This window comes from Halichoerus grypus, chromosome 5 (genome assembly GCF_964656455.1).
Source record: "Halichoerus grypus chromosome 5, mHalGry1.hap1.1, whole genome shotgun sequence".
In the NCBI taxonomy this organism is placed as follows: domain Eukaryota; kingdom Metazoa; phylum Chordata; class Mammalia; order Carnivora; family Phocidae; genus Halichoerus; species Halichoerus grypus.
The window spans coordinates 2,591,995-2,713,890 of record NC_135716.1 but is presented as its reverse complement, the minus strand read 5'-3'; the positions used below and the strand labels follow the sequence as shown (position 1 = coordinate 2,713,890).

General features: G+C 58.9%; 2 protein-coding genes across 3 annotated transcripts; one reads left to right on the top strand and one right to left on the bottom strand.

Moving 5' to 3' along the window:
- Window positions 1-4,363: 4,363 nt before the first annotated feature.
- On the top strand, window positions 4,364-38,526 carry PTP4A3 (protein tyrosine phosphatase 4A3). 2 transcript variants are annotated; one of them, XM_036109473.2, is made up of 6 exons: window positions 4,364-4,445; window positions 31,407-32,288; window positions 34,549-34,641; window positions 36,333-36,463; window positions 37,039-37,113; window positions 37,978-38,526. In XM_036109473.2, the coding sequence occupies exons 2-6, from the start codon at window positions 32,184-32,186 to the stop codon at window positions 38,093-38,095; spliced, it is 522 nt and encodes a 173-aa protein (XP_035965366.1). In that variant the 5' UTR covers window positions 4,364-4,445; window positions 31,407-32,183; the 3' UTR covers window positions 38,096-38,526. The 2 variants fall into 2 exon arrangements, with proteins under 2 accessions (XP_035965366.1, XP_035965369.1); XM_036109476.2 differs by lacking the exon at window positions 4,364-4,445 and adding an exon at window positions 21,439-21,548.
- Window positions 38,527-40,203: 1,677 nt separating this feature from the next.
- Window positions 40,204-114,289, bottom strand: LOC118546627 (maestro heat-like repeat family member 5). The gene is made up of 30 exons (XM_036109478.2): window positions 114,156-114,289; window positions 104,023-104,204; window positions 102,424-102,569; window positions 100,797-100,925; window positions 96,745-96,904; window positions 95,113-95,165; window positions 82,473-82,580; window positions 82,062-82,178; window positions 81,270-81,389; window positions 80,131-80,277; window positions 79,349-79,471; window positions 78,569-78,648; window positions 77,983-78,136; window positions 76,347-76,532; window positions 74,758-74,862; window positions 73,258-73,393; window positions 72,785-72,957; window positions 68,727-68,876; window positions 67,839-67,993; window positions 59,543-59,702; window positions 58,041-58,224; window positions 50,105-50,246; window positions 49,579-49,693; window positions 48,641-48,784; window positions 43,914-44,090; window positions 43,180-43,335; window positions 42,452-42,574; window positions 42,139-42,241; window positions 41,871-41,945; window positions 40,204-41,601 (listed from the first exon to the last, which is right to left on the bottom strand). Exons 1-30 carry the CDS (start codon window positions 114,287-114,289, stop codon window positions 41,504-41,506), a joined length of 4,035 nt encoding a protein of 1,344 aa, XP_035965371.2. The 3' UTR covers window positions 40,204-41,503.
- Between the last annotated feature and the right edge of the window lie 7,607 nt (window positions 114,290-121,896).

The window sequence follows — 121,896 nt, the reverse complement described above, 5'->3', positions numbered from 1 at the left end:
CAGTGGTGGGCGCCCTCGTCAAGGGGGTCCTCCAGCCTCTGACGGTCTCTGCTGCGTCATCCTGGTGGAGGACCTGGCTGGCGCAGAGTCTGGGATGTAGGCTTGGCCTGGTGCACCAGGGGCTCTAGGTACGGAACTGGGAGTCACCTGGTGCAGCAGGGTTGTGGGGGGCAAACCTGGCTGTGGCTGTCGTCAGGGAGGCCTTTGCATGCACTGGAGCCCTCCTCCGGACTCAATGTGCCGACATCTGCTTGCTGGGCAGCCTCCTTGAAATTCTGATGCCCGGGACACACTCTTCCCGATTCCCAGACCTGGTGAGCCTCCCCGGGTGCTCCGGGCTGCTGTCACTGGGGGGCAGTCGGGGTGGGCTCCCTGGCTCCAGGCAGCAGTGCCCGGGGCAGTCTGGCACAAGGATTGCTTAGAGGCAGGGTTTTAAGCCAGCACAGGGCGAAACAGCTGGAACCTCTTGGTTTAGCTGGGGACTCGCCCCCAAGCAGGGACTCCAGCTCACATGAGCCCAGGCGCTCCCAGACCCCACTCCACCCTGTCTCCCCTGCAGGGACCTGAGCTCCTCCTGCCCATCCCCCCTGGTCAGCGGCCCTGCCCTTCCCACACTGACTCGGGCTGGCCTGTGTGACTGATGGGAGATGGCCACGTGTGACTCCGGAGGCTCAATGATAAATGCATGGCAACCGCTCCCTTACTCCCTGGGATCGCTCAGCCTGGGGGAGAGGGACCGGGGCCACCGGCCAGCACATGGGCCGGCCCGGACGGCGAGCCAGCCTGGAAGCAGGTCCCCTCACGTCGGGCGGGCCTTCCGCCGGTGCAGCCCCCGCGCCCCAAGCCGCTGGGAGCTCCTGACCCCTCCCCCCCCAAGAAAGGCCGGATGATGACTGGTGGGTGGGGCTGCTGGGTCTGCGCTGACTTGTTCTGCAGCATAGTTAACCAATGCATAGCTAATACCCAAAGAAAATTTGTCGCCATTTAAGTAACATGATTGTATTACTGGAAATTGGGAACGAGAGAAACAAACATGGCTCTCACTGCTGCTCACCCACAAGCCTGTGCTCCCCAAGTCTGGCTTCTTCTTCCTACCTGGAACACGGTGGCTCCTTCGTTTGCCCTGGTGGCAGTCTGCAGTGGGGCCTTGGGGTGCAGGATGTGTATTTGGGGTGATGCCCGGTGAGGGAGCGGCCCGGGACAGCCAACACACTGGGGCATTACGGAGACGTCTCAGCTTCCAGGGCCTTCTGAGAAGTGTTCCAGATGCTGCCGCGAAGATTCATCCGCAGACCGGAGGCTGGGGTGTGTGCCCACTGGTGCGGCCTGTCCTGGGGTGTTAACGCCTTCAGGGCTCGGTGCCCACGGGGGGTCAGGCACTGTCGGGGTGCACTCAGAATGGGCCACTGTGGCTGAAAGGGCAGGGGCAGAGGGGTGTGACACGGCCATCGGGGAGGCCCTTCTCTTGTTCCACGCCTATACCCCGCACCTGCATAGAATTTTTGCTTTCCCCTGCCTTGACATTAAACCACAAGCTCTTTGAGGATGACCCTCAAAGGATAGTCATAAGAACGTTTACCTGCTCAGGGGCAGACAGAACTAACCTGGCACTAACAAGCCCCATCGTACCCTCTGAGGCTGGAGCGATCACTGTGGCCCCACTCTCTGGGTAAGGAAACCGAGGCAAGGAGAGGTTAAGGCATACAGCCCACTGGCGGAGGCTCACATGTCCAGGCCAGTGCCCACAGCCCACATGTGGTCCCCGTGGCTGGCCCTCGGCCCCTCCTTGTGGCCCTGGGGTTTCTGGGACCTGCTGGGCTGGAGCCTGCTTTCTGGAAATCCACTTAGCACTGACCTCATCTTTGTCCTCCTCGGAGCTAATCTGCTAATCCGGCCCGCCCCATGGGCCCCTGCACAGTCTGGATCCTCTTAATCCACCTCCTGTGCATGCCCCTCCCCAACCGGCAGGGGGAGGGCTCCTCTCCAACGTACTTGGTGGGGGTGGGGGGAGTTGGTGGGGATGGGATCTTTGCCATGCAACATTCCCCAATCCCAGGGAAGATTCGGGAGTCTGGATTCTGACTCTGCCTGTCCCTTGCTCAGACATCACCTCTTCAGCCCGCAGTGCTCTCCTGTGTTAAAAGGAGGTCAGTTCTGAGCCAGCCCTTCCCACTGTGAAATCAGGATTCTTCCTCACTCTCCTCTCGCCCGCCCATCCCACCCAGAGCAATGTGCGGGCCCTGGCCTCCCCAGACCTGGGTTAAAAGCCGACTCTGCCTTAACTGAGTCCCTAATCTGCACGCGGCCCTTCCTCCGCAGGGCATGGTGTGCGCTCACTGGGAGAGCCCCGGGGCACAAGGCCAGTGCTCGACCAGACCAGTGTCTGGGGTTGGAGCTGCTGGATCCTTCTCCTCCCTGCTGCACAGATGCCAGGCACGGGGAGATAGATGAGCCCCCAGCCTGTGAGACCATGGGGAAGGCCACACCTCTGCCCCGCAGCAAAGGGGGCCGGGATAGAAACCTCCCTGAGATTTCAGGGGAGGGGTGAGGAGGAAGAATTTGAAACAAGTCAGGGAGGGACGCAGGTGCAGCCCTGGCTGGGTCAGGCTAAACATCAGAAAGAGATTAACAATGAAAATGGACCCGAAAGTCCCACAGTGAAATGGGCAATGGGCTGCCTCGGTGAGCCCCATTGCAGTGGAGGGTTCCTTTTTCCCGGGACCTCAAACCTGGAATGTACCCCAGATATTGCCTATTGTTCTCTCTTTGAAGGCACCGAGGACAGGGAGCCCCGCTTCGTGGTTAAATGTGGGAGGTCTGGACTAGGTCTACTTCTGACTTACTGTGTGATCTTTGGAAGTTGCTTAACCCCTCCCTGTGTCTCATCTACAAAATAAGGAGAATGATGGTCCTTACTTCAAGGGATTAAATAAGCTGGTGAACTGAGATTCGAACTCAGGTCTGCAAGGCCCTGTCTTCTGCCCCTCTTCTGACTCTTAGGGAGGAACTGGGGGCCTCTGGGGACCTTCTGATCACCTCCATCTACGCATGAGCACACATCTGTGCCAGATGCTGGTGTGAATGCCGGGGACACAACTGGGGACAGAGGTGAGGTCCTCACCCAGACCGTGATCAGTGTTGTGTGTCACTACTTGGGGGGAGTTTTTGGCGGAGCTGGGACGACAGCAGAGCTGAGTGAGGGGATGGCCAGGGGAGACTGAGCTCTCAGAGGAGCCAGACAGCTGAAAGGGACAAGATGTGAAAGGGGCACCACAGGGATAGTCTGGGGCAAGACTCTCCATATAGAAGGAATAGCAAGTGCAAAGGCCCCGAGGTGGGACGGCCCCTGACTGTTGGAGGAAGAGCATGCAGCTGTTGGAGGCTGTGGCAGGATGGCGGCCAGTGGAGGGAGCCTAGAGGAGCAAGCCTGGCCCAGTCAGAGGGCCTTGGGACGGTAGAGTGCCTCCACGAAGGATTCTGCGTAGAGGGGCGGGCGCTCACTCTTGCCTTCCAGGGTCGCTGTGGCTGCTGAGGGTGGGCGGCTGGAGGGCATCCTCCTCGGGAAGTGCAGCTGGTACCAGAGCAAGCTTCCAAGCTGGGAGGAGAGGCTGGGCCGCGGCAGGGGCATCCATGGACTGGTGTGGGGGAGACTGGAGACTTGTTTCTGTGCCTGCCTCTCTGGTCCCCCTCTGTCCCGGGTCTCCTCCACAGGCCACCACTGGCTTAGCCACGAGCTCCCTAGGAAGTGCTGATCCAGAAGGGGACCGCCTTACCAGTCCTGGTGGCTGAAGTGGCACGCCCCACGTGGCACAGGGAAACGGAGGAGCGTGGGGCCTCACTTCTACCAGGCTCCTCTGTGTGTGGGCCCGCCCTTGAGGGCGCGAGGTCCCCGTGGCCCTGAGGACCACCTCCAGGAGCCCACTTCCAGGGGCCCCCTGTATAGGAGACCTCAGTGCTGCCGCTGGGTGACCGCTATCCAGGCCCCATCCTTCCGGCAACCCGGCCCGCACATCTGGGGCTCAGCCCCATGGATAAGTGGGGAAACCTGTAAGTGGGGGCACCTGTAAGTTTTGTAAAACTCTTGGCCTCTGGACCCCTCCTCAGCCCCGGTGCACCGCACCTCCCTCCAGTCACTGGGGGTCAAGCGGGCCCTGACTGCCCCAGGCGGTCTGGCAGTCCCAGCCTCAGGGGGCCTGCGGGGGCCCGGGCCCGAGGTCAGACCCCGGCCCGCCCCCATGGCCACGCCCCTTCCCGTCCGGGCGGGGCCTCCGGGGCGCGCGCGCGCGGCCGCGGCGTAGGGAGAGTTCCCATTGGGCCGCGCCGCCCACGTGACCCGACGGCCCGGCCCGCGCGCCCGGAGCCGGGGCCGCGCCTGCGCGCGCCGGCCCGCGTGCACGCGCGCGCGCCCCTGCCTCCGCCCGTCGAGCCGGCGCCGGCACCGCCAGGTCAGTCTCCTCGGCGCGCGCTCGGGCTGGGGCGCGCGGCGCGGGCGCGTGGGGCCGTGGGCGCGCAGGAGGAGCGCGGCCGCCTCCTGCACTGGGCGCGTCCCGGGGCCCCGCGCCCTGGCCTGGCCGCTGCGCTGCGAGAACGCGGGCCTGGGCGCGGCCACGTGCGGGGTCCCGGCTAGAGGCCGGGCTCGGGCCCAGCCCGCCGTTTACCCCCCATGCGGGCAGCGGGGCGCCCCCGGCTGGAAGAGCCGAGCCCGCTCCCGTTTGTGGGGGGCGGGTGACCCCTGTCCCCCGTTCATCCTCCCGAAGGCCCGGCCCAGGATCTGGTTCAGCCACATTCCCTGCTCAGTTTCTTCATGGGCGTAGTTCCGAGGGACTTGTCATCAGAGCCCCGTGGGCTTCCCTGTCCCGCGGTGGGACCGGGATGGCAGCGGCTGTCGCGGGAGGCTGAGCTGAGGTCCCAGTACGTGGTCTGCGGCCGGGCTCCGGCTCTGGCTAGGCCTGGTAGCCTGGGGGTGCCTACCTCTCGAAGCAGTAGCCCAGCTGCAGAACGGGTCAGCAGCCTTGTCCCAGGCGTCGCAGGGATTAGACAGGTGGCTCTGCACACGCCCGCAGGGTTCTGCTGGGCAGCTGGTGGCCGGGATGGGTGGCATGCTCAGCTGCCAGCCGGCAGAGCGCTGCCCTGCGTGGTGTGGTGACCTCTCAGGCTCTGTGAGAGCGGGTCTGACGGTGGCAGGGCGTCCAGGCCAGCAGGTCGCAGTGCCCATGGCCACCCCAGCCCCGGCCGTTCGGCATGCGCTGCACCTCGTCTCCTGGCCTGCGGGCTCTGTGGTCAGCTCTGCACGTGATAGTGGGTTCCTGGGCCTCAGCCAGGTGTTTGGACTCGAGGGATGCACCTGGGCTGGAGCAGCTTGGGGGTGGGGACCAGATGGGGTCCATGGAGGGAACCTGTGCTCTTCTTGCCCAGGGGCCTCTTCAGAGCTCTGTGCAGGTGACCTCACATCCTCCCATGAGGTTATTAACCGCATTTCTCAGTTGAGGAGGCTGAGGCCCAGTGAGGTGGAGTCAGGTCCTCCTCACCTGCAGATCTAACCAGAGCCTTGGTTTGCCCATCTGTGAAGTGGGTGCTGTTTGGCCCACCCTGCAGGCTGCTGTAAGGAGGCAACGGGAGAGGCTGAGTCCGGGGCCTAACCGGAGGCAGGCATGGGTGTTTCTCCACTGCTACCCAGGCCACCCTCACGGCTGCTCTTCAGGGGGAGAGGCTGCTCCTCAAATGTCCCTTTGAGGAGCTGGCCACCCCCCAACACACCCCATAATTGTTTGCTAAGCACTTACTCTGTGCCAGGCCCCAGGCTGGAATCAGAGGTGGGTGATGGGGGTCAGCTTTAGGACCCCACTGGCTGGAGGGGGGCAGGGCGGGTCGTGGGCCTCCCCCCACCCCCAGGTGGTCAGTGTGGTGGGAGAAAATGCAGGTGGTGAATGGATGGGACCTCCAGGCTGTCTCCTTGGCTTACCGGCTCCTCCTTGACCTTGCTCTCCTCCAGGACACCTTCCCTGACCACCAGGCTGGGGCTGGGGGCCCCAGCGAGTCCCCTTTGTCGCCTCCATGCCAGCTTAGGCCCTGGCGGAGGGTGGCTGGTCAATGCAGAGTCAGTGGCCTGGGTGTGGTGGTGGACAGGGAGAAAGCCGGGTGGGTGGGCTCCTTTTCCAGACAAGAGGCGGTTTGGAAGGTGAGGGGTTCCTGGATGTGCCACGGGTGGGGGACTCAACAATGACCTCAGGGCACTGGGCAGTGTGTGCTGGGAAAGGCTCACCAAAGCCCCGACTCGAAGCATTAGCCAGCTTGACTTCACGCCCACATGGCTGGGAAGAGGTGCGCACAGCCAGCCCCGAGCTGGTGTGAGCCCACCCTGCTCCCCGGTGGGGTGCCTGGGGAGTCTGCAGACACCCAGGACCTGTGCTAGTGGCCTTGGGTGCCTCACTGGCTGGCAGACCCGAGCAAGAGGGTGGGTCAGGCAGAAAGGGCACGGGCGTCTCCCGGTAGCATCTGGCTGGAGGGGCAGAGCCGGGAGCGGCTGGGGCTGTGGCTCCAGCGCTTGGTGATGGTTTCCCCCAAGACCTTGGCCTTGCCTATTCCGCAGAGGCTCCAAACCTCACTGTAGGCTGTAAGCAGATGGTGCACTGTGGTTTCTCCCCTCTGGCCAGCCCTGGCCTGTGCCCTCCGTCTGGCATGGCCTCCCTACCAGCTGCCTGGCTGGGCCACCTCCACCCAGCCTCCCTCGCAGCTGTCACCTGCTCTCCGGAGTCCCTGGTACCCCTTGCTGCCCTGTGGGGCTTTTCCCAGGGCCGGCAGGTACAACAGGGCAGGCTGAGCTAGAGTCGGGAGGGCCTGGATTTTGGGTTTCTTGCCAGGTACCTAGTGCCTTGGCCCTCAGTTTCTGCATCTATAGAATGGGAGCAGCAAGGTGTGGGATCAGTCACGTGGGTGGACACCGCCCTGGCACTCAGAAGGTGTGCGGGGAACACTACTTCCCTCCTTCCAACCTGGACCGTGGCCATGGCTCTGAGCCTTCTTGTCGGGGGGCGGGAGGGTTCTCATCATCGGGGCGGTGGTCCTCAGCGGGGCCAGCATCTTTAGGGTCACAGTATGGTTTGGGACCTGGCTCTTGGCAGCCAGTCAGGACTTCCTTTCTCCCTGGCCCAGCAAACTGGAGAGCCCACTGTGTGCCAGGCCCTGAGAGGCTGTGAGCAGGGCTGCTGGAGCTGGAGCTGGCAGTCACACGTGCAGGATAAAGCTCACAGACGTGCTAGGAAGACATGGACTTGGCGTGGGGGCTGGCAGGCGGTGGGAGGGCGGCCCCAGGAAGGGCCGGTGTCAGCCGTCAGAACTGTGCCCGCCCCGCTCATCTCCCTGCTCATCTCCCTCCGGGGGTCCCCAGGCCTCCGGCGCCGCCGACCCCTCTCTGTCCTGGGTGCCCGGCCCGAGCGTGGTGGAGTCCTGCATGGATGCTCAGGATGCGGGGTTGTGGAAAGTCATCGCAGGCCAGCAGGGGGGAGGTCTCTGTGCCCCGTGCTCAGGAGCTGTCTGCTGGGGGAGGGGCTGGGCCGGGAAGGTGGCTTCAGGGCCCCACTCTCCTGCTGGGTGACCTTTGGGGTGGGAGTCATTGCCATAGTCTGCCAGCAAGTGAGGGCTGGACCCGATCAGGGACTGTCAACTCGGCCATCACCCCCAGTCACTGGGTGCTTTTTTCGGGGCACACACGTGTCACTGAGGAGGTTCTGGTGCCTCCAAGCAGCGGGCACCGTTGCTGATGTGGGCAGACGGAAGGTGGGGAACCCGAGACTGCAGCCTAACTCAGATTCGGGGGAGCCACGGAGTGTTCTAGAGCAGGGGTGGTGGGATGGAGCAGGGCCTGTAGGGTCTGCCTTCCCTGAGGTATGGTCCTAGGAGTGGGAGCATCAGGAGGACAGCTCCTACGTAGGGGGTCTGGGGTCTTGGGTGCTTGGCTGGGGGCTGATATGCCGGGACAGGGCTCTAAGCCAAGGATGTCAGGACGGGTGCTGCTGCGGGCCTCCCCAGCGTCCAGGCCTGGCGGCCCAGAGCACACTTAGTCCATGACAGGTCATTGGCTGTCTGGCTTCGGGCCAGTTCTCCTTTGGGGGCTCAGTTTCCCCTGCCGCAGACGGGGGGCTCTGACCTGCCTTCTCCAGCTCCTCTGTCCCCACAGCCCCTCCTGGGAGCTACAGGAGCCCGTTCCCACGGCCTCTCTGGCCACAGAGACCCCAAAGCTGGGGCTGGCCCAGCCGGTGGAGGCGGGCTGACAGGCAGGCCGCCCTGCCCTGTCCCCTTCCCATGAGACTGGTGCTCCCAGCCACTCTCCTGGCCCTGCGGCCCGTCTTGTGACTCAGGCTTCCTGGAAGAGGCGCGGGAGGGTACGGAGGATTCCCCGCCACCCCACCCAGGGTTCCCGCCTGCCGCCCGCCTGTCCCATCACCGCCCCTGTGGCTACACATGGTGGGCTTGACCTCTTCTTCAACTTTGCCCCCACCCCCAGAGGGTGCTCCTTTCTGCTGGCGTCCCGCCCCCCCATCGTCTGCTGGTGTGGGGACACGGGCCCCCTCACTCTCTTGCCTGGACCAGGACCTGCCAAAGCCAACATTTCTCCTGCTTTCATCTCCCTGCTGGGGTCAGCTGTGCAGCTCCTCTCGGGCTACTCTCTGGCCGGCTGCCCAGTGGCCCATCTGCTGGGAATTGCCATGCGGAACTCAGGGGGCGCCTGGGGGGGTGGCTCAGGGCTCTCCACAGTCACCTCGCTGTCCCCTCCACATGGTCCTAAGGAGCCCAGAGCCATGGTCCCAGCTCTGCCGGGTCTCTCTGGGTGACCCTAGGCCTGCTCCTGTGCTTCCCGGGCCTCAGTTTTCTTGTCTGGAGAATGGGGCGCTTGGAGCACACCCTGGACCTCACGGCAGACTGGATGGGCCGGAGCCCAGCCGCTGCCTCCTGCCCTGCGTCTGCTGTGTATGACCGCGTCACACCAGGCTCTCCGTTTGCCCTCGCCAGGGGCCTGTGACCTGGGGAAGCGCAGCCCGTGGTGCCTTGGCTTCTCTAGGGGTCATGCTGGGCTCTCGGGCCCGGGGGGGCCTGTGCAGGGTGGGCAGAGACAGCACCACCCGCCCCGGGGCCCACATGGGGGAAGGGGCGGCATTCAAACAGGGCCCTAACTATGTCGTTATGGTGTAATCCAGATGTGGTGATGGTCCTTGTAAGAATTCAAACAGCCCAGGCAATTTATCACTGCTATGGGCTCCGGGCTTCTGGGCATCGGCTTGGTTTCACAGGCGCGGACTGCTCTGCGTCTCACTTGAAACGGGCCTCTCTCCTGATGGCAGCCGTGGACCCAGGTCTCCGGGTCTGGCCGGACCCACGTGTATTAGTCAGTGCCCACCCCCATCATCTCCATGTCGGCGGCTGCGTGGTCCGATGGGGAATGCAGGCGACTGGCCTGGCCTTGCTTCTGCCTCCCTGTGCCCCATGAGGGGCTGCCCGGGCCTGCACTGGCCCCTGTTGGGCAATGGGTGAAGGAGGAGAGAGGTGGTCCTGACCCTGGGAGGGACCCATGGGTGAGCAAGACCCGCAGGAGACAGCAGTCACTTTCCCAGAGTGTGTGACCCTCCGACTTTGAGGCTGTGGTGGGCAGGGAGTCTGGGTGGCCTTCTGGGAGGAGGTGGCATCTGGCCTGGGCTTGAAGGATGTGGTCATCACAGTAGAGGGGAGGGGCTCCCAGGGCTCGGGGCCGGGGTGAACAGTGTCGCTGGGGCAGCTCCATGGTCAGCCCCGCTCTGGGCCCCCTCACAGCTAGCCGTTTCCCCAGGTGGACGCTGCATGTTTGGGGTGGAGGACCCTGCTCGGGGCGGCGGGGTGGGAAGTGTGCTGGGATGGAAGGCAGCTGTGTCGTGTCTCGTGCTCCCTCAGCCGGGCTTGTGTGGTCCTCGCAGAGCGGCCTGGAACCAGGACTGTCTGTCCCTCATTTACAGACGAGGAGCCTCCAGGTGTGTGTGGGAGTGGGGGCGGACCCCATCCCAGCACAAGCACCTGCTCACGCTCCCCTCTCTGGCCTCGGTTTTCCCTATCTCTAAAGTGGGGCTGGGATGACCTGGCCCTGCTGGTGGGGCAAGAGCCTGATAAAGGGGCAGAGAGGAGGTCCCGCCTCTGGCCTTTGGCGTAACTCGCCCGCCTGTGCCTCAGTTTCCCCTCTGTAAATGGGGATGGGAAACCCTTTTGTGGGGATGTTGGGAAGTGTAAGAGGGGCGGGGGGGGTCCAGGCAGCCCAAGGCGCACACTGGGTGCCCTGCTGATGGGTGACGCAGCCCCCCGCCCTCCCTGCACCCGCTCTTCCATGACCTCGGCTGCTGGGATGTTCCCACGGCCGGGCAGCCGCAGGAAGCCATCTGGAGGCCTTGTTTACCCTCCCCCCAGCCTCCCTGGCAGGAAGTCACCGGAAGGGCTGTCCCGAGGGGCCCCAGGCCTGTGAGGACAGCCAGTGGCCGGGGGTCCCCGGTGGAGCACGGGGGGCAGGGAGCACAGAGGCTGGACTGGGCGGAGCTGGGTGCTCCCGGGCCCCCTGCGGCACGCAGACTGGAGTGCGGATGGAGCTGTCCATGTGTACGTCCAGCCCGTTTGCCACCCCCTCCCCCCACACGGGCCTCAGACATGAAGTCACAGCCTCAGCCCTGGGTGGTCTGTGTGATGGTCGGGGGTGGGGTGGGGCCCAAGGGGCCGCGGGAGGGACCCCTAACCTAGGGGGCAGGGGAGCAGGGTGCAGGTGGAGGCTGTGGCCTCTGGGAGGGTGGCTGAGGGGCGGGGCTGTTGCGAGGTGAGGTAGAGAGGTGGGCAGGGTCTGGGGGCGTGGATGGTGACAGTAGGGCTGGGGGTGGCCCTGAGACCCTGTTCTCTCCACCCTCCCCTTCGAGACCCTCAGATCAGCTTGCAGGTCTGGACATGCCTCCAGCAGGATCGGGGCCCCTCGGGATGTGCCCAGCTGCCCTGGCATTTGCGGCGGCCCCAATGCCCACTGACTGGCCTGAGTGTGGCTGGCTGGGCCTGGGGACAGTTCCCACGGACACTGCCAGCCGGGCCTGCCCAGCCTGAGGAAGGACGCTGACCCCAGCTGGCCCTTGGCTGCCTTGCGCCCGCCCGGCCTCCCGCCTTCAGGAGGAGCCTGGTGGGCTAGGGGTGAGACGGCCCTGCCTGGCCGGCCATGGGGAGCCAAGGGGCAACCCCGCCTGGTTTCTTCCTGTCCCCTCCATGTTCTCACTGCTTCCCCTCCGCTTTTGCTCCTCCCCCACTTTGGCAGGCTCTGTTGCAGGGTCCTTATGGGCAAAGCCCTCCCTGAGAGTGTGCTGGGGTTTTGGGGGCAGGGTGAGTGTCTCCCCGACCCTTCCCGTGAGGAAGTGAGCGTGAGAACCAGGGCTCTGGGCGGGATCCGGGATCCAGGAGCACGCTGCCGGGAGGCGTGGCCATCAGCCAGTCCTGGGTGAGACTGGATCGTCTAGTGGCGCCCATGGACTGAGGACAGGCGGCTGTGGGCCTGTCCCAGGAGGGTCACCGGCTGTTCCCGAGCGCCTCCTGCGCTCCAGGCCCACCAGCCTGTGACCTAGCCACACAGCTGCCCTCCAGGTCTGCGCATTGCTGGCCTCGCCCCCTCCGTGCAGGGAGATACTAAAAAGTCTGTAAAGATGGTTGCTGCAGGGACTGGGCCCTGGGCCTGCTGAGATGCCCTTACAATGGGAGAAGCCTGGAGAGGTGCGGGGGGTGCTGGGCGAGGGGTCCAGAGCCTGGGGAGGCTGGCCTGGGGACAGGGGCCGGCCTCAGCTCCCCACACTGTTCCTGCCTGGGTGCAGTACCCTTTGTTGATGGTGCAGGACAAGGCAGGGCTCTCCATTCACCTCCCCTCTGCAGGGGGTCTGTGTGGCCACTGGATCGAGGGTAGAAGATCCTCAGTGTGTTGGGTGATCCACTTGGGCAGGGGCTCCTCGACGGCTGAGAGCCTGTTGTGGTTGCTGGTGCTGTGATTTGTGGGCGCCTGGCCCCCAGGGTCACTGCCTGGTTGCTGTGGCCAGCTTTGTGGTCATGCCAGCAACTGAGCTTTTGTCCCCATGAGCTTGCTTGGACCCAGAGCACAGCCATGGAGGGCATCCACTAGGTGCTCAGTAAGTGTGAGCCAGTGAGTGGGCCTCCAAGGAGGTGGGGTTTGGACAGGCAGATGGAGCCAGGAGGGAGTCCTAGGTAGGTGGCAAAGGCCTGGTGACAGCATAGGATGATGTGGGGACAGAGAATGCTCTTGGTACAGGGCACAGCAAGGGCAAAGGGCTGGAAGCAGGACCATACATGGCATGTCCTGGAAGAACAGGAAGGTGGGTGAGGCTGGAGCAGAGCGAGGAGGGGAGTGGGGGGAAAGTAGCCCATGGGTGGGGCCTTGGGGGGCGAGGAGGGGGGTGGGAGGACCATAGCCCACAGGTGGGGCTTTCAGGGGCGAGGAGGGGAATGGGGGGACCATAGCCCATGGGTGGGGCCTTTGGGGGCAAGGAGGGGAGTGGGGGAACTGTAGCCCACGGGGGGGGCCTTTGGGGGCGAGGAGGGGAGTGGGGGGACCGTAGCCCATGGGTGGGGCCTTTGGGGGCGAGGAGGGGAGTGGAGGGACAGTAGACCATGGGTGGGGCCTTCAGAGGTGGGGAGAGGAGTGGGGGAACTGTAGCCCATGGGTGGGGCCTTAGGGGGTGGGGAGGGGAGTTGGGGGACCGTAGCCCGTAGGCAGGGCCTTCTGGGGTGAGGAGGGGAGTGGGGGGGACAGTAGCCCGTGGGTGGGGGAGACTTGGGCTTTCCTTCTGAGTGGTGTGGGTGCCATCAAGGGCTTTAGCCCTGAAGGACAGCGTCAGCTTAGGCGATACCAGGTAGGGAGTGGGGGATAGGGTGGGGTACCCAAGATGCCAGGGTGGGGGCTGGCTCTGGGTAGATGCTCCCCAAACTCTCAGTGACCTCAGGTGGCCCAGGCACTGCTGTCTCACTTGTCACCACCCATGGGGCTCTCCTGCCCCTGTTGGGGCCCCTGTTGGGGATTCTGGGGAGTTTCTGTTTCCTCCTCTTGTGCTTGATTCTGTGACACACCTCGATCTGGGGTTGCAGAGACCTGCCCCCACCATCCCCGTGGTGATTCTGAGAACAGAGGCCCACCAGAGCCTGCCTTCCCTGGGGAGCAGTTCTTGTGGGTTCCCCTGAAGGCTGGGTCACCTTTCTGCTCCCTGCCCTTTCCTGCCTCCTGGCCTTTACTCAGGCCCTGCCCTCCGCCCGGACCCCCAGCCCGTTTGCCCTTCTCAGGGGGATCTCTTAAGACAAAAGGGGGACAGTGTGTCCTGCAGTGTCCTACTGGGTGTGGTCCGGCAGGCCACCTGGGGCGATCCAGCTCTCCGGGGATGCCCACACCTGCTGCTTACGCGCTGAACGTGGCCTGGACTCTGGGCAGTCCCACGCGCGCGTGCCGTTTGTGACCGTTTGTGACCTGGTGGTCGCCCCGTAGCGCGTTGCTCGTCTCTGCTCTCCTGTCCTGTCCTGGCGCTCCATCGCTGTGGGCTGGGAGCACTCGGTGCCTGGGATTCGCCTCTGAACCAGCTTTGCCTCCTGCTGGCTCCCTCTCAAACGAATAAATCTTTGACCTGTGCTCACTTTATGTGTGGTGGCTGTGTTTGTAACTTCTAAAGATGCTCTGACAAATCTTCCCCGTCCTTGAAGGCCAGCCCTGCCCAGCCAACCTGGAACCCCGCAGGGACACCCCTTACCTGCCCGACCCTCTGTCCCTCGCCGGCCTGCTCTGCGCCCTCGGCAGCCCGGTGTACACGTGCCGGGCCCGGGAGGGGGCTGCCCACGTGCCTGCCCCCATGTTACCACGCCCACCCTCCTGGCTGGAACCCCAGACCTTGCCTCCCCCCCACCCCCGGCATACCCTGTCTGCCCTTCCCTGGGTTTCTTCTCTCACACATGGGTGCATGAGGGACCCGCCGGTTCTGCTAGGAAGGACATAAGCCCCCTGCTGCTGCGGTACACGGGGGTTCTGGAAGCGTGGGTGCTTGTGGGTGTCCGGCCTTGCTCTCTGGTGCGCGCAGCCCCTGTGGGCGTAAGGGGGACAGGCCTGCGAGTGACCCAGCTGCCCGTCAGCCGAGCAGTGACTGGGTTCTCAGCCATGAAGGGGGTGCAGCCCTGACCCCATGACAACATGCATGACCCTCGGAAGCGCGATGCTGAGTGCGGGGAGCCAGACACTGAAGGCCACGTGGTGCATGATTTCACGGACGTGGCAGATCTGTGGAGATGTACTCCGAAAAGGGCTGGGCGGGCGGTGGGGGTGGGGGGGCAGGGCAGGACCGCAAGAGGTGTGGGGCTGCTTGTTGGGGTGATGGAAGTGTTTTGGAATTAGGTAGTGGTGATGAATACACATCACCGGGAAGACGCTAAAAAACACTGAAGTGTATACTTTAAAATAGTTACAATAGCAAATGTCACCTTGTGTGAATTTTCTCTCAGAAAAACAATGTTGCCAGCTCCCCACTCCGCAGAATCTGGCCTGAGCAGGCTCTCAGTTAAAGTCTGCAAAATAGGATTAGCCCGGCTCTGCCCCAGGTGGCCGGCATGTAGGAGCTTAGAGAAGAGAGTGAAGCGGTGCTCGGATGCGGAGGGGACTCGCGAGTTTGGGAACCCAGAGTGGAGCCGGCCTTCCTCCCGCACAGTGCGGGGCATTGGTGAGTTTGCTGGAGCGCGGGACGTGGGGCAGGCTTCGGACAGGTCTCTGTTCTTGTGCAGTCTCCTGCCCTCCCTGCTTTGTGATCCCCCCATGGGTGTGGCCCGTTGTCCTATCTGTGGGGGGCGCTCTCGCCGGTCTCCTACCGCTGGGGGTCCGCAGAGCACAGTGGGGTGCGAGCTCGGGCCGTGCAGCCCCACACGGGGCTCTGCACCTTGGGTCGTGCCCTGTCTGGGACTCACGCTGCTGCTGAGGGGTCAGATGAAGCGGAGTGGGCGCAGGCTCGGTCACCTCTAAAGCGCGCCCCTTACCCCATTCTGTCGCCGTACACTTTCGGGTTGACGTTTGCCGTGCTGGGGCTGGCGAGGAGCGGCGGCCATGCCTGCTCACTCACCCGGCTCTGCTGACGTGAGGAAGGTGCGGCCCCAGGACCTCCTGACCAGCAGCCGCGCTCCCGAGTCCTGGCCCGGCTCTGCCGGAGGACGCCTCTGAGCTGCGTGTCCGTCGGGCTTCCGAGTGGCCCTGCTGTGGCGCTGCCCAGGGGGACGGAGTTCCTGGGCCCTGGGGCTGTGCTCAGGGCCCTCGGAGCTAGGAGTGCTGTGTTGTGCAGCCCCGGGGAAAGGGGGTTGGAGCCGGCTGGGAGCCCCGTGCTGCGCCCAGTGCGGTCTGCCTGCTGGCCTGGGGGCACGGCCGGACCTCCTGCCGCCCCTGCTGGGTCCCACAGTGATGCCCAGGGCTTCCCGAGGGAGCCGGGTGCAGACTTCAGCTGGAAAGGGCCTGGGCCCCTCACACATTGCTGGGAGGTTTCCGGTTCCGCCTGGGGGGTCGTCAGAAGTCCCAGAGAAGACGGGTTTCCCTTGGGTGTGCTGGTCCCCCAATTCCTCCTCTGGGAGCTGGGCAGATGCTCAGGGTGGACAGTGCGGGTGACCTGGGTTCTGGTGCCCAGCTCCCCAGGACGTGCCATGCTGGGGCCTCTGCTGCTTCTGTCTGGGAGGGCAGCTCCGATGGTGGTGGTGGGGCTGCCGAGGGGGTGGCATGGCTGGGTGCTTCGTGGGTGCCTGGGAGGGGTGCCTCCCCTCCCGTGGGTGGCACCTTCTCACTGCCTGCTCAGCCTAGGCGTCCGGCCTTGGTATCCTCACGGCAGGTGATGGCCGTGGCCAGGAGCTACTCCGGCCACCCTCAGGTCACTGTTGCCACACATGACCAACATGGGGGAACCATGCCAGGGATTGGGGGTTGGGGGTCAGCGTGGCCCGGCCGGGGCTCTGCCTCCGTCTCTGTGTGATGGTCACTGCACTGACAACCAGCTAGGCTCAGAGATGGGCCGAGCCGCGTAGATGAGCAGGAGGCAGGGAGGCCAGGCCAGGAGGCTCTCCCACCCTCACAGCGGGGAGGCTGGGCCACGGGGCTGACCCGACCTGGTGTTGCTAAGGTTCTGTGAGGTGCCCTCTTTGCTAGTGCGTGGTGTCAAAAATATTCTGGAAATGTGCTGCTGGCTGCCCTCCACCCCAGATCATTGCACGTATAGAGGAACAAAGGCTCTGGGACATTTTGCAGGAAAGGAGCCCCTTCAGTGTCTCGAGGAACCCCCGGGAGAATCAGCATCCTGAACGTGGGTCCTCCTGCAGGGCTCAGAGTGCTGTCAGAGTCCCCGTGGGTGTCTGGCACAGAAGAAGCATTCAAGGGGCTCAGGCAAGGCTGCTTGGAAGGGAAGTGTTCTTCCAGTCGCCAGGAGAACAGCCATCCGCAGGTCCATGAAGGAGGAGCTTCCAATGAACCCATCTTAAGGATGATCAAACTGAGGCACAGAGAGGTTGAGGGATGTGCTCAACATCACACAGCTTGCCATGGGGGGGCCAGGATGGGGACCAGGCCAGACTCCCAAGCCGGTGACCCTCTGGGAGTAGTCACAGCCTGAGCGAGAATGTGGGGAAGAACCACCCCTGGGTTGGGGTGACCAGAGGGAGCTGCCCCCTCCTGCTGGGCCCCTTGAGACCCTGCCTGGCCTGGGTTTGAGGGGATGCTCCGCCTCAGAGTCTCCTGCCATCTCTGGGCCTCAGGTTCTGTGGGTTGGATGGCCATTGGTACCCACAAGGTTACGACCTTGCAGGGTAGATGCAGTGTTGGGATGGGGGCCCATGGGCGTAGTGCTGGCCTCCCCAAGGGCCTGGGCCATCAAACCGTCCCAGGCTGTGTGTGCTCAGGGTTCGGACCTGCTGAAGGGCAGGAAGCAGAGCCCCTGTTGTTGTTTCAGAGACGGGACACGGTTCTCTGTCTGCCCAGGGATCCTGCGTGGGCTGGGCACCCTGCGATGGCCCGTCGGTGCCAGTGGGCCCCACATGGAACCATCACAGCAGCGGTGCTGGAAGAGAGGGAAGGTAGCAGGGTGGGGCTCCCCACCACCCTGGGGGGCCTGTGGGCTCCTCCACTGTGTGTCCTGGACGCAGCGACCTACCCCTCTTGTGCTGGTTCTTTGGGGGCACTGGGGGGCTGCGTCTGGCTGCCAGGCCGGCCCAGAAATAGCCGTGACCTTCCGCACCCAGCTTGGCAACGCCTGGGGCCGAGAGGCCTACGTGCGCCTGGCTGAGTCCTCATAGGGCGGTGGGGCCAGTTATTTTGGACGTGGCCTCCCGAGGCCAGGTCAGAGCTCTTTCCCGTGGCTCCTGAAGGCCCCTCTGACGTGCGTCCACCAGGGCCTTGGCCAGCAGCCCTGGCCACCTCCGTGATCTTGTGCCCCCTTCCTGCCCGCCTGACCCCCAGCAACCCTGTGTGCTGGGTGCGGGCAGGGGCAGGGTTCCCGGAGACTGATGTAGGTGCTGGGCGACAGGGCTTCCAGGACCCCTGAGATCTATTGGAAGGCCCGGCCTCAGTTTCCAGATCAGGGGTTGTTTTAAGGAGAAAATACATAGGAAGGGCCCACCCTGGGCTGGCTCTGAATATTGGCTCAGCCTCTCATAATTGTGTGGCCTCGGGCAAGTCAGTGACTGCATGGCCAGGGTCCCAGTTTCCTTACCCATGAAATGGGCTGATGGGGGCCTTCAGGACTGCGCAGAGGATGAATGTGGGGAGGGGCCTGTACGTGCAGGGCCTTAGCTTCCCCTGCTCTGCACTACTGGGCGTGTCCCTCGGGTGTGCGAGGAGCAGTGAGCTGAGCAGTGGCTGAGCGAGGACCCGGGTTCCAGCTGGGCCGCAGTCTCCTCTTCTCCCAGGCTTCTGGATGTGGTGGTGAGCAGAAGTGGCTACCACACCATGATGCCCCAGGGTCCAGTCCCCTGGGGGCTACTAGCTTTCTGGGCAGCTGCTGACCGTGTCCTGCCATGGGTCCAGAGTGGCTGGATGGGCACGGGGCGCCGGCTGCTCTGTGGGCAGAGCCCCCTCCCCTGAGGGTGCTGGGGTGGGGTCCTATCCTGCTTCCCAGTTGGGATTGGGGCGCACCAGGTGCAGCGGGGAGGGGCTGTGCCGTCTGTCTGGAGCACGCTGCATGCTGACACCCCCCCCCGGCCTCCCCCAGGGCCTCCTTCTCACCGACCCCCCCCGGGGGACCCTGACCTTGCACTGTCCAGGGCCTGAGGAGGAGCCAGGAGCCCCTCCTCCATGGAGAGGGTTCTCAGGCGGGTACAGCAAATGCAGCCAGACCCTGGGTGTGTTCCGTACAACAGGCTTAACTGGGGCCTCCCCTCACATGTGTGCCCCACCCCTGCCTCCCAGGCCACGTGACAACTCCGTGGGCACCCGGGGGGTGGGCACCTCGGGGGGGCAGTTCTTGTTTTCCCACCTTGCGAGGGTCTGTTATGTCCACGTTGTGCGGGTGACTGAAAAGGCCCAGAGCGGTGAGAAGATGCGCCCAGGGGCGTAGGCAGCCGCAAGGGAGGCCTTTCTCAGGCGTCGGGGCATCCCAGTGTGCACCCCGCGGGGCCTCCAGCTGGTTCTGGTGGGCAGGGACTTGAGCAGCCTCCTCTGGGAGGTCCCACGGACCGTCCTGGAGGCTCACGCCACCGCCCCGGTTTTCTGAGGACCCCAGTTTCCTTCTGCCCGTTGAGGGTCCTGTGTGTGCGTGTGGCACGGGAGGGGTTGAGCTCCACCTCATAGACTGGGGAGGCCCTGGGCTTTCGGGACGGCAGGGACTGGGGGCCTCCTCTGGGCCTCCTGGGGGCCTCCACCTTCCTGGCAGGGGCTTGAGCTGGGGGCCTGGTGGGTACAAGGGCCTCTCAGGGGCCATTAGCTCCAAGTGGATCCGTGAAGCTCTGTGCCCTGCTGGGACGCCGTGCCCATTCTGGAGGCTTGGGGGCATGGTGCCAGGAGTCAGCGCCAGCCCAGTGGGGCCCAGGAGGAAAGCACTGGGGACTGTGGGCGCAGGCTAGGGCAGGCTTTCGAAGCTCTTCGTCCTATTAGAATCCCGGAGCCTAGGAATTCCCAACCCAACACCCTATACTCCAGAAAAATGGGCTGTAGGCTGGAAGCTGCTGCCAGATAACCAGACCTCTGGGACTGGGGCTCTACAGGGCGGGAGGCTGGGGGCAGGGGAAGGCCCCTGGGGGCAGGGGGACACAGCAGGCCTGCAGAACACGGCTTCTAGCCGCCCAGGGTCAGCCTGACTGTGTGTGCTAGTGCAGATGGCGGGGCCCTGTGGGGAGTGGGGGCGCCTGGGAACCTGCCCATCACCAGTGGTGCAATCTTGGACACACGATGAGTCCAGCCGTGTCCATGCTAAGACAGGCAGGCTGGGGCCCGGGGAGGGGCCGTGATGGGCCCACAGTGGGAGGCTCTACCTGAGGGCTCCCACCCGCTGGGTTCCAAGGCAGGACACCTGTTCTCCCCCTCCGTGTGAGGTCCCTGGCCGTGTGAGACTTTTGTGGTCTGACTTGCAGCCTGGGCAGAGTCCTGCCAGGCCCAGTGGGAGAGGGGCATGGACCAGAGGACACGGACGGTGTGGAGGGCCACCGGTGGGTGTGGTGGTGCAGGGGAACGGGGTCCCCACCCTCTGGGCACAGGTGTCTGGTCTGGACACCCCTCTTGCGGCACAAGTGAGTGTGCACATTGACAGAATGGCCACTGGGCTGTGTCCACACGGGTTTTCAGTCACACTGGGTCCTGTCTGAGCTGCTGACTTGGCAGGTTGTCCTGAGCCGTCCTGTCCTCTCGGCGGGCCTCATGGTCCACTCGTGTACACTGACCCTCTGAAGTTTGTATCCTCCCTTGGGGAGATCTGAAGGGGACTGGACTGCCGGGTGGGCCCAGGCTGCTGGGTGGTCCCAGGTGGACGTGGCCTCTGGGACTGGTCTAGAAGAGAGGGGCCGGGAAGTGGAGGGAGGGCTGCTGGGGTGAGGAGAGCTTCATGCGGTGGGGTGGGGAGAGGTGGGAGGGAAAAGGGCAGCCAGATGGAGGGCAAGGCAGGGACAAGGGACAAAGGACAAAGGCCAGGTGGCAGGTGTGTGAGTCACAACACCTGGCAGAGGCTGCAGTAGGCGCTGTGGGCCAGCTGGGTGGCTAAGGAGGGCTCTGGGGCCTGGCCAAGGCACCGGGGAGCCACGATGGGTCTGAGCCTGGGCGGTGAGCCACTGGGAAGGGCCTCAGTCTGGCGTGGGGCGGCTGGTGGGCATCTGGCAGGCGCCTGGTGGGAACGGGGCGGGGGCGCTGTGGATACCGGGGCGGGGGTTGGTGGGGTTATGGGGCAGCCGTCCCGGTGGCCAGGGGTAGAGGCCCTCCTGCAGCTGGAGATTGCCCCCTGCACCTGGTGGGGAGAAGGCCCAAGCATGGACTTCCTGGTGGCCTCTCTGGGCCAGGCTGGCCTGAGATACCACCCCCACCCCCATCCAGGGTCTGGGGAGAGGGCTCCATCCATCCTGGTGCCGTCCCCACTAGGGCAGCATCCTGGTGGGAGGAGGGACAAGTGACCCTGGCCCTCAGGGGCAGGAACAGCCCCTCCCCCACTGGTAGGGTTCCCACTTCCTTAGTGCTTTTGCTGGGCCTTGGGGCCCAGGCTGGGGTGGGAAGGGCTCACTGGCCTGTTAGCTGGCTTCCCTGGCTTCCTTGTGGAGGAAACTGGGACAACAGGAAGAAGTGAGGGCTGGGCTTGCAGGGGGCCCTGGGGAAGTGTGGGCAGCTCTCTGGAGCCCCAGAGCAATCTGGGGAGGGCACTGGGGGGCTGCTGAGGGTGGGGGCAGCCTGGAGAGGGCTAGGTTGCTTCTGTGTGGGTGGGTTGGGGTAGTAGGGGGTACAATGAGCACCCCCTCAGCAGGGGAAAGGTCCTGGAACCCCCTTCCCAGTCTGCAGCAGACAGTGGGGGGACAGGCCAGAGACCTGGGAGGCCCCAGGCTGTCCCCCGACCTTCCACTCAGCCAGCTGCCAGGCTGGGCCTTGGCGCCTCGGATTCTCTGGGCTGGCTCTGTGCCCGCCCCTCCTGCCCCCTCCTGGTCCCCTCGCCTGCCCCCTCCCTCCTCCCCTCCCTGCTCTGGCTGCCTTTGGATACAGGGCCCTGGGGACCGTCCTGCCTCCTGCGGCCCCAGAGTCAGGCCCTGCGGGGGAGGGGGGCTCTCCTGCTTGCTTCCTGGGACCAGGGTGCTCGCCTCAACCTCAGACCCGTGTCCCAGCCCCACTCCCCTGCGGCCAGGCAGCCCTGGGAGGCGGGAGTGCAGTGGGAGCCAAAGGCTGGGCGGCGGGATCCTTCTGGGGCTGCCCCAGCCTGCCCCCGCCTCCCTCCCGGCACAGTTTACCGGCGATCTGGGGCCTTTGACGCGGGAGGGCGGGCAGCCGGGCGGGGATAAAGCTGGGCGGGGGCACAGCGCCCCGGGACTCCGGGACAGGAAGGCGGGTGAGTGTCCGAGTGCTCCCTGAGGCTCCTCCGGGTCCAGTGGGGGTGGGAGGTGTGGAAGGTGGGGCTGGCGGGAGGCCTGGGTGTGGCCACCCCTGGGGCAGACCTCAGAGGGGGTGGGCAGGGGTTCCCAGGCCTTTCTGCTCACACTCAGCTCAGCTGGAGCCTCAGTGGCTTCCTCTGTCAAATGGGGTGGGGGGGGGTGCGGCCCGGGGATGGAACCTTCTCCTTCCAGAGCCCCGACTGGACTCTCCTCCCAAGCTCTCCGATATTGCTGTGTGGCCCAGCCAGGGGTCCGGGGCAGGGTCACTGGAACTGCTGGCCGGCTGCACTGTTGAGAGGCAGCGGGGTGGGGGGTGGGTCTGGCCTGGCTCTTCTGCAGCCCCCCGGGGTTGGGGGGATACGCAGAGCCCCTCTGTGCCCTTGTCTTCTCTTGTGAAATGAGGCTCGTAACGTAGTGAACACATAGTTGATCATTTATTGTTAGCAGGGGAGTGAAAGGAGGTCCTGTGGGTAATCACACCATGACAGCTGGTGTGAATGGGGCCCGTCCCCCGTCACCTGGTCATCAGGGGCCCTTGGCGGTGCTGCGGGGCTGGAACCAGCCCATGGGACCTGTGGTTGGCATGGCCACTAGCTGAGGTGCTGGTTTTGACCAGACCCTCTGCAGCTGCGGGCGGACCTGCACACCCACACCCGCCTTTGATTTTTACAGCAACCTGGGGGCGCCGTGCTAAACCCCCTTATACAAAAGGGGAGCTTCAGGGACGTAGAAACCCCTCCGCAGCTAGTAAACGGAGGAGCTTAGGGCCTCTTGGATCCTAAGAGTCTTTAGGCTCTGTCGGAAAGCGGGTTTTCCACAGGTGCTCACTGCCTGTACTATTATTAATTGTTGGTAAATGGCAGCTTAGACCGCCACGGGCTGTTGTCTTGGGTTTTAGTGACCCCCTTGAGGGGTTTTAGTGACCCCCCTGAGCCACAAAGTATCTGTGGCTTTCTGGTGGGATCATAATTGTGTGCAAAGCCAGAGTTGCTGGGCTCTCAGTGGAGGGCCTGGTGGCTGTCCTGGGGCACGGTGGTGGTTTTCGTGGCGGGGCCTTCTGGCATCTCCTTCGGCTGCTCTGAAGGCCTTGTGTTTATTAAAACCACCCCGGCCCGGGCTCTGAACAGATGAAGTTCGCATGATTCATCGTGTGAAAGGGAACAAGGAACCCTGGGCTGAGGAGCAGGACACCAGGTTTCAGGCTGCTCCGCTCCCCGTCTGTCCGGCCTCCGTGGAGAATGGGGCTCTGGGCTTTGGTCTCAGGTGCAGGTGCGTGTGTAGAGGTGGGGGTGATGGAGACATGGGGCGGGAAGTGGTTTCCAGAGTGGCAGCAGGAACAGACGCTGGTGAGCACTGTTCTCGAGGGGCTCGCGGAGGGTCCGATGCCTTTCCCAGCGTGACGGCCCGTGCCATGTCCGTGGGGTGGGGCCTGCATCTCTGCCCAAAGGCCACGTTTCCGGAGAGCCACCCCCAGTCTTGTTTCTGTCTGATGCAGTCCATTGCCTGGTTATTGTGTGTCCCCACCACTGACCCCCACCCCAGGCGGTGGGCTCCCTGAAGGTGGGGTCATAGGGGTTCACTCACCCCTGACCCCAGTGCTCTCAGCATGGGGCCAGAGCAGAGAGGGTGCTGGGTAGGTACACATAGGAATGAAAACTCAGTGGGGAAAACCCCAGCAGTGAGGGCATCCAGGAAGGCTTCCTGGAGGAACGGGGGGGGGGGGTGAGGAGTGTCTGGGGGCATTCTGGACACAGACTAAAGGGTGACTGGAGGCATGAATCCCACAGGCCCCTCTCTATCTCCTCCTACCCTTGAGCTGAGGGTAGGAAGGACAGGGGCCGGTGGGCCAGGCCGGGAAGTCAGAACTTGGCTTGGGGCCATAGGGAGCCACAGATGGTGTGTGAGCCGCAGCCACATGGGGCCACCATTGTATGTCTGGGTCTCACTGTTGGGGGCTGGGGCACTCACCAGGTGGGTGGGTGGAGGACATGGGCCCTTGATGGCGGGCTGGGCCTGGGGCTGGAGGCGGCACCTGCACTCACTGAAACCCGCACTGAACTGCCCCCTCTGTCTCTCGACGCCCACCCTGGTGAGAGCGGGATGGCTGGTTGGAGGAAAGAGCAGGGGAGACCCCTGGGATCTCCATCCCCAGATGGGGGAGCAGGGTGTGCGGGTGTCCTTCAAGGGCAACCCTGTGTCCCCCAGTTTGTGTCTCAGGTGGGGTCCTGAGCTGTCGGGGTGTTGGGGTACAGGGCCTGATACTGGGGAGGGAAGAGCGCTCCGCGCTCTGGGGTGTGGGATCCCTGGTCTGTGTCCTTCTCATGACGGAATCTGTGCGTTCCCGACAACATCCCCGTAGGGCAGCTACTGTCCTTCTCCCTCCTTGCAGATGAGGGACAGTAACAGCCTGCGGTCACCGGCCGGTGACACCTTGCCGAGGGGTCTGAACTGGAGCCTGAGGAAATGGGCTGCAGGGGTGCAGGGGGCAGGCAGTCCGGTGGAAGGAAGTGCACGGTCAAGGCATTGGGCAGGAGGGCCCAGCGGGTGGCTGCCGCTGTGGGGGGTCAGGCGGGAGCTCCAGGAGGGGGGCAGTGCTCCCCAAGGCAGGAGTCCTAGCAGGGTGAAACCAGAACCCTGGTTTGCCAGCCTCGGGGGTGGCCCAGGTGTGACCCAGGCAGCCCAGGGACGGGTGGAGCTGGGAAATGCCGCATCTGACTCCCGTATGTGACAGCTTCGGAAATGAGGCACAGGATGGTGTGAGGGATGGGGTGACCCCTGGCTCAGTAGCGCTGCCTGCGTGGGGGGCACCCATGAAGGGCAGTCTGGGAGGTGGCTTCTCGGATCAGGGGTTGGAGGGGTGGCCGGCAGCCCCATCTGGGGGCGGGAAAGGGTGGAGCCTTTTGCCTGTCCGGTGATTGCTTTCCCTGCGTCTCTGAGCTTAGCCCCGGGAGATGCTCAGTATTTGTAAATGGGATGAACGAGTGAAGACATGAACACATGCCAGTCCTCCTTCCGCCTTGGTGGGAGTGCTCAGGTCTGGAGTGGGAGCGGGGCACACAGGTGCAGAAGGCGCTCGGAGCCAGGTCTGAGGCCGGGGTGGGGGCAGTGTCCTGGTCAGTGGTGGGTGGGTGGTGGGGCTTCCGACAGAGGTGGGCATCCCGGGGGTGCAGTCCGCTCACGTGCTGGAGCAGCTGGCTACGCTGTGGCCCGTGTGTCGCCGTGCGATGTCACAGGCAGCCCGGCCCGCAGGAAGGGCTTGCAGGGGCTGGGGGGCAGGGGAGACACCCTAGCCCTCGGCCACCAGCTGGGTCTGCAGCGTGGCAGAAGGGGCAGCTGCAGGGCACTTGGCCCCACTGTCCCATGGCCACAGAGGCCCTGTGTTCCAGCCCTCATCACCTACTGTCCCTTTGTCCCCGTGATACCCCAGCAAGGCAAGCCTCGTCGTGTCTGGTCACAGGCGGTGTTGGGTACGCCCCGGCCTCTGAGCCGGGGCCGGGCCCTGACTGTCCAGCTTGGTGCTGTCCTGGGGGCAACACTGGCACGCCGCCTGCTGTCATTCCGTGCTCCCGCCTCCTGCCCTGTGTGTCCCTCCTGCCGCGGGTGCCCCTGAGCGGAGGGCCCAGGCCTGGCCAGGTGAGGTCGGGGTGGGGCTGACAGCAGCTGCGGAGTGGCACCCGTTACCAGCGAGGTTCTTCTGGTGCCTGCTGGGTGGGTGCTGTCCGGGCTGGGGGGCCTTGGGCTAGGCCTGGCGGGCTCCCGGTGGCCACGGGGTCCAGGACCCCCGGGGGGCCTGGTCTGGCTCACCCGGCTGCCTGCCCGCCGGAGCCCCGCAGCCTCCCCCATGCTCTCAGGGGTGCTCGCCCGTGGGTCTCCGGTGGAGCTGTGGCCCACCCAGGCAGCGCTGGTGGCCGACGGCATGCCAGGGTGGCCTCGGGGGTGGGCCGCTCAGTTTGGCGAGTCAGCACCACTCCCCCCGGGGGCACCATTAAAGCCACGGGTGTGGCGGGGCGGCCCGTGCGGGGCCCGAGGGGCAGCGGCCGTGCTTCCGAGAGCCTGCTTGCGGCGCGGTCCTCCACCCCGAGGTCCCGGCGGGCGCAACAGGTGTCCGCCCCAGTGGAAACCGAAGCCTGCTGGCCACAGCTCTGCTTCCAGGTCGTGGCCTGGGTGCCCCGTGACCGGCTTGGAGCTGGAGCCAGCTCAGAAGGTGGCTTTCCTCCCTGGCCATGTCTCATCTGCAGGGGAGGCCACGTGCCCCAGAGAGGGCGAGGCCTGGCCCCAGGTCGCCCAGGGAGTCAGGGCAGCTGCTCAAGCCCCGATGAGGTTCCAGGCATCAGCAGGGCGCTGGTCTCCCCGTCGTCCAGCTTCTCCAGGGGAAGCCTTCCCCCGATCGCCCGAGCCTCCAGCTCTGCCCTCGGTGCTGCCCGCTGTGCTGGCTTGATCTGCTCGGAGCCCTCCCTCCTGCTGGTCCCCATCCCGCTGCGGGCACTCAGCGGGTGCTGGAGGGAGGCCCTGATGACTCAGGGAGCTGCCTGGAGGCAGAGAGGTGCTGCCAAGGAGTAGTAAGCTCCCTGTCACTGGAGGTGTGCGAGCTGGGGGACTGGGTGGCGGAGGTGACCTTCAAGTTCCCTCTGGACCTCAGGGGCTGAGATCCTGTGATGGGTTCTGGACATTTCCCAGATCTGGACCTCTGCCCAGAACGCTGGGTCATTTGTTCCTTCCATAAACAAGTGGGGAGCCCTCCTGGTGCCAGACCCTGTGTGGAGGCAGGGTGGAATCGGCAGCCTCTGCGTCCCTCCTTTGGGACATGCCTTCCCTGGGGCTGGGACACTCTGCTCTGAAGGGCGTGTGGCTGGAGGGAAAGGGGACAGGACAGGGATGGGGGGAAGGGAGGTCACAGGACTTGGCCAGTGAGGGGGGCTGGACCCTCAGTGCTGCTGGGTGCAGGGCGGGAGGGCAGGAGGGCTCTGGGAGGGCTTCCTGGAGGATCAGGGTGGGCTGGGCTGGCTCAAGACTCCCCTCCTGCCCCCCCGAGCCGTGTGTAGACTTGGGCTCGCTCTGGGAGGATTCCAGGAACAGCTCCTGCTCGGATAAAAATAGACTTCTCCGAAGGGCTTGGGGTCTTGCCAGCTGCAGCAGGTGCCCCCCAGGCCTGGCAAGAGTGGGTGCCCCAGGCAAGGGGGGGACAGTGTTGCTGGGGCCCAGGTCTGCAGCCTGAGCAGCACGGTGCTCTCTATGTCTTGGGTGCAGTATCAAAGAGCTCGATGGGAAACTTTTACCGTGTTTGGATGAGGAAACAGACTGGGTGGTAGAAGCAGCTTGTCCAGAGGTCCTTCCTTCCAGAGGGCCAGGGTTGGCAAGAGCAGGGTCTTTGCGGCTCAGCAAAACTCAGTCCCAACCGTGGTTCTTCTACTTCCTGGATGGGCAACTTGGGCAAGTCACTCAACCTCTCTGACCTGCTGTGTTTTATCCATACAATGTGGCCAATGTGTCTTGTTCATGGGATGCAGCATTGGAGGGGACAGACCTTCTGAAAGTGGTCAAGGTGGGAGGTTGGTGGTGGTGGGGTCACTGAGTGCCCAGAGGTGGACTCCAGGGAGATGCTGCTGGAAGTGGGGAGCTAAGAGCACTGGAGCGGGAGTCCTGGCCTGAAGCCCACGTTGTTGCTGGATGGAGGCACGAGGAGATGGGCAGGCCACCTGGCTTGGTGAGGGTGGACCTGTGGGTGGGGCTCCTGCGGGGCCTCCTTCCTGCATGCTCACCCAGCTTGCCGGTGTGAGGAAGCGAGGGTCACAGGCAGGGCTGATGCTCTCTGGGTGTATGTGTGGGGAGAGCCTGGGAGGGGGCCGTGTTCTGGGCTGGGCCCCTGCCAGCATACCCCTGCTCCCCCCGGCCCTGCGGCTCTGACTGCTGATTGCGGGGGCCAGGCTGGCTGGCTGGGAGCTGGGCTTGGAGCCGGGTTCCCAGGAAGGCGAGGCCTCCTGGGACCCTGTGTGCTGGGGGCTCTATCCACCCTGCTCCACCTCTCTTCCGAGGGCCTCTGGGCTGGCCAGGGCAGGTACAGCGTTGACTGTGATGCCAGGCTCCAGACTCTTGAGGCTCATCATCTGGGGGGCGCTTGCGTCCTTTACATGGTGCTCCCAGGAGGGAAAGCCAGGACCCTGCTGGTGGGGTTAGGCCCAGACCCTGGGGGCGGTTCTACCTGGGAGCATCCCAGAGGGCCTCTTGGTGAGGGTGAGAGGGATGTGGAGACAGCTCTCTGGGTGACCCTCTGCGGGCTCCTGGTCTCAGTGACTCAGTCTCCCCATCTGCACACAGCAAGGGGTGGGTGGGATGACGGCAGCCTCCCCCAGCTGTGGTGAGGATTCAGTGAGGGCCAGTGGTGTCTAGCACACAATAACGCACAAGAAGGTGCTCAGGAGTCCTCGGGCGTGAGGCTGGAGAGCTGGGCAGGGGCCTAGCAGTCCAGGTGAGGTGCTGGGCACTCACCTGGTGGGCGTCGGCCTCCCCAACCCACCTGACAGGGGCACCCCCTTCTCATTGGCAGCCTGGAGAGTTCTTCCTGCAGGCCTTTGCCTGTGCTGAGGTCCCCCCAGCACCTAGTCCTGGGTAGACCCCCTCCTGCAAGAGGGGGCCCTGGGGAGCCCCAGAGGGTGCTGGGGAGGGCATGCACAGGGTTGATGGGCTCCTGCTCCGACAGGCAGAAGGCAGAAGGCAGGCGCCTGGGCGGCAGGGCCCCGCCTCGCCACGGTCTGTCGCCCTCCCCTCTTGCATTTCCCCTTCCTCCTGCTGCTTCCTCTCTCCTGCCCGGCCCTCCGCAGCCCCTTTGTTTGCCTGGGCGCGCTGGCCGGCCTGCGGTTATATTTAGGCGGCAGGTGTGGGAGCCACAAGCCCGGTGGCCAGCCGGGCACCGGCCATCCCGCCCACGTGATGCCCGGGCGCTATAAATAGCTCCCGGGCCACAGGGCCGCCGAGCATCCCAGGGAGGCCGGCGCGCCCCGCGCTCTGGGTCTCCGCCCCAGCCCCCCGCCTGGCCCCGCACCGATGGAGGCGGCGGTGGGACGCCTGTGTGCGTGTGCGTGAGCGAGCCGGGGTGAGCTGGGGCGGGTGTGGGCCGGGCATGCGGGGAGGACCTCAGCCTCAGCCCGGGGAGGGGACCGCACCCCTGGAACCAGCCCCCACGCGCCTCGGGGCTCATGCAGCACGGGACGTGGTGGCCCCCACCCAAGACCCCACACCAGCTGCCGGGTCCCAGCCCTGCCCACGGTGCTCCCACACTCCTGCTTTACCTCTCCTGGGACCTCAGGGAGCTGTAATCCTCAGCAGCTCCCCGGATCATGCAGGGGTCTGGGTCAGGAGGGGCTGGCCCTCTCTGAGCCCTGTGGGTTCAAACAGGCTATGGCCAGGAATGCGGGCTACAGCCTCCCTGTACCTGGATTTCCCCCCTTACAAACTGGGGTTGAGTGTTGTCCTTGCCTCCTCGACTTGAGATTGAGGAAACCCAGACAGTCTGTCTGGTCAGGGCCCAGAGAAGGTCCTGCTGTCTGTCCCTGCCTGTTTACTGATCTGCAGACAGGGAGGACTATGGTCCCCTAACGGGGTCTCCACAGGATGGCTGCTCTGGACGCGGCAGAGGGTTCAGTGCCTGCAGGTGGGAGGAGGCTGGCTGGGGCCCCAGGAGCGGGGTTATGGGCCCTGGGCAGGAAGGCCAGAGGGGACGCATCGCGTACAGTAGGCCCCTTGCCTCATGGTGCTGGGCCTGGGGGGTGGTTGCTGTGGCCAACTTGGGTCACCCCTGCTTAGGGGCCCTGGAGCCTCGCTGGCGGGGTGTGGTTGGGAGGAAGGGCCCCTCTCTGCGGGCTGAGGCATGACTGCCTGCTCCCACCTAGGTGTGGCGGCCCAGACTCTGCACAGACAGGTGGGGTGTGTGGCAAGACCCCAACCCACCTTGGCCCAGACCCCTGACCCCATTCTAGTCTAGATCGTGCTCCCTGTCCCCCAGCCAGTCTAACCCTGCCGATAGGGGTCAGCTTCAGCCTCAAGGTGACAGTAGTGTGGTCCTTCCTGCCCAGAGCCTTCAGCGCTGAGGACCTGTTCAGGGATACTGCGTAGCAGAGCTAGGCCCTCTGCTCTTGCCCATGGGGTCTCCCCCAGGTGCCCGGCACCTGTGGGCAGCGAGGTGACTGGTCAGTCCTGCAGGGAGAGGTCTGTAGTCCTGTGGCTTCCTTGAGCCTTTTTTCCTCTTACTTTCTGGTAAACACACGCATGCACACACACGCTCGGGAGCACCCTGCTGCCCCAGGAGGGACAGGTGTTTGTGTGGTGTGCAGGGAGCCTGTGGCTGTCTCTTTCTTCACCTGCCCTCTGAGCTGACGCTTGCTCTGGGATGGCTCAGGTTTAGGGCTGGCTGAACCAGGACAGGCTTCCTGCCCTCTGCCTTTCCCCCAATCCTGGGACACTCCCCATTCAGCCCTCCCAGGACCCCGGCACAGGGCAGAGGGCGAGGTGTGTCACCTGTGCCCTGAGCCCAGGAACCCCAGGGCCGCTGGTCCCTTCTTACCCGGGGTCCCAGGCCTTGGGTGCTTCCTGCACCTCGGCTGAGACTCTGCGGGCTCTGCTTGCCTGGTGGACAGCTGGAGAAGGGGGTGCTGGGGCGGGGACAAAGGTAAGAGGTGGTGGGTTGGGGGACGGAGGGCCTGGCCGGGTGAGCAGATAAGAGTGCCGTGGGTGGGGTTGGGACCACATTCAGTGGCTGGAGGGGTCTGCTGACCACTGGGTCACAGCTGGAGGGACCACGGGGACATCTTATATAACTTCTCATTGTGCAGGTGGGGAAACTGAGGCCATTGATTGCCCAAGGTCTCCCAGCCCATCTGTGGGGCGGGGGTGGGGTGTGGGGCTGGGTGCGCCTGCTGGGGTCCCTGGCCAGGAACTTTGGGGCCCAGAGAGGGAGAGACAGGTGTGGAGATGCTTGATGGCTGTCTCAGTGGCCCCGCAGCGTCCCTCCCTGGGGCCATCACAGTGTGACCCACTCCTGGCCCCCTGCACTGTCATGCGCTGGCATGCGCCTGGGGGCCGGCTGGTCCTCTGGCCGCTGTGGTCGGCCTCTGCTTCTCCGAGCTCCCCAAGGGCAGAGGCTTGTTTACTCCCGTGCCTGGCCAGCCCTGTGGGTGAGTGGTGGAGACAGCAGAGGGGTGGAGGCGGGCAGGAGCCAGAGAGTCCCACGGGGCACCCGTGAGACATGTTTAAGGTGGCTTACGGCCGTGAGCGGGGCTGCAGCCCCCTGTCCCCGCTGCGCCCCAGCACTTCGGCAGCCGTGCCTGAGCCCCTCTCCCGGAGGACTGGCCGCCCCACAACGATCTGGGCTCCGGAATTCCGCAGAGGCCTGGAATTCCACAGAGCAGTGTGACTGTCCTTGGCTGGGGGTGGGTGTCTGCTGGTCACAGGCTGCAGAGGGGGGACCAGGCTCAGGGGGGCGGGGGCAGACCCCTGTTGTGCAGACTGCTGTGAAATCTGCTCATTGGGGTGCAGCGCGCTCCTGGGGTGTGTGTCCCTGGAATCCCTCCCTCTGTCCTTTTTCCCTCCACACTGCTGGCCGTCAGGGCTCTCTGAGACCGCCCTGGCGGGAGCTGTTCTTCCTGTGCTCCCAGGTGGGGAAACTGAGGCCTGACGAGGGTCATTCACTCAGCGCGGTCCTGTGGCAGGGCCCTGGGGAAGCATCTTCTGCGGCGTGGGGTGGGCAGACTCGCAGCCCTCCCCGGAGGCAGGGGCTCCCAGTGACCCCTTGTCTGTTCATTTTCTTTCCGGTCCTCCCACAGACGTGGCCTGCTGCTGACCAGACCGGGATTTATGGAGAGGGCCTCGGGGGGCAGCTCTGAATACTGCCGGGCCCAACATCGCTGCCACGCCTGCTGCTGAGGAGGCCCCCGCGCCTCTGGCCCTCACCATTGCCCTCGCCCGCCGATGGCCCCTGCTGTCCGGCCCCGGGCCGGCTCTGCCGCCTGAGCCCCCGGGCCCTCTCCAGGACTCGCAGTACCCCGATGGGGTAACGTGACAGAGACCCCGAGTGTCAGAGCCGCCCACCGCCACGCCGCCGCCTTCCACCCCCACCCCCACCCCAAGGCTGCCCTGTGCGTTAGGTTCAAGTTCGGGTTTCGTCTGGTCCTTGAGGGTTTGGGGCCCGCCTTGGAGCGCAGGGGGTCGCTCGCCCATCCACCGATGCAGACAGCGCTGGGCAGAGCCCCGGCGGCAGACTCACTCTGGGCTTTGTGAGGTTTTCTTGGCCGGGCTTTGGTTGTCCTTATTTTTACTTTTGCCCCTCATTGTTACCCAGCTCCCCGAGGCGGGGGTGTGGGCCGCCGCTCTCCCCTGGGGGCCTTGTCTTTCCTTCTCTTGTAAAGAGCTGGACCCCGCTGCTCAGCTCCCCCACCTCCCAGGCATTTGCACAGTATCGGTGCGGGCGGGGCGGGTTGCCAAAGCGTTTTCTGTCTGTCAGACGAGCACAGGGATCTCGGTTGCCCCGGGGCGTGGGGGGCTGGCGGGGCCCCTCCCTGGGTGCAGCCCCTGCCTGGGCCTCACCCCGTCTTCGGAGGAGCATGGCGCGGATGAACCGGCCCGCCCCCGTGGAGGTGAGCTACAAGAGCATGCGCTTCCTGATCACGCACAACCCCACCAACGCCACTCTCAGCACCTTCATCGAGGTGAGTGGGGCCCGAGAGCTGGGGCGGGGCTGGGTTTGGGGCTGTCAAACCAAGTACTGCGCTTCGGAGCAGCACGGTCGCCGACCCCGGCGGGGGGAGCGCAGGCTGTCCCGCGGAGCTCCGTGTGAGGGTCAGCAGCCGCCGGGGCCCTGCAGGGTAGGACGGCCGGGGCAGGGGCTCCACACTAAGTAGACAGAGGCAGGCTCAGGGGTAGGAGCAGCGGGTGTTGCCTCCTCGGACGTGGCCTGCGGCTGGAGCGGCCTGGGCTGGCTCCTGGCCTCTGTGCGGAGGCTGAGCAGGAGGGGGTCCCACGGTGAGAAGTGGCCGCTGCAGCAGCGGGGGCAGGCGAAGTTCAGCTCCACGGCCAGCCCAGGCTGCAGGAAGCCCGCTGGCTCTCCGGGAGGCCTTGGGTTAGAACAGACGGGGCTGGAGGCTTTAGGGAGCCGCTGTCTGGGAAGAGAGGCTGGGTCAGAGTCTGTGCTGGCCACGAGGAGTGGCCACCGTGGCTGTGAGCAGATGTGTTTGCAGAGCCCGCAGCTCTCCACATGCCCTCCTGTAGGAGCCCGGGCCCTGCAGAGCTCCTTGCTGTTTGCAGAGTCTGCGGCTGCGTGTAGGTCATCCGTGGTCTCAGACCCTCAGCCCTTCCCTCTGCAACGTGAGAGCAGCCCCACGGGTGCTCGTCGTGATTAAACGGGGACTTGGGCACGAGAGGACCTCGAACACTATAGAGGGAGGCAGGGGGACCCCTGCCGTCAGGGGCCTGGGCCCTGGACACTGTGTCGAGAGCCCTGCAGAGGAGGGCGGCCCCTCTTCACAATGGGGATCCTTGGGGTAATAGCAGGACCTGGGGAAAGACTCAGCTCAGCAGTCAGCCTGTGACTGGACTCAGGGGCCGTGTGTTGCCAGGGTCAGGGGTCAGGGCTCAGAGTGTAACCAGGGTCAGTGTTCAGAGTGTGACCAGGGTCAGGGCTCAGAGTGTGACCAGGTCAGGTCTCAGAGTGTGACCAGGGTCAGGGCTCAGAGTGTGACCAGGTCAGGTCTCAGAGTGTGACCAGGGTCAGGGCTCAGAGTGTGACCAGGTCAGGTCTCAGAGTGTGACCAGGGTCAGGGCTCAGAGTGTGACCAGGTCAGGGCTCAGAGTGTGACCAGGTCAGGGCTCGGAGTGTGACCAGGGTCAGGTCTCAGAGTGTGACCAGGGTCAGGGCTCAGAGTGTGACCAGGGTCAGGGCTCAGAGTGTGACCAGGTCAGGTCTCAGAGTGTGACCAGGGTCAGGGCTCAGAGTGTGACCAGGTCAGGGCTCGGAGTGTGACCAGGTCAGGGCTCGGAGTGTGACCGGGGTCAGGGCTCAGCGTTTGACCGGACTCAGGGCTCAGAGTGTGATGGGGATCAGGGCTTAACATATGACCGGGGTCAGGGCTCAGAGTGTGACTGGGGTCAGGGCTCAGGGTGTGACCAGGGTCAAGGTGAGTCTATGTTGAGGGTCAGGGCTCAGCCCTGGGCCGGGTGGCTTCCCCTTTCGCTGCGTGCACAGAGGACTTCTGAGGTGACCCTGCGGCCTCAGAACCCCGCCCACTTTCCTGTGCACTGCATTCTCAGCATAGCAGTGTCCCACCCTCATTGTGTCCGGTGTCCCTATCGCATGACGAGCAGGGTCCAGCTCACACTCCCAGAATAGCTGCTGGAGCAGGTGGGGTGGGAGCAGCCCCAGCATGGGCTCCTGTGGAGTGGACCCCCTGCTTAGAGGATAAATATAAACAGCCTGACTGTGAACTGCCTGGACCTTTTCTCTGGTAGCCCGGGGCTTCCCCGCCGGTGTGCAGGGCCTGGCTCCCTCCCGTCACCATCTGAGCAGGTGCCTGTCCCTCGAGCTTCTGCAGGCCCTCGTGTGGGGTCCAGCTCTGCCCTCAGTGGGACCCGTCCATGAGACCCTGGCCAGGAGGGCAGCTCAGGCCACCGTGTCCTGCCCCTGCTTTGTCTGGAAGATGCTGGTGCCATGGGGGGCTCCTGAGCACCCAGGATGAGGGTAGGAATGTGCTGGAAGCTGGGCTCATGGCGGGCTGGCCACACTGCAGTGAGAGCAGGTGGGGACAGCCTGCCCGGAAGCATCAGGAAGGCTCCTTCCCCCCATAGTGAGTCGTTGGGCCCGAAAGCCCGCCCCTGGTGGTTCTGCTTGGCATCAGCCTTTCGGTTCCGTTGAGGGGGCGCGGCCCTGCGCCCTCAGCCCCAGCCCAGCCTGCCTTCGTCCTCCCTCCCCGCCAGGACCTGAAGAAGTACGGGGCCACCACTGTGGTGCGAGTGTGCGAAGTGACCTACGACAAGGCCCCTCTGGAGAAGGATGGCATCACAGTCGTGGTGAGGGCCTCGGGCGCTGGTAGCACTGCTGCTGGGGGAGGGAGGTGGGTGGTGTGGGGTGGGCCTGGACTGGGGGTGGGCAGCCCCTTGCTGGGAGGCCTTGCTGCGTGCCACCTGCACACCCCTCCCCCCACCCGGGCATGTTGGTGCCCGGGCCACATGATGCCGGGGCACGTGTCTAGAGTGGCTGAGCTTTGAGCTTGTCCCTGGCCAGTGGGGCCCGGGAGGCGGGCGCACGTGCCGATGCACAGCCTCGGCTCCCGAAGCGAGGTCCCCCCGGTGCCGGGGCCACCGCCGCTCACCGCACAACAGCCCCGGTGGGGCTCTGCCAGGGCGAACCTGAGGCTCAGGTCAGTCGCTGTCTGAGGCCACAGAGCCTGGGGAGCGGACTTTCATGAGAGCATTCTCAGCATAGCAGTGTCCCACCCTCATTGTGCACTCGGGCAGAGGCACGGCGAGCCTGCAGGGTAAGCCCGCCCCGGCCACTGCCCCGAGGTGGCTGCAGCTGTGACCTCCACGGCCCTCGCTGTGCAAGCGTCCTGGGCAGTGTGGAAGAACGGGGCCCAGTGACTCCTGGCCAGCTCCTCGGGGCCGGGGCTGTCGGGGGGCTCCTGCGTGTCTTGCTGCCTGCTGTTTGGGGCGTGTTAGTGGGCAGTGCTCTGGGGGGGTGGGGAGGGCAGGCGCACCTGGGCTGTCCCCCCGGGAAGCTCTCTGCGAGGCTGTGGGGAAGGGAGCCTGGGAGCTGTTTCCTTGGTCCCCTGGCCCTGGGGACCCGAGAGCAGGCAAAGGAGGGGGTGGCCGTGCTGCCACCCGCCTGTGGGACGGGCACACAGCTGTGGCACCCCCCCAGCACGGGGCTGCCCAAGGCTCGGAGTGGGGGTGGGGGCAGCCGGGAGTCCAGTGGCCCCCCCCAGAAGATCCCTTAGTTACTAGCTTTCACTCGGGGACCCGCCTCCCCGTCAGCCTTGGTGGGCCCGTGTGGACTCTGGCTTGGAGCAGTTCCCCTCTGCCCCGCCTGAGTCTCCTTCACCGGGACTTGGCATCTCGGTCCTCGGGGCAGTGGCCGGGGCGGGCTTACCCTGCAGGCTCGCCGTGCCTCTGCCCGAGTGCTTGGGGAGGTGGGCGGCACAGCCAACTTTTCAAAACCGAATGAATCCCCGAGTGTCTGGAGAGGTCCCAGCTGTAACTGTCTGGAAGCCACTGCTCAGAACAATGGGGCTCACCCTAGTGCCCTTCCTTCGCTCCTTCCCGGTCGGTAACCGGGCTGGGCCTGCTTTGTGCGGCTGGGCTGGGGGCTGGGGACAGGAAGAGGCACGTGTCGGCCATGCTTGCAGCCCAGACTCCTTGGGCCTGCTGACCCAGAAACACTCAGGTTGGTAAGGGTCAGGCTGTGACCCTGGAGTCACAGCGCGGGCTGGCCGGGAGGGGACGTAGGGCTCACTGTGCTCAGGAAAGAAGAGGGCGGGGTGTTCTGGAGGGCTTCCTGGAGAAGGGGACAGCGGATGTAAGCAGAAGAGGATGAGGAGCCTCGAAGTGGGGACCGCATGCCTGGCCAGCTCTCTGCCCTCCGGGGCCTGCTGTCCCTCACCCTCGTGGAATCCCTCTGTGTGCTTCTCAGAATGCCGACCTTGTCCCGGCCGGGGGCTGACCGGCCCGGGCCCCCCAGTCTCACGGGCTTCTGCCCTCCACAGGACTGGCCATTCGATGACGGGGCGCCCCCGCCTGGGAAAGTGGTGGAGGACTGGCTGAGCCTGCTGAAGGCCAAGTTCTGTGATGACCCTGGCAGCTGTGTGGCTGTTCACTGTGTGGCCGGCCTGGGACGGTGAGCTGGGGGGCCGGGGCTGGCCGGACCTCAGGATCCTGTGGTCCGCCACACTCTTGCACGGGGGTGCTGGGCCCCCGTCACGTGACCACAGGGAAGCAGTCCTTCCCCAAGTGTGACCCCACTCCCTGTTGCTGGGATGCAACGTGGCCCCTGTACTCAAGCTGGGAGGAGCTGCCAGCCCGCCCCCCAGACACAAAGACCCCCTGCCGCCAGGTGTGACCGAGTGACCCGGGCAGTGCACCCCCAGTTTCAGGCCAAACACTGAGGCAAGCGAGGTTGATGGCCAGACACACCCCCAGCAGCTGCCCTCCCTCTGACTCTCCAGCGCGCTTGTACCCGGGGAGCCTGAGGCACAGAGAGGGAGCCTGGCCCACCTGGGGCCACGCAGCAGGTGGTCGGGTTCAGCTGCCACCTGTGCCCTCCGTGGGGGAGGGGGCTGCACTGGGGGAGCCTGGGCAGCTTTTTGGTGGGTGTGAGGGTGAAGGCATCACCCTGTGCCTTCAGTGACGGCCCATCAGGGGAACAGGCAGGGGTGCCGAGGCTTGGTGACCCAGCCCTGCGTCTGCCCCCAGGGCCCCGGTCCTCGTGGCACTGGCTCTCATCGAGAGCGGGATGAAGTATGAAGATGCCATCCAGTTCATCCGACAGTGAGTGGCCGGCGAGGGTGGGGGCGGAGGGCAGTTGGTGCGCGCTTGAGGGTCTGGGTTTAGGGGGCCCTTATTCTGCACCTCCCCCATCGGGCCCAGCGTCTTGCCAGTGGGCACTCCTGACCCCTGGCCACAGGGTGACCTCAGAGGTGTCCCCAGTCCCGTGCAGCCTCACGCTGGGGTACCGACACACTCGTGCGGGCCCCGTAGCCAGGCCGTCTGCCCGGGTGAGGACTGGTGCCTGTGTGTGGCTCCTGGTGCCGGGAGGTGTGGGTGAGGAGGGGCTCCCAGCTCCGTGGCTGGGGTGAGCACAGGCTGCAGGGCCGGGCAGGTCCAGACCCCAGCAGCGAGCACCGCTCAGACTGGTCCCTCACTTGGATGACCCTTGGACGCGGTGAAGTGGGGGCTCTGCTCAGGGACCCGGGGCCCATGGTGGGCAGCCCTCCTCCAGTGTTGCCAGTCTCGGGGCCGGAGGCCCTCTGGAAGCCTTGCCTGGCAGACACGTGTCCCTTCTACTCTCACTTCATTGGCCAGAGCAAGTCCAGGCTACGCCTGAGGTCCTGGGTGGGCGGGGACGGATGACCTCCTGAAGGGCATCCTGTCACCTGTCACCGGAGGACCTCCCTTCCTCCCTCCCTCCCGGGCTGCAGAGATGCCCAGGCTCTACCCTGTGGCCCCGTAGGAGCCCGTGGCCTGGGGGTGGGGTGGCACCCGGGTAAACCAGGGGGCCTTGGGAGGGTGAGCGCTGTGGGGGTACCTGGAGGAGGTGATAGCAAGGGGAATCGAGGACCAGCGGCCGTGACAGCAGGTAGGGGAAGGGTGATGCCCATCCTGCCTGACCCCACCCCTGTCCTGTCTCCCCAGGAAGCGGCGGGGAGCCATCAACAGCAAGCAGCTCACCTACCTGGAGAAGTACCGGCCCAAGCAGAGACTGCGGTTCAAGGAGCCGCACGCGCACAAGACCAAGTGCTGCGTCATGTAGCCCAGGGGCTCCGAGCAGGGCCCCGTGCCCCGCTGCCGCCAGCTCGCCTTCTCTCCCGGACCCTCGGCACCCCCCGTCCACCGGGTCCAGCTCGCCCTGCGTGCCCTGTGCCGGCTCCTTCCTCTGTTTCTCCCCGTGTGTCTCCGTGTGCCCGAGTCCGCCGCTCTGGGGACCCGCGCTTCCCTTCGTCCCCACAGCCCTGTCTCTCTGAGGCTTAGTTGGGGCCCTCTTGCCCCTGCCCGCCCACAGGGTCCCCCGGGCAGCTTTCCTCTCAGGCTCATTTGTCAGGGAGCAGGTGTATTTTTTAGCCACTGGGCCTGACCCTTCCTCCACGGCCTCTCGCCCTGACCTGTTCTTGGCACTTTCAATTATTGGGTCTGGAGACCGTCAGATGTCCCGGACACTCGAAGGCAATAAAACAGGACCCCGTGGCTGTGTGTGTCTGGAGAGCGGGGTGCAGGGCCGGGTGGGGTGGACGGGGGGCGGGGGGGCCCCGGCTTGGGAGGCTGGGTGGAACCCAGGGAGGCCGTCTGGCCGGCTGCACTGGGGCTCCCCCTGGCGTCCATGCTGGGTCCCCGCACTCCCTGGATTAGGGGCAGGGGACATCCCTGATGTAGCAGAGCTGGCACCACGCCCATGTGACCTGTGCAGGCCCAGGTGACTTGCTATTTTTTTGGGGGGGGCTGGGGCATCAGAAGGCAAGGCCGGGTCACCAGTGTTGCCCCTCTGCAGGACAGGCTGGGGCTCCCTTGGTAATTCTTTAGGGCCTTGTGTCTAGTGGGGTGGCCGCTCAGTCCTGCCGCCACCAGGTGTCCTCATTTCAGCCTTAGAGGCCCAGAGGAGGGCGCAGATGGCGGTGGCCGGCTTGGCTCCGATGGAGGGACACACCATGCCGCTGGCCCAGGGAAGGGAGGGGAGGCCAGAGGGTGACCCCGGGGCCTACGGGGTGAGTGAGTCTGAGGGTGCAAGAGGGCCGCCAGGCCTGCCTGTGCTCACGTGCCTCCGCATGCAGATCTCCCAGGGTGGGGGCCGGCCCTTCCCTGTGCGGGGGCACAGCCGGGAGGAGGGGGCCCAGGGCTGGCCTGGCTGGCATGTGGAAAGGCTGGGGCTGGTCTGTGCCAGAACCCCTGCCCCCAGGCACTGTGACCCAGCGGTGGACACCACCCTGGCATTCCTCCCTGTCCCTGGGACACAGTGCCTGTCTTAGGAGTCACAGCTCCGGGCCTGGCATCCCCACCTCCCACCTGCGTCTCCATGGCCTGAGCCTCCCTCCCTCCGCCTGCACCCTACACACTCTGGGAAAGGTCTGTGGGGAAGGGCTCCCCTAGCCACCTGGTTGTCACCCCTTCTGTTTCTCCCAGGGGAGGAGGCATGCCCAGGAAGGGCAGGGGCCGGGCCTCGGCAGAGTCGTGTGCTTGGAGGCAGGTGCCCTGCCTGGGCCCATTCTGCTAGTACTTGCACGTACGGCCCTGGGGGGGTGGCGCCTATGTGAGCCGCCCCTTCCTCGGGGCCCTGGGGGTTGGCCAACGGGGACACAGGCCCGTCCTCTGTCTCCTGGGCTGCTGCAGCGGGCCGGGCCGTGAGCTGTTACCACTGGTACCATTAATGGGGTGCCCTCCTTGTGCCCGGCTCCATAGAGCCCAGCTGCCCTGCTAGGTAGGAGTTGGGCCCCTCTGCGATTCCAGATGCAAGGCTTATCTGTCACGTCACTGTCGGCTCCAGGAACCCACTGGGTCCAGGCCCACCAGCTCCAAGCTTTCACTGAACCAGACTTCCCAGAGCAGAGTGTGGAGGAGGCCTGTCTGCTCACCACCCAGCAGGGGCCAGAGGATGATGCCCCCCTTTTAGGGGTCCTTTTAGGGACCACAGCCACCAGGCTGGACTAAGGGGACCCTGTTAACCCACTCCTTGGTTCTGAAGGAGCACACCCCCCATGTCCCAGCCAGGGGATTGGAGTACCATGGAGGTCAGTGCTCAGGATGGGGGTCGGGAAAAGGCACCCCCCCAAAGTCCTCGGGTGGCTCTATTCAGAGATGGACAGATGGATAAGAAGGGGCCTGCAGATCCTGGCCCTCTCTGGACTCCCAGGGGGAGAGGGGGCCCCCAGCTCGACCAAATGAAACCCATCTGAGAAGCAAATGCGTGCTCCATGAAGGTTGCTGTATTTTTTCAACCCACCATCCAAGTGGCGGGCCTCCCCTGGGCCAGCCCCGTGCAGCTGCCTCCCTGCCCCGAGGGGCTTACAGACTCTGGGGGGTGCGGTGGGTGAAAGCCTGGAGTGTGTCTGGTGCAGGGGAGGGGTGGCTCAGGCTCCGGGGCTGAGGACGGGTTGGGGTGGGGGCTCCCTCCGGTGGGGCTTGTCCTCAGAGGAGGGGGCAGTGTGGAGGCCCCCAGGTGGGAGAGAGTGGGGAAGGTGCTGCACGTGGAAAGAGCTTCCCGAGCAAAGGTGTGGAGGGGTCAGTGTGGGCACGTGACGGATAAGGCTGGGAGGGGCCAGCTGGTGGGGTTCCTGAGAGGGACAGCCTGGGGGTGAGGCCCTAGGAGGAACTTCAGCAGGCAAGGGAAAGACCCATCTGCCCATTTCACATGTGGGGAAACCAAGGCTGAAAAGGGAGGACCTGGCTGAAGGTCAGGCGGGCCTCCAGGTGGCTGCCTGGGAGGTGGGGGTCCCTGCCAGGGAGGGACCTCCTCTGGACTCAGCCCTGCGAGGGCTCTCAGGAGGAAGGTCTTACTGCCCATTTTACAGATGGAGTAGCTGAGGCGGAGCGGGCAGAGACCGGTGCCTCAGGCCACACAGCTCATGCGGGCCCCGCCGGGAAGGTCTGGCTCCCACCCAGGCTGGGTCTGCTGCGAACCTCAGGTGCCCACGAGGATAGGGGTCAGGGTGGAGGGAGACCTGGAGTCCCCTGGAGGGAGGCCCGCCAAGGGACCGTTTCCCTACTGCCAGCCCCTTGGTGACTCTAGAGCTCCAAGCGAGAGACAAACTGAAGACTCAGGTGTGGGGGGAGTCCTGGTGAATGACTCCATCCCCCTGTGGCTGCCCTTGGAGGGCCTTCTCGGCGCTCAGGACGCCGGCGGGCCATGGCGTGGGCTCTGGTCAGGTGGAGTCCCCCTGACCTCCACAGCTGTCATTTGTGGGACCCTGCCCAGACTTCACAGTTTGTCTCTGGGAGACCTGGTCTGCCCCCTGTCCCCTAGGCCTGCCAGTGTCCCCTGGGCTTGCCTCGTCTTCTGGGGCCATGAGGTGGTGGGCAGAGAGCAGACAGGTGTGACGCTTCTTTGTTGAATCTAGATCTTTCTTTCAAATGGAAAAGTGTTATGCAACCCAGCTTTGTGTGGACAGGGCGGGGCTGACCGATTCGGTGGGCACAGGGGAGGAAGAGGAGGGTGAGGGAGGATGGCTGGAGGTCACTGCGGTCTGGCTGCCACCTTCTGAAGGAAGGAGAACTGTCTGGTGGCAAACTCCCGGATGCCGGGCTCTGGGTCTTTTTTGAGATCTTCAAAAGCTCCAGGGGAGGACACACAAGTCAGAAGTGACCCGGGGTCCCGTCTGCCCACAGCCCCGTCCTGGTGGAGGGAGCCTGGGGTCCGGGCCCCTCCTTCCAGCAGGGGTGGGGGCGGCAGCGGGACGTCACCCAGACCCCACCTCCTCTGCCTCCCAGGCCTGGGGTGCTGCCCTCCCCAACCCCACCTCTTCCTTGGGAGCCTCAGGTGGCGTGAGTGGGTGTGAGCCCCCATCTCACACTCGAGGTGGGGGGGACGTGGGGTTGCTTACTGGAGAACAGCAGGTTTGTGTCGACGCTGTTCACCATCTGGGACACGGCCTGGGGCTGGTAGCAGAGGGTGTGACCTGTGTGAGGGATGGAGGCGCCGGCCGGTGGCGGGGGCTTGCTGGCGGCTGGGGGCTCAGACCCCCTCCTGCCCGTCGGGGCCGCTCGCCCCCACCCCTCCTCTCTGCCCTCCGTTGCGGCGGCCTGGCAGCTGAGGGGCAGGGCGCTGGGGCAGGGCCGGCCGGAGGGTCCGGAGCCCGGCCGCCCGCTCACCTATGAAGAGCGCCGCCCAGGTCCTGACGTGCTGGTGGCGGCTGCGCAGGGAGCCGAGGGCCTGCGCCAAGTGGATGCCGAACTCCTCCTGGCTGTGCGCCATCTGGCCGGAGGACAGCGCGCCAGGCTGGCTGGACCGCGGCCCCCGCCCCCGCGGCCCCTGCCCCTGTGGCCCCTGCGGTCCCCGCCCCTGCGGCCCCCGCGGCCCCCGCGGCCCCCACAGCCGGGTGTGCGGTGCGCACCGCCCGGGAGCCGCGAGCCTGGAGCCCGGCCCCAGCTGGCCCGCCCGGCCTCCCTCGCCCAGGCCCCTCACCAGGCAGGTCCAGAGGAAGTGGCGGGCGCTGAGGCCCGTCTCCCAGGCCAGCGCGCAGAACAGCGTGTGCCGAAGGGGCCGCCGGAGCAGCACGGCGCAGCGGTACAGGGCAAACTTGGCCTGCTGCGGGGGCAGCCAGCGCAGGGGTCACCGGCCGCCCGGGTGCTCCGCGCCGGAGGGCTGTCCCCTCCCCAGGCCACGAGCTTCATGTGGGGTCTGAGGCCCGGTGCCGTCCTCCGAGGCCGTCCTCTCAGCCGCCCTCCGCCCCCGGGCCGGCCCTCACTGCTGCCCCAGGCGGCCCCATTGCTCCCATTCCTTTTGGAACTGGCCGCGTGTTGCCGGTCTTCCCGACGGCCAGGATCCTGGGGAGCCGGGCTGTGTCTTACTGGCCTCAGCACAGGGCACGGCTGGCGCCTGGGGAAGCTTGATCATTTCACCACGTTCAGTGAACGACCCGAGCCTCCAGCCTGTGTCCGGTGCTGGGGACACAGCAGTGAGTGCAACAGGCCGGTCCTGCCCCCACGGACCGCACAGCTGCGCGTGTGCACAGGGTGGACCTCAGTCCACCAGGGAAGACACCCCGGGTCCACACTGCTGCCCCAGGGAGCAGCCTTGCCCTCGGGCGGCCCTACTGCCATCTGCAGAGCCTCAGCCCCCGGCCCCCACCCCTCACGGCCACCTGTGGGTCCCCAGCCCCGCCCAGGAGAAAGCCCCTCACAGGCACTGACCGTGACGACGGCCGGACAGCGGTCCTTCAGGTGCAGGAGCAGAGGCACCATGCTCTGGTGTACCTGGGTCCGCAGGCCGCTTAGCTCCCTGCCCGCCATGGCTGCCACCAGGTCCCCGAACAATGCCATGGCCGCCGCTCGGATCCCATCCCGCTCCTGCGAGGCAGGGGCTCAGAGCCTCAGCCGAACCCGCCTGGGGCCCCCATCCCCACCGAACCGGGACCCCCACCCTGTGGAGGGGATGGGGCTCAGTTCCTGCGGCTGAGCCCCTTCCCCAGGCTCTGGGCTCCCGGGGCAGGGCCGTGCCTCCCCCCGTCAGACAGGCCCCCTCGGGGGTCCCAGGCCTTCCGCAAGGACCTGAACTCATGTCTCCTTCACTCACAATCTCATCCTGACTACCCAAGGGTCACGAATGCGGCTGGGGGGGGCGGGCGGAGCTCATCCCTCTAGTTCCCCAGTGAAGGGAAACAGTCCTTGTGGACGCGGGACAAGTCAGGAAGGTGAGGACCGCGGGGCTGAAGGGCTGAAGGCTGCCTCGGGTCCAGCCTCGTGGAGAAGGGGCCGAGCGCCACCTGGCGGCCACTCGGCCCGGCTCGGCCCAGGTGTCCCAGTTGCACACCCAGGTATCTCCCCGGGGTCTCCCCAGCCCAGGTGGAGGGAGCTGGGGTCCCCCGCCTTTGAGGACCAGGGGTAAGCACAGGAGGGGCACACTGCCTCCACCCGGGGGCACTCACGTCGTCAAAAAAGGAGCGGGCATTGATGGCGACCCTGAGGCTTTGGGCGCCCGCGCCGTGTGCCCCCAGGCGGTGCAGCATGTCCAACACGGTGCCCATGACCTGCACGACCACCTGCTCGCTGTTCTGGAAGAAGCCGTCGAGGAAGGGCGGCAGCTGTCCGCGGAGCAGGCTTCCCTGGGGGTGGCGGGGGCCGGTGGGCTGAGGGCGCCGGGATGGGCTACTCCTGTGCCCTGCCCCAGCCTGCCGGTTGCACCTGGAACCAAGTCGGGCCCTCCCCCGCGGCCCCTCCGCAGCCCCCATCCTGGCCTGGGCACCTGCACCCCCCTGCATGCCTGCCCGGCACTGTGCCCCCAACCTCGCTGGGATCCCACCCTGGCTCTGCGCACAGGGCAGCTGTGCTCCTAGCTCTGGTCTGCCCACAGGAGCTGTGGGGGCATGGATGGGGCTTTCCCTCTCTGAGGGGGGCCTCCTGGGGTTAAGGGATATTAACCCCCGGCTAGTGGGCTCCCAGCTTCTTCTTCTTTCTCCTGTCCCCATGCTGGCCAGAAGGCCCCTTGCCCAGTCCTGGAGACCACCCTCCCCTTCCTCCTCCTCACCCTGCCTTCGCCCCCGTTCCCGGCCTCCCTGTGGGTCAGCCGGGGCCTGGGGGCAGGACGAGACAAGGTTGGTGAGGTGTGCACGGACTGAGCTCACCGGCCCCTCCCATCACAATGACCACTTGCCACATTTACACTACTTTACACAAGACTGAGTTCATTTTCAGCCAGTTCTGTCTGCTCGTCTTGTTTGCCTGGCGATGGATAACTGTCCAGATGAACGGCTGGACGGCAAGATGTCGGCAAATGGATGTTTCCCGCCATTGGGCCCCTTGATAGCGTGTGAGAGCCAGGGCGATTTTTACAACTTTAAAACAAGTTTTAGGCCACATCATTGGCTTCCTGAGCTGTTTGGTTTACAATATTAAACTTTTTCAGCCAATGAGTCAATTAATAGCAACAAACCCTTTCTGAGCATCTACTGGGCCCAGTGAGGGTGCTGGGATAGGACCAGGGTTCTGGCAGAGGATGGAACAGGCAGAATGGGGTTTAATGGGAAAGACGAGAAATAAATGAAGCACGCACAACACAATGCGTGTCAGAGGGTGGCAAGCAATCTGAGAGAAGAGGGGATGGAGCAGGCTGCAGTGGAGGCCGTGGCAGTGGTGGTGGTTAAAAAAATTTAATTTTAAGTGACTAGGATCAGAGAAAGTGTCACCAAGAAGGTGACCACTGAGGGAATTCTTACAGAGGTGCTGGAAAAGCATTCCAGCATAGGGCGCAGCATGTGCAAAGGCCCTGAGGCAGGAGCACACCTGCTCTGTTTGTGAGCAGAGGAGAGACTGATTCAGATCATCACAGGAGCCTACTGGCTGCTGGGGGGGCCTGCACCGAAAAGGAGAAGGGGCAGCTGTTGGGACCAGGCAGGGGGGCGCAGTGGTCTGGGGGAGATGCTGCTGGTTTCAGCAAGGGCAGCAGGGCAGTGGGAGAACAGGTGCATTCTGGGTTTGCTTGTGATTTTTTCATTGCCTGGACGGTCCCAAGGTTTGGGGTCCCTGTCAGCTGAGATGAGGGTTGCAGGAGGCGGGGGGAGGAGTGGGGGTGAGGAGTTTGTTGTGCACATGTCGAGTTTGAGATGCCGGCTAGGACCCGAGCAGTGAGTCACGGCTGGAGTCCAGGGCCGGGGTTGGGATACTGATCTGGGGACAGTCGGCCAGTAGATGGTACTTAAAGATTGGAGAAGGCCAGCAAGGGAGCGGTGAAGACAGGGCAGAGGAATGGGAAGGAGTGGTGAGGCAGCCTCCAGGGACGGGGAGAGACCAGCGGAGCTGAGAAGGATGGGGGGCGACATAGGAGGGAAACCGAGCGAGCGAGGAGTCCTAGGTCAAGGGGATGAAAGTCCCCTAGACCCGTGTGCTGACGGGCCCAATAAGGGGTCCCGCGGTGGGAGGTGACAGGTGCCATGCGCAAAGGTGCGGCAGGCTGGCGGCGGGGCGGGGGTTGCAGGCGGCCTGGAGGGCTGCCTGACTCCAAGCCTACACTGGGACTGTTTGCAGTGGAATATTTCATCAAGCGTTGTGGGGATGGCGCCTTCACACAGTCTCCAACAAGCACAAGGCCTCTTGCTAAGGGGGCTTCTGCCGCGGTGGCCATGTCAGTGCCCGGGAGATGGACCCCCCCGAGGCGCCACCACTCGGTCCATCGGCTGGAGCAGAAGGGAGTGAAGCCCTTGCGGCTTGTGCCCTCAAAGGGTGGGGTGTGCTGCTGGCTGGAGTGGACATGGTGGGCAGCACCCGGGGCTGGGCGCAGGGGCGCACAGCGAACCAGGAGGAGCCTGCTCTCCCCGACACTGCAGACCAGACGGCCGCACCCCTGGGAGAGAACGCATGTCTGCCTTGTTAAAGCTGCACTTAGCTTGGCTCTTCAGCGTGGGCTACACCTCTGGCCTCCTCGGACAGTTTCTGTTTGACGGTAGACAGGTGGCTGAGAAGGTGTGCACCGGCGGGTGGGGACAGTCCCGTGGGTCCCGGCACAGGGCACCTCTCTGGTGTGGGGGCAGTGACCTTTGACCCTCAGCCTTGCGTCCTGCTCCAACCCTACCCAGTTCAGCTGGTCCTGGCCCCACGCCAGCAGGCCTCCTTGGCCGGCAGTGCTCTGGATCTGCCTGTTGCCTCAGCCCCGCTGTGGCCAGCAGCCTACACCCCACTTGGGAGCCATGCCTTGGCCTTGGCCGTCCTCGTCTGGTAGCCCTCCTGTCTGTCTTCTCCATTCCCCATGGGGCCCCACGCAGTGCAGGGCATGGAGGCACATGGAAACTTCCTACTGATTGTCTGCCTGCAGGAACAGCCGGAGAAAGGTGTATGGATGACTGGCCACTGACTGACTGAGTGACTGACTGAATGAATGAATGATAGAGCAAATGTGAATAACTGAGTGAATGCATATTATATAAAGAATGAACAAAAAATAATGAAAGAATAAGTCATAAATGAAGGGCCCAAGGACCAAATGGATGGGCGAATAAGTGGGTGGATGGATGGATAGGTGGATGGATGAATGGATGGGCAGATGGGTGGATGGATGAGTGGATAGGTGGATGGATGGATGGGCGCATGGGTGGGTGAATGGATGGATGGGCAGATGGGTGGGCGGATGGGTGGGTGGATGAATGGATAGGTGGATGGATGGATGGATGGACAGATGGGTGGGTGGATGGGCAGATGGATGGATGGACAGATGGATGGGCTGATGGGTGGATGAACGGATGGATGGGCAGATGGGTGGGTGGATGAATGGATAGGTAGATGGATGAATGGATGAATGGGCAGATGGGTGGGTGGATGAATGGATGGATAGGCAGATGGGTGGGTGGATGGGCAGATGGATGGATGGACAGATGGACGAATGGACAGATGGATGGGCAGATGGGTGGGTGGATGAATGGATAGGTGGACGGATGGATGGGTGGAAGGATGTATAGGTACATGGACGAGTGGATGGGCAGATGAATGAAGAAGTGCTAGTCTCTGTTACTAAGTACCTACGATGTGCCATGTGCAGGGCAAAGGGCTTTGCCAGGAGCGACCTTAATGGAGATCTCTTAACCATGCGGAGACATGTAAGGTGAACAAAATGGGAGTGAAGTGAGTTGACAGGCAGAAGGCTGCAGAATCTCTTTGGAACCTGGCCCTGGCGTGGCCCCTCTGCCATCAGACGCTTTCTGCCACAAGCCCTGAAAGTCCTTATGTTCAGCAGAAGAGATGGGGTCTGGGCATCTTGCCATCTTCTTGGGTGTTCATGTAGCCCCTGGGGTGGATGGGGGAGGTGGAGGCCGTGCACCTCCGGATCAGGTGGGAAAATCTCTCTGACATTTCTCTTGTATGGCAGCAGTCACTGGCAGGTCCCCCACTGGGGCCAGGGATAAAACGCTGCAGCCTGTGACAGCAAATGGCTGGAGGGGACCCCTGTGCTGCATGGACTCAGCACGGCACTCATTGACAGGTGCTATGACCACTCCCCTGTCACAGAGATGGGCACTGACTCCGGCCAAGGCGCTGAAGAAACGTGCCCGCTAGAAAGTGCTGGGGTGAGGATGGGATGGGCCTGGTAACCTGCTGGGTCACCTGGGTGCCCCACCGCGGCATGGCGCCCTAGGAAGCCACAGCAGGGGCGACATCGGGCTCCAGTGAGATGGCCAGATGCCCTGGGGGCTGTGTCTCAAGCCTTCTCTCCTGCCTCTTTGCTAAGGCCCCCTGCTGTTCATCATGGGATGTGGGCTGTTCCAGTGATGGGTGGTTGGACGGGGATGGATGGGTCACCGGGGGATGGAAAGTCCTGCCCCTGAGATTCTCAGGGCAAGTTCCCCTCTGAGGGCCAGGCTTAGGTGCCACCTGGTGGGCCCCTCCTTGGCCCCTGGAGGTCTGCGATAGTATTGTCTCCCTCCTGGGTGTGGAGGGGACATCATCCCCGGGGAATAGACACTCTACCCCTCCCACAACCCTACCGAGAGGCCATCACCAGCCCCATTCTACAGATGAGGATACTGAGGCCCGGAGAGGTGGTCATGTGTCCCCAGTTACACTGAGGGAAGGGACAGAGCCAGGATTCCAACCCAGTAGGCCCGTCCACACCCCATGCACCCAGCTGCTCTGGTGGGGGTGTGTATGTGTGTGTGCGACAGGCCCTTACCTTCTCTGGGTGGAAAAGGATGTTTCCTAGGCCCTGCAGGCTCAACACACGGACCTCGGGGCTGGGGTCCCTGAGGCTTCGGGCCAGCGCAGTCAGGGCAGCCTGTCTGGGGAGCACCTCCAGCAGGGCAGGGCTGTAGAGGAACTGGGGCAGTCCCCAAGGGCAGGCGGGTCAGGCCTGGCACCTTCTTGTAGGGAGCCTCCGTCTGCGTCTGGGAGCAGGGCTCGAGGACCGGGGTCTGGCAGGGGTGTTGGGGAGGGCTGTGGGTCAGCACTCTCTGGGTGTCTTGGCTAACACGTATTTGAAACTCACCTCCACGCTGCCTCAACTCTTCCATGTATGGCTGGGAAGCCAAAGCCCAGAGGGGGAAAGAGCCTTGCCCGATGTCACACAGCAAGGCTGGGGCCAATGTACAGCCATGGCCTGGCTCATGGGACACCTGGGGACGGAGCCCCGCAGAGGGTGGCTCAGACCTTCCTGCTGTGGGTGGGGTGGGGAGCGGCACCGGGCTTTGGTTTGGGGTTCTCCCTGATATGGAGATGCCACACGAGCCCCGCCACGGCCCCAGCCTCAGTGGCAAGGCCGGCCATACCCCCGCGCCTCTCCAGTTCTAACCAGGGCCCTCTTGGCCTCCCAGGCCCTGGAGCGGAGCTGAGCCCAGTTCTGCCTGACCGGCCAGCTCTATGGGGGTCGGGCCAGGGAGGGAGAGGTGGACAGACAGGTTCGTCCAGGCCACAGGCTGACGGGGGCCTGAGAAGTGGGGGGCCCAGCCAGGATCCCCAGGCCGTGGACCGCCCTGGAGCCAGAAGGGGAAGGAAGGGGTAGGAGGGGTCATCTGGATGGGCCTCCATCCAGGCAAGGTCCTGAGGGGGGCTCTGAGGCAGCTGGAGGAGGAGGCTGTGTCTGAGGGCTCCCCCTCTCCCTGCCCAGGTGCCTACCTCAGTGAGGATGAGGATGGCCGCCTTCCTCTCCCGCTCCTCCTTGCTCTGTAGGCCGGCCAGCAGCAGGCTGGTCACTGCCTTGATCTGCTTGCAGTGGTTCTGCACCATGGCCCTGGGGCGAGGGGAGGAGGGCAGGGCAGGGCCTGGGCGTGCGGGTGCGGCCCGGGCTCCACCTCCCACCACCACCAGGCCCAGCAGGTGGGGCTGGGCACCCATTGCTTGGAGTGTGTGATGCCCCTCTGTACCCCCTGGCCACCCACTGGCTTCCAGGCCTGGGCTGGGTGTGTGGGAGACAGAGGAGCAGGCCCCTTGTGGCCTCCGGCCGGGGTGGAGCCAGCTGAAGACGCCTGTGCCCACGGGCTCCGGGTGGGTGTGCGTGTGACCAGGCCCGAGGACGCGTGTGAGTTCGTGGAGGCTGTGCTCACAGGCGGGCCCTGGAGGTCACTGTGGCCAATACACTCAGCTTCCCGGGCAGGTGGTGGCCTGGGTCAGGCCCTGTCCCCTGCCCTGGCCCCACTCCTACCTGGCCAGGAGACCCACGCCCTGCGGGTAGGTGTGGATGGTGGTGAAGAGCTCCCAGGCGCCCTGCAGCTCCAGGTGTGCAAAGTCCTGCCAGTGCCCCGTGGTGGACAGCAGACTTTTCAGCGCTTCCAGGGACGTGCTGCGGGGGGACAGGGGGGTCACGGGCCAGCCCTGCCACTGGGGAGGGGGCCCGCTGGCCTGGGTGGAAAGGTCCATTCTGGCTCCTGTCCCCCAGGGCCCCAGCAGCCCCGAGGCCTCCCTGCGGGTGAGGCCTGGTATGGGCGGGCGCTGTGATGGCTGAGGGGGCGGCAGGAGTCCATTCAGCCCCCGGCCTGGGCTCTAGGATCAGTTGCTGGGTCAGGAGACTGGAGATGCCCCTTTAGGAGTGGGGGGCACTGTGGGAGGGTGTGAGATTGGTCTGGGGCACAGACAGTGTGAGATGTGCCTGGAGCATCTCAGGGGGCCCCTGGTTGTGTCCGGGGCTGGCTTTCCGAGGCCGCAGCTCTGGGGACAGGGCTGGAGATCAGTGGGCTCCCACGGCTCGGGGTACAGAGGGGCCCGGCTGAGCCTTGGGGGATGGTACCATTTAAATGTGGGGCTGAGAACTCGAAGAGGGTGCTGCGGGGAGAGAGGAGGCGAGCTGGGGAGCATGGTGTCCTGCGAGCCCGGAGAAGTGTCCACTTGCCACCCTGGACGCCGCTCTGCCCTCAGGGGACACAGGTTCCACTGGCCACAGGTGCGTGTGCGCTCAGGAAAGTACACCAGACACAAAGCAAGGCAGGACCTTGTGCTCATCGGCTACCAGAGGTGCGGGTGCTCTGTCCTGGTCACATGGCCCGGCCGGGGCAGGAGGGGCAAAGCCCAGCTTGGCCCCCGGCTCCAAGCCCGCTTAGCGATGTTTCGGTTATAGGCCCAGGGCTGCCCCTAGCTCTGCAGGCGGGACAAGGGGAGAAGGCCGGGGAACGCAGGCCCCGGAATAGCAGGGCGGCCCCGCTCGGTGGCCTGTCTCCCATCCCAGCCACCCTGCGCCTTGTCACATCTGCCTGGCCCCGTGTGACTGGTTGAATCACCCTGGATGTGTGAGCAAGGCCCCAGGATGAGGCTGTCAGCTCTGACCAGGCATGATTCTGAGCAACACCCAGTGTCAAGGGATGGAGTTCCACGCCGTCAAAGTCCCCGGTGGCGTCAACCCCAACGCCAGGTGGCTGGTCCTGTCACCCCAAGATAGGCCCCTGAAAGCGGCATTTTCCAGGTCACTGGTCTCAGCCAGAGTGACGACAGTTTCAGGAGAAGGGGACGTCAGGGTGGAGTAGCGCTCTGTCCCTTCCGTGTCGACCCTTGGAAGCTTCCGGTCCCCGGGCACCCAGGCCATCAGCGTGCAGGGTTGCCGTGCCCCAGCAGCTGCACCAGGGCTCTGGAAGATGGCATTCTCGGGTGGATCAGCACCCCCTGTAGCACCCTGAAATCTGGAACCACCCCCAGCCTAGGACGCCCGGTGATGCCCAGCCACGCGCGTGGCCTGGAATCCACGCAGCCCCCAGACCAACTGGACACGGAGGCCCTCGAGCATGAGCCCGGCCATGCGGGTTCCGAGGCTGTCCCCCCTCAGCCTGACCCCAGCGACGCCCGCCCCAGGGGCAGCCGGACTGCACCCCCCGACACCCGACGGTGAACTTGTACGGTGGCCTTCGGCTGTGGTAGAACGCACGCGACACATTTCCCCTCTTACCCACTTCTGCGACGGTTCGGCGGAACTAAGCGCATTTCGCATCGTCCAGCTGTGGAAAGTGTCCCCGTTCCAGGGCACGCCCCTCCCCCAGCCCCGGGCGCCCCCGTCCGCGCTCCGTCTGCAGGGGCGTGGCGGCTCCAGGCCCTCCGCGCGGTGCGGCTCGTGCAGTGTGTGTCCCTCGGGGACCGGCTTATCTGGCACAGGGCCCGGGAGCACACGGCGCAGCCCTGTTGTAGCGGCTCAGCATGGCCCCCGGTTTCCTGATCCGGGCATCCGGTGACGGACACTGGGGCGGCTTCCACGTCGTGGCTCCTGGGAAGGATGCTGCTGTGCACACGGTGTGTGGGCAGCCGGGTCGCTGTCTCGGGGCACCTGCCCAGACCTGGGACAGCTGGATCACGTGGTGATTCTGTGTTGGACCCTTCGAGGAGCTGTCCCACTGTTTTCCGCAGTGGCTGCACCATTTTACACCCCCACCCTCGGGGGCTGTGTTTGGAGGTGGCCGTCCTCCCGCGTGTGAGGGTCTGCTGTGTCACCCGCATCTGCCGCCGTGGCTGCGCGTGCGGACGGGCTGAGGGGAGCAGGGCGGGGCGGGTGCGTGAAGCCTGCGTGGGTGGGCACCGAGCTGGGCGTCCCGAGCATCGTCCGTCTGACCCCCCGACGCTTCGGGCACCGTCCGCTGCTGTCCCCAGCAGTGCCATGCGGACATGAGGCCCTGGCCTCCTCTTTTGGGCCTGGAATCCAGACGCCCTCTCAGGAGTCCCCCGGTCTCATGTGAGCCGCAGGAGGGCAGCGCTGGGTGCTCCTCACCCGGACAATGCCCACTCTGGCCACCCACCCCCAGTGCTGATCAGACCCTGCCACTCCCTCTGCACAGAGCCCTCCATGGCTCCCCACTGCTCTGGTGTATAGGCTGACTTCGAGGCCTCCTTCCTGTGCCCTCCCTCCTGTCCCCTCCCCCTAAGTCTCTCTGCCCTCCCTGCCCCCACCCAGGGACTTCAACCATCAGTCAGGTCTCAGCTCAGATGTTCGGTCCTCAGGGACCACACGGCAGGTTGCGTGCTCCGGGTCATCCTCTGTGGAGGCGGTGACTCTCAGGGCCCTCTCCGTAGTGAGTCATCTGTCCATCTGTCACCGGACCATCACCTGACCCCCTCTGCGTTTCCCGGGGCTGTGAGCTCCTGAGCAGAGGGACCCATCTCTGGTGATCAGCATGGTCTGGGGCACAGCAAGCGCCTGCCGGTACTGAACTGCTGACAGTGGGGACACAGTGGCCCCTACAAATGCTGACAAGGACAGCCGTCCATCAGTCCTTCTACTTCTCCTTTCCTCCAAGAGCTGTAGGGAGCATGGAGTGGGGGTGGGGGCACGGCTGAGGCCACTGGCCAGGGGTCGGCTGGGCCAGGAGAGGAGGCAGGTCTGGGCAGGGCTGCGGGGACCCCGGGTGGTAAGAGAGGACAGAGGCTGGGACAGAGCGCCATGTCAGCTCCTCCCTGCTCCGGAGTCCTTGCTCACCTCCCTGGGAAGTCACACCTTCCTGCAGATTCCAGGGCCCCCAAGACCATGACATACCAACTGGGCAAATGGACAAGGTGCTGGGGCTGGGGTCATGCAATCGAACCCTCACCCTCCCCTTCACTGAGTGTTGGCCACTTGTCCAGGGTCACTCATTAGGTTGGGTCCAGAACAGAGGCTGCCCAGTCCACCAATGCTCCTGACACTCACAGCCATGTGGGCAGGGACCCCTCTCACCATACAGAGTGCTCATGGGGGAGGTTAGGATGGGGTCTTGGATCTCAGATCCAGGCCCGGACAGCATATCATTACTAATTGCTTGTTGGTTCCTTGTCAAGTGCCAAAACCCAGGACTGTGAACTGTGTTTTAAATAAAAAATCTTTAAATTTAAAGCTTTAGGTTTATTTTTATTTATTTATTTTTAAAGCTTTAAGTTTAAAAGACAAGTAATCAGGAGACGAGAAGCAAAAAGAAGTACCAGGCACTATAGGGAGGTACTGAAAATTAACTTTAAATATGAGCTTCCAGGGGCGCCTGAGTGGCTCAGTCGTTAAGCGTCTGCCTTCAGCTCAGGTCATGATCCCAGGCTCCTGGGATCGAGTCCCCCATCGGGCTCCCTGCTCTGCGGGAAGCCTGCTTCTCCCTCTCCCACTCTCCCTGCTTGTGTTCCCTCTCTGGCTGTCTTTCTCTCTGTCAAATAAATAAAACCTTAAAAAAAATAAATAAATATGAGCTTACTGGCAGCCAGGGCAAAAGGGAAATATGGTGGTTGTACTTATAAGCGGTCCAAGAGAGTGTCTGAAATAAAGAGAAATCAGATGCCCCATGAGAATTAAAGAGTCAATCCATGATGGAGAAACTAAAGGAAGCCCCCTTTGTGGGGCAGGATGGACATTGACTGGAGGAGGACCTAGCTGAGAACTGACTGAAGCAGTTACTGTCTCTAAGAAAGGGGCTCTGTTTGTCAGAGATGCAAAGGAAAGAGAAGGTCGCCCAGGCAGGGCTGGCCATGCTTTTGCAGCCCCCCCAGGGCGAGGGTGCCCTTCCCAAACCCCCACTTGCTGGTCCCAGAGGCCGGCCCAGCTCCGCAGGATGCCGGGGACCTCGGAGCCCTAGGAGTCTGAACTGCCTCTAGGCTCACTGAGCTGCCACCCAGTGTCCGGCGCCATCTCCACGCGGCCAGGGGCACCCACGAGACAGGAGGCCTCTCAGCTGTGGGTGTCCAGATCCCCTCCTTGGCCTTGTCCCCCTAGATGGTGCCAAAGCTGCCAGGCATCAGAGTCTGGATGGCAGGGATCCACCTGGGTGACAATGCCCTCTGAGGCCCTGGGAGCGGCTGCCAACCTCCCCACAACCCCTGGCCATTGGCTGGCATCGCTGTTGGTTCGCCTGTCCTTCCTTTGGGCCCCTTTGGGTTTCCCTCTGGGTAAGGTGGGGCCCAAGTCTTGTGCCCGCTCCGGGGAGGGTATGGGAGCCCCGCCTGGGCAATTAGAGCCCCACACGCTCCTGTGGCCCAGATGATCGGTTCAGGGGTGAGCATGTGATCTAAGACAGGCCAGTCAGAGCCAATGGGCTACGCCTGGGGTGAGAGTCTGTCCCTCAGTTGCTGGGGTCACCTCCCTCCGCTCTGGAGAGGACTCACCCAGAGAGAGGCCCAGCAGCTGGGGTGGGGGGAGAGGGCAGGTGCTGTTTGAGCATGTCCATCCAGCCGGTCGGAAAAGAAGGCTCCCCAAGTGACCCAGTGAGACAGATGGACACCTGTGCTCTGTGGGAACCCAGTGAGACGGACGGACGTCTGTGCTCTCCGTGGGAGCCCAGTGAGGCGGACGGACACCTGTGCTCTCTATGGGAGCCCCGGTGAGACGGACGGACACCTGTGTTCTCCGTGGGAACCCAGTGAGACGGACGGACGCCTGTGCTCTCCGTGGGAGCCCAGTGAGACGGACGGACGCCTGTGCTCTCCGTGGGAGCCCAGTGAGGCGGACGGACACCTGTGCTCTCTATGGGAGCCCCAGTGAGACAGATGGACACCTGTGCTCTCCGTGGGAGCCCAGTGAGACAGACGGATGCCTGTGCTCTCCGTGGGAGCCCAGTGAGACGGACGGACACCTGTGCTCTCCGAGGGAGCCCAGTGAGACGGACGGACACCTGTGCTCTCTATGGGAGCCCCAGTGAGATGGACGGATGCCTGTGTTCTCCGTGGGAACCCAGTGAGACGGACGGACGCCTGTGCTCTCCAAGGGAACCCAGTGAGATGGATGGACAGCTGTGCTCTCGGTGGGAGCCCAGTGAGACGGACAGATGCCTATGCTCTCCGTGGGAACCCAGTGAGGCGGACAGACACCTGTGCTCTCCGTGGGAACCCAGTGAGACGGACGGACGTCTGTGCTCTCCGTGGGAGCCCAGTGAGGCGGACGGACACCTGTGCTCTCAGTGGGAACCCAGTGAGACGGACGGACGTCTGTGCTCTCCGTGGGAGCCCAGTGAGGCGGACGGACACCTGTGCTCTCCGTGGGAGCCCAGTGAGGCGGACGGACACCTGTGCTCTCCGTGGGAGCCCAGTGAGGCGGACGGACACCTGTGCTCTTTATGGGAACCCAGTGAGACGGACGGACACCTGTGCTCTCTATGGGAACCCAGTGAGACAGACGGACACCTGTGCTCTCTATGGGAGCCCCAGTGAGACGGAGGGACTCCTGTGCTCTCTATGGGAGCCCCAGTGAGACAGACGGACACCTGGGCTCTCTATGGGAACCCAGTGAGACAGACGGACACCTGTGTTCTCTATGGGAGCCCCAGTGAGACAGAGGGACTCCTGTGCTCTCTATGGGAGCCCCAGTGAGACAGACGGACACACCTGGGCTCTCTATGGGAACCCAGTGCGACGAGGGACACCTGTGCTCCCTGGGAGTTTCCATTCCACAGGGTGCAGATAAGAGTTGGTAGGCTGTGCTGGCCTTGGGAGTGGAACAGCAGCGCGGGAGTAGGACCACTACTTTAGAGAAGGTGCTTTGAGAGACTCACAGGAGGTTAGGCTATCTGGGGCCGAGCATTCCAGGAAGAGGGGGCAGGAAGTGCAAAGGCGCTGAGGCAAGAGCACTCTGGGTTTAAGGAACAGCAGGGAGACCCCTGAGGCCGGAGCAGACCGTGTGAGCAAGGGGTGTGTGGCAGGAAATGGGGTCCTGGAGGCAACAGGGAGCCAGAGGGAGAGGGGCCTTTGGGCCACTGAAAGGATCTGGCTCTTTCTGAATTAGGTGGGGAGGGACAAGGAGGCATGGGGCCATGGACATGTTTTGAATGGCATCTGGGCTGCAGCGTGGAGGCAGGTGAGCAGGCTGGGGGTGGGGGGAGGTGGGGGGCAGGAGAGCAGGGAGGCTGGGCCCATGCGGGCAGGCGCAGGGCTGGGGGGGAGCGGGTGGAGGGAGATGGTTCACTGCAGCTCCCCCCAGCCCTCCTACGTATGTTCTGGGAGGAGAACGTTTTATTAGCTTATTAGGGAGATTCATGCAGTTTGCATGGTTGATCTGAATAAAAAAGGAACTTTATGCACATTCAAATTCACAAGCAATATGAGAAGAGACTTTTTTTTCCAGGGACGCGGCTTGGGTAGAGCTGTTATAACTGACAAATTACGTGAAGCACATCGTAATACAGACAAATGAAGAGTCAGCCCCAGCGTTTTTTAAACACTAGCTTGTTGGATTTCTCAAGACATGACCTAGCGTGGAGGGAGGGCAAGGCAGCCAGCCTGGACAGTGGCCGAATATAGCTGGGTGCGGACCCTCCTACACATGGGTCCCGTCCATGATGCGCAGCGGGGGGGTGGGGTGGGGGGGCAGAGGCCGCAACTGTCACGTCAGGGCAAAAATGCACCAGGGTCAGAGCCATGCACAGGGGACCCAGAGGGGCTCAGCAGTGGCCAGGGCCCTGCCCTGCCATTCCACGGTCTCTAGCTCAGCTACTCATGGGCATGCTGTGTGTCTTGGGGAAAGCCTCTAACCCTCTCTGAGCCTCAGGTTCCTTATGTGCACAGTGGGGAAGACAACATTCATCTCACGGAATTCCTGCAAGGACCACATTCAGGGAAGATGGCAAGGGCTGTTCCGTGAAGTCCTCACATGCTAGCAGGCACTCAGTGTCTCTGCTGCCAAGTGACCTCGGGGAGCCCGGGAACAGACCCCATGCCTGCCCTGAGTCCCTCCATGCTGACTGCTGCACTGGCCATCATGGTGTTCAGGGGTTGACTCGTGTCCCACCAAAAGCTATGCCCAAGTCCTAAACCCTGTACCTGTGAATGTGCCCTTATTTGGAAACAGGGTCTTTGCAGCTGGAATCGAGTTAGGATGAGGCCAGTAGGTTGGCCCTAATCCGGTATGACTGGTGTCCTTATATGAAAGGGAGACCGGCACAGAGACACGCAGGGGAGAGCAGCAGGTGAGGAGGGAGGCAGAGGAGGCAGCAATGTCGGCAGGCCAGGGAGCACCGGGAGAGGAAGAGGCCGGGAGCGTCCTCCCCTACAGGCTTCAGAGGGAGCGCGGCCCCGCTGACACCTTGCACTTGGACTCGAGCTTCCAGAGCCGAGCCTGCAGGGCGTGCATCTGTGAGCCGCCGGGTGCTGCTGCGCTCCCAGCCCTGGGAAGCTAATACCCGTCTTTGTCCACGTCCTGCAGGTGGGGCGTGCGCTCCAGGCTTACCTCTGCGGGCTGGACGTGGCCGCCTCGGGGGCCTTCCGGCCGGGCTGGGGCTCCTCCGGCAGGTTCAGCTCCAAGGTGTAGTGCATCTGCGTGAGGAGGGCCAGGAGCAGCTCGGGGTAGGCCTCTCGCACCGCCTTCTTGAACTCTCGGGCAAACTGCAGCTCATGCAGGGTGTTCATGGCCTGTCGGGGGCAGGGGCATGTCTGACCTGCATCTTCCTCCTGTCACAGCCTCCGGGACCAGGGCCGTATCTCTGAGATGTCCCTCAGGGGGCCCTGGCCCTCTCGGCTCCCTCCCTGGACCCACTTGAGGTCCTGTGCCCTCCATCCCAGCAAGTCCCGGGACAGCGCCCCCACTGGCCCGTTCTGTCTGCAGTCCGCCCGTGTCCAGCCCCTGATCCGTGGCCTGGCAACAAGGCTGCATGGGTCTGTGCTCCCCATGGGACGTCAGCGCAGAGGTCTCTAATGAGTGACAGCCGGGGGGACACATGACCCCAGAAGGCAGGGCTACCAGACAGCAGCTCCGAGCTTCCTGTGCCCATCGGAGCATTTGGTCCAGAATGTTCTTGGGGTGGAGGACAGCACTGGGCAGTCATGACAAGGGCAGGCCAGGGCTTGGGGTGTGGCGGGACACGGAGAAGGCCCCCTGCTGGCCGCATGCTGCTGTGTGGTTTCCGACAGGAAGGGCCGGCAGCAGCGGGGGGCTGGGGTGCTCAGGAGAAGGACCGAGGGCCGGGCACAGACACAGGGTGGAGCTCCCCTCTGCTGCCGTGTTCAGCCATCGCACACCGGTGCTCAGGCAGCAGCGTGTCTGGGGGGGCTCCGGGTGGGGAGGGGCTCTGGGGGGCTCTGGGGTGGGGGGTGTGGGTCTCAGCCTGGGAGAAAACGGGCTCGGGCCACAGCTGCTGCCTCATCAGAGTCCAGCCAAGGACAGGTGTGGCCGTGTTAGGACGTGAGCCCCTGTTCCTGTGGCCGTGCAGGGAGGAGAGCTGGTTTGGGTGGGGGGTGGGCAGGGGGTTCCTACAGGAGGCAAGAGGCAGCCTCAAGATTCCTCCAAAATCTACAACCCCAGGCCCCAAGTGTGGACAGAGGGGCCACCATTGTCCCCAACTCTTCCTCTGCTGGAACCTGCCTCCCGAAGCCCCTGTGCTCCGAGGCCACCCTCCCAGCGAGTCCCACATCCTGGGTACGCGCCACGCACCTGGTCCAGCCCTGCAGGACCACCACTGTCCCACTTCTTGGAGGGGGGACAGGCTCTGTAGCAGTCCAGAGCCCTCGGCCAGGAAGTGGGGGGCTGGGCCTGTGCGGTCAGCCCCTGCCCCGCAGCCTCGGAGGCCCCCTGTGGGTCAGCTTCCACGGCCTGGACACGGGGCTGCCCCTCCCTGGGGCTGGGCGCCCCGAGGCTGCGCCCGATGCCGCCAGTATGGACACGCGCACGAGAGGCCAGCCCCCACTCGGCGGCAGCCGGGGCGGCGTCCAGGGAGCGGCGGCGGACACTCACAGCGAGAGAGCGCAGGCGGGGCTTGTCCTTGGGCTGGGGGCTGCCGTCTCTGGCCCCGGCGGGCAGTGGCCGCTCCCGCATCCAGGCCAGCAGCATGGCCAGTACCAGGCGGCTCACGGGCTGCTCGGCCCCCAGGGCCCTCCACAAGCGGAAGGCGTGGCTGCAGGCAAAGAGGGGTCATGAGGGCGGCCCTGCTCGCGCTCAGCCGCCCCAGCAGGCCACCAGGGCCTCAGGGGCCAAGGCAGGAGGCTGGGCTGGATCCCACGTCGGACCCTGGCCGCGGGGAGCCCCTGGGGTGGAGGAGAGCATGGAGGGGAGAGTGGGAAGCAGGGACAGGAGTGTGTGGCCCGTGGGACAGGCGGGAGACAGAGGGACAGCCGCCCTGGTCCAGGCGCCTGGGCCTCCCCACTTCCAGGGTCTGTCTTCCAGGCTCCCCGCACCCCAACTTCAGGCTCTCTGCCCCTCAACGGCTCCTAAGTACTGACAGGACACATGCAGTTGACTCCTGCCCTCTGTCCTCTTCTCTTGCCTCTGGGCCTCCACATCTGCCATTGTTCCCCGTGCTTAGAGCACGCCTCCCCACCGGGCCTGCACCCACTCAGCCGTCAGCACCTGGGCCTGGAGGCCTGCCCTGGCTGCCTCCTCTTAGCCTGGGTTTGCTGGGGTCCAGCTCCCGGGCCCACCCTGGGTCAAGTGGGTCCATCAGCAATATACACAGAGCTTTACAGTGTCCTTGTGCTCATTTTGCAGATGGGGAAACTGAGGACTGATTGGGCCCTGCCTGTGACTGGGGAGCTGGGGCTAGAGGCCAGGTCTGCCCGGTCCTGTGGTCTTTCCATTTGGTCCACGGACATGGACCTGTGAGTCCTGGGGAGGTGTGGGCTTTGGGGCTCCTGAGATGTCGGTGACCTTGATGGCTCTCTGTTTTCTGTGGTCTTTGGTGCCGAGTGCTGGGTGGAAGGGGCTGGAGGGGCAGGGGTGGGGACTGGGAGGCCACAGTGGGGGCCTGGATAAGCCCCCACCCCAGCTTTAGGACAGACCCTGGGCTGGGTGGGCACAGCAGCTCCGAGGACTCTGAGATTGTAGAGCGGGGCCTCTGTTGTCAGAAGGACCCAGGCTGAGTCCCTGCTGTGTCATCACGGCTGTGCGACCGTGGGCAGGTCTCCGGGGGCAGAGCCTGACTCAAGAGGCTTAGGTGACATGCTTCTGCAGGAGCAAGGGCGCCCAGGGGCCTGGGTTTCTCCTTTGCTCTGTTGGCATGTGGGTGTTTTGCACCCTGTCATGTGCGGGCAACCAACTTGGGGACAGAGCAGTGACAGAACCAGTAAAGTCCTTGCCTGTGTGGGAGTGACCCCTAAGGTTCGACTCAGCCAGCAAACAAGGGTGTGTCGGACTAAGTGCATAAAGCAGGGGAGGGGAGGGGATGGAGGATAGGAGGGGGGCGGTGGGAGGGTGCATCTGGGCTGTGGTCAGTTTTTAGTGGGACAGCTGAGAAGCCTTCACCAAAAAGGGACACAAGCAAAGATCTGCGGAGGTAAGTGGGGAGCCACGCTGCTCTGGGGGGTGGGGGGAGGAGAACCTTCTGGCCTTGACACGGAGCCGATCTTGGTGTTCTCAGGACCACCAAGAAGGGCCAGTGAGGTCGGGGTGAAGAGAATGGGGCTGGGCGAGGAGGACAGCCAGTGCATGGGCCAGGCCACACGACCTTGTTGGCTACCGTGAAGGTTTTGCCTTGACTTTGATGAGGTGGGGCCACTGAGGGTCTACAGCAAGGGAGAGACGTGGTCTGACTTCTCTCTAAAGCCTCACTCCGGCTGCTGGGAGGGAGGGGCGGACATGGCCAGGGACTCCGTGTGAGCCGGCGATGTCCTGACGGGCTGGAGGGGATGGGGGAGGGGCATGGGTAGAGCTGCAGGACTCCTTGAGGATGGGCCTGGGTGTGGAGAGGACAGTCCAGGTGGCCCCAGGAACTCTGGTTCGAGAAGCTGGGCAGATGGCATCAGCATGGGGAAGCCCGCAAGAGGACAGGTTTCAGGGGACGGCCAGCGGCATGGTCTGGGAGTGTCCAGTGTGGAATGCCTCCTGGACATCCATGTGCTGCCGTCTGGTGGGGGTGAACTTTCGGAGGGTGTCTGTATAGGTGATATATTTAGACCACAGGGTTAGAGGCGGCCACCAGGAAGGGGAGTGTGAGTGAGGGGAGCTCTGGGGACTGAGCCCCGTGGCACCAAGCCCCATGACACTGAGCCCTGTGGCCCCGTGCTGAGAGACGGGGAGACAGGAGGGACTGGCAGGAGGTGGAGCAGGGGCAGCTGGGAGGTGGGAGGAGAGCCAGGAAAAGACATGGAGGAACCTGAAATGCATATTGCTGAGGACTAGAAGCCAGTCCGAAAGGCTCCACGCTGTACAGTTCCAAATCCATGACCTTCTGGAAAAGGCAAAACCACGGAGACAGTAGATTGGTGGTTGCGAGGGTCTGGGGGGACCGAAGGTTTTTCTGGCAGTGACGCTACTCTGTAGGACGTGCGAGCGGTGGACACACTGCACACTGTCCAAGCCCACAGGACGCACAGCACCAGGGGCGAGCCCTGTCCAGCCGTGGGCTTTCGTTAATGATGATGCATCAGTACCGGCCCTCGGGCTGGAGCAAACACACCGCCCCACGCAGGGTGCTAGCAGAGGACGACACCGGTGGGGAATTACTTCTATAAACATAAAACTGCTCCAAAAAAGAATGGCTATTAATTAAGAAAAAAGGGCTGGGAAGAGACATGTGACGCATGATTAAGGAAAGAAAAACCGGTGCTGCTGGATTTATGTTACGACAGACAACCCGCATCTGAAAATCTGTGTTAATATCGGGCTAGAGGAAAGAAGTCTCCAAAGATGACATACAACACCATACTCTTCAATACAATTGCAAAAACTACAAGAGAATATTTTTAGGAAGATGTTTAGCTGCAATAAAGTGAAAAAGAAATGAAGAGGGTGATGAGCCTTGGTGGGGGGTGAGCCGGTGGCTGGAGACTGGGGGTGCTCAGCCCTGTCCATAGCTGGAGGTCATGACCGAGATCCCAGCTTTCTGCGGGTGGCGGCCTCGCCGGCGTGTGTTCGTCGACTAAAAGGAGCCAGTGCTGTAAGAACCAAAGGCAGGCAGGCCGTGCATACAGTGATGAGGGACAGCGTGACCCGCCAGGGGTGTGCGGCTGAGGGCTGACCCAACAAAGTCGCCGTCAACGGGTAAAAGAGAAACACGGGAGAAAAAGAAAGAAAACTTGGCAAGCCAAGTGTAAGACCATTTCGAAATGCAAAATGCGAAGGGCCCAGAGCAGCGGGGCAGGTGTTGAGGTGGGAGGAGCCGGGAGGCCGTTCTGTGTCAGGTGCAGAGAACGTGTATGATGCTACAGGAATTAGGACCGTGGGTGTCAGCACGGGGACCGGCGAGCGGAGCACTGCTGAACCCAGACACAGACCCCTGCCCACGGGCGCTTGGCCGGGAGGCAGGTAGCACTGCGAGCTGTAGGCATGGGGCGGGCTTGTCCCTGAAGGATGCTGGTGGCTACACAGAACTGGAGTCCGACTTCACGGCCACACCAGCCTCACTTACGGGGCGGCTGGAGACCTGAGTTCGAAAGGCAATCACCAGAACTTTTGTAAGATCATGTGTGGGAAGGACTGAACCTGGAACTCCTTTTCATCAAAATGCACATTCAGGCAGCGAAAAGACAAGCTGCAGAGTGCAAGGAGATGCTTTTCACACCATCAACAAAGGCCTTGTGTCCAGGTTACATAAAGGATTCCTGGGAATGGATAAGAAAAAGGGGGACAACCCAGTGGAAGGATGGATCGGATCCTCGACGAAGAGATCACCAAGGAAGATACTCCGATGGCCAAATGTTCCGCTCCGTTATTTCATTAGGAACGTGCAAATGAATGTCGCAACGTGACTCATACCAAGTGCGGATGAAACGTGGAGCAACAGAAGCTCTCAAAAATATCCCCGGTGGGAGTGTGAGGTGACACGAGCACTTTGGAAAACGATTCAGTGTGTCTGTTAAAGTTGGGTACGTGCAGAGCTTTATGGTGCCGATGTTTGCGTGCTGAACACACCGCAGTGGAGACGGAGCGCTGATGCGCACGAAGGCGCGTGGGAGCACGTCAGGGCGCGTTAGTCACAGACCCAGGCAGGGGACAACCCAAATGTGTGTCTGTGGCAGAAAGGATGATCGGCATTCACGAGATACTAAACGGCAACAAGAAGGAATGAACTCCAGCTATACGTAACATATTGGAATGAATCGTAAACACATATCGTTGAGGGGAAAAAGCCACATAACATAAAAGATTATCGGCAGGGTACCTACTACCCAATTCTGTTCATAGTGTTAGGGCACGCCTCATTGTTTTAGGTGCTTCTAAGAAATAAAAATTATCCCAGTGGGAAGCTACCCCCATCACAGAGGTGGGACCCCAAGGGCCCTGTGTTCCGTGTAAGGATGATAAGAACCAACCCACCCACCTGCAGAAAGAAAAAGCCAGGAACCCTGCCGGCCTCAGTCGGAGCACTAGATGGAAGGAGGGCCTTCTCCCGAGAGTCCGAATCACAAAACCTGTTTTGGGGTCTGAATTCACACCACCAGTGTGGCTCAAAGAAACCCTCAGGCACAGACTTTTAAATCTGGCATGGTCCCAGGCCAACAGTGTCCCCGGGTGACTGAGAAGCCCACATAAATCCAGGGGTAAGGCACCCTCAATGTAAAATGCATTCCCACCTAGGAAAAATGTGCTTCTTAGGATGGAGGAAATAAGGTATAAACGGCAATGCAGACCGAGGTGAGCTACAGACTTCCGGGCAGCTGAAGACAAGGTGACCTCCAGGGTCCTCACCCTTCAAGGTTCCTTGAAAAACCACACAGAGCAAGAGGGAGGGAAAAGTAAAATTGCACAGAGACTGTGACCTCAGAGGATGCCCAAACTTCGACATCACTGTAAACAAACAAGAGGAACGCCCGTCGCCGCCCACCCGGGGCTCCGGGACAGATGAGGCAGAAGAGACAGCAAGGCACAGGGCACGGAACCAGAAACAGGGCTCAGAGTCGAACCACGCAGCTCCAGGAAGACGAAGTCCATCCCCGGTCTGACAAGAGGGAAAAAGGAGAAAAAAAGAGCACTGACCACGAGGAAGGGGCTGATGAGCTGGTCCAATTGGAAGGGCGGCCTCCAAGATGCACAGCTCTGGGGAGAGAAACAGGGGAAAAAGAACCAGGGGCCTTGGGGATTGGGTGGTGACAGGGACAATGGGAAAGAGGAAAATGGAAGGCCCTGCGAGAGAAAAAAGAACCAAAACCCCCCCAAAAAACAACCCCCCAACTGGAGGACACACGACCTTTTCACCTGCCACCAAGAAAAAGAATCTACTAAATCCTCTGGACTTTGCTCTACTAACAGAAGAGGGTGCCATTGAACTTGAAATCCTATAAAACACGCCAACAGCGTTTGATAGGAACAGGAACAAAATTAACAGATCCACTGAGTTATTGCAAAAAACCCCCCAAAAAAACAAAACAGAAAAAATAATCCGTGCACAACCAAAGAGGAACTGCTCCCCTCCAAAGCAGCCACCGTGCTGAGAGCACTCCGGACGATGCTCCTCAGACTCCAGCGAGCTCCCAGAGGCAGGTAAAGCCACCTTGAATTATAACTTCAAAAAATAAAAAAAAAAAAACCTCCATAAAGAAAGGAAAAGAGGGTTGACTGAGTTCGGGAAAGAGATGGAAGAAAGGACAAACTTATCTCAGAAGTGGAAAAAAATGCAAGGTGCCCAAGAGGGATGATAAGATGTAAGCTAAGCGGCATTGAGGAAAAGCAGAAACCCAACCACAAAAGGCGTGAAAAGGATCAGAAAGTACTGGAGGTCGAGGACGGGCAGGAACAGCACTGGAATTCCTAGCAGCTCAGAAGGACAAGTGCAGCAGGGGAACAGAACGAATGTTTCAAGCTATCACCAGAGAACTTTCCAGAAACAACAACAGAAGGCCTACATCTACATCTTCAAAGGATCTACCAGGTCCCTGGGAGAATGAACACAGAATGATCAACTCTGAGACATCTCTTAATAAAACTGTTCAATTTCAAAGGTGAGCAAACACCGTCCAAGGCATCTGGGAAGAAGGATCTCTTACAAAGGCAAACATCTTGACAAAGGCAAAAAAATAAATCATGATCATTAGACTTTTCAATAACAAAGCAAGGCGACAATTGAGCAGCATTTGAAAAATACTCAATAAAAGCAAGTGTGAACCAAGGATTTTATGTCCAGCCAAGTTGTCCTTCAAGCACACAGGAGCCCCTCAGGAGCCGTCTGTCAGAGGTGGGTCTGGTCAGCACAGAGAGGACTAGAAGCCTCCGGCAGAGGATGCACAACGAAAGCTTCAACAACAAAACAAGGGACGGAGGACATTAAAATAGGTCAGGAGCATTAGCATGACAACCACTGCAAAAATACACCTCTTCTTTAATTAAAAACATTAAGGATCAAAGAATACACAACCCGTAGAAAAGGAAAGTAATAGAGCCCACGAAACATGCACACAACTATGGGATATTAGGACAGAGTGGAGACTCCACACACCAGTTGTGTGAATAAGCGTGAAGGAAGGATTTACCTCACTTATTAGACATGACTGGTGTGTGACAAACACACACCGGGCAAGAGGGGCAAACGAAGACAGCAGAGGTGCTTCTGTTGTCCTGAGAACAGACAAGGTGGAATTCGAGGCCAGGACACATTAAATGTGACAAGGCGGGGCACTTCTCAATGCTCACAAGTTGTGATTCCTAAGGAAGGTATATATTTGCACAAAAAACATGACAATCACGTATGACGTAAAAACCGCAGGACACGGAAGGGTCCGTGGACAGAAACGCGTTAGTAATGACTTCAACGTGCCGTTCTCAGTACGAGAAGGGGACATCAGTGAAATCAGTGACGACCACAGTCCATCAGGCGCATCCGTGGATATACATACAACACCACCTGATGAAGAAGATACACCCTCTTCCCAAGTGCCCGTAGAACATTCACGACAGTTGTTCAAAAGGGCAGCAAATCCCAATAAGGCAGAAACATTACAATGGCATTCTCTGATCCCAATGCAAAAAAACTGGAAATTACAGAAACACAAGGACCCTTCCACATGGAAATCAGAAATCTTTCTGAAAATCAGTCTCGGGTGCTGGGAGCTTGTGGGAGTTCTCTTCTGGGGGCTTCTGATTTCTCAGTGGGATGGGAGCAAGGTTGGCGGCAGAGGGAAGGGGCAGGGTGGAGGCAGAGAGGTGTGTGGCTGGGAATTCAAAATGGGGAGCTTTAACTGAGGGAGGTTTTGCCGGCTGAGTGTGACAGAGGGGATAAGGGGCTTGGGTATGTCCAGGGAGTAACTAATGCTGGTAAGGAGGGGGTGAGGATGGGTGAGGGGCGCTGAGAAGGTGGGTGGGTGGTGGACTGGAGGCTGTGGAGGGCAGGTACCCTCACGGGGGTACCGGAGGACGTAAGCTGTGAGGGGTGGTGGGGAGGGTGGAGAGAGATGCTCCAGACTGGAGGTGTCCGAGCCAAGAGGATGACCGTGGGAGTGGGCGGCTGAGGCAGGATGGAGGACAGGATTGCTGGGAGAGAGGAGATGCAGGCATTGAGAAGTGGGGCTGAAGGAAAACCCCAAGATGCAGACAGGGGGTGTGAGTGAGACGGTGACTGTGATCGGGAGTGCCATCTGCAAGGACCTAGGGATGACTCAGTGCAGGTGCCTGGTGGGTGTGTAGCTGGGGCTCAGAGCTGAGATCTGGGGGAGGCAGAAGACCCTAGCCCAGCTCCAGACTCGGGGGTCTGAGGGTTTCATGAGAAAGCCAGGCCCACCTGAAAGGAGTGTGGTGACCACTGGGGGTGGGGGAGGAAGGAGAGGTCCTTGGAGGATCAGGAAGGATGGCAAGACTTTGATGTTGGCTGGGGTCTTGCCAGGCGCACCTCAGGTCCTGGGCACTTCCCCCATGAGGTGACAGGTGATTGAGGCTGGGGTGGGGGTAGAATGAATGGTGAGCCGTGCCTCCCCAGAGGCTGCCTCAGGAGATGTGCAATAAATGGACGGGGACGTGGGCTCCCTCCCTGGGCCCAGACCTGTGGGGGTCCCTGTGGGCTGGGAGGGGGCAGGCAGGAGGGCAGAGCTGGAGGTGGAGGCCCCACCCCCTGCCTGGGGAGGCTGGAGGGTGGGCAGTGGGGGCAGTGAGGGAGGGTGGGGCCGGGCACCTGTCCAGGGGTATGGAGAAGTCCAGGAAGGTGGCCACCAGCTCCTGCGTGTGGTTCCGGGCTAGCAGGGTGATGGCGTGCAGGGCATTTTCTTTGGCTTGGGGGATGCGGACAGAGCAGAGCTGCAAGTGGATGGCCCGGCCCAGGTTGGCAACCTGTGTAGGGAGGCAGGGTTATGGGGGAGAGGGCTGGTCTGAGAGGGGAGGCCAGGCCCCGCCCAGCGAAGTCTGAGGGAGGCACTTGTCCACCCTGGAGTCCCAGGCTGAGGGGAGAGAGGCCCCACCACCTTGCGTGTGGCATGTGAGGCCCTCAGCCTCCGTCCAAACACCGCCCGGTCCCTGGAAGGCTCACACACACCCGCCTCACATCTCCCGAGCACACCACTTTGGCACAGCCTGTCCTGGGGGCCTGGAAGGCCTCTCCCCAGCCACTTCCGGTCTCTCTTGCTGCCCAGGTCCAGTGTCGCCCACCTGGGCCTTCCTTACCTGCAGGACTTGGCACCCATCATCCTGTTTCTGGGGGCGCACCCCCACCCCACTGGGGGCACGTCGTTGCCTTTGCATTTCCTATGCTGTCCAGTCCTAATCTGTCTGTCCCTTCCGCCAGACAGAACTTCCAGGAGGGTCTGTGCCTTCTCCTCCCCCTTGTCCTACCCCAGAGCCTGGAACAGCGGTGCCATCCATGCACACGTGCCCCATGACCCTGCAGACACCACTGGGGACCCCAGGACACCTGCTTGGGCCTTTCATTCAGTCCGTGGCACCTGTCAGGGTGGGGTCTGTGTCTCCTACATCAGGCCCAAGCCCCAGGGTGCTGACTGCCGGGTGTCCGTCCCTCTGCCCCCAGACCTGTCCTGGCCCACCCTCAGCGGGTGCCCCAGCCCCTCACGGTCTCCAGGCTGGACCCGTGCTCCTTGATGGTGGTGAGCAGCATGTCGGCGGCTGCCTGAATGCGGAAGGGGCTGGTGGAGCCCAGGCCGTCGATGGCTGTCCAGATGAGGTCGGTCAGCTCTACCATCGTGAGATGCTTCATGACCTCCTGTAGCAGCAGGAGAGGGGGCAGCTGTCACTGTGGGCCACTTGTGCCCAGGTGCCCGCCTCCTGCCAGCTCTCTTCCCTTCTCCTTGGCTTCAGGCTGCCCAGGTCTCTGAGCATGTCCAGACGTCTGAGCTCCTCTCCTCCGGAACCCCACACGTGTAGCCCATTTTGCAGGTTGGCTGCCTGCTCATCTCTCTGAGCCAACCACGGCCCAGGTTCAGGAAGGGAGAGCATGATGCCCATCGTGGGGCAGAGGCCCGGCTCCCTTCCTCACTCAGACCCCAGTGCTTGTCCTGGGACCTGCCTGGCCCAGCCAGCCTCCTTTCCTCCCCTCCTCTGCCCTGTCCTCACCTCGTGGGCTTCCCCATGTGTTAGCCTCTGCCCAGCTGGGTGCTCCCCATGCCAGGCCCTAGTCCTCCTTACAGCATTTTAATCAAGAGCTTCAGAGCTGTGAAGGATCTTCAAGGGCACCTGGACCAACCCCCAGACCCAGAGAGGGGCACGGGCACCCTCACCACGGCAGAGGCTGGGTCGAGAGCCCAGGGCTCCTGTCCCATGGTAGGGCTTCCTCAAAGCCCAACTGTTTTCTGCCCACGTTCTCCCAGGAGCAGCTCTAAGTCCAGATCATGAGCCACTCAGGGGGAATGAAGAGGGGCTTGGGGAAATGCAACATGGTGGGTGGGACCCCTGCTCCATAGCCACTGATCACAGTCTCTGAGAGGGAGGGCTGGGCCAGCCTGGGGCTGCTCAGGTAGAACCTTCTGGAAGGACTTAGAGCATTGTTGCCCACTATGGTAGCCACCAGCCACACGTAGCTATTTATACTTAAACTTAATTAAGTAGAATTTAAAACCTCAGTTCCTCAGGAGCACTAGACACATTACAAGTGGCTCCCTTGATAGTGCAGATAGAGACATTTCCATCCTCCCAGAAAGTTCTATTGGGAGGCTCTGACTCGGAGCATCTGATAATCAGAGGAAGACAGAAGGCTGGTGATGGGGCGCCTGATAGAAAAGTATAAGGTCTGCAAGGACATTAAGGGGGGTAACACGTTTCTTTGCATGTTAGGATATTTGTCGAAATATTTGACAGTCTGTTAGTCTACCTATATTAGATGTAAAAATAAGTATTAAATAATGTTTGAATATTTATTAGAATAATTATTCTAAAATTTTGGTAAAATGTTTGTGAGAATATTAGGATTAGTTGTTGTTTAGAGTATTCAAAGTGATTTTAGAGGAATATTTGTAGTTCACAACAACTTTTAAAAAAGAATATTAAGCTGCTATAAATCTGGTTAGAACATTTGTTAGAAGATTACATTTAAAATTGTTTTCTGAAATGTTGAATTTTGGTTAAAGTTCGAGCATTGAGAATGTTTGTGAAGAAATGCAACTTGGAATGGTGGTTAGATTCTCAAAATCCCAGAATACTGCAATCTCAAGATTGGTAAATACCTGGGAGATGTCTTACTTTAACCCAGGGCATGAATAAATGTGAAATGGAGGTGGCAGTAATGGTAGAGATGGTGGTGATGGTGGTGGTGGTGGTGGTGGTGGAGGTGATGGCAGTGATGATGGTGATGGTGGTGATGATGATGATAGTGATGATGGTGGTGATGATGGTGATGGTGGTGGAGGTGATTGTGGTAATGATGGTGATGGTGGTGGTGATGATGATGATGGTGATGATGGTGGTGGTGGTGATGGTGATAGTGGTGGAGGTGATGGCGGTGATGGCGGTGATGATGGTGATGGTGGTGATGGTGGTGATGATGGTGGTGATGATGGTGATGGTGGTGATGGTGGTGATGATGGTGGTGATGATGGTGATGGTGGTGATGATGATGATGGTGATGATGATGGTGATGATGGTGATGGTGGTGATGATGATGGTGATGGCGATGATGATGGTGATGATGGTGGTGGTGGTGGTAATGGTGAGGATGATGGTGATGGTGATGGTGGTGATGATGGTGATGGTGGTGGTGGTGATGATGGTGATGGTGGTTGTTGATAATGGTGATGGTGGTGGTGGTGGTGGTGATTGATAATGGTGATGATGGTGGTGATGATGATGATGGTGATGGCAGTGATGATGGTGGTGGTGGTTGATAATGGTGATGACGGTGATCTCTGGTGGTGATGATGGGGGTGATGGTGATGATGGGATGGTGGGGATGATGGTGATGGTGGTGGAGGTGATGGCAGTGATGGCGATGATGATGGTGGTGGAGGTGATGATGGTGATGATGGTGATGAAGGTGTAGTGTAGCCAAGATCACAGAGGGCATCAAGGACAGACTTGGGGACAGAATCCAGGTCAGGTCTCCATTCCAAACCTTCCCAATCCACCATCCCTTGATCAGCAGACCCTCCCATCCTCTCTCCTCTCTGTGCTCCTGTCCGTTACTGTGTCTTGCCTAAGGAGAGAGAGCCAGAGCTGAACACCCACTCCCTGTGTGCCGGGACAGGGCAGGATACAGAAGGCTTCTCAGTCTATCTGAGAGCCTGAGTGTTTAGTACGGAAAATCTAAAGCCCTGGGGCCCCTTCACCACTGGCTCCCTCTGAGCTGCTAGCCAGGGAACCCTCCTGCCCTGCCCCACCTCTGCTCCCTGCCCAGGTTCTTTGGCATAAACTAGGCTTACCCATTCTGGGACTGGAGACTTGATGTATTGGCCCCTGGGCTTTAGACTGTCCATACTTAAACCCTAATTGACTGTAGCACTGAAAGCCCAGTGCACTTGCAGAGAACACAGTGCAGAGAACACTGGAGTCAGCCGGGACTGGATTCAGAACTTGCTGGGGCACTCACTAGCTGTGTACAACCACTGCTTCCTCATTTGGTTCAATCTGGTTTAACTTAATGGGTGGCTCTACCACCAGGCCCTGCACGGGGCCCTGGCAGGACCCTGCTTCTGGCCCGGAGGGCTCAAAGTCTAACAGGGGGACACTGACAAGCATACCACGTACAGGGGTCTTCATTAGCCATGCGCTCAACACCAAGACTGGGCAACAAAGTCACCATGTCAGAGACATCATGAACTGACCACTCAGAACATGAGGCTCCATGAAACATGGCTTGTCCTGCCAACACCAGCATCCAGCCTACACTCTGCACCCCAGACTCACTCATGTTCAGAAGAGAACACAAGTCAACACAAGAAAACACAGAATGTCACAAAGTTACAGGATCTCACTGGGGTGACAGAAGGGACACTGGGGACTGCTGGGCTCCCCCAGGCGGCTGACCAAGGAGGAGCTGCCTGAGGTCAGCCAGATGACAGTGCAAGAGAAGACAAGCTCTGCCTTCACAGGAGGAGGGTCTGGCTTTCAGAGGATAAGAGAGGCCCCTGGGAAAATGAGGCATGTGGGGATATTTCTGCAGAGTGCTCATCCTGCAAAAAAGCAGACTCAAAGGGCAGGACATTGTATGGTGCCTCGGAGAACACCTACCATGGGAGCATCCTGAAAGCACCATTTACTGGGTGCTCATGCTGGCCAGGACTTCACAGCACCACTCTACCCATTTTACAGAGGAAGACAGAGGCTCAGAGAGAAGGGGCTTGTCTAGGTCACACAGCCAGGAGGGACAGAGCTGGGACTCAAGCCTAGGCTGCTGACCTCAGGGTCTGTCCCTGGCCCCTCCCTACAATTTCCCTTCCTCCAACATCTCAGTCCCATGCCAAGGGCCAGGGACTTCTCCAAACATTCTCAGTTAATCACCAAACAGGTGAGATCCCAGCCTTGGCTTTAATACTCACACCTGGCCCAGGCTCTGACCCCCTGGGTCCAGCCAGGCCATGCCAACAGCTGGAAGCCCTGTCAGAGGGGACAGCGGTGGGGGTCAGAGCAGAGCATGGCCACGCCTCCCCACCCGGACCTGCCCTCCGTTCTAAGGGCTTTGACCTTGATAACTTGGGAGCTGCCGAGCTGGAGGATGCCATCCTTCGGGAATGCCATCTCCTGAGAGGTGGTGGGAGCTGTCTTCTGGTCTCCACTGCTCCAGACGGGAGCCCCATCCACGTTGGCCTGGGAAAGCTGCTCGGGGGCCTGCACCTCCATCTTTGGAGTTTCCCTCACTGGCCAGGGGTGGGAGTGGGCAAGGGTGAGGGCAGGGCAAAAGTGGGCTTGGGGTCTAGGATGGGACAGGCAAGAGTCAGGGCAGGGTCACTGGTAGTCAGGGTCAGGCTTATGCCCATCTGGGGACGGGAGTCTGAGGGGGTCTGGGGTAGGGGGACATTACAGGGCTGTGGCTGGGGTTAGAGGTGGGTTTAGGGGAAGATCTGGGGTGGGGTGCATTCGGGGATGTGGGTGTGGTTTTAGCTGAGGCTGTGGTTGGGGTGGCAGTGGGCCTGCTGTGGTGGCCCTCGGGGGCTCACCTCTCTGGCGTATCAGGAGCTGGTAGAGGTGGCCTACCCCTTCCAGGCTGGAGTGCTGGGTGGCCCTGTCCGGGTCCTGGCACAAAATCCCCAGCATGCCCACCAGCTGCCCAATCCGCCTGAAGTCCTCTTTTGGCTGTGATGAGAGTATGGGAACCAGTGACCCCGCCGCAAATCTCTGGCCTGCTGCTCAATCACAGCAGCAAGTCCGGCGTCAGAAACCCTCCGACTGTGTGGCAGGGCTGCGACTCAGCTCTCAGGACCCCGGGCCCAGGCTCTGCCCACCCTGCCCGCACACTACAGTCAGCAGCCCAGGGCACACTGGGCAAAACGTAAGGGGTTGCCCAAGACTCAATAAGCAAGAGAAATTATATTTTAACGCAATATTTAGAAAAATCAAACTGAAGGTAACAATTCCTGATGAACACAGTTTCAAAACTGTAAATAAAGATGGTCCGTCCCTGCACTTCCATGACCTTACCTCATCTTGCCTCACTCCCCGGGCCCTCACCCTAGTCGTGGTTTCAATAAAACTTTATTTACAACAATAGGCAGCCGGCCGGTGGCCATTTGCTGAGTGGATTGTTTTAAAACATTACATTACACTATTTATCTTGACTGCGGAATGTTCTGGAGCCTGGTAAATTTTGCGCCCCAGGTGAATGCCTCGCTGCCTGACGGCAAGCCTGGTCCTGTATTGTGGAAATTAATTTTGAGTAAATTGCAGGCCCTTTGAGCCCCTCTAGAGGGGTCTTCCTCGCCCTGGGAATGCCGGAGGAGTCTGTGCAGGGAGCTCTCCCTTGGCAGAGCACCACCCCTGCCTGTCCGCCTCCCTTAGAAAGGCTTGCACCTGCCGGGCATCAGGCAGAGAAGCTAATTTTCTCATGGCCCCGTAAGTCACCCCAAGGAATGAGTGCTGATTTTGGTGGATAAACGCAGAAGCGCTCACTCCCTGAACGTGCTGACATTCATTCAACCCAAGGGTTATAGCGACAGATGGCAGTTAGGCTGCGAAGCCTGACACGCTGGGGGTCAGGACGCATGCAGGGTCGTGATGGGTGGAGGCGTTCCTGCGGTCACCGCTGACCCTGGACTGGGCCAGGTAGCACCTCATCTGATTCCCAGTGTATCCCTCTGAGGAGGACTCATTTCCTCCCTTTTCTTGGGCGAGGAACTGAGGCTCAGGGCGTGGAAGAACCTGCCCAAAGCTTCAAGGAGCGTTGACAGGAGCCCAGCCTCCTGGGTCAGGGGTCCATGCATCTGGGTTCAGAGCCCAGCCGGGAGGACTTGAGCAGGGGGCCCCAACCTCCGCCCCCAGCCTGTTCCCTTGCGTGTAAAAAGGGGGATTACATGCCCTGTTGTAGGGCACTCAGGGATCCACCCGTCCTGGGGGCAGAGGTCCAGGGGGCCTTGAGCCCCACGAGCCTGTCAGGCTCCAGGAGGAGGACGGCTTGGCTGGGGCAGCAGAGGGGGTGTGGGGCCAGAGGGCTGGATACTCACATCCAGGTAGGGGTGGTGGCTCAGGAATCTGAGAAGGGCCACGCAGCTGTGCACAGCCCGCTGCCGCTCGTGTGCCTTCTCCGACGCCAGCCAGAGGTACAGGTGCTGCGGGTGGGCAGGGGCGGGGAGGGGGTGCTGCAGCCGCGCACCCCTGCTCGGGCCAGTTCCCCTGGGCCACCCGGACACCAGCGCAGCGCGCCGGGCTTGGCCCAGGCCCCGCCCCCTTGGCCGGTCCGCCGGCAATCAAGGCTCCGCCTTGCCATCTCCTGAGAGGTGGTGGGAGCGGTCTTCTGGTCTCCGCTGCTCCGGACGGGAGCCCCAGCTCAGGCTCCGCCCACCTTCGACTCAGGCCCCACCCCCTGGGCGTCCACCACGCCCCCTGTCCTGCCCTCCGCGTCCCCTCGCACTGCCTGGGCTGATCCTGTGCTCCTGGCAACCCCGCTCTGGAGGAGGAGGAGGGATTCCCTGCTCAAAGCCCTTCGAGGCTCCTGGTTTTTAACCCCCTTGGCGCCATGCACCCCTTTTCAAAGTAGTGCTTTTCTGTGCACAGCATAAACGCACAAAATTACAAAGGGATACCAACACATACTGAAACGGTTATATTGAACAGTTTTAAGCCCAACTCGAGCCTCTTTGTTAAAGCGATAGATGATTACATTTAGTGATTCTGAAGGCGGAAGCAGTAAACGGTATTTGGAGATTCTGGGGCCCAGCAATGTCCTATGACCACATCTGTGACTTCCGCTGGTGGCAGACGCAGCCACTCCCGGCCCTGCTGTGGTTTGTCACCAACATTCCCAGTGGGAATGAGTGAGTGAAAATGCAGGTATCTCCCCCCAGCCAGGCTCACACCTCGACTTCCATCTGTGCACTGCTTCAGCGGCTCCCCTCACCCCCACAAGGCCTCTAGGCTGGACGGGGTCTGGTCCTGCTGACCTGACCCAACCCTAGCCCACCTGGCCCCCACCTCAGCACCCTCCCCATGCTCTGGCCACGCAGAGCTCTCTCCATTCTGGCCCCTGTGCTCACCAGGCGTCTCACCTTTGACCCTGCCACACCCTCTGCCCGCTCTGCCCTTCCCTTCCTTTCTCCATCGAGTGACCTCCACTGGCCCTGACCTCCGACCCTCCCAGCAGAGCCAGTGTCCCCTCTCTGGTTCCTCCCCTGCCCCTGGACTGCCCCTGCCTGTTGACTGGTCTCCCTCCTATCAAGGTGAGAGCCCTGGAGGGCAGTGAGGGAATGGGGGTGTCGGGTTGTGAGCCCCTCCTCACAGCTGGAGACATGGCGGCAGAGCGAGTTCTCTGGGAGGGAGGGCAGGTCCCAGCCAGGGTCAGGGCCTGTGTCCTCATCCGTTTCCTTGAAGTGTGGTGCTCAGGGCCCACTTACCACCATGTGCACCTGCTATACCACCCTCCAGTTGTCCCAAGCCACTGCGATCCCTGAAGATGGACAGCCCTCCAGCCTCTGTGTTCCTGGACCACTCCCCACCCCAAGTTCAGGCCCTGCCTCCTCTGGGTCATCTTCCTTTGTCCATCCTCCGCCCTCCTGGGCCTCCCCCACCCCCGCACCGTGGGGCAGCTGGCTCTCACCGACAGCAAGAAGTGCAGCTCGTCGGCCGTGGGGTTCTGTATGATGAAGCTCTGCAGCATCTGGTCCAGGGCCTCCGAGGTCTTGTTGTAGAGGGTCTGTGCAGGGATGTGGAGCAGGTCAGGCAGCCGCCGAGCCCCAGCTGCGACGGAGTGCCAAGGCCTGTCGCAGGGCCTGCGTGCCCTGGTCTCTCAGCGAGAGTGGCACCCATTCGTGCACATTCCCAAGGCCAGAACTGGGCAGGGGGCAGTCTGGGTCAGACCTGCCCAAGGTCACAGGTTTCTCAGTGGCCAAGGGAAGTTCATTGCCAGCAGGCCTGCCTTCTCGGGCCTGCAGCCTGCCGAAGACCTGGTGCCCAGAAGGATCTACTTGGTTTAATGCTTTGTGGTCCCATCTTGAAATTCTTCATCAGCTTTGAACAAGGGCCTGGCATTTTCATTATGCATTAGTTGTGGCAAATTATGCAGCTGGTCTTGACTGTTGGGTCTCACGTGAGACCCCCAATCTTTGCTGCTTGGCTCCCCAGGCATGCTCAGGGAGGGAGGGGGCCACAGAAAGTACCCAGCCCACCTCCCTGTCAGAGTGTGTTGGAGCAAAGCCCTGGGCACTGGCCATCAACTCCCTGGGTGCCCTGGGGACCTCGCTTCAGCTCTCTGTGCCTACCTTGGTCACCTGAGACCCGCACGTGAAGCCAGCCCCACCTGCCGGGGTGCACACTGAACGGGAATGAACAGGACCCCCAGCCTGGTGTCTGGCACCAGGCTAAGCTCCCTAGGTGAGCCAGCCATGATGTTGTCATCTGGTAATGGGGGCGCTCTGGATTCTGCGGGGTAGGGGTTGGGGCAGGTGCCAGCCTTCCGGGGGGTGCTCCTGTGGTGTTGCCCTGGGCCCAGGGGACCCTTTGCACTCTCACCCCCCACCCGAAGTGCTTATCTGCCCCATTCCAGTCTGGACCCAGCCTAGGGGTGTGGTGTGAAGATCAGGGCCCAAGGGGCAGGGGTGGAGTTCGACCCTGACTCTGCCACCAGACAGCTCCATTTCTCTGAGCTGGTTTCCTCACCCTCCGGACGAGTGCTGCTGGGAGGGTGAGCGAACACATACACGGGACCTGGCGCACAGCAGATGCTCAGTTAACTCTAGCCCTGTGCCCCTCACAGTGAACACTTAGGCGTCAGGCGCTGGTGGTGCTCTGGGGAGATGGGTACATGCCCCCTGCAGCAGAGGCTTTTATTAACAGATCCCCGGAGGGGGCTGGTATCTGGCCCAGCCAAGGGTGGGCCGGCTGGGGCCTGGGTGGGTGTGACTAGTTTAAGCAGCTTCGCAGGTGCGGCTGAGCCCAGGGCTGCTCTCGGGGCCGGCAGGGACAAAGGCCACTCACACTTCTGTTCACAGAGCACCCCCTGCACAGACACGGGACACCAGCGTCTACTTTCATCCCGAGCTTCACGCACCATCAGCTCCACAGTTATCACCCCCATGTCCCAGGTGGGCAAATAGAGGCTCAGAGCGGTTAAGAAACGTGCCCAGGGTCTCCCTGCCCTGTCTATAGGGGTCAAGGGCCCTGGCTGTCTAGCCCACATCCCCTCCCAAGCCACGAGCAGCAGCGGGCTGAGCTGGGCCCCTCTCACTGAAGGGCACCATGCGCCAGCTTCGCACCTGTATGTTGGGCGGTTCTAGAAAGAGACAGGTGTGTTTCTCCAGGACGTCTAGCTGTGGCAGGGCCAACACGCTGTGGAGGCAGACGGACAGAATCCGTGACTTCCTCTCCAAGTCCAGGGGCGGCCGCAGCTTACTGTTTGGAGATAGAGGGCAGTGAGGGAGGGGTGTGGGGGCTGGTGACGGCAAAGGGCCACCTGCCGGAATAGACAGTCAGCGAGCCCTGAGCTGCAGCCCCTCACGCAGTTCTGCTCTTGACCAGAGACTCAAGGGAACACTTCTGCCTCCCGGGCCTGCAGGGCCTCCTGGGCGGGTGAGTCCACGAGCGCGTGTGCGGGACTCCAGCGTGGCCTGCTTGGGAGTAGTCGCTTCACAAGCCATGTACCCCGGGCTCCCCTTTACTGGACAGACTGGTCTCACCCCAGCCCTGGTTACACCACTGGGAACTTCAGCGGCTCGGTTTTGACAAATGATGACAAATTTTTGTTCTTTGAGGTGTGAGTTAATAGCAGTGGCCACAGTTTACTGAGGGCCTGTTACGGGCCTGTGAAGGGGCTGGGGAGCCTACCAGAGGCTGGACACGATGTGAATGGTCTGCTGGCGAGTTGACGTGCACAGCGTGTCCTGGGGTTCCTTCTCCACCAACACCTGCAGATCCCCAGGTGAACCTGAGTCATTCAGGCCTGGGCCTACCCCACTTCTGATACCCCGCGTCGTCCTGCCTGACGACCTCGGTGCCTGGCACTCCTGCGACCCACAGGATTGTGCTCCAGCTTCTCCCCCAACCCGTGGGGGCCTCCGTGACCTGAACTAGATCACAGCCTTTAGAAGGGCCCAGGTCATGGCTTCCCGCATACTGGCTGCATGACCTTGAGCATGTCCCCAGACTGCTCCAAGCCTTGTGGTTCACAAATAACATAGTGTTGTTGCCCCTGCAGGGGTGCAGAGCGCCGGGTCTGAGTCAGGAGGAGCTCAGTGAATTGTTATTTTATTATGACAATTCTGACTGTCCATCACTTGAGTGCTTCCTCCACTACTCTGGGGTTCTGTGAGCCCCACATCTCTAGTGAGCCGTGGTCTGAGCTAGGGCAGAGTATTAGCAGAGCGGATGGTGCTGGCTTTCTGGGCCTCAGCTACATCAGCTGTGAGGTGGACATCCCTGGCCAGCTCAGGGTCACTGAAGAACCAAGAGAAGTGGGGGGCACGGATGTGCTCCCAGCTGCCAGAGCCTATGAGGGGCTTAGCCACACCCCAGAAATCCAACTTCCCCACCCCTTTGCAACACCTGCCTCTAGTGGATGTTACGGGTCCCGTGAGGCCCTCTCTCTGCCCCAGGGCCTTGACTCACCATCAGACACTCGAGGAGCTCAGAGATCTGGGAGAACTCGTAGCTGTGGGCCCCCTCATTGCGGCTGATGGCCTCCACCAGCATGAGGACAGCGGTGAGGAAGCTCTGCTTCAGGGTCTTGTCCTGGGATGGGGGCAGGCCGTGGAGGGGGGGGTGCAGGGGGGCACAGGAAGGGCAGGAGAGAGCCACAGTCACGTGTGCCTCAGGGCATTGCTGAGGGCTACAGCAGAGACCTCGTCTGGGGCCACACATGTGGGGCTTTGGTGGCGGGGAGCCTGTGTGGTTTTGTTTAAATTGTGAACATGTTGACAACATTTCAACATCAGGAGAGTGTTGTAAGAAGCCCAATATCTGGCTTCTCCCTTGATGTGTGGCACCTCAGAGCCCAAAGATCTGGGGTAGGTGGTGGCATCACAGGGCTGCATGGCCCTCGTGGCTCCCTTGGGTGGACGCCCCAGGTACAGAGTATCGAGTAAGGGGAATGTCGTCCCAGGGGTGGGGTGGGGAGTTTCCTGGCCTTCCAATGCCCCAAAGTGCAAACCACGGAGAATGAGGGGCTGGGGTCATCATGGAAGCCCTTGTGGCTGTAGGGGGGATGATGGGGTGAGTAGGGGGGGCAACAGGGAGGCTAGGCCTGGCTCTTCCTGACTCCAGAGTGGGGCAGAAGTGGGGAGGAGGGCTCCAAGGCCCTGGAAGGTCCTAGAATCCTCTGACCCAGGTCCTGGTGGGGCCTGGGGTGTGATGAGGCTGCGCTCCAGAGGGGTGGCCCCAGGGAGCCGTACCCAGGTGCTATAGTGGAAATAGAAGACCATCCGAGACAAGATGCTGTCCACCCACGGGAGGATGTGCGCCTTGGCCCTGACCGCCATCTGACCGTAGGCGAGGAGGATGGTGCTGTTGGCCCACTTCCATTGCAGGTCCTCTGAATTCTGACCACAGCGGGGGCAGATATGGAGTGTCAGGGCCCTCCTGACCCCTCCCCTGGGGGAGCGGTGACAGGAAGTACTCTGGACCCTAGCACGGTACTGCAGGCACGGTGTCCTGAGTGGTGGCAAGACTCAGTTTACCTCAGTAGGAAAATAGGGAAGATGAAGTTGTCTCTCTGGGGGGTTGGAATGGGCCTGTGAGGTTACTCAGAACTGGCCAGAGTCCTAGCCCCTCACCCTCCCTGCCTTGTGGTAGCCCCCTCCCCGGGAGCCTGGGGCCCTTCTCCCCCCTGCTTCCCCCCTTGGGCTACTGGGGGCCTGGCAGGGCCATGCCTCAACCTAGAGAGATGGGAATGGGGCACTCCTTCAGATCCGAGGGAGACCCAGAGAGTGGGGGTGGGGGGCATCCAAGACACCCCTCAGATGCCACCTGAGGACCACATGGCTCCACTGCCCATCAAGGACCAAGCCCCCTCTGAGGGTTTGAGATGTGGGTCCCCGTCCCTGCTCTGCCACCTGCCGGCTGTGGGACCCTGAGGCGGCGGCCAGCCCTTTGTCCCCGCTTGTCCTAGAGGGCTCCCTCGTGCAGTCCTGCTGCTGCCCGCAGGAGTGATCCGGGGACGACAGGCCGTCCATCAGCAGGGGCACAGGCTCTTGTCTGTCGTTTCAGGCGGGGCACGTGGCCAGAGACCCATTAATAAACACAGCCACCGCCACAGCCCCTGAGAGAGCTGTCACCTGAGTACCTGCCAGGCTCTTCAAAGCCATGGCCTGTTTCCATCCCAACAGCCGGGGGGTGGGGATTGTTATTCAGAAGAGAAACTGAGGCATGAGGGGCACACTGCAGGTGGGACTGGAGGCCAGGATGCTTGCTGCAAAGCCTATGCCCCTAACTGTCGCAGGAGACCCTCTTGGAGGCCCAGACCTTCATGGAGGGTGGGAGTCCTGATGTTCCAGCCCCTTGCTGAGGCCCCCAACAACCCAAGGGCCAGAACCTTCAGGCAGAAGCTGTGGAGGCTCCATTTAATGGGCATGCTCCGGCCAAACTGCTCCAGGACAGCCCAGACGTGGTCCAGGTGGCGCACTGCGGCCAGCCCTATGGTGAGCGCGATACCCTACAGGTGCAGGGGAGTGGGGTCACCGATGCGGGTCACAGAACCAGGCCTGGACTCTCACCTGGGGGTGTGGAATTGAGGCCCAGAAAGGGAACGGACTTGTCCAGGGTCACAGGGCATCTGCCTCCCATCCCCATGCTCTTTAGGACATGCAACTCTGAGCCCAACCCTGGGGAGGCATCTCTTATGGGGCTGGTGGATGGTGTGGGAGGCAGCAGGGAGGGGTGACTCCCTGGAGGTCTGTTACCTCCCTCTGCCCCCACTAGCTCTGAACAGACCTGGGCCAGAGGAAGAAATGAAGGTCCAGAAAATAGATGTGGGACAAAGGAGAGGACATAAGCTTTGATGAGCTCAGAGTGTGACGAGGGTCAGGGCTTAGTGTGTGACTGGGATCAGGACCCAGAGTGTGGCCAGGATCAGGGCTCAGAGTATGACCAGGATCAGGGCTCAGTGTGTGACCAGGGTCAGGGCTCAGAGTATAACCAGGATCAGGGCTCAGGGTATGACCAGGGATCAGGGCTCAGACTGTGACCGGGTTCAGGGGTCAGTGTGTGAAAAGGATCAGATTTCTTTATATGACCTGATCAAGGCTCAGGGTATAACCAGGGATCAGGCTAAGGTTGAGGTCAGGGTCAGGCAGCCCTGGGCTGGGCTGGGGGGCCAGGGCCTCACCTCCCTCTGCTTGGGCCACTGGTGGGACGTGTCCAGGAGGGTTCTCACGTGTGTCCTGACGGTGGTGCTGTTGTCCTCAGCTTGAAGGATCAGCCCATAGTAGATGAACAGAAAAGCCTGGGGGAGGTTCAGCTTCTTGTCCTGGGCCTGAGCCACTTCTGTCCACCCCGATGGCCAGCCTTCTCCCCTGACCAGGCTCCCCCAGCCTCCCTGGGCTCCTGTAGCCACCCTCACGACCCTGCTCTAGGATCATCAGGCCCCTCCCTGGTGGAGTTTCAGGGGTGCAACTCCAAGTTCCCCTGTTTCCTTTGGGTCCCAGTGTCTTTCTAGGGCCCTGGGCCTTGCTTTAGGTGTGCATCCTATGGACAGAGCCCCTGGGCCTGCGTGGTGGGGAGACAGGGTGTGGTCCACCTTCTCTGGGGGCTGCTCCTGATGTGTCTGGTCAGGCTTGGTGAGTGCCAACAGCAGCTCCTTGGACCACACATCTGTGTTCAGGAACTGGACCGACTTGACAGCCATCTGTGAGCAGAGGGGTGTGGGCAGGGCTGGAGCGCTCCCTCCCTCCACCCTGCGGGCTAGAGCTGAGGCCTCCACCTGCCCTGGCCCGCTCTGGCCACTTAGAGCCCTGACTCCCTCATTCTCTTGCTTTGCTTCCCCTGAGTCTCCAAGGCCAGCCCTCTGATTTGCTTGATAGCCTCCAGGAGTGGGGATCTCACTCCTTGAGATTCCCCTCCCTGGAGGTGTTCAAGGAGACGCTGGAAACCAGGAGCCTGCCCGTGTCCCCGGCACTGGGCAGAGGCTCAGACATCACAGATGTTCAGTGTCAGCTGAAGGCAGCCCGGCCAGAAAGTGTGGGTGCTGGGAGAGCAGGGTCTGTCACCTCCGTTCCAGGCTGTCTCCCTGGCACCTGGCAAAGTGCCCGACACATAGTCGATGCTCGATCAGTATTGTTTGGAATGAATGAATGAGAGATCAAATGAACAGATGAAGTGTCTCTTCTAAATATAAAGTCCTAGAAGTTTTGCCCTAACATATGATGACCACAAGATTTCTCTATTTCCCAATGTTCCCAGATTCCACAGTTCAACAAGTCCAAGATTTTGATCCTAAGGTCCTTTGGGGTGAAGATACTCCTCCTAAGTTTGATCCCAAACCCAAAAATCTTTATAAAAAAAATGACTGATAAATATGAAGATAAATATTTTAAGAAGTTTGTTCAGCAAAACCACCATAAATTAAGTTGAAAGATGCAGTACGTTGTTTTTGTTTGCTTGTTTTTTGGTTTTTCTGCAACCCATTGTCAAGGGTTAGTATAAGTGATAAAGAGCACTTCACAAACCAGTAAGGAACCGGGGACAATCCACTTAGACAGGACGAAAACACACATGCATTACAGACATACTATACACTCAGCCTTGCTCATATTTAAGGAATGGAAATTAAGACAATGTATCGTTCTGCCTAAGACTGGCAAAATATAAAACTGCCCGGTGTCAGCAGGAAGTGTCCTTTGGTGGGAAGGTCTACATTTTTTTTGGTGAAGGTTTTGGCAGCATCGATTACAGTTTAAAGCGTGTGTGCCTTTCCCCAAGCAATTCCATTTCTAGGAATTCATCCTAAAGGAGCACTAATAGGTACCTAGGTTGGAACACAAGCAGCCTTCCTGGACGCAAGCCCGCTTAGAGCGCCCCCTGCAGGTGGGACCTTTGGCGCCCTCTCTGGCGATGCTCCCTGGGGCGGGGGAGGGGGTGGAAACTGCCCCGGGCTTGTGGCAGAGTCTGGAGGAGTTTGCCCCAGTTTTGCCCCGTGTCTGCAGGATGCTGGGGTGCAGCAGGGCCTGATGGCTACTCCCTCCCCCCACCCCCGCCAGCCACCGCCCCCAGGACAGGTGTCAGCTGAACCCCATGGGACCAGGGCTACCTGGCAGCCCTGGTTCTCAACTAGTGTCCACTTCCGTTCAGCGTGGCACGGACCGGTGCCGCCGCTCCTCATCCGAGGTCCAGATTCAAAAACTCAGAAAACTAAACACGCTTGCATGGCTTAGCAGCAACCTCACTTGGCGGTAAAAGCTTGACCCACACTGATGCAACACTATTTATGGGAATTAGTGTGAGTTTTGTATGTTTCTGCAGCCGAGATATTAATATGTTTTAAATATTTTTTACTGAAGTGTAGTTAAAACACAGCGTGATATTAGTGTCAGGTGCGCAACATAGTGATTCAACATTTCTGTACGTCACTCAGAGCTCACCACGGTGAGTGCGGTCACCACACAACGTCTTGACGATGATTGACTGTATTCCCCACGCTGCACTTTCCACCCCTGTGACTTATTTATAATTGGAAATTTGTACCTCTTAACCCCCTTTGCCTGATTCGCCCACCCTCCAATCCCCTCCCCTCTGCAGCCACCAGAGTTCTGGTGGTTCTCTGTATTCAGGAGTCCAGTTTTTTGTTTGTTTGTTTGTTTGTTCATTTGTTTTGTTTCTTCAATTCCACATATGAGTGAAATCATATGTATTTGTCTTTCTCTGACCCACTTACTTCACTCAGCATAATACCCACTACATCCATCCATGTCGTTGTAGGTGGCAAGATCTCATTCTTTTTTATGGCTGTGTAATATTCCATTGTGTATATATACTACACCTTCTTTACCCATTCATCTCTGGATGGACACTTGGGCTGCTTCCATATCTTGGCTATTGTGAATAATGCCGCAGTGAACATAGAGGTGTGTGTATCTTTTCAAATTAGTGTTTTTGTTTTCTTTGGATAAATACCCAGTAGTAGGACACCTGGATCATATGGCAATTCTATTTTTATTTTTTTGAGGAACCTCCATCCTGTTCTCCAGAGTGGCTGCACCAGTTTGCATTCCCACCAACAGTGCCTGAGAATTCCCTTTTCAGCACATCCTCGCCAACAGACTTGTTATTTCTTGTCTTTCTGATAGTAGTCACCATTCTGACAGGTGTGAGGTGGCATCTCATTGCGGTTCCAATTTGCATTTCCCTGCCGGTGAGTGATGTTGAGCATCTTTTCAGGGGACTCTTGGCCATCTGTGTGTCTGGGTTTTGGATATTTTTATGGAGGCATGTTTCGTGGAAGGCATAGATCTTTACCGTGGGGCACGATGCACTGTGACAAACGTACAGACCCACACAACTCTCACCCTACCAAGAACTAGAGCATATTCCACCAGCCCACAAAGCTCCCTCACTCCCCTTCCTAGTCAATCTCCATCACTACAGAACCGTCACTGACGTCACCACGGTCTGGTTTTGCGTTTTCTAGGACACCATACACTTGGCATTCTGCAGGCGCGCTCTGTGTGCCTGGTGTTCCCAGCATGTGTCTGTCACGCCTTCGTCGTGCCGCACGGGTCGGAAGTCCACTGCTCTCTGCTGCGACTTCTATCATTCCCTGTCCCCTGCGTCGTTTCTTCCACTTGCTTTTCATTCTCCAGCTTCTTCAGGTGGAGGCTTACAGACGGACTTCTGGTTGTTGGCTGGGGAACTGCTCTGCCTGGCACGGGCTGTCTCCAGTTTGAGGCTGTTTGGCGCAAGGCCTCTGGAGGGCTGCCAGCTCTGAGCCCCGCCCCATGCGCCGAGCCCCTCCCTCTCTGCGCCGAGCCCCTCCCCTGTGCTTAGCCCCGCCCCCTCCGCACGAGCCCCGCCCCAGCGCCGAGCCCCCGCCCCTCTGCAGAGCCCCGCCCTCTGTGCTGAGCCCTGCCCTCTCTCCGCCGAGCCCCGCCCTCTCTGCGCCGAGCCCCGCCCCCTGCGCTGAGCCCCGCCCTCTCTGCGCCGAGCCCCGCCCCCTCCGCACCGAGCCCCTCCCCTGTGCTTAGCCCCGCCCCTCCTCACGAGCCCCGCCCCCAGCGCTGAGCCCCGCCCCTCTGCAGAGCCCCGCCCTCTGTGCTGAGCCCTGCCCTCTCCCCGCCGAGCCCCGCCCTCTCTGCGCCGAGCCCCGCCCCCTGCGCTGAGCCCCGCTCTCTCTGCGCTGATCTCTGCTCTTTGCCCTGAGCTCCAGTCTCCCTGACACCCTACTTGCAGCCCCCTTTCGCTTGGAAGCCCAGTCCAGTCTCCAGACCTCAGTTTTGGGGTCTTCCGGTTCAGTCCTTCCCCAATTCCCCGCTTCCAGGCCGGATTGCTGGTGGCCCTGGTCACTGCTGCTGTGTGTGTGCATCTTGTTTTGTAGACAAAGGCTCCTGCTAACTGGGCTCTCGGAACCAAAAAGCCTCAAGAATTGGCGGGCACCGTCAAGTACTTAAAAACTATTAGAGCGCTTGCCACCTAATTCTGACTCCTGTGTTAGGATCAGTTGGTCACAGAATGGGTTAGATGGACACTAGGTCACCTGTCAACCTCAAGAAAATTTCCCCATAGTGAGGGGCACGGTAGAATAGGCACGATCCCCAACCTCGAAGCATATCTCTCTTAGGTATTAGTTTGGCTCTGAGAAACCCCCAAAGGCTTAGCTAAACAAGGAAGAAGAAAAAACAAAAAGAATGAGATCCTTAAACCCCAAAGAGTCAAGTGCACCACTTTCTACCACACCCGCTTATTTTATGTCTAAGAACTATGGTCCCAGAGCTATAAATATCTGCAAAAATGCCAAAATCTTACTAAAAACAGCCTAAAATTACAATGGCCATTATGAGGAAGATTCCAATGAGACAGGATCGTTTAGTTCAGAAGTGGACCTGAGAACAAGGTTTCCCAGACTAAACAAACAGAAGGGGATACCTAGTTTAATTGCGATGCGGAAGCTTCTAAAAGTCTTCACGATCCCAGAAAAGCTTCAAAGATTCATTGCAGAAGGCTAATGAAAAACGAGAGACACAAGAGCTGCCTAAAACAAGACACTGGGACTGATGTGACTCCTTGGGCTCGCTCCTTCCTCCTTGACCCGAGATCTCACACTCTCCCGACTCTGCAGAGGCCATGACACAGTTACTTTAAAAATAAAACTGCTGGAGGCTCAGGGATCTTCCTCAGCATCTTTTATTCCTTGGTCAAAGGCCAAACTAAGGGCAATCGTTAAAGAATTTCCTAAATCCAGGGAGGGTCCTCAAAAGTTCTCTGAAGAATTTAGATTTCTTACCCCGGGGTGCCAGACCTTCGTCAGCTGTGCACCTGCTGGTGGGGGTGGGAAGCCCCAAAGTGGAAGCTGAGGCAGGATGGTGTCACCCGAGGATCCCCAACCTTCAACACGGTCCCCTTAGGGGCCACAAAAAGCAGCGACCTTTCCCAAGCCGTTCCTAGAGCTCTCTCGGGCCGCAGGGATTGCAGTTACTCAAATGTGCCGACAATGGACAGGCCTGTGGCCGACTTCAAAGTCTGCCTGGAAGGTCCCTTCCTCCAGTGTTCCGCGGTTTAGACAATAACCGAGGGCACCCAACGTGTTCTAGCTGCCCTATTTGTACCTGGAGCATCTCCCAACATTAGGGGATTGATAAAAAGACACAAAATAGGATGGGAGGCCATGGGTCTGACTGAACTCACGACAGCAGCTGAGCACTTTGAAAGGACATGGGAGCAAGGCCGCAAACAGAAGTCCGCCAAGCCGTTGGCCTGACAGCGGCAGCGGCCCCGGGGTCAGGGACCTGGAGTAGCAGCTGGGCCTCCCGGGACTGCTGTCTCCGCTGTAATCAGCTGGGCGCTGGAGAGCTGTCCCCACAGGCCCCATGGGCCCACACCACGTCGCGTGTCCCCGGGCCCCCCCCAACCCATGCGGGCCTCCCAGGCTGACGGGGCTTGCGGGGTTCTCGGAACTCAGCAACCCCCTTAAACTAAAATGAAATTAGTGGGAAGCCTTGCCACATTCTGGTAGATCCCAGAGCTACAGTCTCTCCCAGGACAGCAAATTCCTCAGAGTGAGGAAGGTTTCCATAGTGAGGGCATCTGATCGAGTTCAGAGGGAGTTTCTTTCTCAGCCAGGGACCTTTCCCTGGAAAACGTTTTTTTGTTGTGTGATATGGCCTCCGTCAACCTGTTCAGTAGAGACCTTTCTAAATTCAAAGGGCTAATATGTTTTGCCTCCATTGGAGACCTCGCCTTAGAATTTCCTGACCAACCCGAAACTTTTGTGTTCTTTACAATCTGTCCTTGACATAGAAGAGGAGGAATTTCAACAATTCAGGCCCACCTAACCATTAAGTCCCTCAATTTATTACTGAGGTGCCTGAAAATCTGTTGTCCACCTCTAACACTGACACTGGGAGAGTAAAAGTAAAGAGCCTATAAAGATTCACATAGACATAACTACACTTCTTCCCAAATTGCCTCAACACCCACTGAAGCCCGAGGCCAAACAAGGCCTCACGCCAACAGGAGAAAGACCTGACCGCCCAGGGGCCGATCGTTCCCTGCACCGGCCCTGGAACAGGCCATCTTGCCTGTCCAGAAACCTAATGGACAGGATGGTGATTTGTCCAGGACTGAGAGCCACTAACAAGACAGTTGTTCTCTCTTTCCCAGAAGTTCCAAACCCGGAACCCCTTCTGTTCCAAGTTCCACCAGACTCACAGGGGTTCACTATTCAAAATGGTGGACTTTGGGGTGCCCAGGTGGCTCAGTCGGTTGAACGTCCGACTCTTGATTTTGGCTCAGGTCATGATCTCAGGGTTGTGAGATGGAGTCCTACCTCGGGCTCTGTGCCGGGCTTGAGATTCTCTCTCCCTCTGCCCTTCCCCCCCCTCAAAAAAAATGGTGGGCTTTGTTCAGTCTCTTCCATTGTCCCTGGACCCCAACAGCCAATATCTGTTTGCCTTGACTTGGAACAATCGACAATATACCTGGACGGTCATGCCTCAGGGGTCTCATTGGTCCCGAGTGCCCCACCGAGAGTGGAACACCCTACATCCCTGGGAAATCGAGCCTCTACAGCACAGGGACAGCCTCCTGCTGTGCTCAGCTCCCGACGAGATGTCCATGACGGATTCTGTGTATTTGCTGCAATACTCAGCTGCAAAGGGGCATCAGGTCTCTAAAGAGAAATCACGATGATCTCCAGGTACTTCTCATCACCTAGGTCATAACCCATGTGCTGAAGGAATCCAGCTGTCTAGCCCCAGGAAGGATCAAGCTAATCAGAGAATGTCCTAGGCCCACGACTAAGCAGTAGCTTTGTGTATTTCGAGGCCGGCTGGTTATCGTGGACCATGGGCTCCTAATTTTTTTCCATTGGCTTCGCCATGCTACGAACTTACTAAAATTCCAGTCCCTGAACCCACTCCTTGGGGGGGTAAGCACAAGCAGCCTTTATAGGACTAAAACCAGGCGTGCAGGAACCAGCTGCCTCAGGCCCACCTAACCATTCCAACCTTTCCCCTTGTTTGTGTAGAAGACAGACAGTCAAGCCCCGGGGATGCTCACGCACACGTGGCAGGAAACCCCAGCCTACTGCGTGTTCTGGCTTGCACCCTGGTTCTGGCGCCCGGGCCCACCCCAGCTGCCCAACGGCTCCCGCCGGGGCTGCCAAGTGAGTAGAAGCCTCGGCAGATGTAATCCTAGGAAATGAGGCTTATTTGCAAACTGCACATCACGTCCCGAGTTTCGTGACTCTGAACTGACTCACTGTTTCTCTGCAGCAGACTCACCTCCTGTGAGATCCTTCTGCTTTCTCCACCCAAGCGGCATCTCACACACTGCAGCGTTGTTCATCCCCCGTGTTATGACCTCCACCTGCTGAGGCGAGCCCTATGCTGGCGAGGTCATCACGGCCCGTTTTGTGACGCCGCGTCCTGGTTTACAAGACGCCCCTGTGACTAATCCTGATCTAACCTTGTTTGTTGTTGGGTCCTGCTGCACAAGGGGAAAAGGACATTTCCAAGCTGCTGCTGATGTGACTGCCGGGTAGGAGCTGCTCAGGAGGGGGAGCCTCGAGCGAGCTAAATCCACCCACCGGGCAGGACTCCCAGGCCCTTGTCCCAGCGTGCAGTGACCAGAAGGACGAACCGGTAATAGTCACACTCTCAGCAGTTCTGCTTGCAGGGCCGTCCATGATGGGGGATGTTGTGGAGACAGACGGGTTTCCTTACGTCCTCGGAGAACCCAATCAAAGTGGACACCAAGTAAACGAGCTCTTTGCTGCTATTCCCTTCCCTTCTGGAATCGCTGTCATCACAACTGAGACTCACGCTAGAAGGACTGAGCCTGCGCCTTGGGAAGCGCCAGCTGTCCTCGCGGAAAGGCAGCGGCCACGCTGTCTCTAAAGGCTGAATCCATTCTGCCTCTGCAAAAAATGACCCCTCACTGCCAGATGTTTGCCATCCTGAAACATGGCAGCAGTCTGCTTTTGAACCCGAGACACCACGGCGGGGGAATGATGGTTTGCAAACTTGGCGAACAACTGGGGCCGTGGGCAACCCAAGAGGGCCTCCTGGTCCTTCCTGGCTCCCTGGCAAACCCCATTTTGGGGCGTTTTTGCGTTCCTTAATCCACCACGGTGCATTTAAGATGACTCAAAATACGAATACACATCGGAGGGAGAACTTCTACAAAATTTCAGAAATAGTCTACCATCAGCGTCTGACCTGTTGGGTCCATAATCCCAGGGGAACTAATTTTGTTCCCGGAGGCCTCCTTCCGGATGCTTTGAGCACCTGCAGCTGGACCTTGTCCACCACCATGTGGCATGGGTTATCGACATGTCCTTGCTACTGGATGTTGTTTTCTGGATGGGTTGAAGCCTTTCCCTGCTGCAGGGCCCATGCCCTCACAGTGACAAAGAAACTGTTGGAATACATGTTTCCCCCTTGGGGTGTACCTCCCACCATCTCCAGGGATGCAGCACCCACTGCACGGGGAGATCACGTGAGCCTTGACCACTTGGAATTCCCCTGCTCGTAGTCATCACAGCAACAACCCTGGTGTGCTCACCAAGCCAACGACCTCCCCAAGACTGGAACACCAGGAAAGAAACGAAGACAGAGACGGCGACCAACGTGAAGGCTGTGAACTTGAAGTCCTGGCCTGTGGCTATCACAGAGATTTAGCAAACACCCCACAACCTGTGAGTGTCACACAGGGTGGACAGAGGTGGCAGGAACCTCACAGCAATGGTGGGGGTGGCTCGAATGCCTTGGCTTCTGACCACTTCTCTCATTAAGCTGTGAGTCTCACCCAAAGGGGGCCACTGTTAAAAGAGACACAAGAGGCCCCACACGGAGCCACCTGTGCTAAGTCCATATCACCAAAACAAGGCACAGCACCTCACCTGGCTGCAGCGTCCACCTCCCCCAGGCCTGTGACCTGTGGTCCCTCTGGGATTTCCTGGTTAGCAGGGGCGAAGTAGACGCCTGGTAGACCCCTGCCGGCCCCCAAGGAAAGGTGACGTACCCTGCTCCTTCCTGGTCCCCGCCTCTGCCACCTATAAATTCTCCCATGTGAGCAGACCTTTGCAGTCCTCTTCTAGGCACCAGATGGGATGCAGCCCGATTCACGAAATCACTGAATAAAGCCAATTGAGCTTTACGTTTACCCAATTTTTTTTTTAAACAATGGTAGATCTTGCAATCAGGTGCTGTAATTCTCCTTTTTTTCAAGATTGTTTTGGCTATTCTAGGTCCTGTGAAATTTCCATGTAAAATTTTAATTTTTATTTAAAATTTTCATTAAATGAAAATTTTGTAGTTTGATAGGCATTACGCTGAATCTATCAATCGATTTTGGGAGAAGTGACATCTTACCGTTGCTGAGTCTTCTTATCCATGAACATCCCACATCTCTACTTGTGTAGGCTTTCTTTAATTGCTTTCTACACTGTTTTGTGAGGATCTTGCAGATATTTTGTTAAATGTGTCTTTGCGTCTTTTATGTTTTTAATGTCGATATGTCACTGTTTTTTTAAATTTATTTTCCAATTGTTTGTTGCTAGTCTAAACATTCAGTAGTCTTCTACATATTGATCTCATATTTTGAGATCTTGCTAATTTCTACTTGCAATGAACAGCTGTAGTGTTTGTTAAGCTTCTGTAAGGTTTTCTGTATATGCAACCATGTCATCTGCAAAGAAAGTTAGTTTTACTTTTTCTGCGGCAAGCCGTATGTCTTTCCCTGCCTTTTCTGACCTTCTTACACTGGTTAGGAACTGCGGTGCAATGTGGACAAGGAGTGCGGGCAGTGGTTCTGATTTTCAGTAGGAATGTGCTCAGTTAGTCATCTTTAGGTGTATAGGTTCTCCAGAGATGTCAGTTTCCTTCTACTCCTACTTTGAGGGCCATTATCATTATGATATTGTGATTTATAATACGAGATATATATTTGCTCTTCATCCCATTTCTGGCAGAGCCCCTAAAACCTTTGGGATTTCCTAAGTGATAAGAAAGATAAAGGTGTCTTCTGTTTTCATTCAAGCCTCTTGTAACCACACCTGAGTTTATGCGGATGTGGTCACTTTTGGAGAGCCCGTACGTAGGTAACCACAAGATGGGGGCTGGTGGCCGGGGAGCTGACCATGATTAGACGGTTGGAACTTTTGGTCCCACCCCCAACCTCCAGGGAGGAGAGCGGGGCTGCATATTGATCTCATTACCAATGCCCAACAATTTCCTCAGTCATGCCTAGTAACGAAGACTCCATAAACACGCAACAGGACTGGGGTCCAGGAGCTTCCATGTTGGTGCCGATGTGGGGAGAATGGCTCACCTGGAGAGACACGGAGGCTCCGTGCCCTTCCCCACACCGGACCCTGTGCGTCGCTGGCTGGTCCAGCGTTAGATCCTCTTACATTAAACCAGTGATCCAGTGAGTGAAATGTTCTCTGAGTTCTGTGAGCTGCTCTGGCAGATCAATCAAACCCATGGCGGGGGGCGTGGGAACCTCCTGTCTGGAGCTGGTTGGCCAGAAGCATAGGTCACAAGATGGACTTGCGGTTGTCATCTGAAGTGGGGGCGTCTCGTGGGACAGAGCCCTCCACCTGTGGGTCTGATGCCGTCTTCAGGTCATGTCAGAGTTGAGATGACACCCTGTCAGGGTCCACTGAGAACTGGAGAATCGCTTGGTGGGAAAACACACATCGAATCACAAGTAGATGTTGCTTGTTGTCAAATGCTTTCCCTTCATTGAGATGGCGATAATTTCCGTACTTTATTCTCTGAACGTATTGAATGGCACTTACTGTTCACAAGTTAAACTGACCTCATGTCCCTGGGGTAAACCCCCCTTCATCATGGTGTATTATCTTTTTTTGTATTTGGCTGGATTCCTTTTGTGGATATTTTATTAAGGAATTTTGACTTAAGGTCATGAAGGGTATTGGTCTGTAGTTTTCCATAATGTCTTCGTCTGGCTTTGATGTCAGGGTTGTGCTGGCCTCATAACGTGATTTGGGACGTGTTCCTTCTCCTATTTTTCTGAGAGAATTCGTAGAGAATTGATAGTATTTATTCCTTAACTATGTGATGGAATTAACCTGTGAAGTATCTGGGCCTGGAGTTTTCTTTGTGAGAAGGTTTATAATTATGATTCAAATTTCTCTGATACAGGACTGCTCAGATTTTCTGTTTCTTCTTGTGATAGTTTGGTAGTTTGTGTTTTTTAGGGACTTTGTCTATTCAATCTAAACTGCTTAATTTACTGGAATCATATTTTATTATTACCGTCCCATGCTTAACGGATGTGTTGCGATATTCCTTCTGTTCTGAGAGGGGCATTTTGTGTTTTTAATTTTTTTGGTCAGGCTGTCAAAGAGCTTATCATTTTATCAAACTTTTTGAATAACTTACTGTTGGGTTTATTCACTATTTTTTTGTCGCTTTAAAAAATTTCTTTGATTTGTACACTAGGTTTTATTATTTCCTTCCTTCTTACTTACTTTGGGTTTAATTTGTACCTTTTTGGATAGCTTTTTAGATAATAGATTTTATACCTTTCTTTTCTAATATAGGCATTAAAAACATAAATTTCCTCCTGAGGTTGTTTTCTGTTGAACCCCACAAATTCTCATAAGCTGTGTTTTCATGATGGTTCAGTTCAAAGTATTTTCTACTTTCTCTTGCGACTTCTTCTTTGACCCATGGGTTATTTAGAAGTGTAGTGTCTAATTTCCAAATATTTGGAGTTTTTCCAGATACATTTTTGCTATTGATCTCTGATTTACATTCTGGTCAGACAATGTACTCTGTTTGATTTCAATCTTTTTAAATTTACTGAAACTTGATTACGGCCCAGCAAACGACCTGTCTTGGTGAATGTTCTATTTACATTTGAAAGAAATGTCAATTAGATCAATTTGGTTAATTATGTTGTTCAAGACTTCTCTATCCTTAGTGATTTTTTGTCTTATTTTTCTATTAATTACCCGTATTTCTGCCGCCCTGGTATTATTTCTACCAGATGCCACTTGTTACAGTGGTCCTGCTGCCACTATTATTAGTAACTGAAAATATTAACCAGCATTTAACAAGGGCCTCTTGTGTACCGAGCACAGTGACAAGCACTTCGTGTGGATTACGTCCTGTAGTCCTCACAACAAACATTTGAGCAAGGTATTTTTATCCCCAGTGGACAGACCAGGAAACTAAGGAACAGAGAGGCAAAGTAGGCCACCCAGGTCACACAGCTGTGGTTGGTTGAATCTGGACTCGAACCTAGGTCTGCCAGGGGGCCCACGGCCCTTCTCCCAGCCACAGGAGCCCCTCACGTGGGTGTGTGGTCAGAGGGGGGTCTGCACAACCCCACTCCTTGGCTGTGGCAGCACTGTCCACTCCGGCCTGCTTCCTCCCTCCCTGGTCTCAGATGTGGTCTCTGCATGCTCTCTGGCCCCTCGGTTGTGAATCCAGCACCCAGCATGGGAAGGAAGGGCCTTGTCTGGCTGGATACCTACTCTGCACCAGGCATCTAGAGACCAAGATTCAACTCCCAACTCCCCCAGGGACCAGCCCCATGAGTCCTTTCCCCTCCAAGCCTGTTTGCTCATCTGCACCCGTGGGGCTTCTCTCTCCTTCCCCTCCCCCACCCCCACCTCCCAGGGCGAGCAGGTGCCCGGCTCCCCCGTTGCCCCCATTATCCCCGCAGGAGGCCACGGTGGCTGGGCTCGTCCCTACCTGGGCCAGCTGCTCTTCCCAGCATGCCTTCTCTCCCTGGTTGAAGATTGCCTCTGTGGGACAGAAGGGCGTCGCTGGAGGCCAGGTCTGACGTCCACACCAGGGCTGGATCTCAGGCTCCTTCTCCGCCAGCCCTTGGGCACTGGGCTGAGTCTGGGTGAGTCCTGCCTCTGTTTTTCCTGGCTTCGTGAGGGCAGTGAGCTGGGCTTGGGCTCAGGGTCTGGATAGCTGGGCTGCCAGCTGTGGCCCGGCCGCCCCTCCTGTGTGACCTCAGGTGGGCCATGTTGCCTCTTGGGGCCTCAGGCTCTCTGACGGTGAATGGAAGGGTCCTTCTGGGCATGGCCATTTGGAATGTGCTAGAATCCCCTTGAGGGTGGGGAAATGAGGCTCGGAGAGGGGTGTGTTGTGAGAACGGAAAGATTTTATGGAACTTTGGAAACTCAACCTCAGAGGGAGGGCTGCTTTGGGGATGGCCCTGGGGGTCTCAGAGCTGACCTGGGCACAGAGAGACCTCTACCCAGCTTGCCAGTCCCGGGCAGGATGTACGAAGCCGAGTTAAGCTGGGGCCTGCTTCCTCCCAGCCTCAGAGCCCAAACTCCCAAGCTCAGCCTCTGAGGCTTCTCCCGCTGGACCGGGCCCCCCTGTAGATGGCTGGCCGCTACATCCATTTCCTCCCACCGCCCCAACCTCCCGCTGAGGCCCTGAGGGTACACACACCATTCCCTCCTCAAACTCCTACACATTCCTCAAGGCATGGCTCAGGCTTGGCTGCCTCCTCCAGGAAGCCCTCCCTGATGGCCACCGGAGCGGCCCAGTACCTGCTGGGGGCAGCAAGTCAGCTCACACTTGTGAATGAACGGTGCCTGAATGAAAGCTGGCGTCTGCTTCCCTCGTGAGGCCGTGAGCTCCTGAGGGCAGCGAGCCCGACACAGGGCAGGTGCTCAGCCAGAGTTGGTTGTTTTGCATTAGCTAAACACTCTCCCTGGCAAGACTCCTCCCTCAGGGTCCTCAGAGACCCCACTGTCCAGGGTGGCCTTCCCGTGGCTCAGGGGCGGTGCTGCTGTGGAAACACTGGGACGTGGATGCCACAGGCCTGTGACGTGCTCCCAGGTGGCTCTGGGCCCCTCACCCTGCTTCTCAGAGCTTGGCTTCCTTGTCTGCTAGTGAGGAGGAGCGCCCGCCTGCCTCGGTGACCAAGGGACAGGCCTGTGCGGCAGTGCGCGGGCCTCACACCCATCCTGGGCCACCTCCAGAGCCGCCTTGCTCTGTCCTGCTTCTGTCCGGGCCACCGTGGAAATGCTCCCCGCGGGAGCATGGGCCAGTGGGGACCAGCAGCACAGCGGGCGGGCCGGAGGTCTCCTTTCGTGGGGGTCCTGATGTGGCCCGGGTGGGCCATGGGGCTGGGGGCTATGGGGAGGCTCGGACCACAGCCCGTTGCCCCTGGCACGGACATGCTTCACTGCTGTGTCCCTGATGCCTGGCTCTGCATTCGTCCCCCAGGTCAACAGTCTCGCCAAGCCCCCTTCTGCCTCTTTCCTAATGATGTGCCCCGCCCCTGCCCTGGGGAGCTGGTGGGCAGAGGGTGGCCACGGCGAGGCTGGGGGTGCCTCAGGCCCCTAGGGCAGGACATACCGTTAGAGGTCAAGATGCCCATCACGTAGAGGAGGCTGCGGTGCGGGAAGACGCCCGTCAGGACCTCGGTCTCCAGGTGCTGGGCCACCGCCCGCCACGAGTGCCTGCAGATGGCCAGCAGCACGTTGCTGGCCGCGTCCTGGTACACCTCTTCCAGCTCCTGGAGGGCGGGAGGCGCGAAGGAAGAGTGGGCACCTGGACAAAGCTTTGGTATTTCACACACAGGGTCGGGCTTGGTGGGCAGGGCAGCTGTTGTCAACCCAGTTTTTGGTTAGGAAACTGAGGCCAAGATAGCCCAATACACACAGGGGTTAGAGCTTCCTGTGACTTTCAACATCCCTGGTCCTCCTACCGTTCCGGAAATCCACTGTGCTTCCTGCGCTGCTCCGGCCCACCTGTCTATCCGCTGCTCGTCCTGTTTTAAAGCCCGCCCCCCGGGGGCCACACTCAGGAGATGTGGCCTGAAGGCTCCTGTCAACGACGCCTCTTTGCCTGAGCTCCTGGCGGCTCGGAACAATGTCACGGCCTTTGATTCTTTCGCACTGTGAATTCCGAGCCCCAGGCTATGCTTCTGTGTCCCGAGGAGGTGGGGTGTCGGCTGCTGGGGGCAGAGGCCCGCCCACCATGGTCTGGTGACGCGGTGGCCACGGGCACAGCAGAGCCCCGTCCTGTGTGGCCACACCTGCTCTAGTTTCGGGTTCCTCTTTTCTCTGGTTCTTGGTAGGAGCCACAGGTGATTTCTGTGGCTGCTGGTGTGAGGGAGATGCCACAGGGTCATCGCCGGGCCGAGGCCAGGGGTCCGGCTTGTGTTTGGGGGCATCTGGAAGCGAGGGGGTCTACAGTCCCTCCCTGAACGCCCTGTGATGTTGTTGGAATCCTCATATGAAGTCATTCTGTCGTTTATAATTTACTCCAAGTTTCCACATGAGAGCTTCTCATTAAGGTGGTGGATTGAAGCCAATTTTGCTCTTTCAAAACAACACCTCACTCAACGACATTTAGGAGATGATTTGAAAAGGACAATAGTATCCACGTTCTGGCAGCTGGAGAGCCGATGAGTGAGAGGTAACGGGGCTGAGCACGAGCCCATGCGGCAGGGTCTCTGCCACTGCTGGGGGGACTCGCGGAGGGCGCGTCTCCCAGACCTCTGCAGCGAGCGGGACCGGGGAGGGTGCGACGGTTTAAGAGGGAGTCAGGTGCCCGAGGCTCTGCCCACTCCGCACACCTGCAGGGTCCAGCAAAGTCCAGAGGCTCGGTCTCCGGAGGGGGCAGGCATGGGTCTGTGGTGGGCGGCCAGGTCCTCCACAGCGCTGTCGGGGGCCTTTCCCTCTGGCCAGACACCGTGTTAGGGTCTTTTCTGGGAAATCTGGGCAGCCCAGGACAAAAGTCATGGAGGTCAGCACAGGTGCCGGGCAGCAGTGGGCTCACTGGTACTCTACAGTGGACCCCGAATCCCACCACCTGCCCGTGTGTTCAGAGCTCCCTATCAGCACTAACCATGGGCAGGCAGCCACGCTGGAGAAGCCTCGGGTGTGGGAGACGAAAACCACCACCACACACCCGACAAAACCCAGAAAACAGCTCCTTGGAGGAAATACAGTCCAAACAGAGAAATGAAAACTTCAAGCGAAGCTGTGTCTTTAACATCCTGAGAGATAAGAGGAGGTATTGCATCCACAAAAGCTATAAACAGCATGATGCGAAAAGGAACATTCTGGGGACAAAATCAAGATCGCAAGAGAGTCGAAGGCACAAGGAGCAGAGCCGGAAACGCAATAGGAAGTCTGGGAGACAAAGAGTCTTCAGAGAGCAGAACAGAGACGGGGAGCTGCTCGAGGAGAGACCAGATGAGAATATTGGGGACTACTGAGCAGCCCGCAACGGCGTGTCAGACGTCCCTGAAGCCTTGGGCAGAGAAACCCAGGAGGTGAGACCATCAGTGAATTAAGTGAGGAATGTTCCAGAAGCAAAGGGCCCAAGCAGCCAGACTGCAGGAGGTAGGGCGGGAAGGCATGGCGGCTGGGACAGACCCAGAGCGAGGCGCCCTTGGGGAGCTGCAGAGCGTGCAGCCACAGGGAAGATGCTGCACGCCCGTCAGCAGGAAGGTGCGGGCGGACAAAGGTCTAATGTCCAGAATGGCTTTGGAGTCTCTACGGCCGCACCAGGGGCAGCGGGGAGACCACGGATGCTATTGCCAACATGACAATGATCTTGTCGAACGGGAAAGTACTGAGCTGCAAAGCAAACCAAAAGTTTATGTAGGATCTTTGGGAATCCCCATCGGGGAGACACAGATTCAGCAGGTAACGGAAATGTGCTTGGTGTTGGGGAGGAGAAAGAGCTTATAAAGGCAAAACCTGCAGGCTCATAGAAGCTGTTTGAAAGAATTATGATTGGTGTAGGCAAAACTAATTAACCTTGGTCTACACAGGATAGGTCACTATGCTGGTTGCTAGGTCGGCGTTCAGGGAAATAAGCCTCATTCTGGGAAATGCAACACGACGTGGCCGTTTGCGGTCAGCTCGGCCTGAAGTTCACACTCATCCAGGCGTGGATGTGCATGAGACCCACCTCCCTGGTGGCCTTCGGCACCACCCTGACCGTCCTGACTTCATTTCAGATGTTTCTGTCCACAGTCTCCAACACAGAGTCCAGGGTGAACCAGAACAGACAGATTTCCAGAAATGCCTGGTCTCAAGCTGTACTTCCCAAACACACGTTTTCAAGAAGCTGCCGGAGGGTGTGTGTCTCCAAAGCAAGAGAGCGAGCCAGAAAAGAGGAAAGCCGGGGGTCTCCGAGATGCTGTCCCCGGCTGGGATGGGCTATGGGGTCCCAGATTGGGCTTTGGACACCAAGATGACAGCAGACGCGCTCGGCTGGCTGGGACCTGGGTGATGACGTGCCTGTTCTCCCCTGTGAGTCCTGGACCAGCTCGTGGTACCTACAGAAGTGCTCGCACCGGCCCATGCTGGAGAGCTGGTGGTGGGCGGTAGCGTGTGCGGAAGCAGGCGGTGCCCTGCCTCGGAGGGGCTCTTGTCCACCCGCAGGGAGGCTGAGCCAGGCCACCACCCAGACGCTGGTGGGCTCTGCTTGTCCTGCAGCCCTCAACAGCTTGGGTCACCACTGCCCCTCTCTCTTACCACTGGTCTGTCGACTATTTGTAGGTGCCTTGCATTTTAAAAATATGCCTGGCATGCTTTACACAATGACTTAAATTTAAAAAAAAGGTACAGAATTTTAGAACACAAATACACTGGCTATGAACTTTGTTCCTGTTTTTCTCTGATATCCACACTGGAAGGGTCTACAGACTTCTTTGTGGGGAGCACGGAGACCGGTCACGTTGGCCATTTACCAGCTGGTTAACTGCTGCAGGCAAGTCTCTTAGACGGCCAGAGCCTCGGCCCCTCTGTCTGTAAACGGGGGTCATATATACGGATTCCCACTTCATGGAGTGCCAAGGCTCAGCCCTGTGGTGACAAGTCACGTCCACCGTGGGGCAACCCTGGGCTAGTCTGTCTAAATAAGAGCTACCAGCCCTCCAGGCCCTGGAGCCGAAGTCCCCCAGGCCGTTGGGGCAGGTCCGGGGACCACATCCTGAGGTGGGCGGGTAGGAGTGGTGTGGTCTCCAGCAGGCAGGACCCAGGAGGTGGCCGCAGAGGCGGAGTTAAGCCTGGAGAATGGGTGGGACTCGTAGGAGGGCTTCAGAGGCTCGGTGTGGGCAGCCGCCGTGGGAATGGTCAAACAGGTGGTGGTGGGGGGACCAGGGCAGAGACTTCCAGGAAAGGGCGCTAAACTACTGCTGACATTTGGCGCTTCCACTTATAGGCCCTGTAGACTCAGATTAGCAATGAGCTCTCTGAATCTCACCTTTCTCAACTGTAAAATGGGCACGTGAGGTTGTCCCTCTGAAGGGGCTGGTGGTAAGAAAATGAAAAGGACAGAGATCACTTGGTCAACCACAGGACTGGGCACCCCCACCATTATTTGGATGCTGGGGGCAGCAGCCTGCGTTCCCAGAAGTAGCCTATTTGCTGGGATGGGAGGCACACCGTGGACTTGGTCATGTTCTCCAGGGCCAGCTGCATGAACGACTTCTCCCAGGCCTCCTCCAGGGAGTCGCTGGCTTCAATGACGGCCTCCAGGACATGGAACAGCCGGAACCTGTGGCGGGAGGAGATCTGTGGGTGGCAGAGTGGGCAGAGGTTCAGAGGCACGTTGGGTTTGGTCACGTGGGGAGTGGCAACCAGTGAAAGCCTAGGTGTGGGGAGGCTGAGGAGGCCAGAGGGAGAGGGAGAGGACAAATGGAGGCACTTGGTCATTTGTCCAATAAACATTTAGTGAACATGCACTATGTGCAGGCCCTGAACTAGGTTCTACAGAGACAGACGAATAAAAGTTTGTCTCTATCCTCTGAAACTGCTATGGGATTTTATTTATTTATTTATTTATTTATTTATTATTATTAAAAAAAATTTTTTTTAAAGATTTTATTTATTTGACAGAGAGACAGCTAGAGCAGAAACACAAGCAGGGGGAGTGGGAGAGGGAGAAGCAGGCTTCCCGCAGAGCAGGGAGCCTGATGTGGGGCTCGATCCCAGGACCCTGGGATCATGACCTGAGCCAAAGGCAGATACTTAATGACTGAGCCACCCAGGCGCCCCTGTTATGGGATTTTAAAAGCATTCTGCCTCTACAGTCAGTTCATTCATTCATTTTTTAAAAAAGATTTTATAGAGTGTGTGAAAGTGAGAGAGATCACAGAGGGAGAGAGAGAAGCAGGTTCCCTGGTTGAGAGGAAAACCTGATGCAGGGCTTGATCCCAGGACCCTGGGATCACGACCTGAGCCAAAGGCAGGAGCTTAACCAACTGAGCCACCCAGGCGCCCCCATTCATTCATTTATTTATTCAATCATTTATTCACCCATTCATTAAAACTTAATCAGATCTTCCTGCTAATTATCCATCTGTCCATCTACCAACTTATCCAAACATCCATCCATCCATCCATCCATCCACCCATCTATCCACCCATCCATCCATCTATTCAACTATCCATCCATCCATCCATCCATCCATCTACCCATCCAACTATCCATCCACCCATACATCCACCCATCCAACTATCTATCCATCATCCATCCATCCATCCATCCAACCATCCATCCATCCACCCAACTATCCACCCATCCAACCATCTATCCATCTATTCAACCATCCACCCACCCACCTATCCATCCATCCGTCTGTCCGTCCATCCATCCATCCATCCATCCACCCAACTATCCACCCATCCAACCATCTATCCATCTATTCAACCATCCACCCACCGACCTATCCATCCATCCGTCTGTCCGTCCATCCATCCATCCATCCATCCACCCATCCACCTCTGCTACTTAATCATTCTGTGACTTTAGGCAGATCACTTCCCTTTCCTAAGCCTGTTTTCTTATCTATGGGGATCATAACATCTATATCATGGGACTATTCTGAGGATGGTCACACATGTTGGTCCAACTTCCTCCTTCCCCACTCAGCCTATTGGACATATGAGGAGATCAACTTGCCCCAAATCATTTAGTTGTACCAAAGAGCCAGGATTTGAACTGGACTTGTGGTCTGGTCCTCCCCTTTGCTCCCCATGCAGTCCCTCCAATGGCCCAAGCAACTCCCACCTCAGGGTTGTCTACAAAGTAGTCATGGATGGTTTCCAGCACCAGGTTGGGGGCCCCATAAGCCATGTTCTTGATCTTCTTGATGATGTACTTCAGGTGGAGGGGGTCTGAACTATTCAGGTCTCGGAGCATCTTGAAGCAAATAGCTAAAGAAGATGGAAAAAGTGTGAGGGTTGATGTGATATGGGAAGGTTACATTGTGCCATCAGGAATAAGTGGATAGAGAAGGGGGTAGGGCCAGGAATGGGAAACAATGATCTGAAAATGAGGACTGAAGAACTGAACACATTGGGAATTCCTGGGCCTCCTGACTGTCCAAACAGTCCTCCTGGAGTTTGAGATAGGATAAGAAGCAGGAATGCAGGGTGACTGGGTGGCTCAGTTGGTTAAACTGCTGCCTTCGGCTTAGGTCATGATCCCAAGGTCCTGGGATCGAGCCCCGCATCTGGCTCCCTGCTCAGGGGGAAGCCTGCTTCTCCCTCTCCCACTCCCCCTGCTTGTGTTCCCTCTCTCGCTGTGTCTCTCTCTGTCAAATAAATAAAATCTTTAAAAAAAAAAAAGAAGCAGGAATGTGTGAAGATTTCACACCCTTATATATCCATGCATATTTCCATCCATTCATTGATTCAACCACTTTTTCATGCATCCATTTATCCAATCATCTATCATCTACCTATCCATCGATCCATCTGTCCATCCACCCACACATTCATTCATATGTTTATTTGTCCATCAATTCATCTACCCGTCCACCTGTCTGTCCATCCTTACATTCACCCATCAATCCATGCGTTAATAAATGTATCCATCCATCCATCTGTCACCCATCTGCTCATAAATTTATCTACTTGTCCATCCACCCATCCATTCATAAGTTTATTCATCCATCCATCACACATCCACTCAAATTAGCCATCCATCCCTCTGTCCCTCTATCTATTCTTCCCTTCACCCCTTCACCTTCCATCTAGTCATTCAACATTCAATGATGTTCCCTCTGTGTCGTCATAGGTCTGTGAGTGAGGGCTCAAAGAAGAGTCAGGGCCCAGCTCAGTTCTGAAGGAGCCTCCAGCCCATGGGAGCCCTACCCACTATCAGTGGACTTTGGTCCTGTAATTGTATAAAAGGCCCTGGGCACACAGCGAGGGGAGGGGCAAAACATTCCAACAAAGAGGGAAGGACATTTAGGACTGGCTACTCAGAGGAGGTGGCAATTTAACTTTGCCTAGAAGGATGAAGGCAAGTCATCCTTTGAATGAGGAGATAAGCATTCCTGTGAGAGGACCAGGCCAAGGTTGAGGTCCTAAGGTGGGAAAAGGTGTGGGAAGAAAGTGGAAGGTGAAGTGTGAGGGAGGGAGGGAATTTTTGGGCTTTGGATGGTGCCTCAGGAGGCATGAAGAGACCAAGGAGGGTGTGTAGGGCTCTCTGCTGAAAGCCTCGCTATGTCCACAAGGTCCTTGACATCCCCAAGATCCCACCAGTGTGGATTCCTTCTGGTCCTCATCCCCAGGACTTTTTTGAGTGGAGGGACCTGATAGGGTCTGCTGGAACCTGACCACGCCATCTCCACCCTGCCAGAGTCCCAGGGCTGGTGATCACCTGTATTATAGGCTTCCTCCATGAACATCTTGTGCTCCTTGGGCATAAGAGCAGCCTGGCTGCTCTGTGACTTGCAGAGCAGGATGGTGGTGGGGTGTGCCTGTCTGTCCCTGTGGGCAGGGTCATGAGGTACCTTCATGCAAGATAGGTCCTTTGTGGATCTGGAGACATGGGAGGAGAATCTGAAATGGAAAAGAGGTCCAGGGTGTGTGTGTATCTGGGCACCTTTTTGTGCATTCATGAATGCAAGCCCAGTAGACACTGAGAGCCATGTTGGTCAGGATCAGGCTTAGCAATGTCCTTCTGTGTGTCCACCTTTCTGTTCATTGGTCTGGCTGAATTCCAAGGGGGGAGTAGGGAAGGAGTCTGGAGGCCTCAAGGATGTTGTTAAGTAGGCAGTATTGCCTGTGGGCCCGGAGAGGCCTGACTCCTAGCAAGTGCTGGTGGCACAGACATGACTGACAGGACCTGGAGGGCTCAGGGTATGGCATCCCCAGCTCCAGCTCTTGCACTGATTTGAAGCAGCCAGTCTTTTCAGGACAAACATGAGAGTGCCCTGGCTACCCAGATGTCACTGAGGGGGTCTTTGAGAGAGGTCCAAGAGCTGCAGAGCAGGTGGGAGCAGGAGCCATGAAGATGGGTGCACTGGACCACATCCTCATCTGTGCCCCAGGCCCAACCATCCTGGTGCTTGAGAACAATTATGTGTGCATGATGGAGACACTGAGAAGAGCTGTGTGGCAGGGGCAAGGAAGGACATCAGCCCTCACTTTTTCTTTTGCAAATGTGCGGACAGGATTCCCTCAGACTGTGCTCATTGCCAGAGGGGCCAAAAAAGGAGGCATCCTTCATTTTTGGGGTAGTGCCCAAGCTGTTTGTTTCACAACTTCCTCTTGGACCCTCCTGGCAGAAGTGGGTTCTGCTCTACTTGCTCTGGGACCTCATTTCTTGTTCACTCACAGTTCCAAGTTCCCAAGTACTGACCATGGGCATGGTGTATTCTTTCTAGCCACTAAAGATATAACTAAAGATATATGGATATCTAATGTCTGATATTAGTGGGTTTGTATATTTATTCCCCCAATTTTTGAGTTGTTTAAGGAAGGAGAGGGAATCTGGTCTTTGTTGCTCCATCTTTGAGGGAAGCACTGGTATTGTCTTCATCTTCTTCAGGATTTGGGGTGTTTTCTGAGTTCAGTGGGGAACCACAGAGGGTTTTGAGTGACATGATCTGACATACATTTCTTATGTGGTAGAATAAATTAATGGGTAAATGTTAAAAGAGATGAACTACCTTCTAATATACCACATAATGTACCTATAGAATTTGTTGATGGTTTTTTGTCTTGTTCACTTTGAATAAAAAATTACCAGGCACACATGGCGGCAAGAAAATATGACCCTTAAGTAGGAGAAAAACATTAATTGGTCAAAAGCAACACAGAAATGACACAAATGGTAGAATTAGTAGACAAGGACTTTAAATGTTATTGTAACAATATTCCACATGTTTAGCATGGTAGATTAAAACATAAGCATGCTAAGGAGAGACATGGAAAACATAAACAAGATGAAGAATACAATGTTTGAGATTAAGAATACACTGGATAAGTTTAAGAGCAGATTAGACACAGTAGAAGCAAAGGTTAGTGAACTTGAAGATACTACAGCAGAAACTACCCCAAAATGGAACACAAATAGAAAAAAGACCAGAAAAAATGGAATAGAGCAATCAGTGAATTGTAGAACAACCTCAAAACAGTGTGTGTGTAATGTAAATCCTCACAGGAGAAGAAAGGGAGACAGAAAACAATATTTGAGGAAATAATATCTGAAGTTTCCAAAGTAATAAAAACTAAAAATCCCACAGATCCAAGAAACTCAATGAACCTCAAGTGAAAGAAACATGAAGAAAATTAAACCAAATGACATTGAAATAAAATTCCCTAAAGCCAATGCTAAGAGAAAATTTTAAGAAAGAAAGCCAGAGAAAAGTCAGAGAAAGAAAGACACGTTATATGCAAAGGTATAAAGATAAGAGCAAGAGTATAGTTCTAGTCAGAAATAATGCAAGCAGGGCGCCTGGGTGGCTCAGTCATTAAGCGTCTGCCTTGGGCTCAGGTCATGATCTCGGGATCCTGGGATCGAACCCTACATCAGTCTCCTTGCTCTGTGGGGAGCCTGCTTCTCCCTCTCCCTCTGCCCCTGCTGTGTTCCTTGTCTGTCTCTCTCTCTCTGTCAAATAAAAAATAAAAAAAAATCTTTTCAAAAAAAGAAATAATGCAAGCATTGGAGACATAGAGCAACATTTTAAAACACTAAGAGAAAAAAAAAAAAAAAACACCTGGCGAGCTAGAATCTTATACTCAGAGAAAAAAAAATTAAAAACTGACGGTATAACCAAACCTTTATCATATGCACTAAAACTGAAAGAATTCATAACCAGCAGACCTGCACCATAAGAAGTGTTTGAGGAAGTCTGTCAGGTGGAAGGAGAATAATACCAGATGGAAATATGGAAACACATAAAAGAACAGAGAACAGTGGAAATGGTAAATATGTAGGTGAATGTAAAATATTTTTTCTTATTTTTCAAGTTTAAGGTAAAAATAACAATGCTTTGTAGGGCCTATAGCAAATGTAGAAGTAAAATATATGTCAGCAATACCATAAAGGCCAGGAAAGGGAAATGGAAATAATATATTGTAAGATTCTTATACTATAAGTAAAGTGGCATAATATCACTTGAAGGTAGGCTGAGATATGGTAAATTTGTAAACTACAAATTTGGTACTTGTATATTGGTACTGTATATTTTGGATTCGTATGTTCTTTCATCTACCAATATGGTACTACCATATTGGTAGATGAAAGAAGAAAAGCCCTAAGCAATCACTACAAGCCCTAAGCAATCACTAAAAAATCAGGGAGTCAACTAAAAATATATATAGCTAATAAGCCAACAAAAGACATAGAGGCAAAGAGGAAAAATAGAACAAGGAAGAGAAGAAAAAAAGTGAAAACAAATTGCAAGATGGTAGATTAAAACAAAATCATTTCAATAGTTACATTAAATGTAAATGATTTAACTATCTGAATCGAATAGCAGAGACTGTCAAATTGAATAAAAAATCAAGACCCAAATATATGCTGCCTATAAGAAATACACTTGAAATAAAATAGACACAAATCAATGAAAAATAAAAGATGAAAAAAGATATACCATGCTAACAATATTCTAAAGAAAACAGAAGTGGCTATGTTAATATTAGGAAAAGTATATTTTTGAGTGAATAATATAACCAGAGATAAAGAGAATCAGTTCATAATGATAAAGGGATCATTTGTCAAGATGACTTACAATTCTAAATGTTCATGCACCTAATAACAGAACTTCATAATATATAAAGTAAAAAAGATAGAACCAAAAGGAGAAATAGTTGAAGAATAATTGAATCATAGTTGAAGATTTCAGCATCCCTCTGTCAATAATTGATAGAACAAGAAGACAGAGATAATCATTAAGGATATAAAAGACTTGATAATACTCTTGGCTAATGTAATCTAATTAGCATTTACAAAAATCTCCATCTAACAACAGAAGAACACACATTTTCTTCAAGTTCATGTGGAACATCTACCAAGATAGATCATATTGAGCCATAAAATAGTCTCAATAAGTTTAAAAGGATTCAGATCAAACAAAGCATACTCTTTGACCACAATAGAATGAAATTAGAAATCAATGACAGAAAGATAGATGGGAAATCCCCAAGTATTTTGAAAACTAAATAACAATTTTAAATAATGCATGGGTCAAGAAGAAATTAAAAAGAGAAAGTCAAAAGTATTTTGAACTGAAAGAAAATGAAAACACAACATATAAAAATGCATGAGATGCGGCTAAAGCAGTGCTTTGAGGGAAATTTATAGCATTAAAACTTATAGTATTAGAAAAGAATAGAGGTCTGAAATCAATGACCTAGTTTCCATCTTAAAAACTAGGGGAAAAGGGGCAAATTAAGCCCAAAGAAGGAAAATAATAAAAAGTAGAGCAGAAATCAATGAAGTGGAAACAGAAAAACAATAGAGAAAATCAATGAAACCAAAAGCCAGCTTTTTGAAAAGATACATACATTTGAAAACTTCTATCAGGCTTTATTAGGGCAAAAAGAAAGAAGACACAAATTATTAATATAAAGAGGGAGAATAAGTACATCATTAAAAATCCTACCGACATTAAAATAATAGTGAGAGAGTATTATGAACAACTTGATGCCAATAAATTTGACAACCCAGATAAAATGAATTCCTTGGTCATAAAATACCAAAGCTCAATCAAGAATAACTGAATAACTAGAATAGCCAGTTGTCTATTATAAACATTGAATTTGTAGTTGAAGACCTTCCCACAAAGAAAATTTTAGGCCCAGGTGGCTTTACTCTTAAACTCTATCATTTAAGGAACAAATGATACCAATACTATAAAACTCTTCCAGAAAATTAAAGAGGGAACACTTCCTAACTCATTCAGTGAGGTGAACATTAGTGCCCTGATACCAAAACCAAAGGAAGGCACTGCAAACTTTCTTAACATATGAATCCAAAATATACAGACATGCGTATCTACCATGACCAAGTGGCCTTATCCTGGGCATGCAAGGTGGGTTGAGCAATTGAAAATCAGTCAGTGTAACTTACCATATTGGTAGATGAAAGAAGAAAATAATATAATCATCTCAGTAGATACAGAGAAAGCATTTGACAAAATTCAACATATATTCACAATAAAAACAAGAATTAAAGGAATTTCCTTAACCTGATTAAAAACATCTACAAAAGTCCTATAGCTAATATTATACTTATTAATGGTGAAAGACTGAGTGTTTTCCTCACATCATTGGGAATGAGGGAAGGATGTCTGTTTTCACCACTTCTATTCAACATGGTACTGAGGGCTCAGTCAATACAAACAGGTAAGAAAAGAAATTAAAAGTGTGCAGACTGGAAAGGAAGAAAAAAGCTATCTCTACTTACAGAGGATGTTATCACCTAATTAGAAAATTCCAAAGAATCTACAAAAATCCTACTAGAACTGAACAGGGTGTCTGGCAAATTTGCAAAAATAAAGTCAGGATGCAAAAATCAGTCATATTTCTCTATACTAGCAAAGAGCAATTGGGACTTGAAAATAAAAAGGTACCATATGCAGTAGCATTAAAGATCATGAGATATTTAGGTATACTAAGAAATAATTGCAAGGTCTATGAACTGTAAAATATAAACTAGCAATGAAATAAAGAAATAAAGAAGACTTTAATAAGTGAGAGATATACAACGTTCATGGATCAGAAGACTCAATATTGTTAAGATGTCAGTTTTGTAAAAATATCTCTAAATATTCAATGCAAAAAGTCCAGAAAAAGACTCACACGTACAAGACTAACTGACTTAAAAAAAAACTTAACTGTATTAACTTAAATTTTTAAAGTAGGCTCCACACCCAATGTGGGGCTTGAACTCACAACCATGAGATCAAGAGTTGCATGCTCTACCCACTGAGCCAACCAACTGCCCCAAAGCCAACTGATTTTTGATAAAAGTCAAAATAATTCTATTAAGAAAATGTATCCAACAAATAGCGTGCAATAGCTGGATGTACACATGCAAAAATGTCCCCCAGTTTATGTTTCACGCTCTATCCAATAATTAATCAAGATAGATTGCAGACCTAAAAGCAAAACCTAGAATCTAAACTTCTCGAAGAAAATGTAGGAGAAAATCTTTGTGATTAAAGATTTCATTAGATGTGACACCCAAAGCACAATCCATAGAAGAAAAAATATTAAGCTGGATTTCATCAAAATTAAGAACTTCTTGAAAGACATCTAGAAAAAATGAACAGATAAGCTGTGGACTTGGAGGAAATATTTGCAAATCACATATCTGATAAAGATCCGTATCCAGAATATATAAATAACTCACAAAACAAAACGAAAAACTCAAACATAAACACAAACGGTCTAACAAAATACAGAAAGAAGATTTGAATAGACATTCCCCCAAAGGAGATGAACAGATGGCAAATAAGCCCATAACAAGTGCTCCACATCATTCTTCATAAAGGAAAACAAGTGAAAACCACAGTGGGATATCACTACACGTCTACTGGAATAGCTAAAATTGGGGAAAAACCTGAAAATAACAAGTGCTGGTGAGGTTGAGGGGTAACTCGGCCTCTCGCACATTGCTGGTGAGGATGTGAAACAGTGCAGCCAGTGCAGAAAGTAAGCGTGGTGCTTTCTTAGAAGGTCAAACATACACTCACCACCCAACTCTGCCGCTCCACCGCTAGCTGTTTACTCAGGTGAAATAACAACTTACTTTCACACAAAATCTGTATGCGAATGTCTATAATGGCTCTGTTTGTAATAGCCCCAAACTGAAGAAATGCATATGTCCTTTGGTGAATGCATAAGGAAACTGTGTATTACATCCATGGAAGTACTCAGCAGCAACAAAAAGAAATGAATCACTGAGAAACACAACAACATGGACCGTTCTTAAACTCATCCTGCCACGTGAGAGAAACCAACCCCTGAAAGCCACACATTGTATCATCCCACCCTGATGGCTTTCTGAAGAAGGTCAACGAAACAGAAAACAGGTTTCCAGGGATGGGAAGTCGGGGGAGGGCTGACTACAAAGGGCATGGGGGATTCTGGGGAGATAGATCTGTTTCATATCTTTTGCTTGTGGTAGTGGATTCACGACTGTATGACTTTGTCAAAACTTGCAGAGTTATCCACTAAAGAGAGAATTTTACTGTACATAAATTATACCATAATAAAAACGAAAGCAAGATCTCTAAGAACAGAAATGATTTCACCCCCCCACCTTCTGCTTTCTCTTGCCTATTCCATCCCAGTCACAGTGAGCTCCTGCTGCTCCTCAAACCACCAGGCATATTTCTACCTCAGGACCTTTGCACTGGCTGACCCTTCAGTCTGGGGAACATCCTTCCTCCAGATAGCTGCTTGGCTCAGTTTCTCACCTCCTTCGAGTCTTGGCTCAATTATTACCTCCTAGATGAACTTATTTAAAATTGCAGCCCGCCCCCCACCTGCCTCTCTACCCCCTTCCCCTCTCAACTTTTCCCCTATCACTTTTAACCTTGTAGCATTAGATAACTTACTTTATTACATCTACTGTTTATTGGCTGTCTGCCCCACTGGAAGGTAGCCACCAGGGCAGGGATCTTTATGTCTTATCTCCAGTTGTATCCCCCAACACCTGCAACAGGGCCTGGCACACCAAGCAGGTGCTCAGCAAATAGTTGTGGGATGAATGGTAGAGCGATGTATCAAAGCAACAGTGAGCCCATCCTCATCTCTGGAAAAGGCCTGTGACAGCCCCCCTGCTCTCTCCCCAACAGCGCCCTCGCCAGGATCCAGCTGTCCAAGCCCGGTCCACTTGGCCGGCCGGCCTTTGCTCTCCTGGGCCCGCTGCCCAGAGCGTGGGTCCTTTCTCCTCCTCTCTCCCTGTCCCTTTCAGGGCAATGCACAGAGGCCCACCCCTCAGCCTTCTTCACTTGGAAAGAGCATCCTGGGGTTGGGGTGCTTCCCCCGACTCCCCGGCTGACCGAGGGCCCTCCCTGGCTCTCCTGAACCCTGGTGTCACTGCTGACTACCCTCTGGCCCTTTTCCTTCCCAAGTGTCCCTCGGGATGTGCTGGCTATCCCTGGGTCCCCAACATGTCCTGGGCAGGCTGTCAGTGAAGGTCAATAGAACAAACGAGTGAGCGGGTGAGTCTGAGGCGCACTGCCTTGGGGGGACTTCCTCAGACAGTGAGACCCTCCTCCTCCCGTCCTCCTGGAGCTGTTCCTGGCAGTCCTGCCTCTGCCAGCTCCCTTCCCAGACGGCGTTCATGCTCACTCCATCCCCTAGCCATGCCGGAACTGAGGACCCTCCCCACCGTCTGCCTCTTTGGGAACCAGTGACCAGGTGGCCAAGCAGGGGACACTCCTGGGGTTGACAGAGATGTCGCATTTCTGCACTCAGCCAGACTGTCCTCAGGAAGCTGTCATGTCCAGGGCACGTGTTGGGATGATAGCGTTTACCAGGTGTGGGGGCAGAGACGGGCTGGGGCCCTTGGCCTGGAGTGGCTGGCCATCTCCGTCATTCCCGAGCCCTCCACAGTGCTCGGGGAGTCTCATCGCTTCCTGCCTTTATTCCTTCAGTGAGTACCTATTGCAGCCAGACACTGCTCCAGGCCCTGGGGCTTCGTCTGAACGACACACAAAGAAACCCCTTCCCTCGTAGTGCTCGTGTTCTGGGGCAGAGGCAATGGACAGACTCTGTCCTGCACCAGCTGGGGACAGTGAGAGGGGAAATCGAGCAGGGACAGGGTTTGGACAAGCTGCGGGGCCATGCTAGACAGGCTGGTCAGGGAGCCTCGGCCATCGGGGTGCCGCTGGGGTGAGGCTGTCCGACAGGTGCCTGGTGTGGGGGTGCTGGGTGGCTGGACGAGTGAGTGATGCGTAGATGAAGGCATTCTGGGGGGGGCTCGCCCCTGCTGCACACAACGTCCTGCCGGAGAGGGATGGGCGCCCCTCTCGTCGCCTCTCCTCTGACCCTCCATCCCTACCTCGTCACACTCCATACTGTCCTCACACACCAACCCTAAGCAGTGCCGAGACACAGAGAGGTTCAGTGACCTGTCCCAGGACATACAGCCTCTGTGGGATGAGGCTGGTTCAGACCCAGCCTGAGTCCGAAGCCTGCATCCTGGGGACGGTGGCCGGCGGGGCTCAGTGCACACTTGAACCTTCCTGCCACCTCTCAAAAAACCAGCCACTTCCCTGCCACTCCCAGAAAGTGTGGCCTTCCCGACGGAGGCTGGCTGGTGCCACCTCTGTGGGCATCTCACCATGGGTTGGAGCCGGCTCTCCTCTGCACCCAGGAGGGAACTCAGGCTGCTCAGTGTCACCCACAAGCACTTGGCCGGTATCTCGCCCTAAAACGGCACCCTAGCCCTGTGACGACCAAAACTGAATATATTTTTAAATACAGAAAAACGGCAGAAGCATAGTCAGGCAAACAGCTGCAGAGGGGAGCGTTTTCTCGCCTTCGAAGTGATCCAAGATGTGGCAGAGGAGGAGACGGGCCTGACAACACACACACGGAGACGACTGTGTGCAGACCAAAATAACCGAGTTCAAAGCAGGTGCGAAGCTGCTCCTTCTGGAACAACCCGCCACGATGGGCGTCACAAACGGGAACCCTGCTCCGGACCCGCCCGGGGACAGTCTGGAGAGCTGGGCCTGCCCCGGCCCCGTGGAGGGCGCCCTGGGGTCTGAGGCGGCAGGGGAGGGAGCCCGCCTGCCCCTGCCCTGCCCCCCGCCGACCCCTGCCCCTGCCCGACCCCCCCCCCGCAGTCTCTGCCCTGCCCCCCCCGCCAGCCCCTGCCCTGCCCCCCACCTGCCCCTGCCCCCGCCCCCCCCGCCAGCCCCTGCCCTGCTCCCCCTCCTGCCCCTGCCCCGCCCCCCGCCAGCCTCTGCCCTGCCCCCCTGCCAGCCCCTGCACCCCCGCCCCCCCCCCCCCCGCCGGCCCCTGCCCTGCCCCCGCCACCTCTGCCCTGGTGCAGCAACCTTGCGCAGGACGCGCGGCGTCTTTGCGGGGACACAGGCCGTTGTACCACGGTCCATTGTGCAGATGAGAAGCCGAGGCTCCAGGAAGCAGGCGGCCAGTGTCAGCCCGTCTGTCCCTCAGTCCCCTCACTCACTCCTGCAGCAGGCATGTGTGGACTGGACGGTGACACGCTGCCAGCCCCACAAGCGGCCGACAGCCACGCCGCATTTGGCTGCAATAGCCTCCCTCCCAGCCTCCTCTCCACCGAGTCAAGGGCTGCAGGGTGAAGCTCAACCCCAATCCCGCCCGCCACCCACCGCTGTTCCTGGCTGCACGGACTCTTCTTTCCTTGGCTCAGCCCCAGATGCGCCCCGGGGGTGCCCTTTGCTGTCCTGCAGGGAGGCCCACTCCTGGAAGATGGAGAAGCCAGGGTACCTGTGGGAAGCAGGGCATCGGGCATCCCCTTCTGGGTTCCCACATGCCCCAGCTTGGCGCTGGGCTGACCTGGAGTTCTGGGACATGGTCGATGACGTCCTATCAGCCGTGCTGTGGCTGTGTGGCTTTTCCGAATGCTGCCCGTCCATGTTGGGGTGCGGTTTGGAGAACCCACAGGCCCCAGCCTCCAGCTCTGTCCTCATGCCCGGTGGGGCAGCCCTATCTCTGTGTCTCCCCTTCCCCTGCCCCAGCGGGCCCTGACCTAACCCCTGAGGTCACAATGGTTCCAGTGTTTGGGGCCATTTCCCAGGGCCAGTGCTGTGGAACTGGACACTGTCCTGGGCACGGTACGTGTGTGTTCCTGATGTGGCCTTGGGCTCAGCCCTTCTGTCTCTGGCTTGTGAGGAACCCTGAGACCAAAGACCCAGCTAACCCAAGCCTGGATTCCTGACTGTGAGATAGTAAATGTGTGTTGTTTTAAGCCGCTAAGTTTTGGGGTCATTTGTTACGCAGCACCAGATATCTGATACATGCTCGGTACCAGGGAAAAGTGGCAGAATTAGGTTCTTTATGAGCTCCCCTCCCACAGGGCCACAGTCCAGATGCACAGTCCAGCTGCAGAGAAAGCGGGTCCCAGCATGGCCCCTTTTCCCCATACTCTGATGTTGGAGGCCCTACAGGTGGGGTTCGTGAGTGGGGGGCTGAGGGTGAGGGTGTTGCAGGGACAAGGGAGTGCTGGGGCCGGGCCCCGCTGCTGGGCCAGCTACCTGCAGCCCCATGAGCATCTCCCCCTGCCCAGCCAGGCCCTAGGCTCCAGCACCTGTGGCCACACTGTGCAGTCAGCCCTGCCTTCTGCAAACAGCCATGTGTCTCATAGACAGCAGACAACCACTGCTCACCCCCGAGGCTTGGGGGCCCCCGGGTTCAAACTCCAGCTTCGGTACTGCTGGCTGGATGACCTCTCTGAAGCCGTGATCTCTCTAAGCGGGGGCTGGCAATGCCCGCCCTCCCCCAGGTGGTTCTGACATTCAACCTGCTTTTCTGTGAGTGGTGCTTGGCTCAGGACAGGTGCCCGACACGGCATAGCTGCTGGGCATCGTGGGCGCCTCCGCTGGGTCTGCCTGGGGTTAAACCTCACGCTGCTCCCATGGGATGGTGTCTGGATTCCCAGCAGGTGGCAGGGGAGGACACAGGCTGGCAGAGGGCGAGGTGAGTCAGGACGATGGTAGGTTTATCGAGGCCTCCGCAGGTCCCCGGCGCTCTCTGAGCTTGTCACCTGGAGTCCTATACCAGACCCCAAGCCCAGGTGGTGGGAGCTGTGATTCTCCCCAGGGCTCAGAGGTGACGCCACTCCTGGGGTCGCTCTGAAATGGAAGGATCTGCATGTACCCTGGTTTGCCTGGAAACCCTGAGCTCGAGTTCCTCTGTCCCAGTGTGCCGAATGGGACTGCTACGAACTAGGCCCATACACTCATTCGTGGAGGAGGGTCCCCAGAAAGGCAGATCCTGCTAAGCTGCCAGAACAGGCTTTTGCGGGGAGCGCCCCTTCTCTGAGACTCGTCCTCCGATGCCTCTGGGGCATGTCCCGGGAACTCTTCTGCTTAGTGGCCTTGGTCAAGGGTGTGCTGGAGTGGCCCCAAAATGGCTCTCATGACTATTGTTAAATTTTCAGGAATGTGGAGAGTTGGTTGTTAAATACAGCCATAGAAGCTCATAGTTAAATGCATTATATTAAAAACAGGTAATAAATACCCCAAACTCATCACTTCCTGATTATTGGACTAGATTTCACTGTGCCCTAGGGGTTATTTGCAGCTAAGGACCTATCTGTGGGGAGTCACCCCGCACCTCTGCCCACTCGGGGCACACTGCAGCCACCCTGGTAGTGGGAAATCAGCCGCGGTGCGGGGACTTCCACCACGGACATGCACAATGCCTCGAGCAGGACCCTTGTTTTTCTTCAGAGAGCTCCTTTTCAGATATTTGCCAGGCTGATTGGGCAAGATGGTCCAACCAGTCTCTCTTCCACTTGGGAGTTTGAAATTGGGGCCAAGAGTGAGACCTTGGGTTGGGAGGGGGGCCCCCGAGGACTGCCCATCCCCCCTTTAGGGGTCCAGGCAGAAGGGAGGAGACAGAGGAGGGGACAAGCCTGGGGGCCTCGCAGGTTCTGGCCCTGACCTTCCCAGGGCCCCTTGGGCCTTTTGGGTTCCTGCAAGGCCCTGATCAATGAATGGCGAGGCAGGTTTTCGGCAACCTCGTTTCGGGGGGAGAACTTCCGGCAAGTCCCGGCCAGGTAACATGAAGGAGCTCTTCAGAGGTGGCGCATTCCTGTCTCTGCAGGCTTCGGGGGAGGCTGGATGTCCGGGGAATTCGAACATCACACCCGGGTGGACCCACCTCCGCCCCAGGGGACACGGGGAGGGTCACCGACTGAGACCTGGGAGCTGGCATTTGTCCATCTCTCCCCACCCCCGCCTCACCATGAAAATGGCACGATGTGAGGGTTGAACCGCCGCTGGCTGGGTCATGCCACGTGCCCGTCTCCCCCCAGCCTGCCAGGAATTAGGGAGCCCCATCGGCACCAGAGACACCGCCTCTGCTGGACGTGGGCTCCCAGCCTCCTGGCTGCCTCTCATAGTTGGGTGTGCTCACCACCCTGGATTGGGATGGAGCTCAGAGAGGGTGGGAACCAGGCCGGAGGTCACACAGCGGTCAGAGGTGGAGCCCCTCACTCCAGCCCGGCGCGCGGAGGCCTGCTGACCTTCTCGCCCGTCCTCCTCCCCCCTCCTCCTCCCTCCTCCTCCCTCCTCTCCCTCTTCCTCCCTCCTCCCCAGCATAGGAAGCAGGCAGGCGGGGCCTGGGGTAGGCGCCCGCCTGTGCCTCGCCACGTGGCCGGCAGATGGCGCTGCGGGCCCAGGCAGGTCTGGGCCGCGGCGTCCCTGCCGCTCTCCCCACCCAGCAGCCCTCCCAGCCCAGAAGGCGTTTGGGGAGGGGACCCTGGGCAACCTAGGGGTGCGGACACCACTACCCACCTGGAGGCGCCAGCTCGCTCCCGCCTCCGCGCCTCTGCAGGGTTCCCTCCAGCTCCACTCCTGCCGGGGACCACACCAGGGGATGCTGTTCCTGCCCCAGAGAGGAGGGGGCTCACCCGGGGCTGACAGCCCAGCCCCTGCCCTGCTGCCCAGGCCCCGCCCCTCTGCCCCCACCCCCTCCCTGCTCCCAGCTGCTCCAGGTCAGCCTCTGAGGCTTTATGCGATGCCTTCCCCTGGAATGCCCTTGACAAAGATTCTGTTTGGTCAGGCTCTGGAACCTTCTCCTGGGCCCATCTGTGCCCTCTGGTGACATCCAGTTTTAGCAAGAAGCCTTCACCCTCCACCCCCCACAGCCCTCCACATCTGATCAGTTTCCTCATCCCTCCCACGCTGGACCCCAGAGTGACCCCAGAGCGCTGGTCCCTGCACCTGTTGTGATGGGAACAAATCCATCTCACCCTCTTCAACAAGTGTTCTGAATAATTTTTTTTAACACCCAATCCCTCCCCACCACACCCCTGCTTTCCTGAAGAAACCCCTTGCAAGCCCCTATTTGCCCTCAGAAGCCTCCCACCCCAGCCCAGGTCACCTCCTCTGTGAGGCCACCCCTGCTTTCCCTGGGCTCCCTGCTGAGGTTGCTTCAACATGAGCTCATCTGGGCGCCTCTGGGAGGTGGGATGGGGGAGGCTGGGGTACTGACAGCAGGTGCCAGGCAGACAAGTTTCCCTCCGGAGGACCCTCCCCCAGGAGCACAATGGCCCCATCTGACCACCTGACCCCCTCTCAGGATGTTTAAACCCATTGAGCACAAGGGGTCCAGCCTCAAGTGGCTTCGAGTGCGGGGCCGGGATCCCAGGACCAGGCTCTAGGTCTTCTCGCGGCTTCTCTTCCTCTGGGCCTTGGGCTCTGTGGCTCCAATTCTGGCTCCAGCACTTTCTGGATCAGGGAGTTACTCTCTTCCCTGAGAGCGCCCCCCTACAGGCCCCTGTGCTTCCCGGCCCTTGGGGTCAGTTGCGTGCTGCCAGCCCACCCAGGCTCACTCTGCTCTGCCCACGCATGCTGGCACCCTCCCTGTCCTCCACCACCTGTCACGGCTCCTGATGGCCAGGCTCTTGGGAGAGCCCCCTGTGGGCCCTTGGCTCATCACCATGGTCTCCACCAGACCCTGTGCCCCATGAAGGTGGAGACCGTTCTCCCTGCTGAGCTCCAGCACTTAGTAGGTGCCCGTAACATGCCTGCCGGGTGAAAGCAGCGGATGGGCTCCTCTGTGGAGGCTGCCCCGGAGGGTCCCGCTCCTTGAGTCAGCAGGGGCCCCAGGTCCCTGCAGGTGCACTGCCCGGGACACACCCTGTCTTCCAGGGTCCGCTCCTCTTTCCACACTCCTCTCTGAATCTTTCACAGAAAAAAGTGGGGAAAGGTTTTCTCCTCCACTTTCTGAAAATGAGATTTTAAAAATAACTCGGAGGCGGTGATAGCGCCAGGAGGGGATTATCCGGGGGTTCAAGCTGCGCCGGGCAAGTCCCGCAGGGCCTGCTTGCCTCTCCCCTCACTGCTCGCTCCCCCGGACACCCTGGCTGGCTTGTCAAGGAGACAGGCACCTGCATCTCTAGTGACGGGGAGGCAGAGAAGGGAAGACATGCAGCAGGAGCCCTGCTGAGAAGGGAGGTGGCCGAGATGGTGGTGGAAGGAACGCTTGGGCTGTGACTCCCAGCTGGAGAAGGGGACTGGCCCCTATTGGTCCCCCAGTCTCCCTGGTGCTCTCCCTTCTCCGGTGAGCTCACTGCTCACCAGCCATGGCCTCCTGGGCTAGTTCTTGTTCCTCAAGCGCTGTGTCTTTCCTGCCACAGGGCCTTTGCATATGCAAAGGGTTTCTCAGACCCTCTTTCTCCCCCCTTCACATGACATACTGTCCTTCCTTAACCTCAGTTTCAATGTTATTTCCCCCAAGAAGCTGTCTTGGACCACAAAATAGTACATGGGGTGTCCCCACAGCCCCTGCCTCTGCCCCAGCTCCCTGACAGTTTCCTTCTCTAGCCTTATCACAATGGATAATTCTTTTATTTACTGACTTAACTTGTCTTTTTTTAAAAAAATATTTTATTTATTTATTTGAGAGAGAAAGACAGAAATAGTGAGAAAGAGCATGAGTGGAGAGGAGAGGGAGAAGCAGGCTCCCCACTAAGCAGGGAGCCCGATGCCAGACTTGATCCCAGGACCCCGGGATCATGACCTGAGCCGAAGGCAGACACTTCACCAACTGAGCCACCCAGGCGCCCCCTTAACTTGCCTTTTATCTATCTCTCCAACTAGACTGCAAGCTTCCTGAAGGTGGGGACCGGGGAGCAGAGGACACTGTTTCCCCACCCGTGTCACCGGCCATTTCCTCTTGCTGCGTTTCAATGCCAGCCTGTCTTCCTTGAGGGGGCTCTGAGGCCACTGGATGAGGTGCCAGGGCATCAGCTGGTGGGATGGGGTCTTGGTGGCTCCGGGGAGAACCACTTGCCTGGTAACAGCCCGGATCAGCGTCCTTCCATCCCCTACAGTGTGCCCTGGGATGGCTTCTCAAGTGACCTCTTATCCTCAAATGATTTGCCTTAAGGTCTGGTGGGCGGCTGAGTAACAGCCCTCAAAGATGCCGATGTTCGAATCCCCGGAGCAGGGAATTGCTATCCTGTGCAGCAAGGCAGGACTTTGGGGCTGGGATTAAGCCAGAGAGCTTCAGATGGGGAGATTATCCCAGATTTTCCGGGCGGTCCCTCAATGCAATCACATGGATCCTTCTGAGAGAGAGGCAGAGGGAGCTTTGATACGCAGAGAGAAGAGGAGGCCACGTGACCACGGAGGCAGAGAGTGGGGCGATGTGGCCGCAAACAAGGAATGCCAGCAATCCCCCAGAAGCCGGGAGAGGCGAGGAACAGGTTCTCCCTGGAGCCTTTGGAGGGAGTGCGGCCCTGCGGACCCCTTGATTCTGTCCCCGTGATACTCTTGGTGGTGATTGTCACAGTAGCCCTGGGGAACTAACACAGTGCTTGGGGGAGCCCGAGCTAAGACCCCCTGGGTCTGTCTGCATTCTTGCGGCAAGCTGGAAGCTGTCCCTCCAGATGCTGGCACCTGACGGCTCAGGTGTGGGCTACATATCCCAGCCTCCCCTGCAGCCAAGAGGGCCTGGGGACCCAACTGGCCCCTGGAGTTAGAGTGTCCAAGTGCAGTTTCTCCTCGTGTTCTTACAAGGAAGCTGCTGGCCCAGGACGGCCTCTGGCCCGTCTTCCGGGCTGGGATGCCATGGGGCGTGACCTCCGACCAGGGGACACACGTGAGGGGGCGGAACCACAGCTGGGGGGAGCCCGCACCCCTGGGGTGTGGGGGCTGTGGAGCCGAGCTGCCTGGAGGCCTGTCACAGACACTGCAGGAGGGCCGGTGCTCCGTCTTCCTGAAGCTGCCGTGCCGGGGGCTCTTTGTCACCGCCGCTCCCCGGACTAATACACGCTGGCCAAGCGGCCACAGCGTGGCGGGCCCTGGTCCCCAGCGGTGCCCAGCGGTGCTCTGTAGAATGTCAGAAATGGCATTATTTTCTCCCATGCTGTGGATGGCTGAGCCACCCCCCAGCACTGCTGCCTGCCCTGAGAGCTGGGGTTCGGTGGCCCATGCGGCTGGAGCACGGGATGATGGAAAACAGGCCCTGTCACGTGAAACACAGGCACCCACTTGCCCGTGGCTGACTCTCGGGCCTATGGCTGGCTGTGCTCTTGCCCCACGAGGACCGTGAGGGCTGGGCTCTCAGCCTGCATGTCCAGCCCCGGGCCTGGCTTGACCAGGGACTCAGGAGGCGCTGGTGGGTGGGAAGCGGCTTGTGCGGGAGGGGGGTACTGTGCCTCGTGCGGGGGCCCATCGGGCCGTGAGTTACTGCTTCTCGGGACCCCACCATGGCACTCAGGGCCTGGACGTCTGGGCTGGAGGCCGGACCCCGGGAACACTCGTCGGGGCTGGTGCTCATGCCGTGGAGCGCCCCGGCCCTGAGACACCGTGGGGGAGGGAGAACCTGTGCTCTGGGCCCACACTGGAGGGTGCACGGGGCGTGTGGCTCCTACTCTTGCAGCTTCAGGAATACGGGGACTCTCTGTTCCGTGTGCTGCCTGTCCTCTATGCTAGTGAGTGTCAAACACACTCGCAAGGGCTTGCAGAGAAGAGCTGGGGGAGGGTTCCAGCCTTTGTCCCATCGGCTCAGGGACTGGAGGTTCTTCAACCGTAAGATCCTGTCCCGAGGTCGTCAGGAAGCCAGTCCGCAGGGATGGGGGCCGTTCTTTGTGACCCTGTCGCATTTCCAGTTCCATCACATTATATCATCCCTCCTCTACGGTACACTAATTTTTTTTTAAATAAAGATTTTATTTATGTATTTAGTTACTGAGAGTGAGAGAGCATGAGCGAGGGGGGGAAGGGAGGGAGAGAGAAACTCAAGCAGACTCCCTGCTGAGCACAGGGAACCCGACACAGGGGTCCATCCCAGGACCCTGAGATCAGGACCTGAGCCAAAATCAAGACTTGGACGCTTAACTGACAGCCACCAAGGCAACCCCCCCTTACACTAATTTTTTCATTGAAGTGTGTAGGCTGCTTCAGCCCTGTTTTATGGATGGAGAAACTGAGGCCCAGGGAGGTAATGTGGTTTGCCCAGCCTGCAGTGAGCCTGTCTAGCTTAACCCAAGGTCTCTAACCAAGGAAGGCACAACCCCCACGTGACTTCCAGTGGGAGGGACAGCTGGGCCTTGTGGACCTCT

Bases quoted from the DNA above. Each gene is read 5' to 3' on its own strand.
- PTP4A3 (XM_036109473.2), top strand. From the start codon at position 32,184: ATGGCGCGGATGAACCGGCCCGCCCCCGTGGAGGTGAGCTACAAGAGC. The intron at 34,642-36,332 runs GTGAGGGCCTCG...TGCCCTCCACAG, and splicing joins AGGATGGCATCACAGTCGTG to GACTGGCCATTCGATGACGG. The intron at 36,464-37,038 runs GTGAGCTGGGGG...GTCTGCCCCCAG, and splicing joins TGTGTGGCCGGCCTGGGACG to GGCCCCGGTCCTCGTGGCAC.
- LOC118546627 (XM_036109478.2), bottom strand. From the start codon at position 114,289: ATGAGGACAGAGCTGGAGGCTGGGGCCTGTGGGTTCTCCAAACCGCAC. The intron at 79,472-80,130 runs GTACGGCTCCCT...CCCCCATCCCAG, and splicing joins ATTTCCACTATAGCACCTGG to GACAAGACCCTGAAGCAGAG. The intron at 48,785-49,578 runs GTAGGCACCTGG...GGACTGCCCCAG, and splicing joins CCATCCTCATCCTCACTGAG to TTCCTCTACAGCCCTGCCCT.